This window comes from Bombyx mori, chromosome 8 (genome assembly GCF_030269925.1).
Source record: "Bombyx mori chromosome 8, ASM3026992v2".
Classification (NCBI taxonomy): Eukaryota; Metazoa; Arthropoda; class Insecta; order Lepidoptera; family Bombycidae; genus Bombyx; species Bombyx mori.
The window spans coordinates 6790196-6934374 of NC_085114.1; the positions used below are offsets into that span (position 1 = coordinate 6790196).

The following is a 144179-nucleotide window of genomic DNA, read 5'->3' on the forward strand; positions in this document are numbered from 1 at the left end:
TATGGGCTCCAGTAACCACTTAACATCAGGTGGGCTGTGAGCTCGTCCACGCATCTAAGCAATAAAAAAATAATAAATTGTAATCTTTAGGCAATAGAGCATTTTAGGTATAATGTAATTCCAAAATTTCCTGGGAATAAATTACGCACGGTCGTTCTTCCCCAAATTAGTATTCCCTATGTTATGTATACCAGAGACTGACATACATACTAATATAAAGGTCACGACGCATCAATCAGGAGCGCGCATCACCGCGTCAGTCAAGTAACTCCAAAGTTGAAAGCCATACAAATACAAGTCCTATGTGTAAAACCCCTAGCCACCAAAGATTAATTTAAAGAGTATTTCGCTATAAACCAACAGTGATTTAGATTTTTTCTACTTATGAAAATTTTGCTCAGTTGTATGCCAATGTAGATATGGCCATACAGATTTTTTATTTTTTATTGCTTAAGATGGGTGGACGAGCTCACAGCTCACCTGGTGTTAAGTGGTTACTGGAGCCCATAGAGATCTACAACGTAAATGCGCCACCCACCTTGAGATATAAGGTCTCAGTATAGTTACAACGGCTGCCCCACCCTTCAAACCGAAACGAATTACTGCTTCACGGCAGAAATAGGCGGGGCGGTGGTACCTACCCGCGCGGACTCACAAGACGTCCTACCACCAGTAATTTTTCTAGTCTTTTAATATAGCACATAGGAGACCGTGACAGTATCCAGCGTTTGGTTTCAGTCTGCTAATCTTGTTGCCGAAATCACTATCACTCGTTACATTCGGTCGCAGCTACATACATCGTTCATCTTTCATTTGAAAGCCCAGTTAATTCTCACATCAAGGAGCCCGTTCGTAAAAATGGCCTCGACGAGGTCGGTGAACTTTTTCTAAGAATATCATAACCATATTGCAATTCCGTGCAATTTGCTCACTCAGAAGTTTGTATCGAATTTTTATAAATTGACTTTATTTGAAATATCAATTTAATTTTGGTAAAACTCGAAGATTTAGTTACCTATTAACAGTGTTTATACCAAAGGCTATTATTTTATACTAAAAGTTGTTCAATGGTCCAATTTCGTCCGTGTCGAAGAGTTATTCACTACATATTCACAGTAGGCGACTTCGATCCTGTGGGGGATGCACTCATAAAGCAGCTGCAGAGTTTTTAAAGAGAGAGCATTTGGGCAGATGTTATCCTGCCCCTCCTGGCTAAGCCTAAGCTTACACCACCCGCTTGCTACCAGCCACCAGCAAATCTAAATCTTCTATCCTAAAAAAAGAAAATTTGGCGTCAGAAAGATTCGCTAAAAATGATTAGTTTGTTAAAATTAAATGTAATGTTTTTATAACACGCATTTTGCATAAATAGATATTCTACACCCCTCCTTGCGTCGGATGTATTATAAAAGGACCACAAAAGTTTTTGTGTTCGAATTGATATAAGCATTAGTAAAATCGTCATCCCGCATACTTTATATACTTAGATATAGTTCGAAACTAGTACGTGGAATACATTGTACTATATTTGCAAAAGACTAACAGCAATGCGGTTGCATTTATTGCGAACTTGTACTGCCAGTGTTGTTAGTTGGTACTTTTGGTATAATGCAATTATACTGTATTTAACAGTTCCTCGGTCGTAGACAGAAAGTGTCACAATATACAAGCAGCAACATATTCAAGCAAGGCATATTTATGGCTGTTCCTATTGATGTGTTAAAGCTATCTCTCTGGTTTAAAATTTGTAACCAAATACTTGTTGACATCTCATAAATATCGGTCAGTCTTCGATTTAGCGGAAATTCAGCATTCCTTTTAGCAGCACTAATAATATTATAATACCATGAGCTGGTTTGATTCTGTAGTTGAAAGGAGGTCTTCAAAACATGACATGACTATACATGACTATGTAGTTGCTATTCTGCAGTGCTTGAGTTCGTTGGATTTGTTTTGATTTTTTCTCTGTACTTATTCGTTGGTAGCCTGAGTGTAGGTGAGTAGACGGGTAGGTGAGCTCACGGGTTCAACCTGAGCGAATTTGCTAATACTACCCCTAGCTAGAGCAGTGCTTAGCAGAATCTACCACGGGATCATTTGCGCGACTCACTAAGAAGATCCGACGAGAAAATCAGTGGGTTAGGACCAGTAGGTATCGCAGGACATCATTGGTGTCTACAGTCTGACAATGAAGTCGGAGGATTACAAATGCTATTTTAGTTTACGAGATAAAAGTGAACACATGGAGTTATCAAGAAACAGCCTAAAATTATCGGTCTCTAACGTACCTACCTGGTGAAACGTAGTTACTTGAACTGTTATTATTATTTTGTTGGTATCCCTGATAGAGTCGCTGACCCTGATTTATTCTTATACGGATGGTTTTAGGTGTTAGTTGTTTTGAATGGTCTCGTTTATTGCATCGTTAATTGCATTTTGAGTAAACAGTACAAACGTGTCACGTTGTCGACCACGAGAGCATCGTCGTTTGGTTTTGTTATCTCTCTTAATGTGTATGTCTATACTACGGGTCATTAGTTACGTGATTTATATTATACTTGTATTTTTCGATTTCGATGAAGTATTACCATGAATTCTATTTGTAACCAATATGTTGTTGTTGTTGTAGTCCTAGGGTACTCCGCTGGTACATAGGGCCCTCACAAGTTGTCTCCACTTTACCCTGTCTTGCGCTTGCTCCTTGACATCTCTCCAGGTCACGGTGGCAGTCCTCATCTCATTCTCCACGGTGCGTCGCCAAGTGTGTACAGGGCGACCAGGTCTTCTTCTGCCAAGCGGTTGCCACTCAAACGCGATTAATGCTGTCAATATATTAGTAATTTATTACAAAATATTTTTAGCATCCTGCTTACTAGAGGTTTATCTGTGGATGTCAGATCATGCATAATAATCTTGTATGTTTTTCGATATTGATTTTTTTCTCATTTTAAATATTCCCTATCAAAACTTCGGTGATGCTATAAATATTATTTTGCAAGGTTTGATTTTACCTATTTTGAGTACCGAATAACTGAGTTGCTTAAAATCAATTTATTTATCCAATAATAATCCAACAACCGTTTCCAAGCTTAAAGATTAGAGAGAAAATTTATATTCCAAAATCTGAGTATTAAAACTAAAGAAAATGTTGAAAATTATTGAACTATGCGTATAGTATAAAAGTATTAAAAAAATAAGCCTTCAACCACATGTCCCAAAGTGGGTTGCGTATTCACGTTGTAACAGATATAGGACCCAACCCAGCAATCACTAAGCTGAGGAGGGCTCTGAGGGATTGTTTGAGCTGATAACCTGTTCATTCATGCCTTCGGCCTGTTCATTTCCTGTTTTGATTTTGATGTTGAAATTTTGTAAAAGGCTATAAAAATTATGAAAGACTAAAAAAATACTAAATAAAAAAGAAGATATTTAACTGCGTTGTCTTTGTCGATATATATATCTACAAATATATAATATATTTATTCTATAAAATCCTCAAACAATGACGAATAATTCGGACGACAATAATTATACAATTAAATTTTTATTTGTATTGCACCAATACTCTCTGACTAAAATGGCGGAGATACGGCCATGATGAAATCGTTAAATAATGCGAGAGTTCGATATATTGAATAAACGGTTTTTGTTTAAAACCAGAAAACTCTCATAGTAGTTGTATCGTACACAAGATTGGGTATTGAGATCTGAAAAATATTCAAATATTAAAACAACGGAATAAAAAGTCTGGTTTTCTGAATTCATTAAAAGGTTAAAAGCTTTGAAGTGCAATGATTATTTTGAATTCTATGTCCTTATGATACAACGGCGAATATATATTTATATGTTATTTAAAAATAATATTTGACGAAACTTATATTATTTATCACAATGTACCGTTGTTTTCTGAGGCCACAGTGTAAATCTTTTTCGATGTTTTTACGCTGCGATCGCGATCACGTGTAGGTTAGAAAGATATAGTAGTTCGTATCGAAATTAAACAGCGCCATCTAGATAATGTTAAGTTAAGCAAATGAAAAACAATATTGAAAAAAACTACCAAACGTAGCGAATAATATCGGTTTCACTTGAAGCCATTTGATTCATATTTGCGTTTTAAGTTATTCCAGGTAAGTCGTAGATTGCAACACAATGTTTAATGCATGTTGACCGTGTCGGCCACTCTGGCGAGATCAAATTTACATGCAACAAAATATAAGATTCGAAAACAAATTTCCAACAGTGAGACTATTCTAACCTTTATAAAATATTAAGCGTGATTTTATTCGATTTATAGCCTTGGCGAGTTTATATCTTTCGTTTGTGATATTAAAATAATGATTATGTACATATTTTGAAAATTCAGCGTTTTTTTTTATTGCTTAGATAGGTGGACGAGCTCATAGCCCACCTGGTGTTAAGTGGTTACTGGAGCCCATAGACATCTACAACGTAAATGCCGCCACCCACCTTGAGATATGAGTTCTAAAGTCTCAGTATAGTTACAACGGCTGCCCCCCCCTTCAAACCGAAATGCATTAATGCTTCACGGCAGAAATAGGCGGGGTACCTACCCACCCGTGCGGACTCACAAGAGGTCCTACCACCAGTAAATCTGGTGTGTCAGTCTGGGTGGTTCTTGGATTTGAGAAGTTTTATTTAATAAGAGATCACACGCTGATTCCACTGTAGACGGACGATTGGAAATTATCGGCTGCTACTGAATATGGTCAGGCCTGTATTAAGCCGCTCCAAACCCACAAAGGACATAGTAATTATTCACATCTTAAAGAACGTGAACACGTTCATATTTTTCGTGAATAATCAAGTTTGTGAGTTCATTTCACTCTTTTGCGTCCCACAGATGCACCACATCACAAAGCACATCCTGTTAAGATGAAAGCCCTCCTCTTGAGTATCGTGATGTTGTCTCGACAAAGTCTTATATCTAATCTTAGCTGGATTCCCGATCCTTTTAAGTCCCTATATTCCCTTAACTTGGCAGTTTTTTTTTCTTTAATATCAAATTAATATTCAGACCACTTAACTCTTATGACCCAAGAATGTCCAGAAAAGAAACAAAAAAATCTCATGAGGGTAGTTAAAAAAAAACCACATGTATCTTTTTTTTTTTTTTTAATTTATAAAATTAGCCGGATACAAGTCCATTGGCCGTCTACATATTATAATACAATAATAAAGTTAATATTTACGAAATGTCATACAGTATACAAAATTATTAAATTCCCGGTTTTTTCTCAGGTTTTCATGTTATTTTTTCAGGTCAGATTTTTTCTACAGTCGCTGTAATAAATTTATATAGGCTCGGGAAAAGTCTTTCATTGCTCAAAAGTTCTTGAACGCGGCGGGTTAAGTCCACTGACACATAAGTGTCTGACCACATGTATCTTAAAGGATACATTGCCAAGACATTAATAGATACGTTACGCTAACAATGTATCTTTATAGATACATTGCCAAATTAACTATGATTTGATTACAAAATAATTTATATAAAAAAAAAAAATTAATTAAACCGTGTTTTTAATCCACCACTTATTTAATTGACAAAAATATAACTTCTATCAGAAAAAATAAAGCAAAACAGTTTAATTTTTGAAATTTATATTGCGGAAATTGAAAAAACAATTCCTATTCGGTAATAGGCAAAGCCTCATACTACAGCGGTTTTATGCACATAATAGCAGTCTGGTCTTTGATGCATAGCTTGTATCGTCCTTTGGACCCAAATGTAGGGAAATGTTGTATCCATCATATTTCACGTCTGTAGTTGGCCTTACACTACAGGGTGCTTTTATAATTTTTTTCGATTCTGGTGGTATAGAATCAGAGTTTTTAAATGGTTGTTGTCTCCCAGGATAGAATAGCCCTTGTATAAACATAATATGACGCCGGAACTTCTTTAGGCTCAGTCGTTTTACATTATTCACGGCAATATGTCTGTGATATAAAATCCAGCTGTTAATAACGCACGCACATGTCTAAAATTTGGGAAAATATGGGTAAGTACCATCGGTGGCTTTTCATTTCAGTTCTATAAAAAGCTACCAATATATCTGCAAGGTCAACCCCGTCCATAAGCGCATTGTAGTGCTTTATTATATTGGGATAGTAGACAGCAGCTCTCTGTTTTAAGTCCTTATTGTATCGCTGTACCACTCCAACAGGCGTTTCCGAGACATAGCAGCTTGCTTGCTTGCAGAAATAGGCAGGATGGTGGTACCTACCCGTGCGGACTCACAAGCGGTCCTACCACCAGTAAAAGCTTTTTGAGGCCAGTTGTGTTATTTAATTATCTCACTTCCGATAACGCCCTAAACCATTATTGACTAGTATCAAAATAACTCCTAAAGTGTTGACCCCGTGAGTGAACACATTGAATTTTTTAATTAAGCTTTTCATAAAATGAGCCCTCAAACGCCATGTTATGGTGACGCGAGAGTAGAGGCTAGAGGCGATGGCAGTGAGAGATTACTGGAAAGTATCAGCGTTTCGTCACGGATATCGGAATTCTGGGCAGACCAAACGCGACTCTGGTTTGTTCAGTTCGAGGCTGCCGTAGAAAGTCAACGGCTGTCAGATACGGCCAAGCAAAATCTGGTGATTACGAAGCTCTCTAAAAGCGCTATCGAACAAGTGAGTGATTTATTACTTGCACCTCTGGAAACGAATAAATATGAAACCTTGAAGGAGAGGTTACTTTTTTTTTATTGCCCTTGTAGGCAGATGAGCACACGGACAAATCGCTGGTTCAGTGGTCTGACCAAGCGGAGGCCGCGTTCGCGAGATGTAAAGCTAGCCTTCAAAACGCAACGAGGTTAAGTTACCCACTTGTGAATACAGAGCTAGCGATTATAACTGACGCGTCGTATAAGTGTATTGGTGGCGTATTACAAATAAAAGTAGGTACACAATGGAGCCCTTTAGGTTATTTTTCTAAGAAGCTCAGCGATGTTCAATTAATAGGGAGCTTTTAGGCATTTACTTATAAGTGCAGCATTTCAGACACATGATAGAAAGTAGACCTGTTGTAATTTACACCGACCATAAATCGTTAATATACCTATTTTAAAAAAACCTAGTGACAAGGAGACGCCTAGACGTATTAGGCAGCTCATGTATATTAGTGAATTTACGACTAACATTCAGTACATTAATGGAAACGATAATATTGTAGCCCATGCTTTATCACGTGTAGAGACCATAGTGTGCCCGACAACGCTTGAATTCTTGGAACTCGCAGTGGCACAGCAAGCTGACACCGAGTTGACGACATTGCTAGCCAAAATAAACGAGCGATTGAGATTTAAACAAATTATTTCGCCCGATTGTCGTCATGAAGTTTGTTGTGAAGTCTTAACTAATGTTATTAGGCCGTAGGTATGTACCTGAGAGTTTTAGGAAAAGAGCATTTCACGCAATTCACGATCTAGCTCATCCTGGCATTCGCACAACTAGGAATTTAGTTTCAGCAAAGTATTTCTGTCCAGGTAGGAATGCAGACGTAAAAAAATGGGCTAAAACCTGTACACAATGCCAAATGTCAAAAGTAATGCGCCATACTGTATCAGATTTAGGAAGGTTTGAAGCTAGTGACAGGTTTGAACATATTCATGTAGATTTAGTAGGCCCATTGCCTACTTCAGCTGACGGTTACAGACGGTTACATTGCTTCACGGTAATCGATAGAGTAACTGGTTGGACGGAAGTTTTTACAATAAAAGGTATGTATGCACAAACGGTAGCTAAGACACTCTATGAGGGCTGGATTACACGATATGGCTGTCCTGTTAGGATAACGATCGATCAGGGCAGGCAGTTTAAAAGCAGTTTTCAGAAATATTCAGGTATGAACAAATTGAGAACGACGGCTTATCACCCTCAGGCAAATGGTGCAGTCGAGAGATTCCATCGTGTATTAAAGACAGCTCTAATGACACGTGAAGACAAAGGCATATGGGTAGAAGAGTTACCCACAGTTTTATTTGGTCTAAGGGCAACACCACGTTGATACTGGTGTTTGTGCCGTAGAACTGACTTTCGGAAAAACCCTAAGGCTACCTGGAGATTTTTACGAAGGCTCTAACATTGCAATCAGCGATTCAAATGAATATGTAGTTCATGTTAGGGACGCGATTAAGAAGTTCACACCAAAATCGTCACAACAACGTGATTCACGTAAAATCTTTGTTCACGCGGATTTGCGTACACGCTGTCATGTTTTGGACGTTTTGATTTGGTGAGAAAAGATTTACAGCCTTCGTATGAGGGCCCGTACAATGTGATTGACAGAAAAGACAAGTATTTTTTGATAAAAATGGCTGATAAAAACGTGAATGTATCGATTGATAGATTGAAGCCAGCCTACATGCTTAATGAAGGTGCCATTCCACAAAATCAGGAAAAAGATTGTACAATATCCACTAACCCCAGTGCTAACAATAATTTAAGAGATGATAGTACTAACATTTATTATAAGCCTAACACGTTTACACGTAGTGGTACACTCGTTAAGGGAACAGTTAAAGGGGAATGCCCACTCTCCATAGTATGCTGGGCCCAAAAATGGACAGCAAATATTACTATAAAATGGACTGTTTCAAATTCTTAAATTTATTGGATATCAAAAAAATATACTGAAATTGATAATATAAAAAAAAAAACCTTATATGGTTAATTTTCTTTATAAATAAGTGAAACGTTATTGATCGGTATCCATAATCAAATGTTGCTGTGATCCTTAACTCCTGAGCCAAAGTCGTCGTTGAAGGGAGGATAAAATCCATAAAACAAAGTCAGTAAAATAAATCAAAGAAAAATCAAAACACATTTTGAACGTAAGCACAAGCGGCAAGCGAAGTGTCAGTCAGTCAGTTTTTTTTTTAAGGGATTTTATGACCTGGTAACTGAGACCTTTAAGTCATGTCCTATTTTAATTTATATATTTATATTTTTATGAAAAATGATATTATGAAGTGAAATGATATGAAGATGATTAATTTGAGACATTAATCAATTGGGATGAAATTAAATGAAATGAAATGAGATGAAATATAATCTCAGTAAAATTGTGGTCATTTACTAAGATTTTTTTAGTGGAATTTTTGGAGGATCCCGAGAAGTTACGTCCAGCGGCTTTGTTTCATTTTCCCACATTTGTGCACTTTCACAGATATTAAACAGTAAATAAACCACCATTATTACACATTTAAACCCGAAGAAACACTAAATAGACAAAATAAAACAAATCACACAACTTCACTCCTCGCGTTCCCGCCAAAAAGTCTCAGTCAGTCAGATTAAATTCAGTGTTGTCAGTATAACGAAAAATAATTACATTAAATCGATATATCGTTTTTTTTTTAAATAACCGATATTTGAACTATTTTTCTTAATCTTTTTTTACGAGTACACAATATTTTTTATTTTTTCGTTTTTGTTGTATTTAAATAACAATACCAGTAAAGTCCAATGGGTATGGCTTTGATGTTATTTTATGTGCTTATAATCGATTAAAATCTATTGATTAAAGATAATACTTAAAATGTTTTATTTATATATTTTATTTATATACTTAAAATATTTAGTTAATACATAAAAGGTTTTGATGCGGGCAATATTATTCCCGCAAAAATAAAAAAAATTGTTTTTCAATAGAGTTACTTTTTTTGAACTTATTGTAAACTGTAGTGGCGCTCATGTGGAAGAACGTAAATGCATATTTATTTATGCCAAAATTGCACTGAGTATTTTTAATTTTTTATTTTTTATTGCCTAGACTTTATGTGTGGACGAGCTCACAGCCCACCTGGTGTTAAGTGGTTACTGGAACCCATAGACATCTACAACGTAAGTGCGCCACACACCTTGAGATATAAGTTCTAAGGTCTCAGTATAGTTACAACGGCTGCCCCACCCTTCAAACCGAAACGCATTACTGCTTCACGGCAGAAATAGGCGGGGCGGTGGTACCTACCCGTACGGACTCACAAGAGGTGCTACCACCAGTAATTACGCAAATTATAATTTTGCGGGTTTTGATTTTTATTAAACGATGTTATTCCTTCACCGTGGAAGTCAATCGTGAACATTTTTGTTAAGTACGTATTTCATTAGAAAAATTGGTACCCGCCTGCGGGATTCGATCACCGTTGCATCGCTCGATACGAATGCACCGGACGTCTTATCCTTTAGGCCACGAAGATTTACAAAATCTAATCTTTCTCTAATCTATTGTCCACTTTGGGCCTGAAATGGGCATTCCCCTTTCAGTAAGTCATGTAATAATAGTTAAAAGTTCATACAGGTTCGATTCCTAAAGTGCTATAAAAATATAGACACAGATGTTAATTTGTTTTATTTTTATTTTATTTTTTGTAATTTTACTCAATTGATAGATACTTCTTATATTTTGTTTTTTGTAGGAGGGGTGGGTTACTGTAGACCAGTGTCGATAATTTTTAAAACCAAAAAAAATAATAGTAGGATGAAACCCGTTAGAAAAGGAGGGAGGGATTATAAAAATGAAAGGATAAATAATTTACGGGCGATCTGAGGTCGGGAAGGGTATGGGGGGGGGTTTAGGGTAAAAAACGGTTTTTCTCGATTTCCGGCAAAACTAAAAGTCCTATGGAAAAAAGTCACACGGCAAAGTTGTAGGTAATAAAAAGATCTAGCACTTTTTTATTTACACTTTTTTCACATAGCTTCAAAATTTATGTGAAAAATTCAACAAACCAAGTTTTTGGTTTTTTATTTTTATCTTTTTAAAAAAAAAAAACTTTTTTCACGAAATTTGGTGAAAATTTACCTTTTTATGTCCCAAATACGCTGTAATTTATTTGATTAGAAATATTTATTTTTTCACTATATTTTGAATTAATATCGAAAAAGCACCCTAATTTTCAATCGAAAATTCACCCGTCAAAATATCAGCTTTTTTCAAAAAGTTGGTATGTTTTCTGTTCGTTGAAATCTCTACTTTCCGATGGTGAAAAAATATATATATGTTACTGTAGTAAATCTTCTCAGAAAAAGCAAAAAATCAAAAAAAACTCGAATTCGAATATATTTTTTTCATTATTATATACAATTTTTATTTTAAAATTTACACTTTAATTACTCGAAAAAGATAAGATTACATGTTACATTGATTAAAAAAAATTGCAAATCAAAATATACTACTATAATTAACAAACAAATTAGTTAATAAAATTCATATTTAATAAGACATCTACAATATTTGGAGAAAGTTGTCGAATCTTTTTTAAATTATATGCGTAGATGCCTATTTATAACTATTTTTAGATAACTACAAGTATATATATGTAACCTCTATACGATTAATCCTTAAAGAGGTTAATATGTTATTTATATCATTCTTCTATAGATGTCATAAATAGAATTTCGATTATTAAAAAACATTAGAACATTAGACATATAAAGAGCATTTTTGCAATATTAAAATATAAAAAGATATAAAAATAATGGTGAAGCAATAGCTTTAAATGTTGTTTCTCTTTATAAGAGCAACTCAATTGCTATAGTTTTACAAAGTTAAACTGTATTTTGATATCAATAAATAAATACATTATAAAACAACATTTCTACAGCTAGTTACCAAGAAAAATGGATAAATTGAAATTCGAGTTCATGGTTAAAGTCAGTGAAGATGTAAAAACAAATACTATTTGTATAACGACAATCACGGATTTCGATGGCCGCACCTTTACGATCCCAGATAAGTTACAACCTGTAAAATTACATGATAAAATAGTACAGACCGAAATCTTTCAGAAAGTAAAGGCTACATTACAAAAACGGCATGAGAAAAGACAGGTGTGGATATCCATGAACCCACAGATGAAGGCTGTTTATTGTGATGAAGATGGAAATAAGCAATTTATGGGATACCTATTGGAGGAACAAACAAAACCACAAACTTCCACAACCGGAATTTCGGAAGAATCTCTAGCAAGAATTATAGAAAAAGTTTCTGTAATAAAAAAAGATTCGTCAAAATCATTTAATACAGGGAGAATGGCAGAAAAATTTGTCATAGAAAAATTCAACAGCAAGATTACTAATGTGTCCCAGTGGATGACTACCTTTGAAGCAGAATGTGCCCGTATAGGAATAGAAGAAGATGAAAAAAAAATTGAAATCTTTAGGTTATTTATAGAGGGTTCTTGTTTAGATTGGTATAGTTCCATGCTTATAAAGCATACAATAAATTCGGAATGGGTAACGTGGAAAAATAATTTTTGTGGAACATATGCGGATAAGAGTTGGTCTCCAATCAGGTATGCGATGTTATTTAAATACAGGCAGGGTTCATTACTGGAGTATGCGGTAAAGAAAGAGAGATTACTATTAGAGATAAATAAGTCCATAGATAAACTCACTCTAATTGATCTGATTGCCACGGGATTACCAAATTTTATTGCAGATAAGATTGATAGGAATAGTTTAAAGGAAACTGAAGACTTATTTAATAATTTAAGAAGCTTAGAACATAGGGTAAAGAAAAAAACGTTTGATAAAATGATAAGTATTCCCGAAGGTAAGCTTATAGAGAATAATATAAAGCCCTTAGTTAGTCCGTGTAAAATTTGTGAAAAGCAGAATAAAGGGATACGTTACCACCCTGAATCCAAATGTTGGTTCAAAGTTAAAAATGATGATAGCCCAAAAAAAGCTCAAATAAGGAGTGTTAACAATTCTGAATTAGAGATGGAATTAAAAGAAATTGATCCAAAAAACTAATAACGCCGCCATTAATAAAAATTAAATTACGAATAAATGACACTTTGGAAATATCCGGAATCTATGATTCAGGATCTAATGTGTCCATAATAAATTCAAGGTTGTTATCTTTAAAAAAAATACCTACTTATGATAACACTGCAGGTTTAAAAACAATTAATGGCGTAAAAAAATCTATAGGAATAGTTAATTTAAAAATAAAAATTTTCGACATTGAGAAACATGTCAATATTTTTGTTATAGACGACGACAACTTCGACTATGATTTCCTAGTTGGGTTAGACTGTATACAAAATTTTCATCTAACTCAAAATGAGAATTTAAATATCACACAAAATGTCCTCAGCAATAATAATAAAGACTACATAAAAAATAAAGAAAAACAACCTATAAGCACTAAAGAAATTCCTGGCAGTTCAGGTAGTGACATAGGAAATAAACAAGAAAAAATGAATAATGAGTATAAAATAAATTTTAATGAAAATATGCTAATCAATAATTTTGAAATTTCAGTAAATAATTTAGATGATAAAAAAAGATCTGTTATTGATAAATTGATATGCAAATATAATTCAGTCTTCGCGAAAGACAAATATGATATAGGTACTGTAAAAGGTTATGAAGCCCATATTGATTTGTTGGTAGATAAATACTGTAGCAAAAGACCGTACAGGTGCTCTATCGAAGATATGAAAGAAATTGAACACCAAGTATCGAACTTACTAAAACATAATTTAATTGAGGAATCATATAGCCCGTTTGCCGCTCCGATAACACTAGCATTTAAAAAAGAAGAAGGAAGGAGATCAAGGCTTTGTATAGATTTTCGTGAATTAAATAAAATTATAGTTCCCCAATCGCAACCATTCCCACTTATCGAAGATTTAATGGTAAAAACAAGGAAATGCAAATTTTATTCAACATTTGACATAAATTCAGCGTTCTGGTCCATACCTCTTAAAATTGAAGATAGACACAAAACTGCATTTGTGACCCAAGAGGCACATTATCAATGGACATGTTTGCCTTTTGGTTTAAAAACTTCTCCCGCTATTTTTCAACGAATTTTAAGTAGCATTATAAGAAAGCATAAACTGTCTGATTTTACTGTAAATTACATCGATGATATTTTAATTTTTTCAGAAACATTCGAAAAACACATTGACCACATATCTCAGTTATTGGAAGCAATTTTAAAAGAAGGCTTTAAATTAAAATTCACGAAATGTAGCTTTGCACAGGACTCTGTAAAATATCTAGGGCACATAATAAAAAACAATACTGTCACTCCATTAAAAGATAATTTGATTGCCATAAAAGAATTTCCAATCCCAAAAACACAAAAAAACGTCCGACAATTTTTAGGAAAAATTAATTTCTATGGAAAATATGTGGCAAACATTTCTATTATACTGGATCCTTTACATAATTTATTAAGAAAAGGCGAGAAATTCGTTTGGTCCGATAAATGTCAAGAATCCTTTGACACTATAAAGAAACTACTTTGCTCTAAACCCATTCTAGCCATCTTTGATCCAGACTTGCCAATACATATTTATACGGACGCTAGCATACAAGGTATTGGTGCGATTTTAAAACAAATTCAACCCAACGGTGATGAAAAACCTTGTGCATATTTTTCAAAAAAATTAAATGACTCGCAAAAAAAGAAAAAAGCCATTTATCTTGAGTGTTTAGCAATAAAAGAGGCGGTAAAATACTGGCAACATTGGCTTATAGGAAAAACATTCACAGTTTTTTCAGATCACAAACCTTTAGAAAAAATGAATATTAAAGCCAGAACGGACGAAGAACTGGGAGATTTAACGTATTATTTGTCGCAATTCAATTTTAAAATAATATATTCTCCGGGCAAATATAATATAGAGGCAGATACTTTAAGCAGAAACCCTGTGTTAGAATCGTATGAAAATCAAGATAGTAGTTTAAAAGTAGTGAATTTTATTAAATTAGAAGACATACGGAATGATCAAGATAAAAATGAAGATATAAAACAAAATATAAATAAACATATTTTCAAACATAATATCTATTATAGAAAGATAGGAAAAAACGAAAAGATTGTACTAACTGAGGAGTTTAGTAAAAAAATTATAAAACATGTACATCACTACTATTGTCACATAGGAAGACGACAAATGGAAAATAAGATTAAACCCTTTTATCAAGCAAAAAATTTATTGGATAATATTAAAAAAGTGTGCGAAAATTGTGCTGTCTGTATAAAAAATAAATCTAGAGGACAACACAAGTTTGGACTAATGTCTCACTTAGGTCCGGCGACCTCTCCATTCGAAATAGTGTCTATAGACACTATAGGGGGATTTGGGGGTTCTCGTTCAACCAAAACATATTTACATCTGCTTGTAGACCACTTTACTCGTTACGCCTATATTCTAACATCCAAAACACAGAGTGCGCATGATTTTATAAAACTTGTCCAAAAAGTAACATCTGATTATAAAATTGACTTGATTCTATCAGACCAATATCCAGGCATTAACTCCAAAGACTTCAAATTTTTTTTAGAAAAAGAAGGTATTCCTATAGTTTTCACTGCAGTAAATGCGCCATTTTCAAATGGATTAAACGAAAGGTTAAACCAAACGTTAGTTAACAAAATTCGTTGCAAGGTTAATGAAAGAAGGGACAAAATTGCTTGGACAACTATTGCTCACGAATGCACGGAAAGATATAACGAAACTGAACATAGCGTAACAGGGTTCTCTCCAAAATATTTACTGCAGGGAAAAAATGTTGATATTCTACCAGATGAACTGAAACAGAATATAACAGATAGTCATATATTGCGAGACAGAAAAATTGCTTTAGAAAATAGTATAAAATCTCATAATTATAATAAAGAAAGGTTTGATAAAAACAGAAAACATTATGAACTAAAAGTTGGTGATTTGGTATTTGTTGAAAACGGAAACCGATTAAACCGAAAAAAACTAGATGAATTGAAAATAGGACCTTATCAAATTGTAGACAAAATATCCAACACAATTTATAAAGTAAACACAGGTCATAGAAAGTCTGAGTCAAATCTCTTTCATATTACCAAACTTATTCCAGTAATGGAGTAGTATATTAAATAAGACTTTACAATTTTAAGGGGGGGAGATGTAACCTCTATACGATTAATCCTTAAAGAGGTTAATATGTTATTTATATCATTATTCTATAGATGTCATAAATAGAATTTCGATTATTAAAAAACATTAGAACATTAGACATATAAAGAGCATTTTTGCAATATTAAAATATAAAAAGATATAAAAATAATGGTGAAGCAATAGCTCTAAATGTTGTTTCTCTTTATAAGAGCAACTCAATTGCTATAGTTTTACAAAGTTAAACTGTATTTTGATATCAATAAATAAATACATTATATATATACTTAAGTAACCTACGAAAATTTTTAGCCCATCATAAGGTATTTGAAATATATGAAATATACATGAAAATTGGCCAAAATTAGTTATTAAAAATATATTTACGATATATATTTTATATATATTTTTTATAGATCTCCTTCTCGACCTCAGATCGCCCGTAAATTATTTTTCCTTCCATTTTTATAATATTGTCCACTTTTTCTAATGGGTTTCATCCTACTATTATTTTTTTCACTTTTTATTATTAGGGACAGCTGGTTATGTAAACAAATTTGTTCGTATACATAACATGCGGCTGCGCCGCAAACTCCGTTACTTTTTAAGTTCAGTCGCGAATAAACGCTCCGATTAACCAGTTGTGTTATTTATTAATCTCACTTCCGATAACGCCCTGAACCATTATTGACCAGTATCAAAATAACTCCTAAAAAGTAAGCAACTGAACTCGCTGGATCCGGAATAGTTTACCAAAGTGACAAGACGACTTTGCCCCAAAGCTCAAACTCATCTCTTCTGGTGAAAATGTGTGATATCTGAAGGTGTCTTCACCACCATATATGACAAAATCGTAAATTAAGCCGGAAACTTCCGCTCTAACAAATATTATGTCACCCCAATCGCAAGGCTTGTATTTTATGTACTTTTTCCAACTACCGGCTTTTTGTGCCCTACACACGTTAGGGTGAAGCTGAAATAGCCTCTCGAGGCTATCAGCATAAGTAGGAAAAATATATTTATATGGCACCATCATTTCATCAATACTAAGTCTGGTTTCATGAGGAACTTTCGAAAAATTGGCACGTACTTTTTTAATCAGGGGCCTAACTTTAAAATATCGATCACCGTCATTAAGCAAATTGTCGTTGAAGTGAACGTACCATCGTATCTGTTGAAAATTGTTGAGCAAATATCAATTCACGAGACCAATAGTCAGCATAGGCCGGTAGCATATTCAAGATTCCCATGATCAAATTAATTGCGATAAATAATTTGATATCTTGTTTTGAAAAATTAAGAGGGCGACCTATTGTTTGAGTTGAATATAAATTACTTTGTGGTGAATATCATCATCAAATAATAATGATAATGACAGTATTCTAGTGGTGTTTTGATTTTTTCTATAGGTGTATGATTATATTTCTATTTATTATATCTTTATCTATCTTCATCTATCTTCATCTATCTCTATTTCTATCTTTTCTATTTAAATAACTGATTATCATCTATTTCGGCATTATGTTCAAATACTTTCTTCAATGCTAATTCAATTACCTTCTCTGTCTTACAGATAGTTTCGACCGTTTTGAGCGTGTATTTTTTATATTCGATGGCGATGGCGAGGCTGCTACTATTGCTGGGCATGACTCAGGTGTTTCAGGCACTATTTGGTTAAATCTAGGCCTTTTATTTTGAACAGCATTGACTATGGCGGTTGGTGACGGGGGTATAACCGAGTCAAGAGAATCGTGAGTCGAAGACAGGACAGCAGCAAGGACAGATTTTCAGTAGCTGGTTTCATTGGTACTGGATGCCAGGAAGCAATAATTTGGGGCATGTCGTGTTTGTTTTCATCGTCAGAAAGTAATTGAATATTTTCAAAAGAAGAATGAAGCGAAGGATCCGGTAAAGATTCAGTACGGTCACGTTTTTGAAAATTAAAATCCTCAACTTCACTACTAGAATCCGAACTTTCTTCATCATATATGATGATTGATTGTGTTTAAGCACCAATGCGAGTATTTTGCTAGCTCTTGAAAGCATGTGTACCTATAATCAATAGAAAATAAGCTAAACATGTATAAGCATATGAACAGTTAATAGGCTTGGCAGTGTGCACGATGAGATACATCCATTAAAAAAGTCAAATGAAGCATCAACTACAATAATAGAAAGCCCAAAGTAATTACTCACTACATAATATAAAACAAAGTCGCTTTCTCTGTCCCTATATCTGTCTGTCCCTGTGTATGCTTCAATCTTTAAAACTACGCAACGGATTTTGATGCGATTTTTTTTTAATAGATACAGTGATTGAAGAGGAAGGTTTATACGTATAACAACATCCATTAAATAGTGGAGAAATTAATAATAAATTACAGTATCCGAAGCGAAACGAGGGTGGGTCGCTAGTATACTTATAATTTATAATTTTACGCACCCATTCACAAAATATGTAAAAACAAAAATATTTTCATAATTTTTCTTACCTTATTGCGTGGCAACATTGCGGAAATTGAAATAAAGTGAAGTTTAACAACTAATCAGTCTGGCCAACAGAAAAAAATAAATGTGCTTTCGAAAACTAAGAAATTACGTAAACACCCATATAAAAAATATTAAGTGTGCGTTAAAAAATAATGGCACTAGATTTTTTTTATTCTGATGTATCTCCACAGACACATTGTGAAGAAAAGAGCGTCATTCTCCGGTTACCGTCGAAACAGTTATTCTTTTTCCCAGTTATGTTACACATTAACTTCTGAATCGTCACCGCCTCTAATTACAACTCTGATCCGGTTCACTCAGCAGGCAGCCGTCGACATCCGGCACGACCTGATTGGTCTACCTAATCAACTCTAGGTGTTTGACGCTTCCGTTTTTAATAATAAAAGCAGTCAAAGCACAGGTCACGGAACTAATCGAGCTCGTAGAAGAGTTCGCCATGAGATTCAGACAAAAACAGCAGCTTGCTTTTTTCGCCGGTTCTTCTCAGCGGATCGCAATTCAGATACGGTGTTAGATGCATTCTCGAAACAGCTACCGATGAGAGTTAGAACTTTTTGTTTCGGCCCAGTGCGGAACCGCCTCCGAGGTCACCGCGCCTAGGTGGTACGCGCGGTATGTGGAACTGGACCGTTGGCAAATGTTGGGTGAAAATTGCTGGCACAAACGATGGAATTTAGGGCCCTACTTACCCTCCGGAGATCAGAGCCCGGGCGACCTAAGGGAATTACTGCGGTCAACACTAAAACCGAGATTCATTCGCGAAGCAGCTGCTCTTGAGTTGTTAAGTTTCCGTCGGAAGCGCTCGGACAGTTGTTAGAAAATTCCTTCCCTCCTGGCTGAGCTTTTAGCGCGCTAGAGTAAACAGTCGGACTTCCTTCCCCTTTTTTTTAAACCTGAGCTTAAAAGCTGAAACGATCTACGGATCAACAACAATTCAGCTTAGTAATAAAAAAGGTTAGTAGGTTCCGAGCATCCGTGAATTTTTAACAGTACCAGCAAAAATATACCTACCTACAATAGGAAGAAGAACTGTGAGAACCATAATTTCAAATTCTGGAATTGAACATTTTCAATTAATGGATTTGCGTTGTCTTTAGCAGAAGTACTGTTTCCATTTTTTGACTGGGCTTAAAAAATAACAGTTGTTATATTAAAATGCTTTCGGACGGCCTTGTTTGGATTGTCGATAATTAAATGAATTCACGGACTGTCTAGTCTCCGGGTCTACGAAGACACTTTGGTTCATTCCATTGGTCGATGACGTTTGTGTTAATAATCTAAGTTACGCGGACGACATGGTGTTGCTGAGTGCGTTGGTCTGCGGTCTCCGAGAGCTTATACGTGTCTGTGAGGAATATGCCGGTGGTCACGGTCTGAGATACAATACTAGTAAAAGCCAGTTTATGGCATTTGAAGGCGGTAGTGCTAAATGTCCTCATCTGTATACCATCTGTATTCTTGAACGGTACTCCTCTAGTTAGGGTTTATGAATTTACATATTTGGGACATATAGTAACTGCCGACCTTAGCGATATTAAGGATTTTTTATTTATTTATTTATTTATGTACACACAGAAAACAAGACACAGTACAGAGTAATAGGAAAATTATGTACAAAGGCACTGCTTATTTCTTTGAGAAATCTCTTCCAGCAGACCTGCGAGAGGATAATGAGAATAATAATAAAAAGTGATAAGTGTGTGTAGAACAAATAACACATAACTAAAATAACAAATACAACATGAGAATTATAGCACATACACATAGCAAATATTAAAAGTAACACAGTAACACTCGTATATGCGAAGAGTATAGAACCATGATCATTCGGTTGATGAGAGATAAAATTGTTTGACCTTGTATTTAAAAACAGAAACAGACTTGCAAACTCGGATGTCAGCCGGCAACGAATTCCACAATCTGACCGCGTGCACAGTAAAGGAGTGAGAATAGAAATTGGTTTTGTGGGAAGGGAATAACAAAACAGAACGTTGGTTGGACCTACAGGGAGCATCAGGAGAACGAATGAAAGAGAATCGCTCACGTAAATATAAGGGAGAAGTGGGTTTATGTAGGATATTGAATAGGAGACATAATATTCGAGTATTCCTACGAAGGCGTATAGGGAGCCATTTAAGTTCTTTGCGAAAATGAGAAACATGATCGAATTTTCTGAGATTGTATATAAAACGGATACATAGATTTTGCATCCTCTCAAGCTTGTTTGAGAGCTCCTCAGTGGCATCCAAGTAGCAGGCATCGGCGTAATCAATTATGGGTAGAATGAGAGCTTGGACGAGAGATATTTTTGTATGCTGAGGTAAGAAGCCCTGCAGACATCTCAACGAGTGCAAGGCAAAGTGCACCTTCCTACTAATCTCTACTACTAAAAGGATATTGAGCGGGAGCGGAGAGCGTTGTCGGTACGGGCGAATATGTTGGCTCGCAGGTTTGCGCGGAGTTCAGACGGGGTAAAGATAACTCTCTTTCGAGCGTACTGCACCTCTATGTACACCTGTGCTCTGTGGGCTGACTATACGCAACGTGCATGCAGCGCGATCCGCGTCCAGCTCAATAATGCTTTCAGGGCTGTGTTGGGGCTGCCCCGGTTTTGTAGCGCCTCGGGTATGTTCGCAGTGGCTCGTACGGATTGCTTTCATGCGACCATACGCAAGCGGTGCTCATCCTTTGTACGCAGAGTGCGGGCCAGCTCCAACACGGTCCTGGCTATGATTGCAAACAGACTGGACTGCCCCTATATAAAACACTGTTGTAATAAGCATCTGTCTCTTATTAATCTAACATAGTGACTGGTATGGTGGCGGTTACTCAGTTAACATTATTTCATTATTTATTGTATTAGTTCTTTTATTAATTTTAATTTTATATTAGTTGTTGACAATTCTAATTTTAATAATTTTTTATTTAGTTACATTTTTGTTTCTTTTTGTTTTTAGTCATTCTGATACATTGTAATTTTAATTTTATTGTATTTTGATTTAGATGTTATGTAATTGTATGTGACATTTTATGGGCTTAAGTTGCCTGAAATAAACGCATTTCATTCATTCATTCATTCTTGGAAGTGAGTGCTCTTGATAAAATTTTTGAGATGAACCCATCATCTCTTTTAACTTCTTAGTTCCATCAAATTAATCTGCGCCATGAATGGTCAAGTGAAGGAGAAATCTTTCTTATGGGAAGTTCAATAAAAATATTGTACACTGCTTTAATTTTAAAGGCGAAAATATTATTGTTGAATAAATACCCAAAATCGCGCTTAACACAATCAGAATAGCGTCAGAATTTTATGTGAAATGTAAGTGTGAATAAAGTAGGTTGAGAGGAAGTAGTAAAATATGATAGTTAAAATAATAATACTAGAAAGGTTTCAATTAATTATGTGAAATGCTACGATTAGATACTTACCTGCAGTTTTTTTAAAGCAATGGAAACCAAACAGCAACTCAATTTGTTTTGATGTTTCTTTTCAAATCCAAATATTTGGCTATGCCAACACCATCTTAAAATCGCTCGATTTAACGAACACTTCTATTCAATCTGTTACAGTGTAACATAACGATGTTTTTAATAAAAGCGATGTAACTACATGTTATTTTTTTCCCTTTCCTATTCGTTGGTAGACTAAGGGGCTGATCTAGCTTCTCGCGGAGGTAGGAAGTGAGCTCACGGGCTCACGGGCTCACGGGTTTGAGAGTTTTGAGTGAAACTTTTTCAAATGGTACCTATGAGGTTCTTCTTTTAAAAAATGTGCAACATGCGATTATCGACTTTCAGATGGTTTTTTTTCACTGAGAAGATTCGGCGAGAAAATTAGTGGGCTCAGTGTCTATGGGTTAGTTCGCTCGTCGAACCCTTCGTTGTGATCGACGAGTTCCACGAGGATAGTGATTGGTGCTTGAAGAGCCTAAAAGAACCGAGAGTGGATCCGAAGGTTCCGACAACACATGTTTCTGGCGACGACTGCATTGTGTTGCCCCGCCGCCGCGCCGCTTGGATCGGATACATAATTAGCGGTGGCCACGATAAGAGGGTTATCGTGGTCACCGCGACTCTGGCGTCACTATGTCGAAGTAGTGTTCTGATGGTACCTTTAGATATTTAAGTATCGGCCCTAATTTTAGATCGTCGTGAAATAACATTCCTTACGTATCGCGGTGCTCCGACGGCTATCCAGCAGAAACGGAATTCGATGACCTGGAGAGAGTTTGTGTACATGCGCGGTACGTGAGCAAACACTACACTTGAATAGGTAATGACAAAATTAAAATAATAAGTAGTAGGAAGTAATCTAAAGATATTATTACTGTGAGCGAATGACGAGGATGTAATGGTAGTAATTTCAAATTGCTAAGGTAATATTATAATATAATTGTATTTCTGATTCAAATTTGCTTAATTAAAGTCTTTAGAAATAAAGCCCGAAACGACGAAACCCAGCATCGTATTTGAAAGGCTAGAAATAATAAAACGCTTTTTTTTATTGCTTAGTTGGATGGACTAGCTCACAGCCCACCTGGTGTTAAGTGGTTACTGGAGCCCATAGACATCGTAATGCGCCACCCACCTCGAGATGTAAGTTCTAAGATCTCAGTATAGTTACAACGGCTACCCCACCCTTCGAACCGAAACGCATTACTGCTTCACGGCGGAAATAGGCGGGGTGGTGGTACTTACCCGTGCGGACTCCCAAGAGGTCCTACCACCAGTGAAATAATAAACGCGATGTTAAACCATAGCTTAGTTCCATTAAGAGACGGCCTTGCAATACAGATAACAGGATATTCCGTAACAAATATATTCATTGCTCAAAAACTATATGTTCCATCAATGAAATTATCATCTACCATAAACTAGGTAATGTTGTTCCTTGGGAACCATTATAGGCACATAAATACCCTAATAATCTGGCATGAGGAACTAAATGGAAAGTTAGAAGAAACCTTGATAATAATGAAATTTTTGTTCAGTGAAACAAATTATAAATCTACAATTTATGTGTGCGTGTGTGTGAACGCTCACAGTCCCAAGTAGACTAAAATTTGCTAAATCGCTAATCATACGCGTAATGTGTGTGAACTCCCTGATTCTCGTTGCTACGACACATAAATGATACGCGGAAGATGATATTTCTTCATAGACTATTTGTAACTATAACTAGTCTGGCCATAAATACTCTTACATAAAAACTTTTCTTTTTTCAACTTTTAAATTATTATGAATTTGGAACACGTATATTATTTTAAAAACTTCTTTCGATTTTGCGCCATCTCACATATTTTTTCCTGTTCATTATCAAATTACAGTATGGAATGGGGTGTTAAAGACAATAGGATTGCAGTGATCGCCTTGCACAAAGTGGGTACGGAGCCGTCGGTCATATGCCAGAATCTTCAAAAGCTTGGTATCAGCCGTATGTTCATATATCGTACTATCAACAGATACAACAACACTTCCTCTGTCGAAGACCAGAAAAGATCGGGACGACCGCGTACTGTTAGAACTACAAAGGCTGTTAATGGTGTTAAAGCCAGGATTTGTCGAAAACCCATTAGGAAGTAAAAAATATTATCGCGAGAAATGAAGATTCCCGCTAGGACTCAGTCGCGTATTATAAAACAAGACCTGAAGCTCGGTGCTTATCGTCGATATACAGGACATGCCTGAAATTAATCTTTACAATTATAGAGAGTAGATGGATCAAAACGCCTTCTATCGCGATACGCAGGTGAAAGGCATAGAAATATCCTCTTTACCGATGAAAAAAAATTCTCGATTGAAGGAAAATGATAAAGTGTACGCGACGCTCACAGTTCTAAAGAAGCTGTTTAAGTGGTCGGAAAGGTACAACGTGGTCATCATCCGGCGTCAGTGATTATTTGGTGGGACGTGTCTAATCAAAGAGTCACAAAACTACATTTTTGTGAAAAAGAAGTGAAAACTTCAGCCAAAGATTATCAAGATACACTCTTGGGTCATGTTGTGGAACCTCTCAGCAATACAGTTTTTAAAAACATACCGTGGACTATCCTTCCTATGAGTGAAACTTTTTTCAAATGGTACCTATGAGGTTCTTCTTTTAAAAAATGTGCAACATTCGAATATCGACTTTCAGCTGTTTTTTTTATTCAGCTTAGACAAGAAAGATGGATACTTCGAAAATTCGAGTGATTTTTTAATACGAGTTCCGACACGGAACTAACGCTGCAGAAACAGCTCGCAATATCAATGTTGCGTTTGGAGAGGGGACTGCTAATGAACGCACCGTGCGATTTTAGTTTAAGCGCTTTCGTGATGGAAATTTTGATTTGAAGAACGAACCACGTAGACGACTGCCTCCACATGTGAATAACAATGTATTGAAAGAGATGGTGGAAGCCGATCCGAGTCAAACTACCCAGGAATTAGTGGCATGGTTTAACGTTACCTCACCAACAATATTGACTCATTTGCGTCAATCAATAAAATAAAAATATATGAAAAATGGGTGCCTCATGATTTGACTGATCTGCAGAAAGGAACGCGTGTTGATACTAGTGTTGCCTTGTTGAATCGATACAGAAATGAAGGAATGTTCGAATTGTGAAATGTGATGAAAAGTGGATTCTTTACGATAGCCGTAAATGAAGAATGTAATGGCTGACTCCAGGTCAAACCCCGCAACAGTGTCCTAAAGCAAAGCTTATCAATAAAAAGGTAATGGTAACTTTTTGGTGGTCTCAGCATGGTGTTATTCACAATAGCTTTGTCCGATCTGGTCAAGCAATAACGGCAGATGTCTACTGTGCCGAACTCCGAACAACGATAGCAAAACTTGCAGTGAAACTACCCCGACTCATGAATCGATCTTCACTATTATAGCTCCATGATAACGCGAGACCTCATACAGCACGAGAAACCATTTTAACTCGACAGGAACTGCAATTAGAAGCCATTCGTCACCCTCCGTATTCGCCAGACCTTACCCTAATGGACTACCATTTTCTTCGTGATTTGGACCATTTTCTAGGTGATAAAAAGTTTTTTTCCCAGGAGGCAGTACAAAATGCTTTCACACAGTTTGTAGAATCTAGATCACCAGAGTTCTATCGCTAAGGCATAAATGGCAGCAATGTAGGCATAGATAATCTATACTAATATTATAAAGAGGGAAGATTTGTTTGTTTGTATTGAATAGACTCCGAAACTACTGAACCGATTTGAAAAATTCTTTCACTGTTTGGAAGCTACACTATTCCCGAGTGAAAAACTCCAATAATGTAAATCAAGGTGTAGAAAAATTACCTAAAATATTCTTTACATCGCGTGCCCTGCGAAAACTATTGATGATAGAATAAAATAATGTACTACGACTTTGTAGAACACATTATTATTTACAAAAAGTGTCGCGACAACATATGTCTAACTATTATAGTTATGCCGCAATAAGTGTTCTTTTATTTAAAATAATAAATCAACGTCAAATATCGTTGAAATTTTTGTTAAAGACCCGGGCGGAGCCGGAGCGGGCCGCTAGTGGTAGATATTTTGATTAAATAAATATGTTAAATGAAAAAAAAAAACGAATTTGCATCTTTCAGTACAAATCGGCAATTCTATATTTTAACCCCTAATAAATGATACTTTCAAACCAAGTTGTTTTAAGAGCTGCTTTAAGCTCTTCAGTAGTATTCGTTGTGTTTATATGTAACAACATTGCATTGATAAAATCCATTAGGATATAGATACACATATGTATTATGAAATTGCGTTCTTGTATTTTAGAAGAAGCAAAAAAAGTAGAATATTTATCAATACTTTACAAAAAAAAAATTGGCATTTCAGTATGGTAATAAATAAATTTATGTAATGTTCTCGTCCAGGTTACATTTCGTCAGTCAAATTATTATTCATATTCAAGTCATTAAGTTTTACCTAACCTGTTCGAAAGTTGACTATCTGAATAACAAACAGGACTCGTTTGAAATTAAGCAAAAATAAACTATGTTAACTGCATTCTTTATTACGTTCGAAATGCTTATTATTAAATTAGTCATGTATTCTAGGGGACACAAAAAACACAATTTAGGTATAGTATGTGTTTGCAGAAGTTTTGGCGGAAACGTGAAGTCATATCGTGTTAATTATGTTATTATGCTAATTTACGTTGTAAGTTTTCATTTAAATTTAGTTTTTATTGCAAGATAGTAGCAACTTTGCTTCATTTTATAATATAATTACAACAATTATTTTATAAGGTTGGAGGAGGCCTTTGTCGATTGTCAAACAGATCTGCAGAAAATAAGAAAAAATCAAATAATAGGCTAGATTAAGGTTAAAATAAAATTTAGGTTTTCTATATATTATATTTAGTCATATAATTGTAATATGGATCTGAATAAAAGGCTATATTATTATTATCATCATTTTATAAAAGTATCCAACATGGAACATGGAACAAAAGAAACTGTGCATGTCTGCTTGGGGTTTTTAAAAAGTACAGTAAATTATTTCCTTTATATATATGTGTATATGAATGGATCATTAAACATTTTTGGATTAGATCGAAAGTGAGAGTTACACTAATGACCGTAAAAATTTTAGAAATAAAAGTGTATGTTTTAGTTTTTTTTATATAGTACGTTTACGCAAAAGGCGTCATTGAAAAAAAAACCCCATTTCAATAAGTAATGCTAGATCCGAAAAAATTGTTAAAAATATGTATTATTAAAATATGTACGATTATACTCGCTACGCGATCACTGTCAGTGGCGCGGCGTTCTGCGCTTCATTGAGTTACTCTGTACAATATTGTGAATAGCATCTGTGCATGAAATATTATCGAAATTCGCAAACGAAACGTAATGCACCAGAGAGAGACTGATAACATAACTATAATTATAACAGTAGCCTTGACGACACGTTTCACAAAATATATTTACATAAACATATTACTAATTTACAGATTTGTGCTCGTTTGACATTTGAGCTGCAATAATACTTTGTCAGCAGACCTTGTCAGTCCATGTGCAATTTATGTAGTTCCCAATTTCATGAAGGTTGATAAATGGAATTATCGAGTATTATTTAATCCGTTATATTAACTTCATCTTGGACAGGAATGCAAATCAGTAAGAAATTACATAGGTATAAATTTTTAAAATAAAATAAAATCTTACTAATTAATTTACGATACGCTTTAAAACGTTACTGTTATATTACTATTAGCGTTAAAATATTACTAAATATCTTTATAAATATATTTCTTCTGTGCGTGTGTTTGTCACTGAACTCCTCCTAAACGGCTGGACCGATTTTAATGATTTTTTTTGTATGCATTTTGGTGACGCTGTGATTGCTGTTAGCGTTCGTATATGTTTTATTTATTTATTACTTCGATGGGTGGACGGGCTCACGGCCCACCTGGTGTTAAGTGGTTACCGGAGCCCATAGACATCTACAACGTAAATGCAGCCACCCACCTTGGGACAGGAACTCAGTTTCAGTTTTTGCAGTACAACGGCTGTCCCACCTTTCTAACCGAAACGCATTATACTGCTTCACGGAAATAGGTAGGGTGGTGGTACCTACCCGTGCGGACTCACAAGACGTCCTACCACCATTAAATCCGCTCCGCTAATCTCTTATTTTCACCGTTTAGCTTCCAATATGCATATCCGAAATAAACACCCTCCTGTAGTATTTATTCCCCGGGCGCTATGAGGTTTGATTACAAAACATTTTTTTCTGTGGTCGTTGTATTGGGGGCATGTACCATTAAATGCCACAAGGGAACCTATTTTATTTTGATTTCATAGCATATTATGGTTTGGCATTATTGGAGGTAGGTCGTAACTCTTTATCTTATGAACAAGAAAGTTGAACGTGCTTACCTATTGATAAGAAAAAGCAAAGTGGTTTAATGGTCATGATAAGACGAACTCAACGTACGTCATAAAGCTAGTAAGTATATTAAATCAATGCGTTCTATTTTTCGACGTGAAATATAAATTATTATATTGTACACGCAATACTGTTTCATAACGTAAATTTATTCATAATTACAGCACTGCTCCTCCTACCCATACACCCGTGCGAAATTCTGTGATTTTACGACTGTAAATATTAAAATATAGCGAATATCAGTTCTTTTTATTTTTTTATTTTATCACACTAAAATGAAGTTGCGCTCAAAAGCCATCGTATGGAATGTTGAGTTTAACCAAGGCTATAATTTATTTTTCGACACAAATAAAAGACGTTAACAAAAATGAATAGTTTAGAAATTATTTATTCGAATACTAATGAATGTTGCTGATAAATAATTAAACGAAGAAAATACATAAACAATTTTCGAAACAAATTTAATTAGAAAGGTAAACAAAGAGACAGGGCTTACATAACTTATAACTGTGTGTACGTAAGTTCAATTGACGGGGGATTTGGTATTTAATGTGTATTATTTGATTTTTATTCGAACTTTATTGGATCGTAAGACTTACTTAAGTTTAAATTCGACAAGGGGTTTGAATTAGTGATTCCGACTTAATTTGAAGCATAGTAAAGAAGAATGGGGTGCTTTTAAGACATTTTATAATGACTTTAACCAATATCGGCCAATAAAATATTTTCCATTGTATAGTAAGTAATAAATATAGTAACCCACCCGTTTTTACAATAAAATGTTTTTTTATATTCTTATACACCCTTTTTTTCTTACTAATAGAAAATTGTTATCTACTTTGCAGTTCAGCTAGCCACAAAAGTGTTATTTTTTAAATGTTTTATGAACTATTATTTATTTCACTGCTTAACAGCAAAGATCATTTATTGTCGACAAAGTCGAAAATGCTAAATAAACATGATTGCATAAATTGTTGATTGTGCAGATAATAGTGGCAATAAATCTTAGCGAAATTGAATCCGACTAACGACGCTCACTTCACTTTGATAAGTTAACATCTTCATATTATTATTTAGGTACGTATGTATGTCAGTGTTTGAAATTCTCTTTCTTTGTTAATTATTTCTATATCCGTGCTCAAATACATAGAACAGAGAGCGCCTTTCATTTTGACTAACACTTTTATTACTATGTTAAATAAATTAACTATTAAGTTTCTATTAGTTTATTTTTGTTATTTCTTTTAGTTTGTAGTAAAAAATATTTATTTATATTCGATATAGCTAATGGCTTAACGGTGCCAACGATTTATTTTATTTCTACTTCTTGTTTTTTTTGTTCGAAAACTAACATGATTCTAAATTTCTATTTAACCCTTGATGGTAAATTCTTTGAATTTTTTTACAAAACTATGTAACTAGTCTGGCCATAAATACTCTTACATAAAAACTTTTCTTTTTTCAACTTTTAAATTATTATGAATTTGGAACACGTATATTATTTTAAAAACTTCTTTCGATTTTGCGCCATCTCACATATTTTTTGCTATTCATTATCAAATTACAATATGGAATGGGGTGTTACAGAAAATAGGTTTTTATTTTTTACTGTTTAGATGGGTGGACGAGCTCACAGCCCACCTGGTGTTAAGTGATTACTGGAGCCCATGGACATCTGCAACGTAAATGCGCCACCCACCTTGAGATATAAGTTCTAAGATCTCAGTATAGTTACAACGGCTGCCCCACCCTTCAAACCGAAACGCATTACTGCTTCACGGCAGAAATAGGCGGGGCGGTGGTACCTACCCGTGCGGATTCACAAGAGGTCTTACCACCAGTAATTACGCAAATTATAATTTTGCGGGTTTTACTTTTATTACACGATATTATTCTTTCATCGTGGAAGTCAATCGTGAACATTTGTTGACTACGTATTTCATTAGAAAAATTCGTACCCGCCTGGAATTCGAACACCGGTGCACCGCTCAACACGAATGCACCGGACGTCTTTATACTTTAGGCCACGACGACTTCAACTGAAGACCTGCTGGCTGGAAACTGGCCCTCATCTAGCCCAGACCCCAACCCTTTAGACTTCAAATTACGGTTAGCTTTAGAGGAAATGGCCTTTTTTTTCGGGCCGGGGCCGAACCTCCTACGAGGTCCCCGCGCCTAGGGGGCGCGCGGGGTATGTGGAACTTGACGATCTGCAAGGTGTTGGGAGTAGACCGCACGCCCAAGGAATTTTAGGGCCCACCCACTAAACGACTCCCCTGCATTTTTACACCCGACGTCCGATCTCCGTCCGGGGTCAGAACCCGGTCAGAGTATAGGGGGTTCCCCGCGGTCAACACTACAACCAGACACGCGGCGCCACCCCGAGGACGCCCGAGCGACGGGTCGTCGAGGCGATAGTCGACGACCAACGACGTCGGTCTCCGCGGTACGGCGGCCATACCAGGCCGCCCGGGCGATGCCGCTGGTGTTCCGGGCTACCCCGCTGGGCCAGAACCAGTCTGTTGGGTCGGAACGCTATAAACCGCTGACCGGGTTGCTCTTCCACAGTATGTTCGGCTACGACAGCGACGAAGAAGATGCGTTGCAGTCCGCAGCCGTCGACGCGTCGTCCCGTCCTCCTGGTGTCAGCGTGCTAGAGTGACGGTAGCGTGCGGCGCAGCCTCAACCCCCTTAGGTCGCCCCTTGACCATCACCGGGAGGATACTGCCTCCTCACAGGGGCCGGAGCTGGACAAACGCCCTCCTCCGACCCCCGGCTCGGCGGCGGCGGCACGGCGCCGAGAGGGAAGACGAGCTCTCCCTCTCCCGTTCCCCCGCCTCTTTCTGCGAGATGTTGGACTCGAAGAAGTCGAGTAGAGGACATGGCTTGCTCTAACTGACACACAGCGACATTGACTTTCTTAAAAATCTTAGGAGCAAGCAGTGGCGAAATTTCCCTTGGAAACTGTGCGTAAATCCATAGATTCGTGGCCAAACAAATTAAAGGCCTGAATAAAAGCCAAAGGTGGCCATTTCGAATAGATTTTTTTATTTTCATCTGACATTTTAATAAATATGTAGGTATAAATTTTAATAATGTTATATTACTTCATTAAAAAAAATTCATTTGCACTTGTGGCGACTATGAGCTCCTGTGGCCACTTAACAACAGAATAATGGAAGTATTGTCAGATCACTTAGCTGGTCCTATAATAATAAAAATAATTTCAATTATTTTTAAAAAATAAACAAACTATCTAATAAAGGTTTTTGCACGGCCCGAACTCGCGTGCTTTCACTCAGTAATCAAACATTGTACACATTTTATGCAAAATTCCTGAAAACAAGAATGAAGTAATCATAAATTCATGCATGCTTACATTTTAATCCTCTGCTACATTGTTTGTTAATATATTGTTCATAATTAGGTCTGGTTCTGGTGATAGGACCTCTTGTGAGTCCGCACGGGTAGGTACCACCGCCCTGCCTATTTCTGCCGTGAAGCAGTAATGCGTTTCGGTTTGAAGGGTGGGGCAGCCGCTGTAACTATACTTGAGACCTTAGAGCTTATATCTCAAGCTGTGTGGCGGTTTTGCGTTGTAGATGTAAATGGGCTCCAGTAACCACTTAACACCAGGTGGGGTGTGAGCTCGTCCACCCATCGAAACAATAAAAAATAAATAAAAACGATGGAACATAAAACCAGTTTTAGGAAAGTGAAGCATCTTATGGATGTAGAAAAACCGTGTTGCGGTAACAGTTAACTACGTACTTTTTAAATCTGACGCATTTCTATTGTTCTACAAACGTAACAGACGACAAAAAAATTTGAACGTCTAACGGCGTGGACACATGTCTACGGTACGGCACCGGCCACCGTGTCACGGCGCGGCGCCGCCACCGTTGACACGGCGCAGCGTCGTGCCGCGACACGCTGCCGTGTACGGTGCACCGTGATGACTACGGCGCGGCGCCGCCACCGTTGACACGGCGCAGCGTCGTGCCGCGGCACGGTGCCGTGTAGGGTGCACCGCACCGGCACACCATCGTTTCCAATACAGCTTCTGTCTTAACATGGACCGCGAAAGACGTATTATTCTGCTCCTTTTGCTAATTTTGATATGATTTCTTCCAAAGGAGATTGGTGATGTTTAGCGACGATTTATACTAAAGTTCTATCTTCTTTATATATTTGAAAAAAATATCTTTGATGTTAGTCAATTTTTTAATGACGTCATTAGTTTTTTAATGCACCGCACCCAATGAACCGCACCGGCACATGGCGCACTGCTCCTGCGCAGTTTGTTTTTTGTTATTGCATAGTACGCACGTGGTAATGTTTTTGCATGAAATGGCTGATTACGTATTAGCCATTTCCATTTTGGCTAGGTATCTACAAAAATAGCACCTTTAGCGTACCTATTTTTTTTTAATTCGTGTTTGTTGTTCTTTGTACACAATAAAAAAACCACCAAAAATAAACACTTTGTTTCTAAAAAAACTAAGACAGTTTTCTCTTTGGAATCTTTATAATAAAAATAATAATACGAAGGACGGTCATTTACGCCTTTGCGATAGAACTCTGGTGATCTAGATTCTACAAACTAGGAAGAAAAGTTTTTACCACGTACAAAATTGTCCAAATCACGAAATAATGGTATGGCGTATTAGCAACAGGAGCAGAATAATACGTCTTTCGCGATCCATGTTAAGACAGAAGCTGTATTGGAAACGATGGTGTGCCGGTGCGGTGCACCCTACACGGCACCGTGCCGCGGCACGACGCTGCGCCGCAGTCATCACGCTGCACCGTACACGGCAGCGTGTCACGGCACGACGCCGCGCCGTGACACGGTGGCCGGCGCCGTACCGTAGACATGTGTCCACGCCGTAACACCAGCCTGTAATAACGCTGCCTTATTAATTCGTATTTTCATAAATTTTGGCACATTTTATGAAAGTAATGAAGATATTGAATTTATGAACGATAAATTCATGAACGATAAATTCAAATTCAGCAATGACATGAATAGACTACAGCAAATTAAAATAAAAAATTATCAATGTAAATTATCAAATAAATCTCCATCGCCGTGTCTACAATGTTTCCATGTGCTTAAATTAGTTTTCAAAGATGGCTGGACGAGCTCACGGCCCAACTGGTGTTAAGTGGTTACCGGAGCCTGTAGATATCAGCAACATAAATAAGCCGTCACCCACTTTGACATAGCAGTTCTAAGTCTCAGTTTTTATGAAAAATGGCTGCCCCACCCTGCAAACTGAAACGCAATACTGCTTCACGGCAGAAATAAGCAGGGAGATGTGTATTTCCTACCCGTGCGGGCTCACAGAACGGCTTTTTTTTTCGGTCAGGGGGCCGATCCTCGTACGATTTCTGCGCCTAGAGGGCGTGCGGGGTATGTGGGACTTGGCGGTCTGCAGATGCTAGAAGCAGACCGCGGGCCCAAGGTCCATGTTTTAGAGCCCTACCCATCAAACGACTCCCCTTCCACTCTCTCACCCGACGTCCGATCTTGGGGTCTCCGGTCTCCGGGGTCAGAACCTAGACAGAGTAGGGGGTTTCCACAGTCAATACTCCAACTAGACTCACGGCGCCATCCCTAGGACTCCCGACCGACGAGTCGTCGAGGCGATAGTCGACGACCTCACGTCGGTCGTATCGTTATGGCAGCCCGACAGACTGTCCCAGGCGGTGCCACTGGTGTCCGTTTGGGTCGTTATAGTGTTATTTGTGTTCAACAAAACTATTTTATTCCAACAAACTAAAATTTTCATGTTGAATAAAAACAGAAATGTCAAAACAATCTTGTAAAATTTTAGTAAAAACTTTATTTAAATTAATTTCAAATTTAGAAACTTTCTATTGTTGCTTAAACGTTAAATCACTTTGTAAATCACAAAAATTCCATTTGAATATGTAAAAAAGTCGTAAGTATAACTAAAATGGTATTTAATAAATAAATTTAATATAATAAACAACACCTTCCTAACGTTGCTTGGAAAGCTACCGTCGGAATTCGTGGTTAAACTTAAACAAGAGAAACAGCTGTCGATTTTATTAAAAACTTTTACCTAATAACATTTGACAGGGAACTACAAGAGAGATTTAAAGATATCGATTTTATTCCACTATAATATAATATGATTTTATTTTTTAGTGAAGTTTTTTTTTTACATTATCTTTTTTTTCATAATTATTTCCTATAAAACAACTGGCTGAGTACAAAACTTTGTATTGTTATTGTTATTAATTCCGTGAAAGTTTCGATATACATATTAGCATTTATGCCAATTACGTGGGGTGCGAGTCGTTTTAATAAATGATTGCATTTCACAAATTAATTAAGTTCACAAAGTACTTCAACTGGTATTTAATGATAATTACTTTTGATGCTGTTGATGAAGAGAAACATTGATGACCCATTTGATGTTAGGTGTTTATCAGAGTCCAGCGATAATGTGCTAGAAAAAACAAAATGTGAAAAGATAGTGAGTTATAATTGTTATTTTATTAGATTAGAATCGAATATTTGGCTGTTGTCTGGATTATTCCCGAATTATTTAATGTATTGAATCCACTGCAGTAACACATAGTCGTCGTGGCCTAAAGGATAAGACGTCCGGTGCATTCGTGTTGAGCGTTGCACCGGTGTTCGAATATCGCAGGCGGGTACCAATTTTTCTGATGAAATACGTACTCAATAAATATTCACGATTGACTTCCACGGTGAAGGAATAACATCGTGTAATAAAAATTAAACCCGCAAAATTATAATTTGCGTAATTACTGGTGGTAGGACCTCTTGTGAGTCCGTGCGGGTAGGTACCACCACCCTGCCTATTTCTGCCGTGAAGCAGTAATGCGTTTCGGTTTGAAGAGTAGGGCAGCCGTTGTAACTGTACTTAAGTGAGACCTTAGAACTTATATCTCAAGGTGGGTGGCGCATTTACGTTGTAGATGTCTATGGGCTCCAGTAACAACTTAACACCATGTGGGCTGTGAGCTCGTCTACCCATATAAGCAATAAAAAAGTAAAAAAAAAACAACACAAGCAATGTGTATCTAAAGTATGTTTCTTAGATTTTGATGTATCAAGTATGTTAAGTTGATAAATAGTATCAAATATTTTAAAAAACGATGTATTTAAAATGAATGTTTGTTTAGTTTAGAACAGATTTCAAAATTAAATTAAAATTAGAAAATCGACAGTCCAAATATCAAATTAAATAACAAGAGGTGTTGTTTCGAATTCGATTTTTAGATTATTTATTTTGATGTTTTTTTTTATTTGTTTTTATTGCTTAAATGGGTGGGGTTAAGTGGTTACCGGAGCCCATGGACATCTACAACGTAAATGCAGCCACCCACCCTGAGATATAAGTTCTAAGGTCTCAGTATATTTACAGCGGCTGCCCCACCCTTCAAACCGAAACGCATTACTGCTTCACGCCAGAAATAGGCAGGATGGTGGTACCTACCCGTGCGGACTCAAAAGGGGTCCTACCATCAGGACTCGCTCTGAAAATGCTCGCTCGGATCCGTATTCGATTAAATATCAACTGTATTCGATTAATAACATTTTTCCCATCTCGAAGTTTCGATAATCGGCTATGGGTGGGTATAATAAAAAAAAAAAATAGTACGTTTCGTTTGTCATCATTTGTGTGTTGCGATAAAATCATAAATCTTAAAAACTAAACAATGGATGTTCAAATACCGTTTATAGCTCATCATTCTGTAGGACAAACTTTTGAAGAAATTCTACCATCTACGTCTGCATACGTAAGTTCAGATTTAAAAAATAAAGTAACATTGTTTTTTTTATTAGTTACTAGCTGACCCGGCAGACTTCGTAGTGCCTCAATCGATAAATAAAAGACCTAAACTTTTGTATGAAATAAACTTAAACAAAATGAATCCGTCCGACGTCCTTTGATGTGTCCTCACATCAAAGGACGTCAAACAAACAAAAAAACAAAATTGTTATTTTTATTTAATTCCGAGCATTTTCATATTTATCTATCCTATTAAACCTTCTCTGGACTTCCACAAATAATTCAAGACCAAAATTAGCCAAATCGGTCCAGCCGTTCTCGAGTTTTAGCGAAACTAACGAACAGCAATTCATTTTTATATATATAGATAGATGTATTTCGTTATTTAAAACAATACCAAATACAAACAATTGTTTGTCCTTAAAAAAATTAACGAATCAGTAAACGAAGGTTCCAGTTGCGTTTTTTTTTTAATTAAAACATATTTAAGTGTAGGTAGTAATTTTAAACCAACATGAGGGTTAGATAAGGGCAAGCCGTTTTCTACATTAGGGGTCGACCCTAAAGTTTATTTAAAGTTTATGGTGTTAATACATACTACTGTAATACTAGTACATTTTATACTAACAAAATATACTAGTATTTTTATTATGCCTACGACTACGAAAACCGAAGAAAATACAGTAATAGTAATTATTTGAGTTATTTAACTATTTTCAGATTAAAAAACAGCCAGAGTTTTTGGAAAGTGGATGCATTTTGAAAAAAGGTAATCCTCATATATTTGTCTTGGATCTTTTCAGCCATAACTCACATGGTGGTGGCAATATAATATGTATTCATAATATAGCTTGATTAACTTTGCTGGCATTTGAAAGCCGCTTGTTGTTCATAAGTAATATCTCAATTTTTCTATAACGAATGCACACGGTTTCAGTATATTTATTTTTGGGAGTGTATTTATTTTTAGGCTATTTACAATTAAACGGGTATCTGAAGATTCTTTGGATGTACGACGTTATACCAGTTTTTTTTATCGCTGCTTTAGAACAGTTCTATGTTTCAAATGTAATAGTGGACTAACGGTTTTCAAACGTTGAATAAGCGATTTGATTTTATCGCAAAGTTTTTGTTGGTTTTTTTACGTTAATATGTCAGAGACTGTTGACATTTACCAAACGAACAGTTATTGAAGTTTACCATAAAGTATTTCCATAAAACTTGTTAGATAAATCGCATCGGTTTTTTATTATACAAAGTTTTTGATATACTGCTGTTTGAAATAAAAGCTCATTCATGTTATTTACAGTGACATTAATACAATCCTTCAAACGTTGTGGCCAGTTATCGATTGGAACACATGTGTTCATAATTTCTACATTGAAAAAATCGTTACTGTCTATCTTATGGGATGTTTTAGGGCCTTCAAATTATCGTAACATTAATAAGCGGATGAAGATTCAGAACAGAGGACGGCTAGTCTTCAGCCCTTAAAGTGAGAAACGCTCAATTCCTGTTTCGTTTGAGTCGATAATTTCTACATTGAAAAAATCGTTACTGCCAACCTTATGGGATGTTTTAGGGCCTCAAAATTATCATAACATTGATAAAGGGGTGAAGATTCAGAACAGAGGACGGCTAGTCTTCAGCCCTTAAAGTGAGAAACGCTCAATTCCAGTTTCGTTTGTGTCGATCGATCTTTATACCCGCTGCTGAGACTTGCTGAAATTAGTACATTTTTTCTCCTACCAGACCGAAAGTTTGTGGAGTACCGTGCCGGGGTCCAGGGGCGAAGCCCTGGCGGGGTAAGGGGGCGGAGCACCCTATACTTGTAAAAAAAAACAATTTAACTGTTTTTTAATTTTTTAATAAACTACTACTAATTAAATAAGAACGGTCGGAACTCATCTTTGTTCCGATTCCCAAAACCGAACTTTCGGCGTAGGTAGGAGAAAAAAGATTTTTTTGCTATGAAATGTCTTATCGTTAAGAGGCTTCATTAACCACCTTGTCACGTTTTGATAGACGTGGGTCGATGTTTTGATATCTTTTTCACAAAAATATTGCTCACCAAAGCATTATTGATTTCTTTACTGAATAACTGAGAAGCCTACTTAAGCTTTCATAGCTTTGAGCACTTTCGATTGTTATGTCTATGCCGTAAAATGTTGAACAATAATTTAAAAAAATCACTTAACATTTTTTTTCCTAATGTATTTATTACAATTAATTTTGTAACTACTATGTAATTACGTGCGCGTTACGTTAACATAATTATGTTTTTCATTTATTAAAACACTTTATAGGTTTAATGTGGTAATCATTTTATAATTTTCAACATTTTCCTTTCACATTTTACGTTCTTCGTTTTGCTGTACGTTATCTTATTTCACATGTTTTTGTATATAATTTTCCTATTACTCTGTACTATATCTTCTTTTTTGTGTGTACATAAATAAAGAAATAAAATAAATAAATACGAATTTTAGTTAGAAATATTACTTTTAATGAAGAAATGAATGATTAATGAAAGCATAGAGTAAGCCTAGCTACAGTTTTTTCGTCCTGTTAATTTATACTTGGTATTCGATGATAACGAATCCTGAGTTTAAATTTCAGTCGTCAAATTTAACATAAAATTAGATTGTTTGATAAATAAAATAAAAGACGAAAATCGACCGAAACGCGTTTTTAATATTGTCTATCACAAGTGAAAACCGAAGTAATTTCTATTAAAATTTTACCTCTTATAGAACATCTCTATAATATTCCTAGCGTGGAATTTTAAGCTAAGTGACTTCAAAATTTATGACGAGATATAGACAATAATATGAATTGAATTAGTTAATGTTTTGAGGTTAGTGTGCAGTTATAGGAATTCAATTAATTAACATAAAGCGAAACTAAAACTGGCTCAGCTACGTAGATGTCACAATGTTGTTATTCGTTAATGTTTTACTCTTCCAAATAGGCAGACCAGTTCGCGGCCAACATAGTTTTCTTACCGTCTACGCCAGACCAGGTTCGCGCCGCACCGCCAACGAAATTATTTACATTATACTTACCATATACATACATTATACTTTATACTTACAATAACATTCTTTGTAGTGGATTATCGATGAATAATTAAGTACAATAGGCGCAACAAACACTTAATATATAATCCATTTATGGTACAAGTCTCATAAGATTTACGTCAAAACAATAGATCAAAATTAACAAATAATAAAAAATAAATAAATAATAGTGTATTAACAAAATACGCTTTTATAGAAATCCAACTAAAAATCGACTATAAATTTGAATTAAAAATAAAGTAAGAAAAAAATATTTTATTGTAGAAAAGCGTGGGGTGCTTTTCAGGATATTATCAAAAGAACCCTTTTACTCATATCTGTTCATAAAATATTTATAACTATTAATACCATGCACCCCATGCTTTTTTTTTACAATAAAATAATTTTTCCTTACATTATTTTTAATTCAAATTATAGTCTATTTTTTAGTTGGATTTCTATAAAAGCGTATTTTGTTAGTTTTTTTAAACTATTATTTATTTTTCATTTTTTAGTTGAATTTCAATATTTTCAATTATTTTTTTACTATTGAATTGTCATCGGTCCTTAATAAGTATACCAAATTTTGAGTTAATACGCCGTTTTGAAGGGGGTCAAAATGACGTTCAAAGATTCCGTTACAAACATACATACGTCTGAAGCTAATAAAAGCGTATTAAAAACCATTAATACATGAAGATTCGTAAATATAGGAGGCGCTTCATGGATTCCGCACAGGCGCTGACAAGGGTCGAGCGCGGCTTTGCGCCAGACCAGCATTCGGCCTAACATTTGTTAAATGGTTAATGTTCACAGTTCTACTGGGATATGGCCAATTTAGGAATACATGGATATTCGTAGGAGGAATAAATAAAAACGGTGTGACCTTAACGCACTTACCATGTGCTAAAGCACCAGTATCTTGTGAACTGAGTGTACTGTTTTTCTTCTGTAGATGCCTTACAGGCTGTGAAACTGGATCCCGCAGTTTTGGAGGCACAAATAACAGTGGAAACGAGAAAAATCGATGGAACCGATTCTACACAAACTCAAGTTTCTTCACAAGGAAGTGAATTACGTAAGTTGCCCAACACCGTCACAGTTTTTTTGGGAGTCGTATCTAAACATTTAGTTGTTTTTCTTATGATTGATTGGCGATTGTTTGTGGTAAACGACAGGCGTGATGCCACAAATCTTATTTTCAAGTTCTTCAACATATCTTAAACGATTTTTTTCTTTATTTTATGATCAAATTAGACTAAGTATACCTATTATAGTACAGTACTAAACGAATGAACAATGTTACTATTCCCATGAATGAAATCTGCTGGAGATCACGGGGTCATTTCAAATAATTCTTCAGATCATATGTTATCATCATTATCAGCCAATATTAACTCCCGTTGGCCTCTATAGGTCTCATCTAATTCGCGGCACATTCCTCAATTTTTCTCATAATATACTCCTTGATTCGATACTCCTAATTGATTTTTTTAATGGCGTATATACGTCAACGATCTCACGACCCACCTGGTCTAAAATGGATACCCGAGCCAATGAACTTGACAACGTGAATACCGCCACCTTTTTTTTTTTTTTTTTTTTTTTCTGGCCGGGGGCCGAACCTCCTACGAGGTCCCCGCGCCTAGGGGGCGCGCGGGGTATGTGAGACTCAGCGATCTGCAGGTGTTGAGAGCAGATCGCGGGCCCAAGGATTTTAGGGCCCACCCACTAAACGACTCCCCTGCACTCTTACACCCGACGTCCGATCTCCGTCCGGGGTCAGAACCCGTTCAGAGTAGGGGGTTCCCGCGGTCAACACTACAACCAGACACGCGGCGCCACCCCGAGGACGCCCGACCGACGGGTCGTCGAGGCGATAGTCGACGACCAACGACGTCGGTCTCCGCGGATGAATACCGCCACCTACCTTAAGTCATGAGTAGGATTATCACAATCGTATTGTGGAACGATTCTCTAAGCTTTCCGACCGGAACGCAAGTTTGTCTTAAGGCACTTAAAGGCAGGGTGGTTGTATCTATGCGGGCTTACATTACACCAAACCACCAGTAGTTATCAATAATTAAAATTAAAAATTACGCTAGTCGTAGTTCTCTTTTCCCAACTCATGAATTTTCGCGGTTTTATAGGTAAGGTCCTCGATTTTCCGTATCGAGTGACATAACTAGATGTTTTCTTCGATTCCGGGAGAAGCACCAATTTTAATGGTAGATTTATTTTTTCGGATCGGCTAAGCAAAATCGAAAAACATCCAACGATTGCGGAGGTAGTTTGAGGTGTAGTGTGGGAGTGGATACCGAGAAGCCACCTTCCCTTATATATTTTAGATATATTTGTTGATCGTGATAAACATTCTCGTATTTATTTAGAAGAAAAAAAGTTACCTATCTGTACCATTTGTGTAAAACGGCAAACAACAAGATGATATATGACAATATGATTTTAAGTAAGTGTACCGAATGTGTAAGTGAAATCGTTAGGCTGCAGCCGTTTTGTATTGTTATCGAATTCTTTTTCAACGGAACATAATTCAGCGATATGCTGTTTTCGTAATAATGAATGCCTTGGTGCCTTTAAAAATTAAAAATGCAATTAAGTATTTTAGAGATTGTTTTAAAACTTCAGCCGCTGAGGCTCTGCGTGTCGACTTCAAGAAAATTGTGTCAATGCACGAGACAGCACTCCTCTCTTTGACTCCGGATCAGTATCAGTTCCTGCTAATTTACGTCGAAGCTCTTCGCCAGAAGCGAATTGGTTTACAAAAGCATTTTGTAAGTGATCCTAGATAAGATTCAGTTTATTTCATACTCCTAACTATTGTAGTTTAGGGCTGAGATCAATTTCAACACGTAATACCTAAGCTTAATTTCTTGAGGCAGTGATACAACGAAATTTTTTCATGATTATTCGCCTAGTGCAAACGTACAGATTTGAAATACTTATAATAATAGGTTGGGGAAAAAGTCTTTTCGCATTATAGTATGTATGAATTTGTTATAAAATCTCTTTGGCTATACTTTTTTTTTTATTGCTTAGATGGATGGACGAGCTCACAGCCCACCTGGTGTTAAGTGGTTACTGGAGCCCATAGACATCTACAACGTAAATGCGCCACCCACCTTGAGATATGAGTTCTAAGGTCACAGTATAGTTACAACGGCTACCCCACCCTTCGAACCGAAACGCATTACTACTTCACGGCGGAAATAGGCGGGGTGGAGGTACCTACCCGTGCAGACTCCCAAGAGGTCCTACCATCAGTGATTACGCAAATTATAATTTTGCGGGTTTGATTTTTATTACACGATGTTATTCCTTCACCGTGGAAGTCAATCGTGAACATTTGTTGAGTACGTACTTCATTAGAAAAATTGGTACCCGCCTGCGGGATTCGAACACCGGTGCATCGCTAGATACGAATGCACCGGACGTCTTATCCTTTAGGCCACGACGACTTCAAACTACTATTTGTATCTTGCTGGTTTTGGGATTGGAAGGGCATTATTCATTATGAGCTGTTACCACCAGGCAGGACCATCGATTCTGAACTCTACTGCGAACAACTGATGAGATTAAAGCAAGATGTTGAGAGAAAGCAGCCGGAATTAATCAACAGAAGGGGTCTGGTTTTTCATAATGATAACGCTAGACCTCACACATCTTTAGCCACTCAGCAAAAATTAAGAGAGCTTGGCTGGGAGTTGTTAATGCATCCGCCGTATAGTCCTGACCTTGCTTGCACCTTCAAATTTCCACCTGTTTCGGTCTCTTCAGAATTCTTTAGGCAGTGTCAAGCTAACATCACGAGAGGACTGCCCAAACAAATTATTACGGTATTTTGATCAGAAGCCCCAAAATTTCTATAGCAATGGGTCCCTACCTACAAGATGGCAAAAAGTTATCGAACAAAATGGTACCTACATACTTTAGTAAAATGTAAATAAACTATATTAAAAAATGTTGTGAATTTTCTTAAAAAATGCGAAGAAACTTTTTCCCCAACCTATTAATTAATATTATGTTCCCCTTTACTCAGCGATATGCTAGGGAGAGAAGTTATTCCTCAACTTATTGACGTTTTAAACTACAATTTATGGAAGTGTTGAAAAAAATCTGAAAATAAGTGCGCATTGGGGATTACGTTAATTAGCTAGTAATAATAATAATAAATCAAGTATTAAAAATCCTTTTCCGGTTACACATACATTTTATGTGTACTATAAATAAATGAAATGTAAAAAATGTCAAGAAATATCTCTATGAAAATAAAGACTGTATTTAGCAAAGTATACGAATAACATCTTAGTCGTCAGCCAACACGAAAACTGCAAAGTTCTCGCAACGTCAAAAACAATAAAATGAAAATAATAAACGCGAGATTAAGGTGTAAAGACGTAGACACAATTAAGCCGTAGTTTTAATTGTTTCTGTGATTCGTGAAAACCGAATAATTCATTTTAGATCCATAAAAAAAAAACAATCAAATTAATCTCGTTTTTCAAATATTCATGATATTTTTTAATTAAAATAGTAATTTGAATTAATTGTAAAGTAATGAAAAGGATAAGGAATAGCATTTCCAGATCTTTTAGCCGGCAAAAATATAATTATTTAATGAATTTAATTTCAAAAAAAAGTTTACGTACATACTAGCGGGATTTTAATACCATTTCATTATTATTATTTAAAAAACTATATAAATTCTGGGCTTTTAACTTCCATACGTCCAAACGTTACTTTGTTAGGAGTGCGCCTTCTGTAAGAAAAATGGGGAGTCAGTGTCATGGTACAGAACGCATGCTCTGAAGGATGGGCGCGGTCGGGTGAAGTGCCCTGTACTTAGAGGGTTCCGCTGCCCGCGCTGTGGGGCCACCGGGGACCGAGCTCACACCATTAAATATTGCCCACAGAACTCCGATTAATTAAGGTAAATATCCGAATTCGTTGCAATTAGATTTATTTAATACTAGCGACCCGCCCTTGCTTCGCTTCGGAAACATTAAATTTTAGTATTGATAGTTGAGTCCCGCGATGCTAGCCGCGGTTATTGTCGTACCGCGAGTGATGCCGCGGGGCGAAGCTAGTCTAAAAAAAAAAATAGCCTAAGTTACTCTTTATATCATCAGCTACCTGTATCAGTGAAAGTCCCGACAAAATCGGTCCAGCCTTTCCAGAGATTAGCCGGAACAAACAGACACAAACAGACAAAAATTGTAAAAAATGTTATTTTGGTGTATGTACCGTATATATATATTCATATGCATGTAGTAAAAAGCGGTTATATCAATATTACAAACACACAATCCAATTTTATTTATATGTGTAGATAGCTGTACCCGTCCGCTACGCTGGGCTTTTAAAATTAACATTATTATTTCTCACCCCCACAAAGATTCTCATCATTAACGCCCCCGCAACTGGTGTAGAGAGTCCAAAAATCATATAAATATATCATAAAAATATATCCATTAAGTACATATATTTTCTACATGGATACCAAGTTTCAAGTCGATCGGATGCATGGTTCAGTAGTTATAACGGAACATCCGTAAAAACCACTGTAGATTTATATATTAGTATAGATTCATCTCTCTCGATCTCTTATACATACATTAAATTTTGCATATCCGAATTAAAATCGAAGAACTATATGGAAATCTATAGAATCCATAAACTTTTTTTTATTTCGAAGAAATATTAAAATAAATAATGCTTGACATAGTGAGAGAGAGTATAATTTATTATATACCAAATCTAATTGACACTGGAAATCAGTCAACACACAAGTATGATTTGTACAAATGGCGGCCTTATGCTAAAACCGATCTCTTCCAGACAAGCGTTTTCATATAAAGAAATTGTAAAAAAGGTACGGTAGATATACTTTGTACTATTAGTGCAAATGTTAAGTGGATGGACACCAGTTAAGTGCGAGTAAATAGAAGACTCAAAGTGGAACTAATTAACACGAGCACTATTAAGCTAGTTAGATAGTAAATTGACGTATTAATTCATACGTATTTACATTTAACGACCGAGTATGTTTTTTCAACAATGCTATTCAGTATTAGTTATTAATATTACAACACTAGTAATAAAAGTTAATCATAAAATTTGTATGTTTACAATGTTGGTATTCACTGTAACATGCCAGACTTCAGTGATATATTTGATAGGAAATTTACTATATTCTGTAAATGCTATTTAGCCTTGTTTGCTAGCAACAATGCGGTGTGACGTTTGGTCATTAATCTGCTACTGCCCATGTTAATAACGAACAGCCAAGGTTAAATGTCTAAGACATGCTGTATCTACATTGGATTTCTTTACATTTTTTTTTTGTTGTTATTGAATTTATATAACTATTATATTATTATGTAAACAATATTTCTAGTTTACTGAAGATAAAACAGATTTACGTTAATCATGTTTTTGTTTCTTTATTTTAGGTTGTGGGGACACCTGTTTTTAGCTATCTGCTGCTTTGCTGTAGAGAAAAAACTCCATTGAATTTTATTTTTAAACAAGAAATAAATAATAATTACACTCCATTTTCTATTATTTCAATCAAAACATGATAATTTTTCCATTAGACGTATTCCTCGAAAAGGCAAAAGTAGGTAAAATAAATAACGATAATTTGAGCCACATGCTGTTTAGTACACAATAGCGGGAAAATTGGAGTAATTTCACGATTCCCAATGTATACTGAAAATAACCGTTCTGAAATTAGAACGGTGGCATGCGCAAGCCGAACATAAGACGACAGGCTCATTGCCCACACGAACGTTTATAAAAGAACTCAATGTAGATATTTAATTTAATTTTATTACATTAAAACTAATAAAATGAACAATGTTTGGACTTAACTATCTCTAAATTACTATAACGTCATCACTGTGTTAACATATAGTTGCATAGAAGCAAGAACAAGAATTTGGCATAATTAATAAGCATCCGACGTATTAAAAAATATAAAACAGTGAAAGTGTAAATTCTGAATAATCATAGAGTACACATTTGATATGCACTTCACAATCGTACAATTAGCAAAACACTGAGCCGGAATTCCACTTAACTTCTCTACACGTTATGTTTATACTCGATGCTTTAACAGGAAAAATTGGTTCGTTGTCAGCTGTGATGTTTTATACATAAATGAAATGAAGTCCAGCATGCAATTTAGGTAGGTAAGTACGTAGGCACAGTGTCGGTTTATTGACCTAGTGACGATGAGCCATGAAACCAGCGGTTGTGGGGCAGGTCGCGGCCGGGAAACGCCAGATCCGACACGTAACAAAAGGTCTTTGAACTTCACACGGAAAGTGTACGGTGAGTTATGCTCTAAAGTCGTAACACTCGTAACCTGACACTTTATCGAACGTTATCGACTCGAACTAGTTGATAACAGAAGAGTGACCGAATTCACTGTTCGAAGTTTGAAGTTCAAGGCGTTCGCATTGAGAGCCATTGCGGCAGAATAACAGTCGTTTCACAAAGACACTTCACGGCCGGTTTCGTATGGCCTTCGTCATTACTAAAAATTATTATTCAACCAGCATAATCAGCTTGTAGCAATTAGACAATACTAATGTGCTGAAACTCGAACGAACAAATAGGAAGTTTAAAATAATTTAATATACTGTTCGAAGTTGAACCATAATCAATATTTGATAACGTCCTGTCAGTATAAAATAATTGAAATAATTCGACATCTTCTTGATTATTTCAAAATTTACGTATGTTCAGGGTCACCTACTCTTTATTGTTGTCTAGTTTAAATGTTGTTTTTGTAGTGAGTTTGTATTTATGATTTTTTTTGTTGAATCAATTAAAAATATCTTGCCAATGTTTAAATTAATTAATTAAATTTAATTACTAGACGTACCTATTTAAGTGTGTGTGGTTTGATAAATTGATCTTGTTCACAAAATATCCGGCTTGTTGATAGGCAGAGTCAAAAATTAAAATTGAACAGTAGAAACAGGATAGTTTACAAATATTATTAGCCTAAAAAACGCGTTGAATTAGTTCGAGATCAGGGTAGTCATATCATTTAGCATTAATAAACATACATAAATTAATATATTATTCATCTTACGCATGTTTTAAAAATACGCCATATTAAATCATTCCGAAGATAAATTTTGAAATGACTCCTCGTTTCAATCATTTTCTATTTTGTTACAATAGTCTAAACTGATAAATTAGTGTATCCTCCATATTTGATTGACGATAGTAAGTTAAAAATTAACTAATAATTAATATATATATTATATTTTTTTATCTTTGAATGATTGGTGGCCCGGAGGCCTTTCCAGTTTTACCAGGACAGTTGGGCGCAGTAAAGGCTCAGTCAAGAGGGGTGGGGTTAGCTAATAGCTGCCCGAGCGCCTCCGAAGGAAACCTAACAAGAAAATGATATACTCAAGCGTCACTCATACGATTATCGATATCAGTGAATATAGCATGGGTTTCAGACAAGCTGAAATCAAACTGGTGCTCGATTGGAATCTACGTTAAAGCATTTATGAATCACTAGCGACTCGCCCTCGCTTCGCTTCGGAAACATTAAATTTTATTATTCATAGCTCAGTCCCGCGATGTTACCCGCGGTTATTGTCGTACTACGGGTGACGCCGCGGGGCGAAGCTAGTCTAAAAAAAGTAGCCTAAGTTACTCCGTATGTATCATCAGCTACCTATCAGTGAAAGTCTCGTCAAAATCGGTCCAGTTGTTCCAGAGATTAGCCGAAAAAAACAGACAGACAGACAAAAATTGTAAAAAATCTTATTTTGGTGTATGTACCGTATATACATATATTCATATGCATGTAGTAAAAAGCGGTTATTTCAATATTACAAACAGACACTCCAATTTTATTTATATGTGTAGATGATGTCACTGGCCCACAAGTGCTGTTTACTAGTATATACTAATGTAAGCTTAGTAATAATATTACTAACGATTGATATCAAGATCTAGTGGGACATAATATAAAGGTTCAAACGTTATTATTTGTGGCGTGCTTGAAGAATATTTGCACAGGTTCTATTATACTTTTTATCATCATAGAAGCACCGTACCTACACAGTATAATAACAATACCTACTTAATTATACTTACGATTATTTTTATCTATATTAGATACCCTTGATTTATAATGAATTAGACAGATTTGTCCTAGAACTGGAAATTTAAACAAGGTCCATACAAGACAAGTTTTATAATTTTAACAATCACCTTAATGTAAAAATGTTAACATATTGTTTATTCTCAAATCTAGTACCTACATGCGGATACGTTTTTGTTCTTCACACTTTTTACATCTATTGAGTTAGACAGAGATGTCGTGTAGCTTCACAAACTTTATTAATTTCTTTCTGTGTTGTGCAGTATGCACTAGAATAAGTATTTAGCCTTGGAGTAATTATCTTTAGGCATATTGTGCATTACCATATTATATTTACATGCCAACGATGCCATAGGATAGGTACACGATTTTTGTTTAGTGTACAATACAATTTATGAACATATATTAAGTGTATAATCTATGTTACGAACGATCTCAACGATCTGAAAAAAAATACTAAAGGATTGAACACGAATACTAGCGACATCTATTAAACTATCGGCAACTTATAATAGTAAATTCTTTTTCGATTGACGTGCTTTGTTGTTCCTTTTTATTTCTAAGTTACAGCAAATGAGAAACAGATGGCGTTAAAATATTATTTTTCTTAATTATTTATTTTCGTTTCTGGGACACGAAGACTGAAATTAGACAAAATTAAAATTTAATCGATCGATATTTAGCAAAAAATGGTGTAGTTTTAGAAGATTATATGATATTATAGAGGAAATGTTTTGGCGTATCATCAAGAAATGACGTGAAGTCGGTGCGCTTACGCTGTCACGGTCAGCGCACTATCAGAGGAGAAACACTCGTCATTTCGATGTAATCACGAGTAGTCGCGTTGCTACAGGGCTCATTGTAGTTCGCCACGAAAGCCCTTTTCAGTGCCGTTTCAAATGTAGTCGCTTTCGTATTCTTATGTCAAAGGCAGATTTCTGAGCTTCGAGAGGAAAATCGATGTTATCGTAAGTACTAATTTGGTTTTCCTTTGATTTCCATAATACAATTGACAGCATATTGCACAATTTTCATTAATAATTATCACAGTGCTTCATGAAATCATCATGGAAAAACCTGTAACTGTACATTATTAATATTATTGATAAATTATCTCTGTCCTTCCTTCTTTGTTGCAACTTTCTCTTTAAATCTACATAGGGTCGGGCAAAATACAAATTCCCAAATAAAAATCGAATTGAACTGTGGTAGTAAATTAAAAAATATTAAATTATTTTTATTTGAAAACAAAATAGATTGAATACGTTCTGACAGCAAAGCAGTGTCTAGACATAAAGAACGTGACCCCAAATCGACGAATGCCAGCGAGCAGCGAGCGAGCGATGTTCCCCTCACAAGCACGTGGTTATAAAAAAATGCGGTTTAGAACATTAAATACTGTATGGCAGAGTTCAGTTTATTTTCATTAAAAAAATCTATCCACTTATAAATAACATAAAAATTCTCCGAATAGGTATACGTTGTTTGACTGATGACACATTTTTGTCATTAATCAGTTAAACATAACATTATTGACAGAAAAAATATGAACTGACTAATTCATGGAGAAAAGATTACTCGTACTTAATATTAATTATGGTTGTAAAGTAGCGATTTTTTTAAAAAATCATTTTAGGTATTAAATAATATTTTAAACAATTGGCAACTCTTTATACATTCACGCGCGCTCTAATGTTAATACGGTACCTAAGAACCTTGTTGCCATGGTGACGATAGAAGCTTAAAACAAATGAAAAAATGATAAATTATGCCGAAGGTGTAACCGATTTATTTTATACTACTACTCGTAATATCTAACATTATTCTATATTAATTTAAATGTTTGAGCTCGAGTTTGACATGTACCTATAGGTACTCTAGCATCAATTACTATAAAATACAGCAGTATCAAAATATGTCACTTTCTATTGAAATTTTGACATAAATAAATAAATAAATAATCTTAATAACTTTTATTGCATTAAGCGGATAGCCTACCGAACTATGCAGTCCATACGAATACATTTAATTGGTCGATGTGTCTGTTACGACAGACAGACAATAATGTACTAAGGACGTTTAAAATTAAGTCTAGATGAGTCTGATGAATTTTTTTTTTATTTTTTTTATTTCTTATATGCTTGGACGAGCTCACAGCCCACCTGATGTTAAGTGGTTACTGGAGCCCATAGACATCTACAACGTAAATGCGCCACCCACTTTGAGATATAAGTTCTAAGGTCTCAAGTATAGCTACAACGGCTGCCCCACCCTTCAAACCGAAACGCATTACTGCTTCACGGCAGAAATAGGCAGGGCGGTGGTACCTACCCGCGCGGACTCACAAGAGGTCCTACCACCAGTAAAAATAGTATACCAGTCTTAAATAGTATAAATATAATAGAAACATTATTCAAAAACAAGGTACAAGCCCCCTTATTCCTTAGGTGCTAAGGGCGGGCGTTCAGTAAACCGAGCCTGGATCTCGAACAGAGGAAAACCTCTAATAATAAATATATCGTATATTATATAGTGTATTAAATAAATATATTATTTATTTACTTTGTACGATTTATGCCCACCGATAACCTTAATTAAATTGAGAAGTTTTTCTGGTTTCTCCTACTTTCATCGAATACAATTAGGTAGTTCAAGTTGGATAGTCTAAAGCTCATATTGGGCTTATTCTTTCCGTAAGTAACGTTTCTGATACTCCATAGTTAACAGGAAGTTGTCGTGGCTTAAAGGATAAGATGCCAGGTGCGTTCGTATCAAGCGATGCAACGCTGTTCGAATCCCATAAGTACTAATTTTTGTAATAAAATATGTACAAAATAATTTTGATTGACTTCCACGGTAAAGGAATAACGTCGTGTAAAAAAAAGCAAACCCACAAAATTATAATTTGCGTAATAACTTGTGGTAGGACGACCTGTGAGTCCGCACGGGTAGTAGGTACCACCACCCTGCCTATTTCGCCGTGAAGCAGTAATGCGTTTCGGTTTGAAGAAAGCAGAGCAGCCTTTGTACTGTAAACTTGACACCATAGAACTCATGTCTCGCGGTAGATGACGGCATTTATGTTGTAGATGTGTATGGGTTCCGGTAACCTCTTACTTAACACCAGTTGGGCTGTGAACTCGTCCATCTATCCAAGCAGTAAAAAAAACCGTTATCGTGATCACAGTAGACTGATAGTAAACGAACGTTTTTTAAACTTATCTCGATTTTTTTTAAATAAAACTTTGAAGTATCTTAAAATACAGATTGTTATCATTTGAGGCGTTACAGTCGAGAATGGACCCAAGCCTGGTCCAGTATTTTTTTCCATTCAGATTTATTCATGGCTTTCCTTCTCCAGATTAGCATCCCCAAGTTCTTTGTGTTTTGTTCGACGGGGTCCAACTATCATTTCTTAGGCCTACCACTATTTCTGTGGCCATTCGGTCGGCCTTCCAGAAGACGTTTCGGTACTATAGCCTCGTCCATTCGTCCATCCATCGACAATGTGCCCTACTCATCGCAAGCGTCCGATCTCTATGGTTATTTTTCCTCCTACCTATGCTGATAGCCTTGAGAGGCTATTTCAGCATCCCCCTAACGTGTGTAGGTAAACTCACGGGGTTCAAACCGGAGAGTTGCTAACACTGACCCTAGCAAGAGCAGTGATTCGCAGAATCTACCACCGGATCGATAACGCGACCAACTGAGAAGATCCGGCGAGAAACTCAGTGGGCTAGTTATGGTCTTAATGACGTTTGGCTCAATATTCATATGAAACCACAGATAAACGTTTAAAAACAAAATCTTGTCACAAACAACCACAAATAGATTCATACTATTATGTCGCATGCCTGCCTGTTTTGTGCGTCGGTGACGTCACGGAAATATTCTGTTCACGAATACTAATAAGTCTAGACTCCTCTCGAAGTCTGTAATAATTGCTTATCGGTAGCCGGTTTCTTATAAATCACATAATATATTAATGCAAATACGTAAAGAACGAGCACATAATCCAGAAATAGCACCTAATGACGCGTATTATTCACATATTATGCGTATTGTTCGCCTTTGTATGGCATAAATAAACAACATGGTGACTGTACGAACGGAAAGTTCAGTGGGATCCGTGTATTGACAGATGAACTTCGATATCGCGTCGGAGATTGCTAGTAGGTAATACTTTCTACTTTTAAATTGATTCAACTGCCACCCGTCGCTGCCCGTCGCCCTCTAGGAGACTTGATGTTTTGCTATTTCCCTCTGATTCAATCATCTTCCTGATTCTCTAACAGTTCAGCGGACTTAATCCTTTTACGTTTCGATTGATATCGAGCGAGTGGTTTTGACAAATCTATCTACGCATCACATTCAAATCTAGGATTTAAATGAACCATGTAAATGTTCAATATTAGAATAATATTAATTAGAACGTGATTTCTTTGACGCGAATAAAGTGTTACTGATAATTTTCAAATTGTAAATTAAAATTTGATATATCATGGTCTTGCACGTGCTGTAATCTTTATTGCACAATCATAGGTAAAGAGCATGAAGCATGATTTGTGCGGCACGTGTACAAAAGGCATGGATCGTTCTTTGTTCTATTTAACTTCTTTACGTTTACGATTACTTTGGTAAGATTATTTTTAAAGCTTTCAATAGTTTCGTGTATTCTAATCTGGATATTTACAAGTTCACGATTACTTTGCTATATGACCTATTAAATGCTGCTTATAGAGCTCAATTTAGTTTTGTGAATTTTCAATAAATACTAAATAATTTTCAATAATTATCGTCTCATTCAGTGTTTTTATCCGCGAATATATTGGTTACTGATTTATATCTAGAGCCTCTTACTCACAAAAATCAATTTCAATAATGTTGACATTGATATTTTTGGGGCTTGTAAATATTCAATACATGAGATCTAAGCTTCAATCGTAACGGTTATCCCAAACCTTAAAATTGAAACGCATTACTGCTTCGCAGCAACGCCGGGTGTCGATGTCTACCCATGCGGCCTTACAGTACGCTTGGTTGAAATCAGTACAATAATTTAATATTTAAAAAGGAATAAATAACCTGTGTGCTTAGTGCGAGTTTTTTAAATTGGTATAAATTTGGAACAGCGCCCCTAGCGGTAAACGTAGGCAAACTTTCCAACTAAGCACACTGATCGTTGTAAAAAAAAAACAAGTCAATTATCGTTGGTTGCCAGAAATTTACGTATTCGTCACATGACAAGCGATAAGAATAACGGCGTGAATTATTTTCTTAAGAATTTTGAATTCAAATAATACGTAAATACCTACGTATATTTTTATCTATGCTATAATTGGTTTGTTTGTTTTGTTGTTAGGACATAAGAGGTACAAATACGAAGCCAATTAAAAAAAAAGCAATGAATAAAAATTGTCTATATAGGCTTCCGTTGCTTTAACTTTATATACTGTTGTATATACATACTATATATTCGTTTTATAAGTGTGTGAAAGCACGTGACGGTGACGTTATTCGCTAAGAAGACAAATTAACTATTTTGGGATAAATCAAACAGTATCAGACTGTCAGTAACAAACAGCTTGTAAACACCATTATCAGCGGATGACGAGATTAGTACAATTATGCAGATTTCAAAATGACGTCATTTAATGTAAATTTTTAAATTATTTTAAGCGTTCCTCTTCAAATTAGATACGTTTTTAATATTTATAGGTATTTTTTGTGCGTTAACAATATTTTTGTATTATTAGGTATAGATTTATTACGTTTCTGCCTTCTGTAGTTGCAGTTTTTGTTTTATTTTATAAAACAAACTACTTTATTGTAGCCTTTTAAACACAATAACTTTCCAGACGTACTTAAGCCAATGGATACATTTTAGCTTACAACAAAGATTACTACAAAATTATATGATCGGTTTACGCTAGCTGATTTTTATCAGGCAGAGAGTATAAAAATAGCATAATTGTTATAGTCTTGTGTTTTGGACGCTCTTTAATACCACAGAGTTGTCTAGTCACTCACTTAAGTCTGTCACCTTTTTGAATCTCACTTGCATTGCTTGCGTGATCAAACGCTTAATTTATTAAAATTAGAGTTTAGGGTTCTCTTTAATTTTTTCTTAATGCTTAGATGGGTGGAACAGCTTAAGGCCCATTATATTAAGTGGTTACCAGAGCACATATAGACATCGACAACGTAAATGCCGCCACCCACCTTGAGAAATGAGTTTGTCTCATTGTTATAGTACAAAGGCTGTCCCACCCTTAAAACCTTATTGCTTCACGGTAGAAATGAGCAGGACGGTTGTACCTACCCGTGCTGGCACACAAGAGGCCCTCCCCACCAGTAATTATGAAAACTATATCGAGATCATGTGTAAATTAGTATTTCATTACAAAAATTGATACCTGCCTGCGGGATTCGACCACCGGTACAGTCGCATAGCTCTCTATATGAATGTACTGGGCGTCTTATCCTCTAGGCCACGACGCTTTCAATGCTTCCTTACGTTAAAGGAACCGTGTGTGGTATGATGCCAAAAACGTCGGAGTCGTCCTTCCGGCCCGACAGTTAAAAACTTAATCAGTCTTGCTTAGTACTAAAAATCCAAGTTCTTTGCTTCAGTTTGTTTTTATTTATCAACCAATGGTTCACTTTAATTGTGCAAAACGATCAAACTTTACCGCCATGCTATTGTCATCAATCATAATCTCTGAAATAATTCCAATAAAGTCGAGATGAAAATCCCTGAACCTGAACTTGAATCTTTAAAAAAAAAGTTATAAGTTTAATCCGACTAAATATTAAATGGGCCACCAAGAAGCTCCGACGCGCCTGATTATTATAGTTAGCTATTAGAAAATTGTTTATAGGGCAAAGGATCGGTTACAGTCAATCATATCAAACGGACAGAGATGGGCTTTTAGCTCATGTAAGATCGGATTATACAATGAGTATCACATGGCATACATTATGACGCAGACGCTGTCGTTCAATCGTAGTCAAATTAGCACCCACACAAAGACAAAACATATCTCACCGTATCGGATTTATGTATTGTGTATCAATCAGCAGTCGGTTTGATATTCTGGCTCATCTTATAAAGCCGTTGTTACTAACGAGTGTTCAGACGGACCTGGATAAGGAATCTTGAATGGTTTTACAAAGTTTTTGATCACAATAGTAGTGTAGGGCCAGTTTTTAGGATATTTTAATGTGATTACTAAAGGTTAGAAACAAAATAAGTAAATAGTATACTAATTATTATAACTTAAACGTTGAAGATACTTTTTATTCTCGTTTTTATCTGTCTGGTATAACGAGAGCCAGCAATAGCGTACATAGTTTACGGAATACATCTAGTAACAAAAAAAGGAACAGTATTAACAGTGTTTTACCTGTAGTAGGGAAAATTCTGATTTCTCTGATCCTTAAAAAACTGATTTCAATTGATGATGAATTGTTGTCTTTGCTTTTGACCTAAACATCGTATTTGTGTTGAGTCGTCTGAGTGATGTGATTTTTATTTTCTTTCCAGATCAGTTGCGGTCTAGATCAATAAATCGACCGTCGCCCGCAACTTTACACAGTCCTATCCCGATGGGTTGAGTAGTCGACATCTCGTCTTCGTGGTCATACCACTAAGTCTGTAAGTATCTATCTGAAATACTGTTTTCAATAAAAAAATTAACCTGGAGCACATTAGATAATGTGAATAGTGCCGCCTACTGAAATGGTGACGTTAATGTCCCCATTTTTTTTAGATTATCATTATTCTAACAACCTAACATAATTACTGAGGCTATTTTATTTAAGCGAATACATGAAACTAAAACAAATCAGAAATACATATACAGCTATTGCAGTACTAAATATATCTAAGAGTATTGCTCTTATGTTAGATAATTGAGTGAGTGAATTGAGTTAAAATTAAGGTCATTACCAATGAACTTTTTTTTTTTTTTTTTTTTTTTCGGGCCGGGGGCCGAACCTCCTACGAGGTCCCCGCGCCTAGGGGGCGCGCGGGGTATGTGAGACTCAACGATCTGCAGGTGTTGAGAGCAGATCGCGGGCCCAAGGATTTTAGGGCCCACCCACTAAACGACTCCCCTGCACTCTTACACCCGACGTCCGATCTCCGTCCGGGGTCAGAACCCGTTCAGAGTAGGGGGGTTCCCGCGGTCAACACTACAACCAGACACGCGGCGCCACCCCGAGGACGCCCGACCGACGGGTCGTCGAGGCGATAGTCGACGACCAACGACGTCGGTCTCCGCGGTACGGCGGCCCTACCAGGCCGCCCGGGCGGTGCCGCTGGTGTTCCGGGATACCCCGCTGGGCCAGAACCAGCCTGCCGGGTCGGAACGCGATACACCGCCGACCGGGTTGCTCTTCAACAGTATGTTCGGCGACGACAGCGACGACGAAAATGCGGACCGCATCGCAGTCCGCAGCCGCCGACGCGCCGTCCCGTCCTCCTGGTGCCAGCGCGCTAGAGTGACGGTAGCGTGCGGCGCAGCCTCAACCCCCTTAGGTCGCCCCGTGACCATCACCGGGAGGAGACTGCCTCCTCATAGGGGCTGGAGCTGGACAAACGCCCTCCTCCGAACCCCGGCTCGACGGCGGCGGCACGGCGCCGAGAGGGAAGAAGAGCTCTCCCTCTCCCGTTCCGCCGCCTCCTTCTGCGAGATGGTGGACTCGCAGAAGTCGAGCATCGCCTGCCAGGACTCGTCGCTGCCGAGCATCGTAGCCACGACGGTCGGAAGCGACAAGTCCGGTCCTATTTTTGCAACGAGGACGCGGCGCTGCTCCGCGAAAGCGGTGCAGTACGCGAGCGTGTGCTCCGCCGTGTCCTCGTTGCAGCCACTGCAGTGGTGACACTTCGGCGTCGGCTCCCTCCGGGCGACGAGGTGCAGGTAGCGACCGAAACAGCCGTGTCCCGTGAGCACCTGCGTCGCTCGGAAGGTGAGACGTCCTCGGTCGCGATTCACCCAGTCCGAGAGGACCGGGCGGATCGCCTCGACAGTCCGTCGCCCGTAGGTGGGGTCCGCCAGGCGGCGAGACCACGCCTCGAGCACGGCACGCCGAGATTGAAGTTTCCGCGCTCGAACTTCCGCCGCGCCGGGACGCGGCTCCCCCCTGGAGCGGAGATCGCATCGCCACGCGTAATCCGCAGCGAGCGCCTCCGCTTCTAGGTCCCAGGGAGGCGTCCCAGCTAGCACGCACGCCGCCTCAAACGAGACGGTGCGGTATCCACGAACCGCCCTGACCGCAATCGCGCGCTGCGGACGTCGCAACGCCGCAACGTTGTCACGGGTCAGGGCGTGGCACCACACGGGAGCCCCGTACAGTGCCATCGACCGCACCACCCCCGTGTAGAGGCGACGCACTACCACGTCAGGCCCCCCGACGTTCGGCAACAGCCGACTCAGCGAGCCGGCAGCCGCCATCAGTCGGGGACCTAATCTTTCAAAGTGAGCGCGGAAGCTCCAACGACCGTCCAGTACGAGACCGAGGTACCGCAACCCGGTTGCCTCGATCTCGACGCGAACGCCTCCGATCACGAGGTGGGCCCCCTGAGGCGGCGCTCTCCGGGCCCCGTGAAACAACAGGGCCTGGGATTTATCAAGCGCCACCTCCAGACCCAACCGTCGGATCCTGCCGATGACGAAGGCCACCCCCGCGCAGGAAAGACGGGCAGACTCTCGCAAGTCCCTCCCCCGGGCCACGACCAAAGTGTCGTCCGCGTAGCAAACTACGCTCAGACCCGGGAGAGGAGTGCTTAGGGTGCCACGCAAGACCCAGTCGTAGCCGATGTTCCACAAGAGAGGGCCAAGGACCGACCCCTGTGGAACACCGCGCTGGACGGGGAAGCGGAGCACCGTCCCACCGTGCCCGGTGCACACGACCGACCTATCCTCGAGGTAGGACCCGATCAGCCGACGGAGATACGCAGGGACGCCGTGATACTGCAGCGCCCCCGCGATCACCGACCAGGGCAGGGTGTTGAACGCATTGGCGATGTCCAGGGACACCGCCAGTGCAACCCCGCCCCGGCTGACAGCCTCATCAGAGAGGGCGCGCACGCGCATCACCGCGTCAATGGTCGAGCGGCCCTCCCTGAATCCGAACTGCTCCGCTGACAGATCAGGACCCACTCCCGTCAGGTGCTGGACGATGCGGGCGGCCACCACTCGCTCGAGCAGTTTTCCCGCCTCGTCCAGCAACACGATGGGACGATACCCCGCAGGTGAGTCCGCAGGGCGTCCCTCCTTCCTTAGCAGAACAAGTCTGCCCGTCTTCCACTGCTTTGGAAACCGCCCCGACTCGAGGCAGGCTTCAAAGAGCCGCACGAGCCGGTCCCCAAGGGCACCGAAGGCCAAATCCCAAACCCGACCGTGAACACCGTCAGGGCCGGGGGCCGCGTCTTTCCTCCGCATCCTCGACACGGCCGCACGCATCTCCTGCTCCGATATGCTCGGAGGGACCACCTCAGCAGGGGCATCACCGCTCGCGTCAAGGCGTGGCGGCACGCCCATGAAGGGGGGCTCAAAGTCCCTCTCCATCCGCGGGAATAGCCCGGAGACAATATCCCGCAGCTGCTGAGGCTGGAGACGCTCCGTCACCGGGAGCGCCCACGGTCGCAATTTCTTGCGTACCGTCTGGTACGGGCGCCCCCAGGGATCCTGATCGAGCGTCTCCAGGAGCGTCTTCATGCTCTGAGACTTGGCCTCGCCGATGGCCCGCCGCAGAGCCTCCTGCTTTTCACGGCAGTCGGCATGTAAGCGGGCCGCCACCTCCGCGAAATCCATACCGCGAAGACGGCGACGGCGGTGGCGGGCGTTTCGGCGGCGTGCCCGCACGCACTCCTCTCTGAGGAGTGCGATCTCGGGCGTCCACCAATACGCACCGCCACGTGGGGCGCGGCCACTGACCCGGGGCATCGCAGCATCGCAGACGCGACGCATCGTACCCCGGAACCAATCGGCCTCCGACTCCACGTCCACTAGACGCGCGGGCATCGGCGCCCACGCGGCCACTGTGGCCGCCTCCACCGCGAGCACCTTATTCAGGCGCTTCAGTGCCCATCGTGGGAATGATCGGGGAGCGCTACGCGGGAGCTCCTCCTCACCGCGGGCGTCTTCGGCCGGCGCATTCAACAAAGTGGAAACGGAGAGCTCAAATCGAACAAACCGATGGTCCGAGAGCGTCTCCGCCCCCTCGAGAACACGCCAGCCACGGACACGGCGTGCGGCGGACGGAGACGCGAACGACACGTCCACGTGTGATTCCCCGTTCCACCGCACGCAGGTCGCGACCGAACCTCTGTTCAGAAGACAGAGACCGGTCGCGAAAGCCCACTCCGACAGGAACTCGCCGCGCGAGTCCGTGCGGGGGGAGCCCCACGCTGTACATTTAGCGTTGAGGTCCCCCGCCAGTATCACCGGGCGAGACTCGAAGCGATGAACCAACGCCTCGAGCCCACCCAGGAACCGTTCGAACTCAGCGAGACTCCTGTTCGGAGAGAAGTACACCCCGATCACGACGGTTTCATTGACCCTAACTACGACGTACCCGGATCCCCTGGCCACCATTCCAAGGGGGGGTAGCGCCGCTGACTGTCGCATCACGATCGCCACGGAGCCATCAACATCTCCGGCCCAGGAATCCTCCCGGTCGGGAGGTACGAAGTATGGCTCCGCAACGATCGCGATGTCGATGAACCACTCCGCCATGGTGTGGACGAGGAGATCCTGCGCCCTGGCGGAGTGGTTCACGTTGGCTTGGAGGAAGCGATGGACGTGATCCATTATTGAGGTGTCACGTCCATCGCTCCCTCGTCTTCCGTCCCACCTTGCGGCCCGACGGCCGCGGCGGGAACTGACTGGCCGGCTGCTTTACACGCAGCCGGCTCTTCCTCTGCTATCTTCTTCTTTTTCCCGCCACGCCTCCTCTTTGTGGAGGAGGGGGCGGAAAGACAGGCCGGGCCCCCAGCCCGATGATCGGCCCGCCGCTTCGCCGCGTCGCATAGCACGCAGTGTGGCGCGGCGGCTGCGCAGGAGACCGCTTTGTGTCCTGGCTGGCCGCAGCGGAAACAAAGCCCGCTGCGGTCCACGGCCGATGGGCACCTGGCGAGGCCGTGCCCGGTGCCGAAGCACCGGAGGCATCGCCAGGGGCGGGCCTTCTGTAACTGCACGTGGGCCATCACCCAGCCCACGCGCAGCCTCCCTGGTGAGTCGGCGGGCCGACCTTGTGGAGGCGTAGCCAGGAGCGTGGCCGCCTGCATAGGGCAACGCGCCCACGCAGTGAAGGCTCCAGAGTAAGAGCTTCGCAGCTCTCCCACCCTGACCTGCGTGAGGGCGCAATTGCCCTGCGATGCAATGGCAGCGGCCACTTCCTCCTTTGTGGCGCATTCATCCAGGCCCGTCACTTTGACTTCTGCCATTTTGACGGGCCTGTCTATACGCACCACTTCTGGGTCCGGTAGGATTTCACGGAGCCGGGTTGCTAGCTTATCCGCGGCCGCACTGGTGTTGGCACCAGGACACTCCAGCAACCGGGCCCCGTTGGCGGTGTGCCGGACTCGGAGGCCACCCTCCACGCCCATAGCATCCACGTCGACGCTAGCGCGCGCCCGGGCCATGACCTCCCCATAGGTGAGGCCCTTTTCCTTGGCAGCCGGCAGCAGCTCCAATACGACAGCCGCCGACCGCGGAGCGCGCGGTTTTCTTGCCTTGCGCCCTCCCTTTCTTTTCCCTTCAGTTGCTGCTCGACCCACTACCTGGGGAGCCTTGACTGTCGGGACGGGACGGGGGTTAGGTACGTCTTGCGCCCTCCTTCGACCCCGCTTCACTACCGTCGTCCAGGCTGCGTCCATGTTGGACGGGGCGGGAGGCAATGGACGGGGCTGGGGGTGTTGCGCTGGCTGGGCGGCATTCACACACCCCTTTGGATTGTTGCGGCTTCTGCCAGGCCCCGCCTTCGCAGGCTGGGGCGGGACAGAAGCAGCAGCCTGAGGCCTCGCAGGCTGGGCGGGTATTCGTCGCCCAGCAGTCTTGGACCGTGTAGCCAGTTTGGCCGCAGTGGCGTTCGCGGGCGCCGGTGCAGCCGCGGTCTTAGGCGTTAGTGATACCTGCGCTGGCTGCTCGTGTGCCAGCGGTGGCCTCGCACGCACCACTGTAGAGGTGCGAGCCTCAAGAATGGCTAGGCGCCTCTTGAGGTCTTCGATCTCCTTATCTTTTTCCGCCACTATAGCCTCTTGCACTTGGGGCGGTGGTGGTGGGGAAACCGAACTGCCCCGCTGTCTCCTTACACCATCAATGGCCACACGCATTGCGGCCATCTCCTCCCGCAACTTTACACTCTCCGCCCGAAGCTCTGCATTCTCACTCTGAACGCAGGCGTACAAAGCCTGTAGGCTCTCCAGCTGCGACCGCAGGCCAGCTGTTTCCTCCGTGGCCGTGCGCTGGAGAAATGCCTCTAGGAGCCTACCCATGGCAGTGACCACGGAATTCAGGGCATGCACGTACGTGCCCTTTAAGGAGCCTGATTTGCTCGCCACCTTGGAGACAATATCCAGAGAGATATCGAAGATTTTGTGCAGGTCAGTGGGTTCAGTCTCCATAAGGGAGCGGCACAACCGCTCAACCTCTCCCTCCCTGACTCGTTCGGCCTTCCCACAACGGGTTCTCCCGCCTCGCAGCGAGCCGGCTGCCAATCCGCCGCAGGTTATCCGAACATCCTGTTCTTTGGCGGACGACGCCGCAACAGTCGCCGGTCCTTCCTCGACCGCCAAAAACTTGGCGGGCGCGGGTTCAATTTCCGAGGAGTCGGAGGGAGCGGAAGTCACTGGTCGCTTGACCGTCTTCCGCTTCCTCCGAGTTTTCGCATCAGCGTTGGCTCTGCTGGCGAGCCGTCCGGTAGTATTCCGGAGCAAAAGCGGCGACTCTCGACCACTCGACGCGTAGCCCCTCGCAGAGCTTCGCGTCGAGCGCAGTGAGAGTGCACTGTCGCAACGCTCAGGGTGCACGAATAGATCGTTTTCGCGGCTCGTGCTGCCGCCTCCTTCCTCTAGGCAATTGTTGCCCCCCCCAGAATACGAGGGGCAGCGTGCCTCCGATTGCTCGGAGGCACGGAGGGATTCTCCTCCCGCTGAGCGGGAGGTACCCTCCTGGGGTAATACTGTTTCGCAATTGTCCATGTTCATTTTTTTTTCCTTTCTTATTTAACCAGGGGTGAGGTCCCCTGGGATCAGGTGATGCCCTCGGGACTGGACTCCCTCCAGCCATTCATCCCTTCGCCGGGCATCGGAGCTTGGGATTGGGGTATTTTTTATAGAGGTTTACGTCCTCGCGACCCCGTGCCTTGCGGCAGCGGCCACCGCCCCCCACTCAGTGAGGATTACGGGTTGGTCGGCAGCCCACCGGGTGCACAGGGCAACTCGGCAGACCACCGCCCGACGCTCGAAACGAGCGACCACGAAGCCACGCCGGCGAACCGGTACCCCCCATATCTGGGGGGCGTTCCCCTGTAGCCGAAGCCGGGGACATAGCAACCAGCGGTCAGCAGCTGCGAAAATGCAGCGCTGACTCACTTCCACGATTACGGGGCACAGGGTGCCACCGCTCACGGCAGGCCGGCGAACCAGTGCCGTCGGAAGCTGCGATCTCCAGAAGGAGCACTCTTCACTTAGTGAAGAGTGTGGAGAGCGCAGTCCTTCCACTCCTCCTAGTGCTGATTTTGGTCCGCGTCATCCGATCTCTTTCGTTGCAAAGCCTATCTAAGCTATCCTAAACCTAACCCTAAACCTAGGACCTTAACCTACATCTAACCTAATCATATACCTAGGACCTTAATCTACATCTAAACCTAACCCTATACCTAGGACCTAAACCTAAGAATCCTTGCAACGAAAAAGATCGGACGATACCTCTGGGAATGTCGCCCAGAGGATCCCGTTATCCGCCACCTACGGACGCGCCACGGTGGAAGTCCAGCAAAACTCCCCCACAGACGGAGCCCCCGGCCACGCAGAGTGCGCACCGGGGGGCCCGCCCAGGTCCCGGGATTACCAATGAACTTAATGCAACCTATGTGTGATTCGGAGCGCGACATCGATACACGTTACTTCTGCCTAAGCTGGTAGTTTTATTTAAATTTAATTTAGGACATTGAAATTGAAACAATTTTATGAAAATGGTATGTCTTTATCGAGGTTCGAAAGTGTACATTAGTAAACCGTTAAGATACAGTGCGTTTCCAGTGTTCTTTTTTGTCAAGCACTATCCGACTCTGGAATGAGCTCCCCTCTACGGTATTTCCCCAGCGCTATGACATGTCCTTCTTCAAACAAGGTTTCCGGAGGGACCTTAGCAATAAGCAGAGGGTTGGCTATGTCACTGCCATTACTGACTTCCATGAGCGACGGTAACTACTTACCATTAGGTCATTGAACTATATTACGTAGTAGTAGTAGTACCTCAATTCATTAGATGGGCCGTGAGATCATATGCCAACAAAGGCAATGAAAAAAAATAATACAATTTTATGTCATCATATGAAACGGCAAACATGTTTATTATAATTTATTCTTATCATTTACTAGTAAGCTGATATTTATTCAATAACTAACATAAATATTCCAGGTCAAGAAATGTTTTAAGATAAATTAGGGTAGTCGATAACAGGTAATCTTTGTTTTTTTAGTTTTTCTGTCCAAGATAGAGTTAATTTTTATTTTTCTAAGCAGAGGAACTCAGTGACCGCACTGATGTGTGCCAATAAAAAATAAATGCCAATAAACAGTCCCATATGAGTTATGATTTAATCAACTTGATGAAAAATCAATAAAGATAACGTTACATATTTCCTTTCGATTATGTACGTAGTATGAATAATATGTATCAAAGATACGATATTACTAGATTAGATTTGACATAGTATTATTAAATCTGTTGAGCTGTTGTTTCGCCGATTGATGCATTTCGTGTATTATTGAATAGCTAATGCCCTACTTAGATTTCTAGATCCAGGGGTTAGATAGAGTGAGTTAGTAAGCAATGATCTTTTTACTCGACTACCGAAGGAAGCTCATGTTTTTGTTTCGTCATTTGTTTTGCTCGTTTGGATGTCAGTCTAATTCTTTGGCACGTTTTACAGCCACGTTTTCAACATATGCTTTGTCATAATAAGGTTGTCTCAAATATGGAAGTAGAATAGTATTTCAATAGTATCCACCAAATAATCTAATCTGTAATCTAATCTCAGGAAGTACTGGTCCGATATGAAAAAATCTTTCAGTATTAGATAGCTCATTTATTGAGGAAGGCTATAGGCTATATAACATCACGGTAAGACTAATACAATTAGAGCACCAATAAAGAATGTCTCAAAATAGGGGTTTAAATAGTTCTTTAACATTCTATAATTCAAAACTATTTTCACTTTCTACGTAAATGGAATGGGGGGTAAAATGTAGCGTTATGCCAAAGTAACTATTCCATGCGGACGGAGTCGCGGGCAAAAGCTAGTATTATTATAAGAATAATACGATTGAAGAAAAAATACTAACTGAAATGCGAAAAACAAGCTGTCAATTAAGGTATTACAGGAGGGGACAAGTTAATCGCAGATCACTTAGGTAGCTCGATCGACATTTTTTAAAGCAATTTGCTATGTTACTGTAGAATTAAGCATCTTCTAAATCGAATTGCAATTCAATCGAACAATCGAAAAGCATGTTCGAATTAAGGACTGTCTTTACACATAACTATTTTATTACGGTGCGTTACTTATCCACAATTTGAACTAATTTTACGGCTTAATCTGGCGTATTTTTATTGTCTTTATTTTCGACGTTTTGAATGCTTTCCAGTTATCGCAAATATAATAAAAAACGCGAAATTAAGTCGTGAAAGTATTTTTAATTATATCTACGATTTGCGAAACCGAAGTAATTATTACTTTTCCATTTTTAGTGTAGCCAAAAAACCGTTATCAGTTTAACAATGGTGCGACAAAATCGTGTGAAACTAAAACACATTGTGTGATTATACGCAGGTAATACAAGATAAAAGTGCACAAAATAAAACATATTTGCTGTTACATCTCAAACAGACTATATTATAATACATCCATATTATATTGTAATATATTTTACATAATTACTGGTGGTAGAACTACTGGTAGAACCTCTTGTGAGTTCGCATGGGTAGGTACCACCGCCCCGCCATTTCTGCCGTGAAGCAGTACTACGTTTCGGTTTGAAGGGTGGGGCAGGTGTTGATACTATACTGAGACCTTAAACTTAGTCTCAAGGAGGGTGGCGCATTTACGTTGTAGATGTCTATGGGCTCCAGTAACCACTTAACACCAGGTGGGCTGTGAGCTCGACTACCCCCACCTAAGCAATAAAAAATAAAAAAGTAAAAAGATTCAGATCCGAACAAAGTGGCACCTCGTGCGGTCTTTGTAGATGTGCAAGAAAAAGTTTATTATAAAAAAGACATGAATAGGGCTCGCGCTCGAGACGTTCCGTTCATTGACCCCTGAAGGAGATCCATTCAAAGTGCATTCACTGCATTTAATGTTGTAGTTATCGTATAACACATAGGATATTGCTTATTTTTTCTTTGTAAAGCCCGCATTTATGAAGTGCATTCGCCTTTATCTCGTAAAATTGACTAACACAATGAAATTTATAATTATTATTATAAAAAATCGCCACAGAGTTTTGCGTAAAAGTAAGTTTTTTTATAATAGCAATAACAGTACCTATATGACAGCCACACTATTATCGCATATGTACAATAATAAGTAAACGTGTATTTTGTTTTTAAGTTCTTTTTTATTTTTACCAGTTCTGTTCATTTTGTACATCGCCGTAATGCGAAAAACTCGTTTCATTAATATTTAATGGACCTTTGTGGTTTTAATAATTTTTATAATAAATTATTATTTAAGCACGTCTCTAAAAAATGAAGAATTTTCGTTTGTAACTTGGATTTTTATCAATTTGAAAGAATGTTGAAAAAATTCGGCTACCTGCGTGTTTCGGCTTTCATATAAATATGACCGATAGCTGCTCATGAGCGTCTTTCAAAAATGAGCACTGTGTTTTGGTATTTTGGTTTATTTTTGGTTAGATTAGCTAGCAGTGTGATTCCGGCTTAGTAAGATTGTTAATGGTGAAGTCTGTGATGCAACTTGTCACTAATCTGTAGGTCATGCACATACAATGAAATATTAGTTTGCCAAGTTACGGACAAGGTCATACTTATAAAGTAAATCGGAGTCCTTGTCGATGGAGTCAGCTCCAAAAGCAAACCCATTTGCATATTGTGACAATGAGGTGCTTTTTATCAATGTAATGTGCATGCGATATACCGACCTTATTTTCACTAGCATCACCTTTAAGGAAAAAATATTTAAGTTGAGGCACAGAACTATTTAGGCAGGCTTTGCAACGGGCCTAATCTATACTAATATATAATAAATCTACAGTGTTTTTTACGGATGTCCCGTTATAACTACTGAACCATGCATCCGATTGACTTGAAAATTGGTATCCATGTAGAAAATACATGCACTTAATGGATAGGCTAATATTTTTATGAGTGTTGGACTCCCTACACCAGTTGCGGGGGCGTTAATGATGAGAATTTTTGTGGGGGTGAGAGATTATAATGTTAATTTTAAATGCCCAGCAAAGCGGACGGGTACAGCTAGTTAAACCAAAACTCATGTATTTGTAATCGCTGAGGAATCTCGATACACTTCTTCAACCTTATTTGAAGAGATATATGTCGAGTAATACATACTGAAAGAGAAAACTCTTTCCACCGTTTCAAGGTTTAAACAAGATAAAACAAAAGACAAAATATGGAAACGCGTAAGTGCTTCTTCTCGAACAAATGGTACCGTGGTAGATATAATGCTACTAAAAAGACTGTCTTTGGAAGAGGAATTAGGACACGTCTCGAGATCCTAAGTTCCTATTAGTGCTCCCTTGCAGGAATATCGAAATCTGCTTCGATAATGTAGTCTTTAAACACTGGTCACTAGAGTAGAGTGCATTTTTTTTTTTAAGAGCACTGTTTAAACATTTCCGGAATCCATTAATCTCTAGTAGTCTATGAATTCACTTACGTGGTGTTCTCATAGTGGGGTTTCATCTTCTTCAAAATCAAGGACCTTTGGTAAACATCACACCTCATTTCGGATCCTCCCGATCCACTATTGGTGTTTTAGGTACTACAAGCACCGGTCACCGTTCCCGTCGAAGCAGTCGCTTGCGACGAAGGCCTCGGAGAGCACAGACTCAGCCCACTGAGTTTCTCGCCGGATATTCTGTGGGTCGTGTTTCCGATCCGGAACTCTGCGAAGCACTGCTTTTGCTAAGGCTAGTATTAGCAACGTCCTCAGGTTAGAGCGCCGTGAGCTCACCTACTCGCCCGGTCACCCTGGCATGGCCCCCTTGGTTACCAGTATAGGTAAGAAAAAAAAAGATAAACATGTAACGGTTTACCTATGACTCTAGTCGGATGCGCATTAAGCACGTATCTTTAGGGATGCTGTTCCCGCATGTCTTATCTGAACTACTGCTTATTCAAAAAATCTATAAAATATCAATCCTCGTTGATGTCGCGTTATGCTGAGTAATTTTTAAGCTTAGATATAATAAAAAAAGCAGAATCGACAATCTACTTAATTAGTACGGAAATAATTATTTAAATAAGCAAATAACACAAACCTAATTTCTCTGATAAACAAAACGTTTAAAACCTTTCGAATGAGAACATAATAACAACTAAAATATGTAGACTGTACGTACGCAAATTCTGATGACTAAGTATAATAATACATTAATCTATTGTACTAAATGCACACTAAGTATTCGCAAACACACGAAAATATTTGAGATATATGAGATATAATCAAGGGAGCTTTTAATGGCTTTCAATTTATGATAACTGTTTCTGGGTGTTGGGCGAATTACCTTAGATATACAGTGTCAATTATATTTTTCATCTTAACGTAGACAGACCAATTGGTTACGATCCATCAGGCCTAAAGCGAACCCATAAACATTAGAATGTGCATGCCACCAAAGACATGAACTTGAACAATGTACGAACGCATTATTATTTTTCAGCCTAAGGATCATAGCACGCATATCAACTCTTAAGGGATCGTAACCGTATCAATTCGAGCCATTTAGTATTCTTTGTATGAAACTCTCTACTGAAAAGCACACTAATTGAAATCGAAATGTAAACGATTCGCCTCGGGACAAGTACGATCTGCGATGTGACGTGTGGCAACTAGCAATGCCTGCGCTTACGGTTCGTCATACCCGCGTTTACGTCTGTCCGTCGCCGCGCTTGCATCTCTTAGGCCCCCCGCGCACTAAGCAGCCAGGCTGCGGCAACCAAAATATTTGAGCAGCCAGTTATAGCAGCCAATCGACGCCAATTTATGATCTTTTCGTCGAGCGATTTGGACTTTATCTCGTAAAAAACGCAAAGCAAAGAAAAGACACTGGATTCATCCTCTTTTTCTAGAACGCAATTCAAAGGGCTTATTCTATAACGATTTTAAAGATGTTCATACATACCCAGACCGGTTTTTTTAAATACAAGAGATTGTACAAGCATGCTGTGTCACATAACTAACATTTGGCAAAACGAATATGCATTGGCTGCTACAGCAAGTGCGCGGGGACTGACGGCAGCCACATACATTTGCCAACACTCGCTCTGTGTGTGCGCGGGCTCCCATACAACGCCATATATTCGTCTGGCTGCCGCAGCCAGGCCGCCTAGTGCGCGGGGAGTCATACTTCACCTAGCTGTAACCAAGTCGACGTATCGGAGCTGTTGATCCAATTTGATTACGTGCTTACGTTAGATTGACGCCTGTTTGACGCCGCGGCGCCGAGGCGAAACGCGATACGATGACGATCCCTTTCCGAGTTGATATGTATGCTATAACCCTAAATAGGCAGGGATTATTACCGGCCTCTTTGGATATATGTACCTATATAGGCACTTATATTTCTTAAGATTGCGAAGGAGAGTAATGTAGGAATTGCAATAGTATATTTTAAATACAAAGTAAAATTTATCTTAACATTTGAATTTTTTAAGCATTATTAATTAACTAAGACGATCGATAGTGCCACATCCCTATCCGTTGAAATTAAATTGTCTATACTCGGAGACGAAATGTCTATGAGCAAAGCGGATACCGTTTGAAAAAACATATCCACAGTTCCAGGGGAATCCCGTCAATGTAAGAAGAATAATATTCAATGTTTTAAAGTTATGAGCTCTCATAAAATAGTTTCAAACACGAGTACACTGGAAAACCTTTAAAGAGGTGTGCAAAAATAAGTTTACGCGCGAGAGCATCATCATAAAATTGGTTAAATTCAAATGTGCTCGCTATAAGTGGAAGAACGCACCGGCTAATATTGATTTACATTCGATTTGTTTATGTTTTCCGCGGACGTACATACTCTTCGCGAATTCGAGCTCCTCTAATATTTATAATAAAATAACATAAATTTACACAGAGCTGCCAGAATAGCTCCGGCGCAAATAAATGTTGGATCTATTTCGGTGAGATATTTACAGTTAACGAGAAATTACAATTTTATTTCGCGTCCAAAAAATATTTACCTTATTCGAGATTCACATGCGGTTTACCATTCGTCCACTGATATCGCGTAAGTCAAATGTTTGATGTTGTGGAGAAACTTAATTATTTCTAAACGCATGTACCTATCAACTTAATTATGTTTTCGATAGTACCGCTTATTATTTGGGCATGATTTTTTGTGTACAAAATGATAATATGTATTCGGGAGTCAGGACACAAAGAGCTTTTTTCTTACCTATGCTGATAGCCTTGAGAGGCTATTTCAGCTTCTCCCTAACGTGTGTAGGTGAGCTCACGGGGCTCAAACCGGAGTGTTGCTAACACTGACCCTAGCAAGAGCAGTGCTTCGCAGAATCTACCACCGGATCGGAAACGCGATCCACTGAGAAGATCCGGCGAGAAACTCAGTGGGCGACAAAAAGAGCGTTATTTGCAGTTACTATGGCGCTAGGTTTTGTTTCTTATGACAAACACGATGGTTCGAGTTACAATGATGACAGTACGGAAGCACTTAAATTAGAACATTGAGTACATTCGCACCTATACGCTTCATACTAATTGTAGTGATGCTATAAATATCTTTTGGCCACAAAACTGTCAAAGTCTGAAATTGCAAGAGCCGACTTTAAACGCTGTTACATTATACACATGTAATTGTGATTTTTTAGGTCATAAACTATGATATGAAGGATATTTAGGTAGATTAGAGTACTCGATTATTCAAATAGAGATAAACCTCAATATCGCGTAGTTTTTAAATCGATCACGAATAAACAATCTGAATTCGCATATAATCACGTCTTTACAGTAAGCTATAATTCAGAATCTTATATGCATTAAATCGTTTTGCAAGATTGTGTTTGAAGTATCTTAAATCTGCTCCTATTTTAGGCTACGATCATAGCGGTTCTCGGAAATCCCTCAGTTTTAAGCATTATATACAAAGCATTGTATCAATTTGATGAATGTATAATCGTTATATGAGTCCATGTTTCCATGGGCTCTTTTCATTGTCCATTGTGCTGGAAAATGTTCATAAATCTAGCGTGTTTATTGTACGTGTTTTGAATATGTCACACCTTTATCATTACATGTGTATTCGGTATAAATTTTCAATATGGTCAATTGATAAATTATTTAACCCTTGAATACATTGTTGTAACACAAAATGAACAAGATCATGAGTATTCATTCATTTTTACCGGTATCTAAATTCGAACTGATCTCTAAATGAAGACAAACAGTACCATTAGAGATTCCCGCTACAACACCCAAATCATTCACCAAAAATGAGGAAACATCGAAAAATTATATTTTACTGAAGGTTTTTCTAACAGTACATACGCAATGTAACACGATTAAAAAAATCAAGACACCCGCGACATCTACTTTTTAACTATACTTGAGACCTTAGAACTTATACCTCAAGATGGGTGGCGTATTTACGTTGTAGATGTCTATGGGCTCCAGTAACCACTTAAGGTGGGCTGTGAGCCCGTCCACCCGTCTAAGCAATAAAAAATATATAAAAAAAACCGCGATCTGTCAGAAGAATCTATGTTCGTCAGTTGTTTTCGTTATAACTAGCTCACAAAATTTGAAATTCCTATGATGACAAGTATTAGTACTTTCTACGGCAGGCGCGAGTAGTAGATATAATTAAAATTAATTTCACAGTTTAATCTCGCGTTTATTTATTTCCGTCGTTTCGGCGTCTAGTGGGGGCAACGTGGTAGCGATATATGGACGTTGCCCCCGGTCTGCCTCGGGTGAGTTCTGTCTCATCCGAGGTCGGACGTGGATTGCTGAACGATAAGGAGCTACGGTTCTGAACGGCTAGTTGGAAGTACGACGCTTTACTCCTCACCCAAAAAAGTTGCTCTAGCCGTCAGATTTAATAAATAGTAACAATAAAATGTTTCTTTTTAAGTAATTTAATGCAATAATATATTACGTACTCGCGACCCGCCCTCGCTTCACTTCGGAAACTGTAATTTATTATTGATTTCTCCACTATTTAATGGATGTTATTATAAATATAAGCCTTCCTCTTCAATTACTCTATCTATTAAAAAAAACCGCATCAAAATCCGTTGCGTAGTTTTAAAGATTTATACATACATAGGGATATAGGGACAGAGAAATCGACTTTGTTTTATACTAAGTAGTGATTTGTAACAAACTTAAAACAACTAACAGAGCATCGGAAAAAATATATTTTGCTCTCTAAAAACGTGTGAACGAAAAATCTTGTGTGTTTTTGACAGAAAATAGCACAATATCGAAAAGCAAAGCTGAAGTATTGTTCACGTTTTTGTTATCAATTAGTAGTTTGAAAAGATTAAGGGATTGAAAAAGTTAAACATTATGCATACTTTGTTATTTTATAGAGAAAGCAAAGAATTCGCTTCTCTCCATTTCTGTTAGGGTAATTACTTACTTTTGATAACGGAGACGCAATCCTTAAACATTAGAGTATCTTTTATTGATATTATGATAACCGTTATATCTACCTGCCTGCCTATGAACATTTACCAGTTAATGCAAGAACTCACATAAAGTATCAACATATTTATTTGAATTTAACACGTAAATCTCGTGTTATAAATATTAAAATAATTCTAGAAAAGTGCTTCTGTTAAATTTAAATATTATTTTACATGAAAATATTTCCACTTTTATAAAGTTTAGTGCTTTTCAATTTGTGTCCTACATGTGTTTTGTTATAGGTTTGTATTTACAATGCAGAACTACATATTTTTGTTGTTTTTCTGAAAAAGGCAATTTTCGGACAAAACTCACATTCTTATTGTCTTATTTTCCATCACTTCTATTCCAAGTATGATTGTTGATAATGCTAATTTTGGTAGACAGACACTGTTACAATTTATCCTCTCATTGTTCTTAACATTGTACTAAGTTATTGAAATGTTCCGTTTTGAATTAGATTTCCTTATCAATGATTATTGTGTTATAAACGCTTTGGTACGTGTAACAAACATCTATTCTATGAGTTTGAATATTTTAACCAAATTTTTATTATTTTTTATTATGGTCTATTAAAAAGAGTTATGTACTATCGTGTAAAGTTACATAAATAGTAATTACATAGTATTTGACACACAGTTTGAACTCGTTGTTGTTCTTCATATTTATTATAGTTTTAATTATAAAATTAAAATTGTTATTAAACAATTTCAATAATAGGTTACGATAAACATTGCAACGTATTTATGGATGCGTATTGTGAGCTCACACAGGCGGATACCATCACCACACCTATTTATGTCGCGAGATAGCCATACGCTTTATTTGAAAGGGTGGGCCAACCGTGATACCATACTGTAGATTTTTTTTATTATTATTTCTTTAGAGTAAGCTGTCGTAAGACATTCAACCGTAGTTTTGAGAAAAATCTAAAAGTTTTTAATTTTATTTTTATTGCTTAAGTGTGTGGACGAGCTCATGACTTACCTGAGTGGTTACCGAAGTACATAGACATCAACAAAGTAAATGCCGCAACCTACCTTGAGATATGAGTTCTAAGGTCTCAATTTTTACAGTACAACGGCTGCCCCACCCTTCGAACCGAAACGCATTACTGCTTCATGGCAGAAATAGGCAGGGTGGTACCTACCCGTGCGGACTCACAAGACGTAGTATCACCAGAGTTCAAAAATCACTCCTAAATGTGGAATTCACGTTATCAAATCTATAGGCTTCCTTAATCACTTAATACTATACTTAACCAGTACTAGTCATTGCAAGCAAGCAAGAGTTAGTACCAACACCCTACATCTGCCGCAAAACAGCCGTGCATTTGAAGGGTGAGACAGCCATTACTTACGCATTATACCTACTATACCATTCATTATTAAAACCCATATCTCAGGATTAATGTCTACATAATGAAAATAAAAGTGGCATAAAAGCAATGTTTTGTGACGCTGAACTAGATTTAGGACAACAACCAGTACAAAGCTATGTTAGAAGTAAAAACCTCATCCGAAACATGAAGTTGTAAATTTAATGTTTCCTTTTCCATTGCAGGGTTTAAGAACATAAGTGCGAAACGGGTGTCTACCCAGAAGAATAAAGCGGCAAAAATAACACTAAATGCCGACTCCGGGCCCAGCCGTTGGAGCAACATCACCATAACAACCTGGTCCCTTAACCTCTTTGATGGTCACTTCTCCACTAGAAAAGATTATATACACTCATTGTCACTTCATTATTATTAAATTCCTAAACATCTTCTTCATATCTTAGTTTATCTTGTTTATTATTTATTTCAACTCGAGCTGAAGATGAGCAAGATTCTGAAAGTAGTGGGCGCCTCATGGCTGCAAACGAAAATTAGTTCTTACGTCCTCGGTATACTTGGTGTACTAGCTATCTTGGCGCTTTTTGCGGGACAGATGGAAAGGTAAATATTTTTTTTATTGCTTAGATGGGTGGACGAGCTCACAGCCCACCTGGTGTTAAGTGGTTACTGGAGCCCATAGACATCTACAACGTAAATGCGCCACCCACCTTGAGATGTAAATTCTAAGGTCTCAAGTATAGTTACAACGGCTGCCCTACCCTTCAAACCGAAACGCATTACTGCTTCACGGCAGAAATAGGCAGGGCGGTGATACCTATCCGCGCGGACTCACAAGAGGTCCTACCACCAGTAATTAACATAGTCTACTTTTACTGCCGCGAGGGCCCGTTCTATCTAATAGTTGTGGTAATATATCGATGGTTGCAATGCAAGGGCACAGCTGAGCTGCTGCCCACCATAAATACTATTCTGAAAAAGGGGCGGAGAACATTTCTTTTGTAATGAGAAAACTTAGAAAATTCATAGACCCCTTTCTTTAGATCACATATAACATAAATAAAAATCGTGTTATAACAAATATGTATTAAAAGAATTGTCAGTAATAAGGAAACGTTTTATGCTAGACTTTGTACTCCATCTTAATGCGTCTACTATAATTGGTTCGCAGTATGTTTCCCTGTTATCAATTGTTTATAACTCTAGTACATACAATTTGCAAGAATAATTTCCATCAGAATTATATTGTTACCATTTTGTTATAAAATAATTTATCGCAAACAAAGTTGTTTTAAGGATAACGATGAAGATGTAAACAATACATTATGTATTTGGATATACGGCCCATTTGATGTTAACACACAATCATGTCAATCTCAATGGTGACGCTTTGTAGTCACATGATAGCCACAGAAAAAGCCCAATATGTCTATAATCTATGAGGATTGCGAGGACAAATTAAATGGTCCAAGTAAATCAGTCATTTGGTAAAAAAAAGTAGTAATCACCATAACAGAATGTATCACTACATAGTATAAAACAAAGTCGCTTTATCTGTTCCTATATCCCTATATATGCTTAAATCTTTAAAATTACGCAACGGATTTTGATGCGGTTTTTTTTAATATATAGAGTGATTGAAGAGGAAGGTTTATGTGTATAATAACATCCATTAAATAGTGGAGAAATCAATAATAAATTACAGTTTCCGAAGCGAAGCGAGGGCGGATCGCTAGTTTACTAATAAACATACACATTTTTTTTATAAATTTAACATTGTAGAAGTCAAGAGGACGGTAACTACGCAGCCACAGTATTTTATTCGGAGAAAACAGGATATCACATTGAATATTGGGGTCAAAGCAACGACCTCGCCGTGATCCCTAAAGGAGTCGCCCGTGCTTATTTTCGAATGGACATTGATACGACAGGGTGAGTACTTGACAAACGACCCAAGATTATATTATCGCAGCTGCTCATTTGGTTACTTGGTAAACTTTAAATAACGTGTAAAATAATGAATGAAAAAAATTATTAAAATCACCGCACTACCTCAAACAGTCACATTGATGTTGATGATGACAAATGAATAGATATTTAAAAAAAATCATATATAAAAAAAATAATCTAATATTTAAAAAAAAAATACATGCCCGCTGAGTTTCTTGCCAATTCTTCTCAGGACGGAGGCTAGTTCTTGTGAATTGGCGGTAGTTCTTTTGACGTTCAACAAGTATGTACTTTCATTTATATTGAATAATTTTTTTTTATTTGATTTGATTCTGAAGTCAGATCGAATTAAGATATTAAATTCATAATTTCCAATTGTTTTAGTTGGTCTATTTTGGAAATAGAAACTGAAGGTTCGTACCACGATGAGATTCAAGCTTATGCGGCAGGCATCGTCGAAGGGGCACTGACCTGGTACTTAATTCACACACATTTAGAAAACACTATTAGATATCAATGTGACAATACACCTATAGAGAAACAGTGCAACAAACTTAGGGATGCTTTGACGAGATCGCTTGAAATTTGGAAGAATCGCGCTTCGGAGCTTTCTGATATCGATCCATTTTGGCACCACGTAAGTTATAATACATTATTACAGTTTAATATAAAATAGCTTTTCAATGTCTATACGTATAAACTTAGAAAAATCGTGAATGTGTAATTTTCGTTTCTGTTTCGTTTCTATTCGATACATTACTTTTATACAAACTGAAAACATATTAGTTCGTGCCTTGCTTTGTACATGCGACTACCCTTTTAAGACCATCGTAGAATCGCGAGCGCAAATTTCCTCAAAAACTCACAGCCCACCTGGTGTTAAGTAGTTACTGGAGCTCATAGACATCTACAACGTAAACGCGCCACCCATCTTGAGATACAAGTTCTAGGTCTCAGTATAGTTATAACGGTTGCCCCACCCTTCAAACCGAAACGCATTACTGCTTCAAGACAGAAATAGGCAGGGCGGTGGTACCTACCCGCGCAGACTCACAAGTGGTCCTACCACCAGTAAAATTTATTAATTTTAACGGTATTAATTTTTTCGCTTTTCTGAACGATCAATAATTGAACTGGTAATTCGTTTATCAGGTGTCTTTACATTACACTCAAATAAATGGGATACTAACCGGATGGAGGCATGGAATAGAACGCAGCATGGAACCATACGATAGTGATATTTCTGACCTATTATGGCTGAATTCAGTGGCCGAGGTTACAGAGCTGCAGCACAAACTCAACATTTCATTGGAAGATGAGATGTTGCAGTCTATCCCTGATATCTCAAGTGCTTTCTTGAGAATCGTCAATGGAACAGGCGATGAAGGCCCGAAGTTGTTTATGGCACAAAACGCAGCTGGGCGGTATGCTATTTTGTTAATTTTGTTACTTTCTGTTGAAAAAATTTTTTTTTTTTTTAAATATTTATAAATTCTTAATTTCCTAATTTATTTACTTACTTGCTCATTTCTAATTTACCTAATGGACGATTTACGCGTACCTATTACTGCAAAAATAAATAACTTTTCCGCATTAATGTGTTTTGCTATCTAAATTGATACTTACAAATTACAAAATAAACCACTCAGTGGAAAACGCCAGACCACTCACTTCTCCAAACATTCAAAACGCACGTCAATCCATGTGTATGTATGTTCGTTCTATTTCAGATATTCATCGATGACTCGAATTTTGAAGAGATACAAATTGAACTATCACAAGACATCAAAGGAGGACTCTGAATCGGTACCGGGAACGTCGATCGATTTTTCAAGTTACCCCGGATCTATTACCAGCCAGGACGAGTTCTATCTTGTGAAAGGGAATAAACATCGAATGGCAGTTGCTGGAACCGCATTGAGAAACTACAATAACAAGCTCTGGCAGGAAGTCAACATTACTGAGCAAGTGAGTTTAATATAATTGATGTTCATGTGAATTTTGATTTAGAACTGGCCTGCTTGCTCTACGCGCTCTGATCAGTTTGTGTTTGAGCTGTAATAGGTTGACTGGCATATCTTAATAATGCAACAATATTTTTGACTTCGGTCTCAGAGACTTATTTATGTCATGCATTTTGCTGACGACTTTTTTTGACTTTTCGCATTCGTGGTCTTCTAAATGCTACAATTGAATATGCAATTTCGAAAAGGGCACATCTCTGAAAATGTAAAATGTTTAGGAAATGAAAAAAACTGATTATTTTCTAAAGCGGTGTAAAATTTTAAATATTAACTTTTGAGATATATTTTAGTGTTAATTAGCAATTGAAAATTACTGGAATTATTATAAAATGGGTGTAGGTAAGCCTCAAAACTACATGTATATGAAAAAACGTATTTGACAAAATATGCGACATGTGCCCTTTTCGAAATTGCATATTCAATTACAGATCCTAAAAACGCTTCTAGAACTGACATGAGCAAAATTTTATTTCGAAAAATATAGTCACGCACTTCGACCAATAATAGTACTATTGATCGAAGGTCACGCGTCTCCGAGCTACTGCTATTCTTCTCCATCAGCTGCATGTAACATTATTTCGCTCATATTCCTGCGTGATTTTTCTCCTGATTTTTATTATTTTTATTTTGGTTATTGCTAATAGATTAGACCCGTTGCGAACCCGTAATTTTGTTGTACTATCCTGCTCTATTTTTGTCGTAGAGGAATCCAGCTTTCCGGTTCATGTGTGGCTTTCTGGTTAAAGTTATTGTCGCAAAGTAGTCGACGACTTTCAAGACCATCACACAGCCTTAAACTAGATGTCCGCATAAAATAACCCCACCCCATCTCTCCTGTCGGTGTCGTAAAAGACGACTGCACAATACACGTACCTACTTATTTCTGCCGTGAAGCAGTAATGTGCTTCGGTTTCAAGTGTGGGGCAGCCGCTGTGACTATACTTGAGACCTTAGAACTTATATCTCAAGGTGGGTGCCGCATTTACGTCGTAGATGTCTGTGGACCCTAGGGCTCCAGTACCCACTTAACACCAGATGGGCTGTGAGCTCGTCCACCTATCAAAGCTATAAAAAAAATAAAAATAAAAACTTTAATATCAATAAAAGGTACAATTTTGTTTAGGTCCCCGCTGGACCTCGTATAACTGCTGCGAACCATCTGGCCACCAACGTAAGCTCTTGGGGCCATATCATTGCCAAAAACAACTCCGGATCCGCATCGAAGCAGTGGCTGATCGTCGACCTCAATAGATTCGATACCCTTTCTGAACACCACGAAAAACAAAAGCACGGACACAGTGAAGTTGTCACCGAAATTTCAAAGTAAGTGTACCAGTCTACAATTGTGTTCATTGTAAGTTAAAGTACACGGATAAAAATGAATACATTAAAAAAAAACATTAGACCTCCTAAGATTTATTTTCGAACTGAAGTTTCATTTATTGAGGAACACGAGAAATCTGTGAGTGCCGATGTCAAACTGTCATAATACTGATTCTATGAATACAGAGCCTCAGGATTTGCATCAATTTTGGTGATAGCTAGGTTAGCATATACTAAAGCACCACAAAATGTCCCGCAAGCAGTTATATTGTAGATTTTGAATTTGAAACAGTAGGATTGCCTGACAAGGTTTGCGGTAACATAGAAAAAGGACCATTTAGGAGCATTTAGCATAGTGAAGGAGAGTCGTTAAGTGGATGGCCGCTACTATCTTTGTACCCTCATAAAAGCCGCACGAACCTCAGCACAGGGACTTCGTTGGAGGTTCACCCTTTGGCCAAAAAAAAAACGAAGAGCATACAATCAACTATTTCTGTTAGTTTTATGAAAGATAATAGCAGCTTTACGAAGAGCATACAATCAACTGTTTCTGTTTTAGTGATGTAAGACACACGATATATCGATCTAACAACAGTCATGGCAAAGGCCTGGTGGAATTGGTGGAACAAGTCCCTGGGCTCACGCACTCGGCGGATATTTCTGATGCCTTCCTTGAAAAAGGTTATTGGGCTACGTACGGATTGCCTTTCTTCAAAGTAAGTCAAAAGAAAATATAAATGTCATCATTTTCACTAATTGAACTTGTCCGAAAGTGTACATATCACTATATATATAATTACGCTGACTATATCACAATGTGTTATTCACTTTGATGTCAATAAGTTCTTGTAATTAGCAGCAGAACCGTGAGCTAGTCTACTGGTGAGCACATCTCTATTTGAAAACATTTTAACCTTCTTTAATTATTTTAATCAACACACATATTTAAAAGTTATCATCGTGATACAAAAGGTGACCTACTAACCTAAATTAATTGATTACGGTATTTAAATTTCTCGGTCAAGAACATTTCCGTCAGGTGTAGCGAAAAACATTGTAACTTAGTCTTAGCTAAATGAGTTACAATGCTATTCATTTTTACGACTAATTTATGTTTTAACAAAATATGTTCAAAATATTTCAAACGAATATTAAATGTTTTAGAACGTAGCTGAAAAAACGCATATCAACAAAATGGAGGCATTGCACGGCAAGATATTTTCGGAAACCGAATCACCGAGAGCTGTCATTTTCCAAAAAGGTTACACAAATGCAACAACCGCCGAAGAAATCATTAAACTAATGAGACAGAACAATTTGACTGAAAATCATCGTTCTAAGAACGATACCGTGGATGTTGGTGACATTAATGAGTTTGAAGCAAGTGGGTATTCAACAGTAATGGGAGTTAGAGGAGACATCGTCGACCATCATAAGAAGCCATACGGTATTATCGATACAAAAATTATTTGCGGTAAGTCGTAATACAGTACTAATTTCCAATAAATAAAAAAACAAATAAAGAGAAGTACAATTCGTGTAAGTTATCTAGGCACTCGCGCGAATGACGTAATTCATGCCCAGAGAGCAAAGATCGTCAGTCACTACGGAAAAAAAAAATATTTTTGAGACTAGACAATCCAGTCCAGTAGATAAGAAAAATTGTAGAGGCAAGATCCAAGATGCTTTCAGCACTGAGGCCACAAGCAACGGTGGGGCTCTGGCGGGGAAGCGTGTAGTAGCCTCATGTATTGTTTTATTTTCAAACCTTTTTGTAAATTTTAAGTCATTAAACTCTATTATTTATTTGTGTTCAGTATCCGCTCATATGTTGTGTTAATAGTAGAAACTTTGTAGGTACTTTAAGGATGTATTGTACTGTTCGTTTTCTAACTAAATAAAATTAAAGATAAATTCTAACGGATTATCTACTTGACTTACACGTGTTCGTTGTGCCGTGTAACCGTACGTCAAATTCCTTCATTAAATTAATTTATTTTACTATTTCAATAGTTTTACTTTATGTTTAATATGCTATGTCAATGAAATTATATACCTTTTTCAGCTACTTGGAATAAGACACCTGTAGAGTTCATTGCTGTGTCCGGGCCGCCTTACACAGAAATCCAAGCTAATGCAACAGAGCTTCGAATCAACAAAGGGAATCTGGCACCGATTTACACAAAGGAATTTGATAATCAACCGACCATTAACAGTATCGAGATAAGAGACCTCGTGAAACAACAGATAGAAGAAGCGAAACAGGAAACGCTGGACGAATTCAACAAGAACATAGTCCAGCCCTTCGACTGGTCGAAAAGCGATTTCGTCAACGACACACATCGAGGGCTACCAGACAAGTGGGCGTTTGTATCATTCAAACCAAACTGGTCCTGGTGAATCTCCGTATCACACATTCATAATAAAATATGTACCTTGTATAAATAATTTTACATTCGTTTTTATACCACTTTAGGTAATTTTTTATCTTTTTAACATCACATTTTGTTTACACTTTTTTCTTTTGCAATTAACATAAAAATTTCAACATTCTTAGTAAAGTCAATTAATTTCCTAGTGTTGTTTCCGTCCAAGTTGTACTTCGTGTATCTCGCTGTTATTGTAGTTATATTTAGAGGAAAATAATTTTAATTCAATGTCACTAAAGGACTTGTTCCATAATCTCCAATTGATTGACCTTCATTTTAATTCAGGGAAATTTTAAAATTTACCTTTTTGATCGCCAGAAGCTATGAAGAAAACTCAACAACTTAGCTTCTATGTAATATGCTGCTATGTGTTTGGCGATTGTGAAATAAACCCTTTAAGACTTATTTATTCAATTTGTGTCAGTGTTGTTCATGTCTATTTGGATATAGGTTGATTTACTTAATGTTTTACATTTCCTTCACGCGACACCGCTTAAATCATATTTCATTTTACTTTTAGCTTTACGTCTCTGCTGTGAGCAATTGTTACAAAAAAATTAATGAAAATTCGCCCCAAAAAAAAACTTCAAAAATGCACGTGCAAATCATTCATAAATCTTATTAAATCTTAGTTTGGTCTTTTCGCTACCAATTTTTAATCATGCTTTTCAAACTTTTATTTTTTATATATATCTATAAAGTTCATTTTGAAAATTTTATATTTTCATTTTCATGTCACAAAAAATAAATGTATTTTATATGTATGTATAGTGAGTGTTAATAAAAATGAAGTGACCAAAACAAAATTTCGATTTTGCTCTCGAAAATAAATAAAGAATTAAAAAAATGTGTTTTATTACCTACCTCCCGTGTACTCGCAAAGCATTACTATAATATTAAATTATACACTTCGATACTCGCTTAAGATGTACCGCCTCAATACAAAAAAGGAGTGTTGTAAAGCAATTTAAGTATTTACTCTAAAATTCAACATCTTTCTTTAATTTTGTGTAGATGTGCTAGGGTTATAAGTTACGGTCCTCTTGCCGTATTATCGCGTATTAGTTTTAGCTTTAGCGTATCGCGGAGCCTGGTGTAGTCCTATTGATCAATGTGACTTTTCCGGTGTTCAAGTCCTGCAAACATTTAAAATTTCCTAATAAAATACGTATATGTAGACGAATGACTTCCACGATGAACATATAAAATCGTGTCATGAAAATTTTACCTGCTAAAAATAAGATTTTCGTAATTACTGTACAATTGAGTTATGATCTCGTTTCCAGTTGGAAAAGGGGCATTACAATGGGCACTAGTAACCACTTAACACCCAAGTGCGTAAGCTCACTAGGCTATGGCTTAAAAAAAAAAACCCAATAGAGATCACACCGTGAATGCCGCCACTTGGAGATGGGTCGAAATTTATAAATTACGTTGCCGGTTTGCAATATATTATATTTCAAATAGTTAAGAAAAATCTAGACACTATGGACATAAAATATACAGTACATTCATGTTTCTGATTAACTCATACCATAGCTATTTTTAGTAAGTGCGTCACGCTGCTATTTCACGTCTTCCCTCTTCGTTTGTTTTTACATAGCAGGAGGTATGTCGTGGACGGGCTTGCGGTGCGCACTCTGCGTGCTGTGGGTCTCGTCTGCGGGGGAGTTGCCGGACTTCGACCGGGCGCGTCCGTAGGTGGCGGATCACGGGCCTCTGGGTAATAGTCACAGGGGCATCGCTCCTTCTCTCCCGTTGTGTTACGGCGGGAGAGATTGAGCGACGCGGACCAAAACCAGCACCGGGGGCTACACGCTCTCCTCCCCCTTCACCTGCTGAAGGGTGGTTCTTCTGGAGATGCGTGGGCCTCCACTTTTTTCCCTTTTCTTTGTTACTTTATTGTTTTGTTTTTACTGTCCCTTGGTTATTTTTATTTATCTTAAGTTTTACCCTGTCTCTTTCTCTTCTTTTGTTTCCGTTCATTGTTTTATTTTACACGCCTTTCTATTCTTCTTCGCCTGTGGTTTTATTTTGTTTTATTTGGTTTTATTTTCATCTTCTTTCCCTCTCATACCCAATTCTAAGCTCTGACACCCGGCGAGAGAATGAATGGCTGGTGGGGGACCAGTCGTTAGGGTGTCCCAGGGAACCGTACCCCGGGTTAAAAAAAAAAATAAAAATTTATGTAATGGCCAGTTTAAAAAAGTTATTACCCCAGGAGGGTACCTCCCGCTCAGCGGGAGGAGAATCCCTCCGTGTGGCCGACTCGTCGGACGCACGCTGCCCCGCGTACTCTGGGGGGGGCAAAAACTGCCTAGACGTCAGGTCCGGGAAGGACGGAGTTCAAAAGAAGAAAATTATGTCCGAGAAGGACCCTGAAGTAAGCTCCTTAAGAGCCGATGTCGTGTCGGACAACGATATGGCCACAGTTGGTTCGGCCCAGTCGTCGACCCATTCGTCGCCGACACGACGACGGCGGAAAAGGGTGCTCAATATAAGCTCGGACGGGCTGAGTAGCAGCTCCGGCTCGGAGGCTCAGGATCCGACAGGTGTGAAGCCCAGAGCAGTCACGCCGTCAAAGCGTGGACGGGGACGCCCTGCGACCACAGGGCAGTACGTTGGCATGGCCGCTGCCAGGCAAGCGTACCTCAAGGCACAAAAAGAGGAGAAGGAGCTCACTGAGAGCGCGCGCACCACACGCCATAAGAGGAGAGCGGCTGAAGGGTCTGTCCCTAAGCCCGATGCCGAGCGTAGGCTCCATCAAAGTGCAGAGGTGGCCCTGATGGTCGCCGCCAAATCCAGCAGCCCGAAGGGCACGTACGTGCGTGCACTGAAGGAGTTGGCAGTCACTGTCAAGGAGGCCACGGAGGACCTTGTGGGCTACACCGCAGCCGAAGAGGCTAAGAGACTGCGAGCGGTCAACGTCAAGCAGGAGCAGGAGATCCTGCAACTGCGTAAGGAGCTCGATGAAGTTAGAAGGGAGTTGGCGAGGGTTTCGCAGGTGCTAGCGTTGCCCACATCGACTGCGACCCCGGCCCCGAACACCAAGGAGGAAGAGGAGGAGTTGCGCCTACAGCGCATTATGCGAGCTGTCGGCACTATGCTCGACGCTCGCTTTGAAGGGCTGGAGGCACGGCTTCTACCGGAGCCCCGAATGCGACCACCGCTAGCGGCGGACAAGCAGAGGAGCCGGGAAAAATCGTCTAATCCCCCTGTCGTCGTTGACGCTGCACCGGATGCGGCACCATCATCAGTGCCACCGATGACATTGGCGAAAAAGAGGATGCGTGGCCTCAAGAGAAGTGTCACCGCGCAAGCGGCTTCATCCGAAACGCACACCTTCCTCCCGGCTCCAGCTTCCATGATCGAGAGCTGGTCAACGGTCACCCGTAGGGGTGCTCGACCGAGGGAGGAAGCAGTGAGGACGGTTCCAGCGGCAGCTATCGCTGAAGCGGAAAGGAAAGACCGGTCTTCTGTAAAGAGGAAAGAGAAGAAGCTGCGCCCTCCACGCACTCAGGCCGTTGTCCTCAAGCTGCAACCAGAGGCCGTGGAAAGAGGACTCACGTACCGCACTGTACTCGCCGAAGCGAGGGCCAAGGTAGATCCTGGGGCACTTGGAATACCCATCCAGCGCATCCGGTCTGCAGTGACTGGGTCTAAGGTGCTGGTAGTGGAAGGTGCAGACCAGAGCGCCAAGGCCGATCTCCTGGCCCAAAAGCTTCGTGAGGTTCTGCCCGCAGAAGGGGTCATAGTGACCAGGCCAGTAACGACTGCAGCCATCCGCATCAGCGGACTGGACGACTCCCTGATGCCGGAGGAACTTACCGCGGAGCTTGCCCGGATTGGCGAATGCGCTCCTGATGCGGTGAAGATCGGAGACATCAAGTATGGCCCAGGCGGGATGGGTCAAGTATTGGTCCGGTTGCCCGTCGTTGCCACGATGAAGGTTCTCGCCGTTCCAAAACTGAGGGTTGGTTGGAGCGTGCTCCGCGCTTGTTTGTTAGAGGCTAAGAAGCTACAGTGCTTCCGATGCCATGAGCTAGGGCACGTGAGCGCCCGATGTCCTTCGTCGGTCGACCGCAGCCGGGATTGTTATCGGTGCGGCCAGACCGGCCACGTAGCGGCCGGCTGCTCTCTTGCACCACACTGCTCTGTATGTACCGCTGCCGGCAGACCGGCGGACCATGTCTCCGGGAGCAAGGCTTGTGCCAAGTCCCCGACACCGAGACTTAGAAGAGGAACTTCCGCTGCACTTGAAAATGCACGGAGGCAGCCCGGTACGGCTATGGAGACATCGAATGGCGTCCTACTATGACAGGTGTCCTTCGATTCCTGCAGGGGAATCTCAACCATTGCGCCAGAGCTCAGGACCTTTTGTTCCAAAGCATGGCGGAGGGGTTGACCCATCTTGCGGTGGTCGCCGAGCCGTATCGGGTCCCTTCGAGCCCCGATTGGGCGGCCGATTTGGAGGGCCGAGTGGCAATCATCCGGCGTTGTTGTGTGGGTGCTCCGCCTACATTTGCTGTTGTTGAAAGAGGTCGCGGTTTCGTTGCCGTCCTCTGGGCCGAGATATTCGTGTTGGGAGTGTACTTTTCCCCAAACAGGACGCTCGCCGAGTTTGAGGTTTTCCTCAGCGAGCTCAGCCGCGTCGTTGGAAGGTCGCACTTCCGACGGATTCTCGTTCTAGGTGACCTAAATGCCATGTCATTGTCTTGGGGTTCCTCTAGGACGTGCCCCAGAGATAGAGCGGTGGAGGAGTGGCTGGTCGGAAGCGGTCTCCTCATCCTCAATCGCGGTACGGAACTCACATGCGTGCGACGTTTGGGCGGATCCGTGGTGGACGTTACATTCGCCACGCCTGACGTCGCATATCGCGTACGCGGTTGGGCGGTGATGGTTGGCGAGGAGACCCTCTCCGACCACCGTTACATCCGATTCAGTGTCGCCGCGACCCCAGTGGGTTCTGTTCGGGGCTTTTCCTTGCCCATCAGTGGCAGCGCTAGGGGTCCTCGTTGGGCCCAGAAGCGCCTCAACATCGAGCGGTTGCGTGAGGCGGCCATAGTGCAGGCGTGGCGTCTTGACTCGCTTGGCGAGCCAGCAGACGAGTGCGAGGGGGTGGAGCGTCTGCGCGAGGCAATGTCACGGGTGTGTGACGCTGCTATGCCTCGCGTGAGAGCTCTCGCTCCTAAGCGCCAAGTTCATTGGTGGACCGAGGAGATCGCCAGCCAGCGCCGGCTATGCGATATTAGTCGTCGCACATACCAGCGATATCGACGACGAAGAACGCGCCGGGACCCCGACGAGGAGGACCGCCTGTACGAAGTGTACAGGACGGCGATAAGAACCCTGCGCTTGGCTATCGGGGAGGCGAAGGAGGCCGCCTGGAACGACCTACTGGCCTCGCTGGATCGTGACCCGTGGGGGCGGCTCTACAGGCTGGCACGTAATGCGCTTCGCCGTTGAGCTCCTCCCGCAACCAGCACCCTGCCGCCAGAAATATTGCAGCGGGTAGTCGGGGGTCTGTTTCCCGATTTATCCAGGACGGCCTTCGTCCCCCCTGTGATGACAATGGCGCGGATTGCTGATAGCGAAGAGCTTGAGGACGTCTCCCAGGTGGAGTTCGATTTGGCTGTGCAGAGGATGCGGGCTAAGCGCACGGCACCCGGTCCCGATGGGATCTCGTCCCAAGCGTGGGCGCTCGCCTTGACAGGTGACGGCTTGGGGCCTGCCCTCCAAGGGCTATTCAGCAGGTGCCTCCGTGAGGGCAGGTTCCCAGAGCCATGGAAGACTGGTCGGCTTGTCCTTATTCCTAAGGAAGGCCGGCCACGTGACGAGCCAAGCGGGTACCGCCCAATCGTCGTGCTGGACGAGGCTGGTAAGCTCCTCGAGCGCATCGTCGCCAGTCGCCTCGTCCAGCACCTCGAAAGCGTTGGGCCTGACCTGGCTCCTAACCAATATGGTTTCCGGAGAGGTCGCTCCACCATGGACGCGGTCTTGCGCGTCCGCCACCTCTCCGATCGTACGTGCTCCGAGGGGGGCGTGTTGTTGGCTGTGTCGATTGATATCGCCAACGCCTTCAACACGATCCCTTGGAGCACGATCGTGGAATCGCTCCGGTTTCACCGCGTCCCCCCTAGTCTCCGCACCCTGATAGAGGATTACCTCTCAGGGCGAAATGTAGTCTTCCCCGAGAGGAGGGGGTGGGGACGGAAAGCGGTGTCGTGCGGGGTCCCGCAGGGGTCGGTACTGGGACCACTCCTGTGGGACATCGGTTTCGACTGGGTCCTGCGCGGTGCTAGCCTGCGTGGCGTCGACGTAGTGTGCTATGCCGACGACACGCTGGTGACGGCCCGCGGAGCTGACTACAGAGCCGCAGCGATCCTTGCGACGGCGGCGGTCTCCACCGTCGTTAGTCGCATTCGGAGATTAGGTCTTGAGGTGGCCCTCCGCAAGTCCGAAGCGGTGTGCTTTCACCCAGTCCGGAGGGGACCTCCTCCGGGAGCGAATCTCATAGTCGGCGAAGTATCGATCGCTGTCCAGCCGAAGCTCAAATATTTGGGCCTTGTTTTTTTTTTTTTTTTTTTTTATTGCCCTTGTAGGCAGACGAGCATACGGCCCACCTGATGGTGAGTGGTTACCGTCGCCCATGGACTTCAGCAATGCCAGGGGCAGAGCCAAGCCGCTGCCTACCGCTTAATACTCTCCACAAGCCTCGTTTGAAGAAGGACATGTCATAGCGCTCGGGAAACACCGTGGAGGGGAGCTCATTCCATAGCCCGATGGTACGTGGCAAAAAAGACCTCTGGAAACGCACTGTGGATGACCGCAGTGGCTCCAGGTAGTATGGATGAACTCTACTCCGGTGGCGGGCGGTGCGATGGTAAAAACGAGATGCCGGTATCATCTCGAACAATTCCTCAGAGCACTCCCCATGGAACATACGGTACAAAATACAGAGGGAACCGAAGTCCCTCCGCAGACCCAGAGGTTCCAAACGATCCGTGAGACCGGGATTATCGACAATCCGAACGGCCCTCCTCTGTATGGAGTCAAATGGAAGAAGCTGGTATTTGGGAGCCCCGGCCCAGAGATGGGAGCAGTACTCCACGCGAGGCCGGACTTGTGCTTTATAAAGCAAAAGCCTTTGTCCAGGCGTGAAGTACCGCTTCGCTCTGTTGAGGACTCCCAGCATTTTGGACGCCAACTTGGCTTTGCCTTCCAAATGACTCCGAAACTGGACATCGCTCGAAATGTCGACCCCAAGTATCCCAATACTCTCGGAAGGTTGCAGGGATACTCCTTGGAATTGCGGTGCCATGACAAAGGGGTCCTTCTTCGCAGTGAACGCGCAAACTTGTGTCTTTAACGGGTTGAATTGAACCAAGTTCAATTCACCCCATTTGGAGACTCGCCCCAGAGAGTTCTCCACTTCAGACACAAGTTTTGATCGTCTCTCTTGCACCACGCTCCGAGAGAGACTCTGATGGCCGATATATCGCGCATCCCCCGTGCTGTCATCCGCATAGCAATGCATGCCATCAATAGACAGCATGTCATTGATATACAGGATGAAAAGCGTGGGGGAGAGCACCGAACCTTGTGGAACGCCAGCGTTAATGGTCATGGTATCAGAACAGTCACCGTCTACAACGACCGTGATGCTCCGCCCATCCAAAAAGCTAGCGATCCACTCGGAACTTGTGCTGGACAGTCGATGGCGCTTCGACCACCACTTTGGTGAGTTAGTCCCGAAGCTGCTGGGGATGGCGGGCGCACTAGCCCGTCTTCTCCCCAACGTCGGTGGTTGCAGCGCCGGCGTCCGGCGTCTGTACCTTGGGGTCGTGCGCAGTATGGCTTTGTACGGCGCTCCCGTGTGGTCGCCCGCACTCTCTGCGCGCAATGCAGCTTTGCTGCTACGAGCGCAGCGGGTGCTCGCGGTGAGAGTTATCAGGGGGTACCGTACGATCTCCCGGGAGGTCGCCTGCGCCCTCGCCGGTTCCCTTCCTTGGGATCTCGAGGCTGAGGTAGCAGCTGCGGTATACCGGCGCAGAACACAGTCCCTGAGTCGGGGACGGACGCCCGGCCCGTCGGCTGTCGGTCGGTGGAGGCGTGCTGCGCGTCATCTGGCGTACGCCAAGTGGAGGGAGCGGTTGCTGGAGGAGCTTGGCCAAACTTCAGTCACTCGCCGACGCACCCTCGAGGCCCTGGTGCCCGTGCTGGAGGCATGGTCAGATAGACGACACGGCGTGCTCTCCTTCCACTTAACGCAGGTCCTCTCGGGGCATGGTTGCTTCGGGAGGTACCTGTGGAAGGTCTGCAGGAGAGAGCCACATCCGGGTTGCCACCAGTGCGGGCATCCGGACGATGACGCTCAGCACGCACTCGAAGCGTGCCCGCGTTGGGAGCGCTCGCGGCGAGACCTCATCGCGGTGCTGGGGAGAGACCTCTCCTTGCGGGCTGTCATCGCCCGCATGCTAGAGGACCGGAATTCTTGGGAGGCCATGACCAGGTTTTGCGACCTGGTCATGGCGTTCCGTGAGGCTGAGGAGCGCGAAAGGGAGTGGGATCCCTCTTCGGCTTCACAGCGAAGAAGGCGGAGTGGGCGGCACGGGCGCGAAGCTCCCGTTCATCTCCCGTAGGGGCTGTCGGGTGCCGGGTGCGGGGGTGCCCGGTACTCGGCTGTTGGTCCGGTGGTGAGGCGGCGCAAGGTGGCTCCTGTGCACCGCTCACGGTGTGTCTCCGAGACGACGTCCTGCGGGATTTTCCCAGGGATGGAGTGCCGTCCTATTAACAGGATGGGTACCGGCGACGGCGAGCCTTCGGCGCGCACTGTGCGGTACCGTGGGTTTCGTGGAGTCGGAGTGGTGGGGCTCGATGGGGTTTAGTCGGTAGTCGTTCTGCGGGGCAAGTGCTTCGCGCGCCTTTTTCAAGGCGTAGTCTCCTGTGAGAAATTGGGGGAGGTGAAGGACCTCGGCTCTTCTCTTCTCCCCTTCTTCCTCTCAGGAGGCGCCGGAGTCCGACATAACCCGGTCCGTTACCCCCCTCGACCGGGTATCCGTAAATGGATTCCCCAGCGATAAAAAAAAAAAAAAAAAAAAAAGGTATGAAATTGTAACGGACATTAAAAGTACTTTTATTTCTTGTTTCAATTTAATTAATTTTTACAATTTTGTTATTTAAGAAATTTTGATAAATAATAAAACCGCTAGTTAGAATAATCACAAGACATGAGAACTAAGACTTCAAATTAGCTTTGTGCTTAACGTTTCCCTTATTTTAAGCCCGCTTGTAAAATATATAGATAGATACCAATGTGAGAACTTGGTTAGGAAAACGTTTTTTAGGATTTTATATTTCTCGAAATACAGTTTAAATTATATTTATTTATATTATATTATATAGTTTGTTGTTTATTCGTCGCTTAACATTGGTTGGACATTGGTTCCGGAAGTGGCGCATCGACATCAAACATGAAAAGCACAGCCGTGCTCTTCAAAAGGGCTTGCTCTCCAGATACCACTTCGAGTATCCCATTCCGTAATAGGCGCTGTAAAACCGATTCGCCCCATTACCCTTTTGCGGCCAGCCTATACCGTGAGCCTCCAAGGTCAAGTACCTAGGCGTTACCCTCGACAGACAGTAAAAAATATTATCAAAAACGTTTCGATAACTATAGTTATGCTTGAAAGTGATTTTAGTATAAACGGACACTTTTAATCTTCATTACATAGAATAAGGTTTTATAGGCAATGATGAAATGCTCATAGGTCTACCAGAATCTGATGGCAAAAAAAAGGGAAAAAAAATAGCGATTTTCATATGGCAACAAAAAAAATAGCATCTGTCAAAACTGAAATTTCGAGGAATTGTTTTTAGTTTGGCTTCAAATTTCCTATAAAGAGTGGTTTAAATGTTGAAGAAACCTCTTCGATCGCAAGCAAGAAATATTGTTTTCAATGTTTATCAAAGACTACTTGATGAACAAGGTGCAGAACAAACACAATCATCGACATTGAGCCATGTGCAAGCGTTGACTGGTTAGTAGGAATTACACGTCTTGATATTTAATACTAAACTTTGGTTTATTTCAGGTGTTTCGAATACTACCATAAGACGAATTGTTGCTGAAGGCAGATCTAACAGAAGCGTATTTATTACGCCCGGTAAAAAGAAGAAAGGTGGCAAAAATACTGCGCTTCCTCTTCTGATGAAGACTTTTTTATGGATGTGCTGTATTTGGGTCCATTTTCAAGTTCTGATTAGGGATGTAAACCGGTTCGAAGAAAACCGGAGAAAAAACGGTTTTTATACATACCGATAAAACCGGTTTTTATTTAAGAATACCGGTTTTTAATTACGCGTTACATTCACAGTTTACACCAGTGCTACCAGATCAAATATACAAGCTACCTCAATCAAATATACAAAAAACCGTGTTTCAGACTCAAATTACCGTGCATTGCATTTAAAAACTACAGTGCAATAACCACAATATGGTTGGTAGACTTTTAGCGTACGAAATGACGACCGTGACCCAAATATTCACATATCTGCACCCAACACTCAGAAATGGCTTTCGCCAACCAAAGCACATTTTGTTTTCAAAAGAGATGGTGCGTCGTGAACTGGGGAATCTTCTTAAAGAATTTTCAATTCTCGCTTTATCATCGGAACAGCCAAAAGAAACCACAAACAATTTTTAAAAACCTGGTTGTTATTCTGGATTTTTTGCGTTCCTGAAAACGGGATATTCCGAACGCCACGGCGGCCGCAGTGAATATAGTGCGAATGTATATTGAGGCTGAAGCCGCCACAGGAAACCACACCGAAATTGCTGGCACTTTTTGGATGAGCAATACTCATTTGAGGCCTTTGCACAAAATAGTAATTAAATACCTATCAGTCCCACCAACTTCTGTGCCTTCCGAACGTATGTTTTCGACGTCGGGGTACGTGCTAATATCCAGAAGGAGCAGGCTTCTGGGTGACGCAGTGGACCAACTATGCTTCTTGCATCAAAATTTTGATTGAATACAATAGTATTAAATAAAAAACAAAAAGCTTTTTATTATTGGATAATATAAATATGATCATTAAAAGCCTATATAAAATATGCTCACCCAATTAATTGTATGAAGAAAACTCTTCGTTTGCACGTAAATTTGTTTTATTTAGTGATTATTTAGCCTTTATGCAAAAAACCTAAAAATACCTAAAAAAACCGGTTTTTTGAGAAAAAACCGGTTTTTTTAGAAAAAAACCGGTAATAAACCGGAGTCAGAAATTGTAATCGGTTCACATCACTAGTTCTGATAGCCTATCATTAATTAATTAATTCATGAACAGAGTAATTGGAGTTTTCATTTAAATTTCGAATCCCACATTCGCCACAGCAAGATTTTCAAAAATTATCATTGATCATTGCATAATTTTTTATATTTGCATGTATCACACAGAATCAGCCGCTATAAGAAAAAAAGTATCAAAACGTTTTACTCCAATTTCGTTAGCGTCAATTTCTTTTTTCCCTTTTTCCATCAGATCCTGGTAGACCTATACAATATATTATAGTTAATATAATTTAGTGGATTATCTATGGATAATAGCAATGTAATTTTAATAATGGGACTTTTTGGCGGGAATGCGAGGAATGAAGTTGTGTGATTTGTTTTATTTTGTCTAATTAGTGTTTCCTCAGGCTTAAATGTGTAATAACGGTGGTTTGTTAACTGTTTAGTATCTGTGAAAGTGCACAAATGTGAGAAAATGAAAGAAAGCCGCTGAACGTAACTTGTCGTGATCTTCCAAAAAGTCCACTTAAAAAGTCAGTAAATGACCACCATTTTACTGAGATTATACTTCATCCCATACCATCTCATTTCATTTCATTTAATTTCATCCCAGTTGATTAATGTCTCAAATTAATCATCTTCATTTCATTTCACTCCATAATATCATTTTTCATAAAAATATGAATATAAATTAAAATAAGACATGACTTAAAAGTCATAGTTACCAGATCATAAAATCCGTTAAAAAAAGTTTTAATAATGGACTTTTTGGCGGGAACGCGAGGAGTGAAGTTGTGTGATTTGTTTTATTTTGTCTGTTTAGTGTTTCTTCAGGTTTAAAGGTGTATTAACGGTGGTTTATTATCTGTGAAAGTACACAAATGTGGGAAAATGAAACAAAGCAGCTGAACGTAACTTCTCGTGATCATCCAAAAGGTCCACTGAAAAGTCTCAGCAAATGGCCACTGTTTTACTGAGATTATAAGTAATTCATCCTATATCATCTCATCTCATTTCATTTCGTTTCGTTTTCATTTGATTACATATCATTATTCATTTATAAAGTTTTCATTAAAATTGAAATAAGACTTGGCTTAAGGGTCTTAGTTACCAGGTTATGAAATCCCTTAGAGCAAATATCTAATAGTTAATCTGTGTTAAACTTCAAGAGCTGTCAATTAAGTATATAAATATATTAATCTGTGGTTGTTAAAAAGGTGACGAAATGAATTCCTAATTTATTTTACGCTGTGCACCTTTTTATTTAAATTTCATTTCAGAAACAAAATTAGCAAAAAAATTCCAAAATTGTATACAAAGGAAACTATGATGAATTTTTTTAGTAAAGCTCCAACCGTGAAGGGTAAGGCAAAATTTTAGAACACTGGACATCAAGCATTATCAGCTTAAATTTTCGATTTTGTTCTACTAAATTAAATTTGAAAAAAATGCCATATATGTGCCAAACACGAAATAGTCACTACGTATATTTTTTCTTCTTTTTTTTTCAAATAACATTTGATCTTTGCCTGTAATATAAGTAATAACCAGGTTCGGTTTTTCATAGAATTATCTTTTCTATAGAAATTCAAAGGCAAAATGACCGTGATCTACGAAAGGCTGGTCGCGACCTGGAAAGAGATAAAGCTAACCTGGAAAGGGAAGAAAAGAAATTAGTAAGTAAATAGTAGCAGTAAATTAATTTCATTGTACTTACAGTAGTTAACTATGACTCATCAATTACTCTAGATCACTAGTATTTGTTCCAATGTTGGTAGATATGATAGGATGTTTATCATTCTAGAACTTTAAAAATAACTGTGAAAAAGTGCTAACCTCATCACCACACTACTAAAATAATAATAAACATTTGGAATAGAGTGTTAATATTGTAACAAAATGTAAATGATTACTAGCGCCATCTGTCATCATCTGTCTGTATATAACTTTGACAATAAATAGTCAGTCTCATAGATTATACACTTAATATATTAGAGATAGATGCGCAACTCTCATTTTTATTTTTGCTTTAGTTAAAGCCCGGTCCAGCAGGCGTCGCTACGGTCGATTATTAGTCTCCCTACCCCCCACCAGGTGGCTTTTTTAGTAATTTTAATATTTTTAATAACTCTCTTTATGAAAAAATCTTATCGTTTAGAATCGCTGGAATTCCCGGTAGTACTTATGAGATATTAAGGAATGTTTGATTGTGTTCAGCATTCTAATCGATAAGATCTTTTCATACAGAGAGAAAACAGTTTTTTAAAATAAAAAGCTGTAATTCTCTGTAAGCTATTTAATTTCCCTATATTACAAACAATTTTCGGTTAAAAGATTGTATGAACGTACAATTGTATAAAACTTCGAATAACAATAACTCCTCTAGATTAATCCTACTAGCGTACTCATTAACATTAAATCGAAAGTTATCTAAAAGTTAATTAAGTCTAGATAATCAAATCATTCAATGTCAATTAAGTCATTTGTGCGAAATATAAACATGTCAGCTTTCCATTATAAACATAGTAGACAATTTGAATTAAATTTAATAAATTTATTTCTTAATGATAGCAGTTCTTGCTTAAAGTTGATCGTGACAGATCATGACCTTCTATGAAAATATTACATCTATAAATACTACCTATGCTTCGTCATACAATAATTGTCATTTAAACTAGCATTGTAGAGATAATACACACACTAAAGTGAATACTAAATTATTCTTAGCATTCTTATAAACATTTAGAAATTTAAGAAACGATTAACCCACAATCATGTTCATAACATGTGACATTTTGTTCTGCACAAACGTTTTGTTACATGATTTGAAAACCAAAAAAAATACAAAAAATGTTTAAAAAATGTAATGATGATTTAAAGTACTCTTAAATATTGATAGTTTGTACTTAATGACACTTATAGTAATCTTAGACATGATTACAATAGTTATACTTTTATTCTTTAACTAAATTATTTCTATTCTGACGTTTCTGATGCTTTAGCTTTGGTAATACTAGATGAAACAAACAGCAGATTGAAAGAAAATCATCTTAAAGTTAATTACATTCATTACAAACCATTAGTTTGCATTTTGTTACAAAAGAAACTGATGTTCGTTACATGCAAATGAATTATAAACATACACATGCAAACATAAAATGTAAATTTATCTTTGAATCCAAATTAAATGTACATTAATATTACATCTAAATAATAGAAAGGGTCTCGAAAATTTTTATTGCACTCAACAGCAGACGAGCACACAACCCGGCTCATGATAAGTGGTCACCAGTGCTTATAAACTTCAGCAGTGTCATAGGGGTTGCTGTCTATCACTTAAGTTTTAATAAATTATTAATATACTCAGTCACAAGCATATTGATTTCACATAATGAAAATGTAAGAAACATAATAGTGTTTGGGCATTTTCATTTATATCTGCTCATACAGAAAACACAACTTTGTAAAAATATATTCCACAGTTAATCTAAATAATTGCAAATAATGCTTTTGAAGACCGTTGACTTTTGATCATTAATTAAAATCATCTTCTCGTAGAATTTACAAAAGGTTATTTACAAAAATTTATATCAGTATTTTCATATATTACTAACTTACTAATTATAACTATTCAAACGTAATACTATAAGAACTAAACAACCTATTTTAAAACAAAATTGGCATCAATTTAGTTCTTATGAACTATTTCAATTATTAATTTATAAATTATAAACATATTTAAAAAAAATTAAGATCCTTGAGAGTTCACGTTCCTTGCTGAATCAGTTTCTCTTCTGAAACGGAGAAACAAAGTATCATAAGTATGTAACAAATATTGAAAAAATACGACCATGAAAAATTTAGTGATAATGTAATCATACTTACAAATTAATATATTACATAACACGTTCTGGTTCAAATATAGTGCATCAATCTTTTCATGTTTCAGACATTTTAGTGCTCCTTATAATTTTTCCATAAAATTTTGTCACTATCAAACCTTTGTCTACAAAAATAAAAACATTATTTTATATTGGGTAGAAGGATGAACGTGGTCACAGACCACTTGGTGTAACTTAGTTATCAAACACCAGGAAACAAAACGTGAATGCCATCATCTAACTTTGGATGTGAGATCAATTGTGCTGTATTTTATTTAAACAGGAAAGCATGACTGATTGATCATTCCAAAAAACTAGTTCGGGCCCACTTGACAATAAGCATATAATACGCTGAGTTGCAAAACATAAATACTTCCACCCACTCGAGACAATTTTATTATCTGAGGTGTGTGTGTGATAGTACGAGACTGAATACCGACTGTTTTGATCAAAACTTAACATATATGATAGCTAGGCAGCAGAAATAGGAAGGACCAGTTGGTGCTAATTCATTTAATTATATTATGAATAATAATTCTGTTAGCAAATAATATACCGGGAAAATAGTGTAAACTCACCGTTATCAAGGCATCCGAAATAGCATTTCATTTTCGATCTTCGAGGCATGCTGATTTTTAATAATAAACTTTCTGTAAGAAACGAAAATAGTTACACAGGCTTACGAAACGCTAACGAAGAAAAAAGTATTGGAACCAAGTTATGTCTAAAGAGAATTCAAAACAGAGTTTCTCAATGTCTAATCGTCTAATATTCTCATAAAGCTAAAAGATGCTCTAAATTAATACTACAACGTAAAATAACTCACACCAAGACCAAAAAAAAACGATTTAAAAAATTAAATCGTTACGACATTTTGAAAACTTTTTTTTTTTTTTTGAGATTGTTTTACGGCCCTGGAATTTTGAAAACTTCAAAGCAGTGTTTCCACTTAAGTTTTTTTTAACACATTTTACCCTAGTTTCTTTTGAATTTATCCCTAAAATTTCCTAGACAACTTTCATAAATCCTTTATATAGAAAGCATAAATAAAATACAGAAAATAAACCACAGCATATTATTTAATGTAGTTATATATAATATAAACGCCCCCAGAAGATCATAGATCTATAGGATTAGAATTTTCAAGGAAGTCGACGCATTGCTTTTATATTCTTTTGCTGCACGCAACCTAACACTGTTCGGTTCTAAAATTGAGCAATTGTTTGCTAGCAAAGTTGGGAACTTTCTATGAAGCAAGCCGTTCAGGGTTTCATTAGAAAGCCTGTTTTTTTTGTCAGTTTTTACATTTGAGAACACTGAATAATCTTTCCACCTCAGTCTTTGAAGAAGGAACTGCTAGCAAAAGTGAAATGACAATTACAAGGTTTTCGTAAATGAAATTACCATGATAATCTTTCATGGTACATGAAGTACCTGTATATTACAATTCAAGTAAGTTCTGGTGACATCAACGAAAATAGGTAAATAAAAGTTTGGCAGATTATACTTATTGGGATTCTGGGGAATCCCTAAGAAAAAAGCAGTGGCTTAATCTATGATTTACTTTACTAGAGGGTTGCTGTTGAATCAAACCTTCTTAATAGTTTTTATACACAACTCTGTTTTATTCTTTTACTTGTCAACTCGACTTAATGTCATTCTCTCTCCATAAAATAAAATGTTCATTGTTTTACTTTAAAAACCGTTTATTTTAAAATTCACAACAGTTACTAGTATAGGCTTTGCTTTTTACCCCGAAATATCCTAAATCCTGGTATTTTTTAAATTGTCTTTATCATCCAAAATATCAGCTATTTTTCCCTAAAAAAGGGAGAATTCCCTAAAAGTGGAAGCACTGCTTCAAAGTACGCTAACCTTTTTTATTGAGTCAGAACTCGTATCTGCCATCTAGTGAGTTTATTAGTTCATTAAGGCCAAAACGTTTCAAAAATGACCTCGCCGGTTCCTAAAGATGACGCTAGTTGAATGTTCTTTTCCTTTGTATGGGAGTTGCACCCCCCTGGTCAGTCTATCCTCAACCGCCATTTTATTAGGTTACGGGCCCAGAAAATCGCAGAAAATCAAAAAAATCCCAGTATTGAGTCGTTTTAACAAGATTTTGCAGTAAAGCAAGTGTTAAAAGACAGTATTCAGTGAGATTTAGTTGTGAACTGGACTGATCGTATTGATTATCGCAGTGTATTTGTGTAAAAACTATTCGTCAAAATGGCTACCAACTACCTTATCAATGTGCCGAAACTAAAAGGACGCGATAATTATTCAGAGTGGTGTTTCGCTGCAGAAAATTTTTTAGTACTCGAAGGCATGAAGCATTGCATCAAGCCAGAACCGGGGAAAGAAATAGCAAGCGCGGATGACGAAAAAACTAAAGCCAAATTGATCATGACCATCGACCCGTCGTTGTACGTACATGTCAAAACCGTTAAATCGTCGAAAGAATTGTGGGATAAACTAAGGCAATTATTCGATGATAGTGGCTTTTCACGAAGAATTAGTCTATTGAGAAATTTAATTTCAATCCGGCGAGATAATTGCAGTTCGATGACGTCATACGTGACGCAGATAATCGATACAGCGCAGAAATTAAGTGGAACGGGATTTGAAATAAACGAGGAATGGGTGGGATCATTGCTGTTGGCGGGGCTGCCAGAAAAGTTTGCCCCAATGATCATGGCAATTGAACATTCCGGGATTGCCATAAACTCTGATGTAATTAAAACAAAATTACTTGATATGAGTTCCGAGATCGGTGACCATGATCCGGAAGTTGCACTATGGTCGAAACCAAAAACGAGGGTAGATCAAAATTTCAATACAAAAGGCGAGAAACGAACATCAAATACGTCAAATGTAAAAAAAAAGGTTATAAAATGCTATAAATGTAAGCAAAATGGTCATTATAAAAATCAGTGTCCGAGTTTAGAAGCCGAAAAAAGAAAACAATCCAACGCCTTTAGTGCTATTTTCTTAAGTGGAAATTTCAACTGCGATAGTTGGTACATAGATAGCGGGGCCAGCAAACACATGACAGCAAAGAAAGAATACGTTGAGAGTCCATCATTTGAACATGAAATTAAAGAAATAATTGTTGCGAACAAAACATCCGTCCCGGTAGTGTGTTCTGGTGATGTAAACATAATCACAGTTGTGAATGGTGTAGAATATGACATCACAGTTTCAAATGTATTGTGCATACCGAGTTTAACAACAAACTTGCTTTCAGTGAGTCAGTTAATTGAGAATGGCAATAAGGTAATCTTTAAAGAGAAATTTTGCTATATTTACAATCAACAGAGAACTCTAGTTGGAAAGGCAGAATTAGTAGATGGTGTGTACAGATTATATACTAAGAAATCAGAACAGTTATTCGCAGCCACAGCTAAGGTGTCGAGTGAAACTTGGCACCGACGATTAGGGCATATCAACAGTACCAGCTTGAACAAAATGAAGAATGGAGCTACGACAGGTATTTCATACACAAATAAAGCTGATGTTGACAAATCTAAGTGTACTGTTTGCTGTAAGGGGAAGCAGTCTAGACTACCTTTTCAGCCTAGTTCAACTAACACCCAAGATATTTTAGAATTAATACACTCAGATGTGTGTGGTCCGATGGAAAATGTGTCCATTGGAGGATCCAGATACTATGTCTTATTTGTGGATGACTACAGCAGAATGGTTTTTGTATACTTCATGAAAACAAAGTCAGAGGTATTTAAGTTTTTCAAAGAATTCCAGTCACTTGTAGAAAAACAGACAGATCGGAAAATTAAAATTCTAAGAACAGACAATGGCGGTGAGTACTGCAGTCAAGACTTTGAAAGATATCTAAAACAACACGGAATAATTCACCAGAAAAGTAATGCTTACACACCACAGCAAAATGGTGTGTGTGAAAGGATGAATAGGTCACTAGTTGAAAAGGCTAGATGTCTAATTTTTGATGCTGGTTTACATAAAAAGTTTTGGGCAGAAGCCATAAATACATCTGTATACTTAAGGAATCGATCAGTTGTTACTGGATTAAACAACATGACTCCATATGAAGCCTGGACAAAGAAAAAACCTGACTTAAGTCATGTACGTATTTTTGGAAGTAAGGTTATGATGCACATACCAAAAGAAAAGCGCTTAAAATGGGATATGAAGGCTAAAGAACTTATTTTGGTAGGCTATGCAGACAATGTAAAAGGCTATAGGGTTTATAACCCAGAAAATAACTCTGTCACAACTAGCAGAGACATTATAATAATGGAGAAAACTGAAAATACAATTGAAATTCCTATTGAGTGCAAGGCTCCAGCGGAGGAACAGAGAGAAGGAGACGAAAGTAGAACTACAGAAAGTACAGACACTGAATGTGATGATAATGATATCACATATATTCCAGAAGCTTCTTCAGGAAGTGACTCATATGACAGTTTTTCTGAAACACCATCAGAACCAGAACCTTCATTATTAGAATTGAATCAGGATATTCCAAACAAGCGAGTGAGAAAAATACCTGATAGATTTAGCTATAGTCACTTATGTATTGCAGAATCAGATGATCAAAATATAATGGATATTTCACTCAAGGAAGCTTTAAATGGACCTGAAAGTAAATTTTGGAGATCAAGCATGGAGGAGGAATTAGAATCATTTAAGAAAAATGATGCATGGGAACTTGTGGATAAGCCTCGTGACTCTACAGTAGTGCAGTGCAAATGGGTATTTAAAAAGAAGTATGATAGTGTCGGTAATGTGCGTTATCGTGCTAGATTAGTGGCAAAAGGCTTTTCACAGAAAGCTGGCATAGACTATCATGAAACTTTTTCACCTGTGCTACGTTATACTACTTTAAGATTGTTATTTTCTATAGCAGTAAAACTAGGTTTAGATATACGTCATCTTGATGTCACTACAGCCTTTCTAAATGGTTTTTTGAATGAATCTGTGTATATGCAAAAACCTGTCCTTTATAGAGATTGTAATGATAATGATAACAAAGTATTAAAGCTTAAACGTGCCATATATGGACTTAAGCAATCATCTCGTGCTTGGTATCAGAGAGTTAATGATTACTTAGAGTCTTTAGGATATTTAAAATCTAAGTATGAACCGTGTTTGTTTACGAAGTCTGAAGGAAATGCTAAAGTTATAATAGCATTGTTTGTTGATGATTTTTTTGTTTTTTCTAACTGTAAAATGGCAACTAATCAGTTAATACAAGATTTGAGTAGTAAATTTAAAATTAAAGATTTGGGTCAAATAAAGCAATGTTTAGGCTTAAGAGTGAATATGTATAAAAATGCTATAACTGTTGATCAAGAACAGTATATAGAAAGCTTGTTAAAAAAGTTTAACATGTCACATTGTAAAACTATAGAAACTCCTATGGAGATTAACTTAAGATTGGAAAAATCTGAGAATAGTTTATGTAATAAAAATATTCCATATAGACAATTAATAGGTAACTTAATGTATTTAGCTGTGTTAACCAGACCAGACATAGCTTACAGTGTATGTTATTTGAGCCAGTTTAATAATTCATATGATGAAACTCATTGGAAACATTTAAAAAGAATTTTAAAGTATTTAAAAGGTACTAAAAATTATGGTCTTGTTTTTTCTAAGGATAATTCTTATATAGAAGGATATGTTGATGCAGATTGGGGTTCAGATTCAAATGATAGAAAATCTTTTTCTGGTTTTTGTTTTAAATTGTCTGGTACAGTTATTTCTTTTGAATGTAGGAAACAGAGAAATGTAGCTCTGTCCTCAACAGAAGCAGAGTATATTTCCATGTCAGAAGCCAGTAAAGAGGCTATCTATTTAAAAAGATTATTGTTTGAAATTTTAGGCAATTCAGAAACAATTACATTATATAATGATTGTCAAAGTGCACAAAAACTTATTTTGAACCCAGTATACCATAGAAGGTCTAAACATATAGACATAAGATACCATTTTCTGAGAGAAGCAGTTGCAAACAAGTTTGTTAAAGTTGATTATTTAGAAACTGCTGAAATGCCAGCAGATATTTTTACAAAAAGTTTAGGGTCTTTAAAGCATAAATATTTCACAAAAAAGCTTGGTATATTACCCGTTACGAAGTATTTATGATTTTGTTAAGCGGAGGTGTTAATATTGTAACAAAATGTAAATGATTACTAGCGCCATCTGTCATCATCTGTCTGTATATAACTTTGACAATAAATAGTCAGTCTATCCTCAACCGCCATTTTATTATAGAGCTGTCCCAAAATTAATAAATTAGGCAATTCAACAATTTTGAGATTAAGAATGACTAAGAATATTAAGAATAATTGAACCAATTGGTTACCAATTTATGAAATTTTATAATACTTTCAGGAAATGGAAATAAAGAAAATGGCTAAAGAAGGTAACAATGATGGTTGCAAAATATTAGCCAAACAATTAGTTCAATTAAGAAAACAGAAAAACAGAATTTATGCTGCAAATAGCAAGGTAAAGGGGTATTTATCCACACTTTAGAATCTACAATTACTGTCCTTTTGTATCTGGGTGGGTCCTGCATTTACTTTTCAATGTCCAAACATTCTAGTAACTCTTTAACAGTTAGTGGGCAAAAATACATAAGAAAATACATTAAAAAAAAGACAAAAAGATAAACATTGCAATGTAAATTATTCACAGTTCACCTTCAGACATTAAGTGGAAGTCTCAATTGCATTGCATTGCAAAAGAGCTTCACTATTTAGTGTGAAGGTCTACCTGTATGATGTGCAAACCTCACAAATGGCCATGAGTGTAGGTATACACTTGCAATAAGTACATAAATCACTGAGAACTACCCTTATTAGATTTGAGTAGAAAGCAGACCATATTTAGGTACCAGTGCTAGGGCTAAAAGAAATGTGTGTAAACTTGGGGCTTACACATATTTCTCTTAGTACCATTTAGGCATTCTACTCAACTTAAAAGAGTACGTCACATTTCTCTTGTAATTCGAATACACATAAAATAAATACATAAAATGTGTTACTGTAATGAAGGTCAAAATTAACCAGATAAATTATTTTCTAACAATTGGAATGTGTGTTTGCCTATACCAGAAATCTGTATGATTTCCTTGAATATTTAGGGATCTATTTCTATGATCAAGTGTAACATTAACTGTCACAATTTTGTGAATATCTCATTTATCATAACCTCTTTGTGAACTTAAAATATGATTGATTCTAGATATCAAGTGTACAGATCCACAATAAAGCAATGGGTGCAAATATTGCTATTGCAGGAGCAATGGGCACTACAGCTAAAACAATGGGCAACATGAATAAGGTTATGAATCCACATCAAATTGCAAAGGATATGGAGGCATTCAAACAGGCAAATGCCAAAATGGATATGACAGATGAAATGAGTAAGCTTAATTTCTTACTACACACTTCTTGACAAAAAGTTTGTTACATTGATAAGGTTTGATTTATAATTTGGAACTGATAAGGTACACTAAAAGAAATAGTGCATAATGTTATGTTGTTGTTGTTGTAGGTTCTATTATTTATATTTTCATTTTATTTCTCTAGGTAGCTATTGTAGTCTATTAATTTGCTTTCATATTTTTTTCCATAATTTAAAAATATTTTTATCATAATTTGCCATTTTACGGCCTGGCCACGGGGATCGGCGGTGCGAACAGCGAAGCGGTGGACGAGACGACCATTCGCGCAGCACCGTTTGCAGGCCACGGGTACTCACGTTCGCCGCCGCGACTAGTAAGGAAGTCCGACAGCGAAATGTCTATATCGAAATTATCTCGATATTGCTTACAAATTAATAGTTTTTTGGTTCAGGACCTATTATTTGGAAAATATTGTGAAGTACATGATTTGAATAAGAATCGGAGTATACCTATAGATGGAGAATTCCACAAGAAGTACGAGAAATACTTTGGGTGGCTAGACTTCCAAATAGCTGGTCTAGCTAGTATTTCAGCTATTTTTTTTTTTATTGCTTAGTTGGGTGGATGAGCTCACAGTCCACCTTGTGTTAAGTGGTTACTGAAGCCCATAGACATCCACAACGTAAATGCGCCACCCACCTTGAGATATAAGTTCTAAGGTCTCAAGTATAGTTACAATGGCTGCCCCACCCTTCAAACCGAAACGCATTACTACTTCACGGCAGAAACAGGCAGGGTGGTGGTACCCACCCGCGCGGACTCACAAGAGGTCCTACCCCCAGTAATTACGCAAATTATAATTTTGAGGGTTTCATTTTTATTACACGATGTTATTCCTTCACCGTGGAAATCAATCGTGAACATTAAAATTTGTTGAATACGATATTCGACTACCGGTGCATCGCTCAACACCGGACGTCTTATCCGTTCGGCCACGACGAGTTTAAAAATATAAAAAAAAAAAATAATAAAAAATATAAAATATAAAACTTTCGGCGTTCATTTTTCGCGGCGAAAACAACTAAACTCATTTAATCACTGCACTATTCGCCGCGACTACCGCTCGACTCCGTGGCTTGCGCCGTCCTTATTCATGCATTTGTTTTGCTCGCCCGCCGCATCGTAAGTCGCCCGCGCGATTCGCTCGGTACATTCCGCCGGTCGCTTCGCCGGTCGCCGGTGCGCGTGGCTTGTTAGGTACATTTCTATGCTCTTATTTTAGTCGCTAGACGCTTCGCCGTTCGCACCGCGCGAATATTCGTATCGGCGAATGTCCCGTGGCCAGGCTGTTAGAGGTAGTGTCATAATGGCATTGATGTCGAAATTTTTAGAGGTCTGATCAAAAAACTACAAGTAGTTTTTAAAGTCTTCTCTTGACGTTACCCTAATAGTACCTAAATAATTTTGAAGAGACTGATAGAGGTAACATTCTGAGGGTACTAGGTCGTACCTATATATGGGCTCTGTTGACTAATTTCTATGAAAAAAACAAAAAATTTAAATGTCAATACTCATAGTACTGATTTTAACAATTCTATTCAAAACAGAAATCTTAATTAAACCAGTTCACTAAACAACAAAGAGTACTGTGTGGGTTCACCTCGAATAACAAGATGATGTAACTTTCAATAAAACATCATTGTTGATGACAATTTGCAGTACACTTTGTCAGTATTAAGAATAGGGAAGATACACAAGTAGTTTACATATTTATTTAAAGGAATCCTTTGAATCTTTGAGAGAAGAATTTTGTCTGTTTAGGTTTTTTTGTAGATTTTATCTGTGCATAAATATATCTACATAAATAAAAAATAACATGTACTAACATTGGATATTTTCCAGTTTCAGACACACTAGATGATATCATGGACGAATCTGGTGATGAGGAAGAATCTGCTGGAATTGTCAACCAGGTGCTGGATGAGATCGGTATAGAAATCAGCGGGAAGGTAACTTATGTTTGTTTAAAATTCTAATTCAGTAAAAAATTACAGTAATGAAAATCTTTAAATGATGTTGATTCACTTTATAGTGCACTCAGTTAGAGACAAATTTTTAGAACTGTTTTTAATTTATAGAAAACGGAAAGGAAAAGTGTCAATTATTTTTTTTAAAGCTTAAAGATCCAATAGTTTCTCATCAAAATAAAATTTCAACATTTAAATCCGAGACCTAATACCCATAGTTTCAAATTGAACAATTCAAATTCATATTTTTGAAGTCATTAAATTCAATTTCGCTTGCTCTCTGTCCTTTTTTTCTTATTTTTATTTATTCGTTTTACAGATGGCAGACGCTCCTTCAGTTTCCCGGAACAAAATCGGACAATCAACTACAGACGCCGACAAAGATATAATGGCACAACTCGCTAAACTGAAATCCACATAGCATAGCAATGTATGTTCAACTATGCTTTACATATTATAGTAAGTTAAGTAAACGGTCACGGGCTTAGTTTTACTGTAATTAATTCGGATGCTACAGAATAAATATTAATAACTTGTTGATTTTGAATGTATTATTAGATGTAATTTCGGATAAGCTGCTAGAAGCATTGCAATTTGTCTGCTTTATGAATAAAATAATAGTTTAATTATTGATATAAAGATTTCTATTTTATTATTAAGAATTATTTTACAGAAACTCGATCAAATCTAAAATATCGTAAATTTGTGAGATTTTATGATCACTCAACGCGAACAGAGCTGCTAAAAGTTAAAGACATCATAAATCCCGGACCACATTATGGACATACAAGTGCTTAAGAATGATATTATGCCGATACCTAACACACTGAAAAACGAATCAAAGTCAACATTTCAAATATAAAAATATTTGTTGTAAATACATATCGACGCTTGAAAGGCAAACGTGACTAAGCGACAATAACTGCTTAATACATAAATGATAGGCAATCACCATATTCGATGCGCAAAAAATATATATTTCTAGGTCTATTAAAATAATTTCAATCCTACAGCTAGATTCGATAAAATATAATTTTTTTCAGGTATTTCAACTTTAAATTAGTCTACTGTAAAGTTCACGCATTGTCGCTTAGTCGCGTTTGCCTTTCAAGCGTCGATATGTACTGTGAGACCGCATGGGAAAGCACTAAGATTCCGCCTATATCTTCTACGAAGCAATTATGCGTTCCGCCTTAAAAGGTCAATAATATATTCCTTATCAAATTTATTTGAGATTAGCTTCTCGTCTAACAGTGGGTAGTAGCAATCGCGTTGCGATGTGGATGCGCTCCGGGTCATTGACATCTAGTGAGATTAAAATAAGCATTTTGTCGAATATCTAAGCAACAAAGAAATCTTCAACGTTGTTTTTTTTTTCTTAATGAATTAAAGAGTATTTGTATTGTATTTTTTTTATTCGTTATAAAATTACTAATATTTAAATTGCACATATAAGCTTAGTAAAGTAAATTAAGTGCTTTTGTATTTTAATTTACATTAAAGAAGCATGTACGGAGCGGCGAAGGTAAAATGTGGAAAATTATAATTTCCCTGATACGATTCTCTTAAATATTACGATACTAGAGTACAAATGATCTGACAGAATTACGACGCCGACTGCGAGTTTTGTTTATAAAAAAAACTATATTGAATTTCCGTATAAATAAAACCTTTTTTTACATACAATGTTGAATCTGTGATGTATCTTGTTTATATTATATTTATTACACTGTGGAGTTTTGTTTTATTTAATCATATTCCTGTGTTGTACTAAAACAGTGATTTCATCTAACTGAAAGTGAACAGTATTATAGTCGGAATATCCTATACTGATAAATCTGGCTATTCACCGGGGAGAGTACGGAATGAATGTAGCCGATCTATAATTCTGAACGATAGAATAATAAAGCGAATATGCTTTTCAAATTAAACATTTCCGATTTTGAATTGGTTTTAATTTTAGTGTATTTTTCACTAGTTTTAGGATGTATTGTAATACCGTCCGAGTAGTTACCGCTTTCTTGGCTATTTCTAATTTTCAGTTTGAAGGTTTTTTTTATGAGGTATTACTGGTGGCCCGGAGGCCTTTCCAGTTTCATCAGGACAGGTGGGCGAGCAAAGGTTCAGCCAGGAGGGGTGGGATTTGCTAACTGCTACCCGAGCGCCTCCAAGGGAGACCTAACAAAACAAGAGTAACTGCTTCACGAATCAATCTACCAACGGATCGGAATCGCGACCCGCTGAGAACTAACTATCCTGAGTCCTTAGAACTCATATCTCAAGGTGGGTGGCGGCATTTACGTCGTAGATGTCTTTGGGTTCCAGTAACCACTTAACACCAAGTGGGCTGTGAGCTCACCCACCCATATAAGCAATAAAATAAATAAAAAGATCCGGCGAGAAAGTCAGCGGGCTGATATTTAGGTTAGGTTGCACGTCGAACTCTTTGCCGAGTTTGACGAGTACGGTTACCGGAGTCCTTGAACCAGCTCCTAGTATTAGAGCTAAAGGCATTTAACGGTTTGTGAATCTGATAGATCCGTAAGGACGTGTGGTTTGAACGATGGGACAGCTGTGATACTGTATTACTATTATTTAGATATTATTTATTTAAAACTCTGCGTTCGAGATAGGATTGTCATATTGTTAACTGATGTCTGGGTTCCGGTATCTATACCACCAGGTGAGACGTGACCCCGTTCATCGGCATAGAATATTTTTTAAGTGTTGCATCAATTTATTAATTATCCAAGATATAAAATAAGTTAAGGAAGGTGAACATTCTAAGCGCTTTAGTAACTTACAAATTTAAACCCTTCTGAAGTCCTCATGTTCATGAAACATTCACGCATGACTTCCGCGATCAACGATTAATATCCTGTAATAAAAATCAAACCGCAAAAAATATAATTAGCGGAATTATCGATGGTGGGGCATCTCCGGAGTATGCACACATAAGTACCACCACCAAGTTCTTTTTTTTTCCTACCTAGCTGAGAGCCTTGAGAGGCTATTTCAGTAGGTGAGCTCACGGGGCTCCAACCTGACGACGTTGCTGACATGAACCCTAGCAAGAGCCGTGCTTCGCAGAATCTACCACCGGATCGGAAACGCGGCCCAATGAGAAGATCCGGCGAGAAACTCAGTGGGCTGTGTCTGAGGGTTAATTTACTCGTCGAGCCCTTCGTCGCAAGCGACGGGTTCGACGAGAATGATGACCGGTGCTTGAGTACCTAAGGTCCGCAGGATCGGGAATGTAGTTACCGGTGGCCACGATGAGAGGGTTCTCGTGTCGTGCCGCTTTATCGAAGTGGCGCATAAACGGCGACTGCAGATACTTACTGATGGACTCTAAGTCCAGGTCGTCATGGAGGTCGACGTTCCTGACGAACCACGGAGCTCCGACGGCTATCCTGCAAAAACGGGATTGAATAACTTGGAATGATTTTAAGTTAGTGCGGGCCGCGTGAGTGAACACTACACTTGCATAGGTCATGACGGGGCGTATACAAGTTTTGTAGTGTCTTTCTAAGGGACAATTTACTTCGCCTGCATATCATCGGGTAGAGGCGTCCTAGTATGAAGGCGGCACGGTCGCGTACCGTCTTTATGTGGGGGTGGAATGTCATCCCTCTGTCGAGGGTGACGCCTAAGTATTTGACCTTCGTGGCCCACGGTATGGGTTGGTCGTACATCATGATTGGGCACCACCCGGTATATTTCTACGTGAACCAGTAATGTATTCCGATAAGTAGGAGTTTCGCCACTTACTTAACACCAGATTGGGTGTTCACTTGTCTATGCAATAATAAAAAAATTAAATTTATTTTATGTAAACCGATTTTAACATAAAAAATATACAATACGAATAATTCATTGACTACCTCTAACCCGTAATATCAAACTCGTTTTGTATGCAATGAGCGACAACATCGTTTACTTTAAAATTTAATGAAAATTACAAGATGTTTACGGTTCAACTCGATAACGTCAGTTCGTGTTTGAACGTATAATAAATATTCAGAACACGACGACAAAGTTACGGGCATTAGGTACTCACTTTATCTAGTTAGAGGTAACTGTACCTAGGAGGGAAATACAAATGATTCCGGACCATCTTTTTGAAGAAGGCATCAACAATACGTTCTTGGATTACGACATGCGACATGTTCAACGTAATAGAAACATACAGGAAAAGACGCAGAAAGATTATGTAAGCGATACCTAGTTCCTATATGAGGCCGTCAGCGCAAAAGTGGCCTAACCCAGTTTTTAATAATAATCCTTATAATTATGTATATTATATTTTATTTAAAATATTAAAATTTTATTTAAAATATAATACATTTTGATGCAAAAGTCTGTCCATAGTTTGATCCATAGATAACAGATGGCTTTGTAAACATTATTTTTGAGCGTATTTTTTTTTTGCCTACTCTAATTCAAATTCGTGAAAACTTAAACCTCATTGCTCCATAAACCATGGTAAGCTTAGGTCACTTTTGCGCTGACGGTCTCATATTTCTGTTTTTGTATGAGTCGTGCAAAAATAGTTATTAAAAGCTCTATGAGATAAACTTTTGTTGGTAGCGATTTTATTTCACCTGAGAATCATTCTAATATTGTTTTTCCTTCCTGATGCGGAAATAAGTCTTTAAGAATATTCCACTTAAAAAAGGCTAGGCAAAGGAAGAAAATCATATCGCCGTGTAGAGGATTTTTCCGTGTTAAGTTTTCCTCGCTGTGTTGTCCTTAAGGCCATGAGTAACTTTTTAACTTTTTCTATTTTCTTTAGAGAAACCCGAACTTACAGCATGTATTTCTATCGAATTATTATTACATGGCGAACATTAAAAGCGATTGGTAAGTACTTTTAGAAATAAACCTGTAAAATAAACGAAGATTATTTTTAAATTTTAAAGGAACAAGAACAAAGGGATCTACTGTCATCACAAGACGGCGATACTTGTGAGATACACGACCAATTTTATCGAGATCACAAACTTTTGTTGGTGTTGTTCCGAGCGCTTGCCGTTATGCCTATCACTAGGTCTCGTCCAGGTAAACAAAATATTGAACCAATCAAAATTTACACCATAATGTATAGAGCGGTCGGTGTTTAAAAGTTCTAGTAGCAAAATTTTGTTTTGTGCCTTTGTTTAATTTGCAAGAACGTGGGCAAAATTTATTAACCTATTACATCGTTGGGCTACCGATTGAAAACTTTTTGTGTGAATGATACGTTACTGCATGACACAAATATTAATAGCAGTAATTAATAGGGAGTAATATATCTAGTACCTATAGTATGTTTTTATATTAATGTAATATGTACTTCTTATATTTTTTTTTATTGCATAGATTGGTGGACGAGCTCACAGCCCATTTGGTGTTAAGTGGTTACCGGAACCCATAGACATCTACAACGTAAATGCCGCCACCCACCTTGAGATGTGAGTTCTAAGGTCTCAGTATAGTTACAACGGCTGCCACACCCTTCAAACCGAAACGCATTACCGCTTCACAGCAGAAACAGGCAGGTGGTTGTACCTACCCGTGCGGACTCACAAGAGGTCCTACCACCAGTACGTCGTCAGGAGTACAAAAAAGGACATAGGGTATCTTTCCTCTGAAAGTATTCACGACGATTTTGGTTTTTCTACATTAAGGCGCACCTTCCACATGATAGATGTCATAAGTATGATATTGCTAACATATTTAACTTTTACTATCATCAAACAGGCACAATCACGTTTAGCTGGAAGTCAACAGCGACTATCTACGCCGTGTGTTTTTACATCGCGGCTACGGCGGTGGTTCTAATAGTTGGCTATGAACGGATTCAGATATTGCAGTCCATCAAGCGCTTTGATGATTACATCTACGCCATACTATTTATAGTATTTCTCGTTCCACATTTCTGGATACCGTTCGTGGGTTGGGGCGTTGCTCATCAAGTAGCAATTTACAAAACGAATTGGGGAAAGTTTCAGGTATGATAACAAAATAAAATAAAGTCAAATAGAGTGAGATTGTCAATAGATTTTCCGTAAGTAACTAACACAAAGCTTATGTTTTAGTTAATTAATATCAAGTATTAACTAAATTAAATATTGATCAAAGTAAATGAACTCGACAACTTCCCGCTCTAAGTAGTTTCAAACTTAATCAAATTGTATTGTCGAACAATAAACTTTAACATCAGTTTTAGAATTTCCAAATTATGATCCTCTCTCATAGCTTTCAGATTAACGGTGAATGTAATCTATATTATTTGTTGCTCCACATTTGCAAATCAACCACCCCGTATATTGCTAGCGCCATTCGCACTACAAATTCTGTAAAAGAAGCGTCACTATATCTCCACTGTTTGTCAAAGTATTCCTTTTACTTTATAATGCTCTAAGCTTCTTATCGTGGCCGCCTCTAATTAAATAACCAACTCAGAAGACCTGACACAGTCGCCGACACCCTAAACACGTCATTTCGGATCTTCCCGATCCACTTTCGGTGCTTTTAAACATTCCAAGCACCGGTCATCGTTCTCGTTAAGCTCGTTGGATGCGACGAGGAGTTCGATGTTCAACTTATTCCACAGACATAACCCACTAAGTTTCTTGTCAGATCTTCTCAGTGGGTCGCGATTCCGCTATTCGTGGATTTAGTGAAGCACTGCTCTTGTTAGTGCAGATATTAGCAGTCACAGGCAAGGTCCCATGAGCTTTGCCTCAGGTGATAGAATAACCTCTCGTGGCCACTGGTAATGAGGTACAAAAAAAAAGAAAGTTCATCACTACGACTAGTTCGCTACCATTGATTACTATTATAATATACAACACTTGCTACTGTATGGAACAACGAGTGTATCTTTTTTTTATTGCTTAGTTGGGTGCACGAGCTCACAGACCATCTGGTGTTAAGTGGTTACTGGAGCCCATAGACATCTACAACGTAAATGCGTCATCCTCCTTGAGATATAAGTTCTCTCGGAACAAAGATCGTAAAGAATCGAAGCAGCCTAACAAATCGGCTTTCGAAGACTTTTGGCACCATGAGAGTTGAAATCTCAATATTTAAATTATTAAATTACTGATCGGAGGCGATTCTGATTTTACAGGTTAGATACTATAGAGTAACTGGTGAAAATCTTAAATTTCCCAATCTAAAGACATTGATTGTTATAATAAGCGTTGGATGTTTACTTCTTGCTGTGTGCTTTCTACTGAGCCTCTGCGCACTGTTGGACGGATTTCTGTTGAAACACACTTCTGCTTACTATCACATTATAACAATGATTAACATGAACTGTGCTCTTTGGTATATCAACTGCAAGGCAATCAAAATTGCTTCTCAAAGCTTGTCGGAATGTTTTCAGCGAGTAAGTGTGACTTTTATTCTTTAAATTTATGATAAACTAGTTGACCCGGCAGACTTCGTAGTGCCTCAATCGAAAAATAAAAGACCTCTAAACTATTGTATAAAATAAACTTAAAACAAACAAAAGGAATTCGTCCGACGAAGGACACGTCAAAGGAAAAATAAAATTGTTATTTTTATATAATTCCGAGCATTTTCATATTTATCTACCTTTTAAACCTTCTCTTGACTTCCACAAATAATTCAAGACAAAAATTAGCCAAATCGGTCCAGCCGCTCTCGAGTTTTAGCGAGACTAACGAACAGCAATTCATTTTTATATATAGAGATAATTGATTGACTAAATTTATACTGGTGTATAAAAAGTATTCAATCAATGATTCAGTAATCAATGATTGAAGGTCTTTTGTCAAAAAAGACATCAATAAAATCTCACATATTTAAAAAAAGGGAACAAGTCTAAAAGAGTCACCTATAGGTATTTGCCGTTGATCTCTTAGAAGAGGTAAAGAAAACGATAAAGAAGAATCTGATTAAGAACCGCTAGCGAGATTTAAACACTTTAAATTGTTTCAGGATGTTGATATAGAATGTTCAGCACAACTAATAGCTCGATATCGGTATTTGTGGCTAAATCTTTCAGAGTTGTTGCAGTCTTTGGGAAATGCTTATGCTCGCACGTACTCTACCTACTGTCTTTTTATGTAAGATTACCATTATGCATATAACATAATACTTATCATACCTACCTAATGTTAGAGAGAGAGAGAGAGAGAATACACTTTATTGCACACCAATACAATTTACAATCAAAAAAACAGTCAAAAAGCAGATACATTTGTACAATAGGCGGGCTTATCGCTAAAAGCGATCTCTTCCAGACAGCCGTTTAATTTACAGAAATTCTGGAAACTATAAAAATATAGCAGGTATGTTGCAGTGTACCATAGACAATACATTATTATAGAAAATATATACATACAATAAACAGATATATACTGTTTACATATAATATATACCAGTATTGCGGCGAAGGCGAATTGGTAACCACTTGAGTTTAGTGTGAAATTCAGATACATGATCATATTTCCGTAACCCAAATATGAATCTAATGCAGAAATTTTGTAGCCGCTCAAGTTTATCAAGTTGTGTTTTGGTTAGATCCGGATAGCTGGAATCGGCGTAGACAAGAATTGGAAAAAGACTGTGCAAGCGCAGTTTTAGTGGCAGTTGGAAGAAAATTTCGTAACCGTCTCTAATAGACGTAACCGTATTTTTTTTTTTTTATTTTTTTTTTTTTTTTTTGTCAGGATGAAATCGCCGGACTTCCGCCCTTCACTGGGGATGGAGGGCGGGGCATGTCGGAGTCGAACCGACTAAAACCTCCTGTCTCTCAACAACCAACGTCCAAACCTCGCATGAGACAAAACTCATGAAAAGGCAAAGGGAGGAAAGTGAAGCGTTTAGTGCGGAGCACATCTCTCCCATCACCCTCCCCCTCGGGACGCTGGACTGGCGGTCGTCGGCGCCACGACCACCAGCCCTCTCGGTCGGCAGGCTATCCGAAGCCCGCCTAGATGGCGCCGGTTAGAATGGTCTATCCTACGGAATACCCCGCTGGGTCAGAACCAGCGTGGGTTGAGGATAGCCGGCCTTCCATCACCCGGATGCTCATGCCTAAAACGCGTGCAGAGCAGCTTGCACGTCGTCTTCTTAGGCCCCCTTCGCCGGTCCCCAGGCCGACATGTGAGGGGACCCGAAACACTTAGAGGGCCAGGGCTTGGGCGATATCCGCCTCCCTGGCCCCCGCTCGACGGCGGCGGGCCTGTGCGTCTCTCACGCGCCCCGCCGCCTCCTTCTGCGAGATGGTGCACTCGCAGAAGTCGAGCATCGCCTTCCACGACTCGTCGTCGCCGAGCATCGATGCCACAACACTCGGCAACGACAAGTCGTTTCCTATTTTTGCGACGAGGACACGGTGCCACCCCTCCCATGCGGGGCAGGCGACGAGCGTGTGCTCCGCCGTGTCCAAGTCGCAACCACAATGGTGGCACTCTGCCGTCGGCTCGGCTCCGATCCGGTGCAGGAACTCACCGAAGCAACCATGCCCAGTGAGCACCTGCGTGAGCCGGAAAGTGAGGCGTCCTCTGTCACGATTCACCCAGTTCAACCGGGCGAATCAACAAGAACCGGGCGAATCGCCTCGACGGTCCTACGACCAGCCGAAGGATCGGCCAGCCGTCTAGACCATGACTCCAGTACGGACCGCCGAGATTGGGCCCTCCGCGCTCTGACCACACTGGGGCTGGGACGCGCCACGCCCCGTACACGAAGGTCAGCCCGCCACTGATAGTCAGCAGCGAGCGCCTCCGCCTCCAGGACCCAAGGCGGCGTCCCAGCCAGTACACACGCCGCCTCGAAAGAGATGGTGCGATAACCACGGATGACCCTGACCGCGATGGTGCGTTGCGGCCGTTGCAGCAGCTTCGCTACCCCCACGGCCAGGGACTGGCCCCACACGGGCGCCCCGTATAGGGCCATTGATCGCACCACCCCTGTATAGAGACGGCGCGTCACCTGGTCAGGCCCCCAACGTTGGGAAGGAGCCGGCTTAACGCGCCGGCCACCCCCAACAAACGAGGGACCAGATTCTGAAAGTGAGCACGGAAGGTCCAACGACTGTCTAGAATGAGGCCGAGGTACTTCAACTGCACCCCGACCCCGATACGGACGCCTCCAACCACGATATGGGCATCGACAGGTGGCACTCTCCGGGGCCTGTGGAACCACATGGCCTCGGATTTACTGAGCGCCACGTCGAGGCCCAATCTCTTGATTTTGCCGACGACATGCGCCACCCCAGCCGTAGCAAGACGGGCAGACTCAGCAAAACTCCCCCCCCGGGCCACGACCAACGTGTCGTCTGCGTAACAGATTACGCTCAGGCCCGGGAGGAGGGCACCCCTCAGCACCCAGTCATACCCGATATTCCACAAAAGAGGGCCGAGCACCGACCCCTGTGGAACACCGCGCACGACCGGGAACCGGTGCACGATCCCACCGTGTCCGGTACACGTAACCGATCTGTCCTCCAAGTAGAAACCCACCAGCCGGCGAAGGTAGGGGGGCACTCCGTGTCGTTCCAGCGCCCCCCCTATCACGGACCAGGGCAGAGTGTTGAACGCATTGGCGATATCGAGTGACACCGCCAAAGCCACCCCACCCCCGGAAACGGCCTCATCCGAGAGGGCCCGCACGCGAAGGATCGCGTCTACCGTTGCGCGGCCCTCTCGGAAGCCATATTGCTCCGCCGACAGATCGGGCCCCACCCTGACCAGATGCTGGATGATGCGGGCTGCCAGAATGCGTTCCAGCAGCTTGCCCACCTCATCCAGCAACACGATGGGACGGTACCCGGCAGCAGTATCCGCCGGGCGCCCCTCCTTTCTCAACCGCACGAGTCTGCCCGTTCTCCACGATGAAGGAAACCGTCCCGACTCGAGGCAGGAGTTGTAAAGCCTCAAGAGTCGGTCCCCCAGGGCACCAAGAGCCAAGGCCCAAACCCGGCCATGGACGCCGTCCGGGCCGGGTGCAGTGTCCTTCGCGCACATTTTGCGCACGGCCACACGGAGCTCCGCCCCCGTTATATGGGGCACCTCGGCAGGGACTTCGCCGTCGTATTCCGGCGGCGAGTCCATAGCGGGAGCGACAAATCCCTCCCGCTCCTGCGGGAACAGCGCCGAGACGATGTCCCGCAGCTGCTGAGGCTGGAGACGCTCCGTGATCGGGGGGGCCCATGGGCGCATTTTATTGCGCACCATATGATAGGGCCGCCCCCACGGATCCTCATCCAGCGTCTCCAGGAGACCCTCCATGTGTTGATCCTTGGCTCTTCTGATGGCCAGCTGCAGTGCCCTCTGTGCGACGCGAAATGCGGCGTGCAGCCGGGCCTCTGCCGCCGCGAACGCAATTGGATCGTTGCGCCGCGGCAGGCGGCGGCGGCGATGCCTGGCGCACTCGCGCCTCGCCCGAACGCACTCCACGCGGAGTTGCGCAATTTCGGGCGACCACCAGTACGCCTGGCGATTAGGAAGTCAAGGGCCGATCCGGGGCATCGACACATCACAGATGCGACGCATCGTGTCCCGAAACCACCCTGCCTCGCCCTCGACCTGGACCGGGTGTGGACGCATGGGCGCCCACGCCGCCACTGTAGAGGCTTCCATCAGGAGCTCCTTATTCAGGCGCTTCAGTGCCCACTTGGGGAATGACCGGGACGCACCACGGGGGTGGTCCCCGAGGGCGTCCGCGACTGCGGAGCGGGCGGAGAGATCAAACCGAATATATCGGTGATCTGACAACGTCTCCGCCCCCTCCAAAACCCTCCAGTCGCGGATACGGCGCGCGATGGCCGGGCTCGCGAACGTAACGTCCACAATAGACTCGCCCTGCCACCGCACGCACGTCGCAACCGACCCTCTATTCAACAAACAGAGGCCGGCCGCGTTCGCCCACCTCTCCAGTAGCCTACCACGAGCGTCCGAGCGAGGGGAGCCCCATGCGATAGACTTCGCATTGAGGTCCCCCGCGAGAATCACTGGACGAGGAGCGAGGCGGCGAGCAATCGCCCCGATCTCGCCCAGGAAATGCCCGAACTCGACGGTAGGCCTGTTCGGAGAGAAGTACGCCCCGATCACGACGGTCCCTTCCAGCTGCACCGCGACGAACCCTTGACCCCTGGTCACCTTCGCCAGGGGGGGGATCGCCGCGTCTCTTCGTATGACTATGGCCGCCAGGCCGCCGTCGTCCCCAAACCAACAATCATTTGCTGGGGGAACGAAATACGGCTCGGCGACCACAGCCACATCTATGGACCACTCCGCCATGCTCTGAGACAGCATGTCCTGAGCTCTGGCGGAGTGGTTCAGGTTTCCTTGGAGGAAGCGATATGTGCGGTCCATTACTGTTGGACCACATCCATCGCCCCCTCCCCTTCACCGCTGCCCCCGCCCTCCGGCACCAGCGCCGCAGCGGGGATTACAGCGTTGGCCAGTGCTCCTCTGGCCAACCTTCTCTTTTGCCGGCGCTTCGATTTTCGGCGCCGGTTGCGTTCGGTATTATTACCGGACGGGAAACACGCCTTGCCTCCCGCCCGGTGGTTTGCCCTGCGTCCGGCTGCAGCGCACAGAGCGCAATGCGGGGTGGCCGTGCAGGACTTAGCTTTATGGCCCGGCTGGCCGCAGCGGAAACACAAACCGCTGCGGTCAACCGAGCTGGTGCACCTAGCGAGTCCGTGCCCCGTGCTGAAGCACCGGAGGCATCGCCAGGCACGTGGTTCTTGGAGACGCACGTGGGCCGCTATCCAGCCCACGCGCAGTCTCCCCGGATCCCCCGTCGATCTACCCGGTGGAGGAGTGGCCAAGGAAGTGGCCGCCTCCACAGGGCAGCGCACCCACGCTGACCTGGCCCCGGAGTACCCTGAGCGAAGTTCGCCCACGGTCACGCTCTCTGCGGCACATCTCCCCTGGGCCGCTATCGCAGCTGCCATCTCCTCCTTAGTGGCGCAGTCGTCCAGGCCGGTGATCCTAAACTCGGCCATCCTCACCGGCCTGTGCACGCGCACCTCTTCTTCCGGCAACGCCACGCGGAGCGTCGCCACTAGTTTGTCCGCGATGCCAGATACATTTCCTTAGTGTTTTCGCGAAACGTAGGCACAATTAAAACTACTCACTTATACGATATAATCTCGAGATTAAACATATCTACTACTACTGCTCTACTACTACTGCTCTACCACTACTACTGCTGCTACTACTACTGTCATTATACATATTTATTTCGAATGCTTTACAGTTTTCATTGTTTGACAATAGAAACACGAGATTAAACCGTAGAAGCAGTTTTAATTATGTTATTTTTTATTTTTAAGCTGTTAAAACTGTTTATGTGTTTTTTATTTGACACATTTACTATTTCTTTTTTTTTATATTCGATGCTAGAATGTTTTGCGTGAAATAGGGAGACCGTTATTCTAATGTAATTTTAGCTGGAATGGCCTCATAGGCATCCAGTGATTAGGTAAAATAAATGTGAGAATACGTTCTCAAGTCTCAAAATAAGTAAAAAATCTCTTAAACCCAAACACACTATGAATTCGAACACCATCAGCCTAAAAATATATAGGTATATCAAGAAACTCAGCTTTTTGGTTTAAATCTTTATTATTTATTTATTATTAACATAGAAGTAGAAACATAATCATAATTTGCATCTGTGCTTGAACTAGATGATAAAACCTGTATCTCAAACAGCAGTGCTCCTCGAACAAAGAATACAAGAGAAAGTAAATAAATCACAGATTTAATAATTCTTATAATTTATATATCAATTTGCTTGGTACAATGCTATGGGTACTTGATTATTTTGAAAGGTCTTTTTCCAAACAGGTTCGCAAACATAACAATAGCTGTTTACGGTGCGTTGTCTGAAATTGTGGACCACGGTTTTGGGTTTACTTTTAAAGAAGTAGGCCTGTTCGTGGACGCGGCTTATTGCTCAACTCTTCTTTTCGTTTTCGCGGATTGCTCGCACAAGTCTACTTTAAAGGTGATGTACGATATATTTAGAAGTAAATGTACCCATATATATTTTTTTTAAACTTGCTAAGTTGAAATACACTAAGACCAATGACGCCTTCAGCTCTAATACTAGGATCAGGCTTAGAGACCCCGGTAACCGTACTCGTCGAACTCTACAAAGAGTTCACCGTGCAACCTAACCCATGAATCAGCTCGCTGAGTTTCTCGCCGGATCTTCTCCGCGGGTCGCGATTCTGATCCAGTAGTAGATTCATTCGCGAAGGAGCTGCTCTTGAGTAGTTAGGTCTCTTTCGGAGGCGCTCGGGCAGCTGTTAGCAAATCCCGCCCCTCCTGGCTGAGTCTTTGCTCGCCCACCTGTCCTGGTGAAACTAGAAAGGCCTCAGGGCCACCAGTAAACTCTCAATCATAAAAAAATAATACACTAAGGCCCATGAAAGCAAAACGGCAGTAGGCTATGCATATATGTAGTTGCATTATAATAATACATTTCATTCGCTTAGATGAATCTAATGGTGTGAATCCCAAGTAGCGTTAAATAGCTACTGGAAACTTTGGACACTATAACTTGATGAAGGGCATGAAGAACACGAATCACTGCTTATGCATTAATTAATTTTTTTGTTGCAGAGATAATGATGTAGATTCACAATAAAGCGTGGGTTCAAAATTCGCTTTACCTCAGTCCCAAAAATTAGAAATAAGTAAATTTAAGTAACTTTCTTGTTTCTATATTTTAGGTCGCCGCCGGTGTTCAAGACACTCTTCTTTCAATCGACGTATTGGCTGTAGATAGACCGACCCAAAAAGAGGTATGGTTTTTTTTCGATAAACGTTATACATAACGAAAATGACCACCCTGTCAAGAGTGAAACGATTAAAAAGAAGGCTCTCTTAGTGCTAAGAAGATATTGCAACACAGAAGTAACCATTTAATGGCCCTTGCTCGACTTAAACGTGCCACTTATGTATATCTAAATGACCATACTGGATGATATATTTATTACTCCTCGTTGAAAGTCGAACACATCATCACAGTCATATCATGTAAAATACTCTAGTCTATTTTAATTCATAATTCCTACAGATAATGAATACCACAGTGAATTTACTTTTAATTTGTTTTTATGTTATAGAAAAAGATTTGCTCACTTAATTTGAAGCAAACTGCGAGATTTGTTTTCTGGACTATACCTATGCCTTACCGCTTTAATCTGATACATTTCTTGTAAACTTTTGCAGATCGATCACTTCATACAAGCAATTGAAATGAATCCGGCGTTCGTGAGTTTAAAAGGCTATGCTCACGTCAACAGGGAACTACTAACTTCAGTACGTTTTACAACTATCATAGAAGCTGATTTATTAATGATTTACTAGCTGACCCGGCAGACTTCGTAGTGCCTCAATCGATAAATAAAAGACCTAAACTTTTGTCTATACTAATATTATAAAGAGGAAAGTTTTGTTTGTTTGTTTGTATTGAATAGGCTCCGAAACTACTGAACCGATTTAAAAAGTTATTTCACTGTTTGGAAGCTACACTATTCCCGAGTGACATAGGCTATAATATTTTTTGAAAAAAATTAGGTATCTTTACTAAAACTCCAATAATGAAACCGAAGGTGTAAAAAAATTACCTAAAATGTTATTTATATCGCGTGCCCTGCGAAAACTATTGATGATAGAATAAAATAATGTACTACGACTTTATAGAACACATTATTAATTAAAAAAAGTGTCGGGACAGCATATGTCTAACTATTGTAGTTATGCCGGAATAAGTGTCCTTTTATTTAAAAAAATAATACGTCATATATCGTTGGATTTTTTGTTAAAGACCCGAGCGGAGCCGGAGCGGGCCGCTAGTATAAAATAAACTTAAAACAAACAAAAGAAATCCGTCCGACGGGGGACACAACAAAGGAAAAACAAAATTGTTATTTTTATTTAATTCCGAGCATTTTCATGTTTATCTACCTTTTAAACCTTCTCTGGACTTCCACAATTAATTCAAGACCAAAGTTAGCCAAATCGGTCCACCCGTTCTCTAGTTTTAGCGACACTAACGAACAGCAATTCATTTTTATATATATATAGATAGTATATAGATAAAAATGATGAGTTGATTCTTAAAGTCAAATTAAGACGTGAAATGTTTGCCTTTTTTATTCTCTATAAAGTGAGAGATAAAGATCTTATTTTTTTTATTGTTCGCAGGCCATAAGTATGATAACGATTTATTTAATCGTACTATTGCAGTTCAAGATCTCCTTACCGAAGGAGCCACATGGCACCGGTCAATAAATGAAACATATTATGATCAACAATTTCATTGTAATTATCTATTGACTTAGTTTACATTCACATTGTATTGTTTTGGTACACTTAATTAATAAAAGAAAAAGAAAGATTCCACATACATATTAAACTTATTTTATTTTAATCGTATTTCATAATACTCGATTGATGTATGAATAAATTTATGCGGTTATTTGACATGAACTGCTCATATAATACACTTCATGAAATGAAATGGTTAAAGTGTACATCTAAATTCTGAAATATTGTTGTAACTATACTGAGACCTTAGAACTTATATCTCAAGGTGTGTGGCGCATTAACGTCGTAAATGTCTATGGGTTCCAGTAACCACTTAACACCAGGTGGGCTGTGAGCTCGTCCACACATATAGGCAATAAAAAAAAAATTATCTTAGTTAAAATAGATCGTATATTTGTATTTTTTTCGGAGTTTGTACATATTAGTTAGTAAGGTAAAAAAGGTGTTATTTTCCAGTTCATATGGCCACCGATGTCGTCCGATAATATAACACGCGAAACCCTCTAAGCATGTATTTGAGATTTGATTCTGCTTTTTATTTCAAAGGCAATCTTTCATTAAAAAACTACCTTAAAAAACTACTAGGATAATGTAATAGCCATCCAGTAATGTAATAGCTGAACAATTAATAATATTCTAAGGGAAGTAATATGGAATTAACTAAATCCAAAAGATTATACTCTTGGCGCACAAAGCGCTCTTCGTTAGTCAAAGAGATCCGGAAACACCATCTTCAAATGCACTATGGGTAATTAGTTCGGCGTTTGCCGATGTCGAAGATGGATTAAGTCTTTCAATGGTATTATAAGCTCAGGCTCTGTGGTACATGCATACTGTCTGACAGACATAAAACTAATTACAGGTTGAGTTGACCTCATTTCTCAGGGGTCAGTCATGAAAAATTCTAATTATTGGGATCAGGACGATGTGGAAGATTTAGAACACACATGATTAATTGTAGTAATCTAAAAATACATAACACTTCACATTAAACGAGTGTTTATGTGTTGAATTCTTTAGTACTGATTTTTTTACATCATTTGTGTCAAGTTCCTCTGTACAAGCTCCATAGTAAGCACTCGCAATAATATTAGTGCCATATGGTAAGAAGCTGTGATAATTGATACCGGCATTAGACCACTAATTAGTTACCTTGACCTTTTTTCTAGATTTCGTTTGAGGCATTGTGTAGGTGCTGAAGCAAGATGTAACAAACATGATGACAGCTTATGATTAGCAAAAAGAATCTATTTTTCATTGTAAGTGCCAATGCGGTATAAGATCCCTTCGTTAATTAATAATAAGTGTTTTATGAAACGCATGGCTCACTATAACAAGTTAATTGCGCTGGCGATGGCTTAGTTCGTGCGGCACCCACTTATAAAGATTCTACCTTAGTAATTTGATCAAATGGACCAGTATTATTTTTGATGCTAACGTTTTCAACGCTGCTGCAAATCAGCTTCCACTATCGCCTTTAATACGTCGTTCTTGACTTTAGTTTTCGGGCTTGGGTTAATTTTTTAGTGCAAAATTTCCATATCGAAAGTTTTCAAATTAATATCATGCGTTCGTTTTTTATTTGGTCGAGTATTCACTTCGTACAAGTCATATCTTTTGTGAGCCTTTTATATGGCATTGCTACCGTGACGGAACTCGTATTCCATAATAACTCTTAATTTAATAGTATCCATATTAATGAATAAGATACAAATGTAATGAAAAAAATGCACTAATCATTAAAATGTGATTGAATGTGGAAATCGAATTGCAAAAAAAATAATCCGACATTTGAATTTAGAATTTGTTTCCAGTCATACACAAATAACGTTTCAGATACTGGCTAGTATATAAAACGGCAAAACCACAGGAAAAGGCTTTAATATTGATGCACTAATTATTTCGTGACGTCACCGCTGTGATGATGACGATCAAAAATTCAAGTGAGACAGACATTTTTACTATGACACTCACTCTTCTTTAGTTCATCTTTAAAATATTAAATGCTACGTCACTTTATAACAAAGTTCAGTTGACAAGCTGCATCAAAGAGTATTAATTTCAAAGGTACTACCGTTACCCATAAAATATTATGCAAAGCTTAAAACTCATGTCGCCCTTTGCAAGTCTGTTTTTATCATCTTATAAAAACACAGTTACTTGACCTCTACCTCTACTCTACTATATTTTGAACTATAAAGTCCTTAAAAGTCCTTGTGTAAATATAATTTAAAAAAATGAATGACCATGGGCCTGTCGTCCCCAATCATTCGAGGATGGCGTGACATCTACAACGGGTATTCATTAATCAACTTTTCCAATTACGATTCTAAGCCTATATCATTGCAAAGTTTAATGACGTCGTCTCGACGAAAGACCCTTGAAATATTGTACTGATTGTTTTGCTTCAAACTCTAGTTAATTGTTGAAAAACATGAAGATCTTACTACCGGGTGTTTTTTTTTAAATTTATTAACAGCTAATTAATAAGTCAAGGCATTAGCACATACACAACAGTCATTCGTGGCATCAAGAAAATTTACGATGCACTAAGCTTTACACATAAAAAAACTGACACAACTAATAATGTAATATACCTCATGCTATGTAAATAAAAAGTAAAGTATGATAATATACTCATACTACTGCCACATATACACATACTGTAATGTAATTTAGAAAATTATTTCGAGATTTCGATAAATTTTTCACAGCACTGGTTCTTAGCGTATTTCTGGTGAGATTGCAGATGAGCCCTGTTTCGGTCATACGATATTTCCCTTCACTTCAACAAGCGCTTATTACAATCGACGTAACGTTCGCTAATAAAAAATGAGTAAACTGCAAAACCCTTTATTTAGAATGGCTCCCTTTAATTATTTTTAACAAATTGGACATTTCGGTATGAGATACCTACCATTTACTTTGTTTACCAAATAGCAAGCTTTATTAGGGAAAATTGCTGCGTTTATTCAGCCTATTCCTCCTATGGATTGCCGTGTATATATTTTAATTTATTATTACGTTTTTAATACCCTACGTATTTAAACGAGATCACGGCCCACCTGATATTAAATGGTTACCGGAGCTCATAGACATCACAACATGAATACCGTCACCCACCTCGATACATGAACTCCAAGTCTCCCTATATATCTATATATCTCTCAGATGCATAATATAACGGCTGTCTCAGCAATTAGGGGCCCATTGCTGCTTTGCAACTGAGATTCACGAATTTCTCATACACTGCAATGCTATTGTATGTATTGCTAGTGAGCAGGACATGGATGTTAGTTGCATACCCGCGCACCGCTGTTTATAAAATGGCAAAAAACCTTTTATAATTTTAAACCAAAAACCTTTTTTAATTTGGATAAGTCCGGATTATCCAAATGATCGTAAAGTCTAAGCCACGCCTAAACGTCATAAAATATGATTGTTTATAATTAATTACCCACGGTCTTATTTGTTATCCTACTAAATTTAAAACAAATATGTTGTATATTAATATTAACGAAATTTTTCTAAAATGATTATATTGAGAACTGTATATAAAATTTCGAAAACGAATAATGCGATATCATTATGTAAAATCGTGGACCGCAATTGGTTGGTGGATTGACGAACGCGCGAACTTCATCAAGCGGAAGTAATTGTTCGCGTGTGACTACAATTGTTCTATAATCTGACTACATGTTTACCCTCTTGGCTTCGCTCTGGAACTCGCTCACCCGTCTTGGTTGAGAGGAAAGCTCCCGTGGCCAGTCGCAAACCTTACATTCACAAACAAAAAAGTTATTGTTTGAGGAAAAAAATAAGACGAGACGATATTGTAAGTTGGTGGGTTTTCTCTTTTTTGTGAACCACTTTTGCTAATAAATATAGAAATCAATAAATATAAAAAAAAAGTTTTTTTAGTTTTAGTAAATTTAATTTCTGATGTCATAAGTTGAATATTAAAACTTTGCATCTTAACACGTTGAACTTCATGCGGCCCACCGGTGGGCCTGACCTACAATGCCGTTCGGGCCAAGCCAAAATCAGGGAATCAGTAATTTTATCAACTCGAGATTTTTATTCTAAAATATATAAAATGCCAGAATTTGCACGGAAGATAAAAAATTTACCATCTAATTTTTAAGATATTTTTAAAATAGGTTATAATCTTGATAAATAGTAAAACTTTCCATTGGATTTGAAAACCAAGGCGTTGGGTTCGGTTAAAGAGTCAGGTGGCTCACTTCCATACGCGTTTTGTTTGATAGCCGCAATCTTGTAGGAAGCGTTTACGCTCCCTCTCGACCGGGTATTCGTAAACGGATTCCCCAGCGTAAAAAAAAAGGAAGCGTTTACGATGGAACCCTCATGTGACTCACGGCTGACCCTCATAGCCCGAACAGTTCAGTAAGATAAGGCTCACCGGTGAGCAACGTGGCCTGAATGAAAATACTCGATTTTTCATGTGACGTTCAACGCGTTAAGTAGGTATATTACTAAACTCAAGTAATTAATTAGGCGTCTAAATAGATTGCTACATGTACATACCCCAAATTTTTAGGTATTAATTTAATTAGTTTTACTTTACAAGGCATTCAAAAGTAGAAGAAAATAAATTAAAACCGAAAAAACGCGAAATGCAACTTTGTTTTCTCCACTGTACAGATTATATGTAATTATTTCAGCATTTACTTGTTATCTTATTTGTTGAATTTGGGAGAGTGGATAGGGTATATTGAAAATATTCCTGATATCGAAGATAGTTGGTAGCGCTTATTATTCCTGACGAGACTGCAGAAGAAAAACACGATCGAAACATATGTGAGATATTTTCCTTTGCACGCTGTGTAACATGTACGTAAATATTATTTTCAACTTACCACAGTAATGGCTTATTGCCTTTTGCAAAGAAATAAATTTTTTAGACAGGTAAAATTAAAGTCTTGTTTAAAAATTAATGATTAATTGCAAATAAACATTATGACTGAGATAATGTTTTAATAATCAACTACTGGCCGAGAACAATATACTACAATAATAGTAAAAATATATTGCATTAAAATTATACTATTTTTAATGAAATGTTTTGAGTATGCCAGTTTACTAACAACTATGATTCAAATCAATTTATTACCTTCTCTCACGTAGCATCAGTGTAACTGATCTATGAAAACAATTAAAAATTAGTAAGTCTTGTAATAATTTCTATTATTTTCTATAATTGTTATGCAGAATGTATATATAGCAGCGTTCTTATTATGGACGTATAGAATATATTATGAATTTTATTAAAGGTAATGTTACAAAATTTTAATAAAAAAAATCCAACTGCAACATAACTAAATGAAAATCATCAATGACTCAAAAACGACCACTCAGATCTTGATAAATTTAAAATGGAATCACGTATCTCATATGGTTTCTATCTTGCAAATAAAAAGTAATCATTAATATAATTTTTTTTACAAAATAAAATCTGAGGTAACACCAAAAAAAACAGTTTAAATGAGAATCTGTTCCTTTTTTTGAAGCCGGTCAGAAATACGCACCAAATAAACTTGATTTTCAGGGAAGCTTTCAGCACGGCCGCGAAAAACTTTACCATCACATATCAAATATTTAGTCGAAATTGATTGAATGTAGGTACACTGTTACAATACCGAGAAATCAAGTGAATTGGTTGTTCGTTTACTCTTTTGTAGATTTGAGCATCCGTCAGTCATTGTGGAAACATATTGTTTTTATTTATTTATTCAGGCGAACAACAACAACTTTTGAGCATAACTAATTAAATAGAATATAATAAAATAAGAAGAAATGTGAAGAATAGCTGGATCGTACCGTAAAAAAGTATACATTTCCAAAAGTATGGTATTAAGTAGAAACAGGAAAATTATGAAATAATTTGCTTAAAAATATTACAAAGAACAAAAACTAAATAAAATAAACGAACAATAATCATCAGGGCAACTAAAATGGCGCATTGTTAAATTATTTCATTTCATTTAATCGTTGTAAAAATAAAGTTCTGTTTTGTTTTAATTAACTTCTAAATTAATCTAATTTAGATGATTTTATTTAACGATGACAACATAATGATATAGGGGAAAAACAAAAAAATCCATCTGCACAAGCAAAGGGACATTGGTAATAAAGAAGTTCTTTCATTTTTCGTGGAGTCACAAAGTTGGCAATAATCCGAGTTGCGTAAACTATCCGGCTTCAATATGTCCACTCGTAGGCAGCTTCTCGTGTCGCCGTATTGCCAGCTTTTACATTTTTTTGCTTTATATAGCTAATATTGTAATTTATTAATTAAATTGGTAACTTCGAATAATAACGGGCTCGTGAAGCAACAACATGAAGGTGACAAAGTCGTTGTTCAATAAAATTTGTATTAAGTAAGATTAGATTGTAATAAGAACCTTTTTTTTTACACATAAGTTCTGTATTCTTATTTTCGTTTGGAGAGTTTCGTATCGCTGTAAAAATGTGCTATTTACATTACTTAATCGTTGACAGCAGCATGATTGATTCAATAGGGTGGATCTAGATGTTTGCTATAATTAAAAGCGAATGCATTCATTAAGTCGTATAATTCACTATTAGTGACGAACAAGATCGCACTCACTTGGCAATGGTCGTTAATATACAGCTCTGCAGTCTCTGAAAGATCGATAAAAAGGAATTATAAATGCTTTCACATTATTGTAAACTATATTTCCGCAATAATAATTCATCGACGATACTTTCTGAGTTGGTTTTATTGAAATAATAACTCTCCGTTTTTTGGACAATAATCCTTCGACATATTCATTGACGCAATACGTTGTGTGACATCATTCGGAAGCATATCACGATTGGTACGTTGAGATTTGTATCGTCCACTCCATTCCGCATCAAGTGCGGTTATTAACTTTCAAGAGCACTCTAGATAATGGAATTACCTTAAAACGCATACACTACAATTCGCCATTTCATCATAAGCATATCGTGTTGTGGTATTTTTCCATTAAAATATGAATTCTTTCCGAAAAAAAAAAATAATAATATAATTTGATCGTAAAATTATATTTAATTTTTGATAAATTGGTAATGAGAAATAATGAAACAGTTACTAAGTTACTGTACTGTATGCATGAACCATCCTTTTTGGGAAAAAAAATAACCTCTACTATTCTTAGAATGATACTGCATCGCCATTTCAGGTAAAAGTAGTAATTATATAAACTAAAAATTGTACCTACCCACGATTAGGGGAAAATCTGTACGTTGCAAAAATGTCATTTTGAAACGCCGTGTGCATGATTGCAGTGATTTCGCGTACCTAATAAGGATGAACCTTGGTTAAACATTAGAAAATGCGGTGGTAAAATAATACCGCCGAGCTCTCCCTATGGCACGTACGGTACAACACACAGTTAGAACTAACATCTCCTTTAGAAATCCAGAGGTTCCCGGTATTTTGGTTTGAAATTATCAATATCACTTACACAAATTCTATCAATGATGAAGATTTAGGAATTCGAACAATCTACAATTTTGAATACTTTTTCAATAATTTAAAATCACTGTTATGTTTGCAACTACTACATACATATCTTTTCGTGATTTTCTATCGATAAGTGACAACGGTTATTGTCATATAGCCATGTTGAAATATTTTTACCGTACTAAAGTCAAAGGAACAAAAACCGGAAAAGTAGTTTTAATGACCCCAAAAATCTAAACACTATATTTTAATTAGCACCATTAGATTATATTTTTACGGTTTAAAACACTAACCAAAAAACGTACCGAGAACCATCAATCTACATCTTGTTTGAAAAGGCTTACTCAAGGTAAAGGTAGGTTTGGAAGTAATTTCGAATCGTAAACAGGCGTTGGTTGTAAAGTAAACCAACAAAAATGATAGGAATATCGTTCTAAACAAATGTTTAAATAAGGAGCAGGTAGATTTTAACCAATCGAAATTTCGAGATATCCCACTAAAAATCCTGCGAAGATTTTTAATTCAACAAACTATTTTCGGATTCACGACAAGGATATTATTAGGAATGAAGGAATTTATAGATATATATTTAGTTACTCGTTTAATTAATGTTCCTGAAGTTCAAAAGTAAGCAGTGTTTGTTTGGGCATGTTAATCAAAAGCAACTTCTCAATGTAAATTAATTAACTCAAAATCTTATTTCTAAAAGGGCGTCATAACTAATCAACTGTGATGCAAGAGTTCGTAGAATTTCACGCAAATTCTCAATCTGAAATTAAATGCAATACAAAAAATTATACGTAAAGTAAATATTATATCAAAATAGTTATTTATTGCAAACAAATTTTGTCAAATCTCTTAAAAGTACGCACAAATAATTACAAACGCTAATAAAAAAAATTGTAATATAGAAGCTTTAATGACTACTTAATGTAGTGTGCCAATGCCGGTCCCAAGCTCGGATGAGAAAAGAGGAGGGTTGAGTTGGAGTTCGACCTTTCCACCGTAAAACATTCAACGCCGAATGTCTGGCGGTGGTTAATTAGCCGAACCCAAATAAGGCTTCAGCGGTCTCGAAGAACTAAATATTTTCTAAAAGCACTGCCATTGAAAGACGCGGGACCCCACCATGTGTATTTTCCTAAAAAGCCTCAAGAAGCCACGACCCTCAGCATTGAGGATGACTGACGCAAGGAGAAAGAGGAAAGCAGTGTGCAACCACACAGTATTAAATAGTTGGAATCTATAATTGTCTTCCAGAATGCGAAAATTGCAGAAATTAAACTACTTCAATTGCTTTGAAATGTGATATTAGATTCATAAAATTTCACTGCACTCTTGCACTCCTCACTACAATACATATACTTTTTGATGCTATAAACAGGCGGTTGAATTCAAATATGCCGTTAAGCTCAGATATTATATCACAGTATAGATAGATAATGATTAATGTTTTACATGCACTGTATAATGATCAACCAACGACTTAACCCTTAAACTGAAGACCCTTGCCTACTTTGTGCTAGAAATACGGAGACTTAAGAGCGGGACAACTAAAAATTCCCTAAAAAATCTCCGATCAACACAATAATTTAAAATCAACAACAATTTTTCAATCCCTCATATCTCTATTACGCTGATTGCGCAATGCCAGAAATCTTCACTGAAATACCAAATATGTGTACCTAGGATTTTAATGAGATAAGAACTGAACATTGGTTTTTTTTTATTTCGATGAATTCAAATGTTTTCTGTAACTATTAAATAACATATAGCCATTATTACATTTAGCAATTCGTCATAAGCTCTGTATTTATGTAATTACTTAACAAACAAATGACAAGAGATATTTATAACCTGTCCTACGCATAGTCATTAGAGCTCGACTCATCAAGAACAATTAACATCTCAGATGGACCGTGATATAGAAGATGAGGAAAAATATCCATTTCTTGTTAATAAAGATGATGACTCCGTGACCGGAATACTGTATTGCCTGCTTTTCAAAAGCTCGTAATTTTACAAAACAGATGCTGTTGTATCACTGGAACTGTCAAACGAAAATTCAACTATGAAAAGAAATAAGCCAAAACAATTTAACAATGTTATGAATTTAATTGAACTACTTAATCAACAATATAATACAATTCAAAACTACTGGCATTTAATATCATTACTGGCAGTTTATATCTTCTTTTGTAATCCTTTATTTTAAAAGTAAATTTACTTAATTTTTTTTTTGAAAATTAAAAAAGTATTATAAATTGAAGCAACCTGTTCAGTATAGTAAAAAATAACTTCAGTAAAATTATTTTCTTATCCAGTTTCTACTTATATCATAGTTATAGCATGAAGAAGTCAATTACCATACAACAAGAAATTCATAAGCCGTTAGACTTTTATATTTTTAATAAAATTTGAATCGAATTAAAATGGAATTTTAAGGGCAAAATTTTGCTATATTAAAAATAGAAAATGTATGTATGTATGCTTGAATATAACAGGATCTACCATAATATAGTGCACTGTTACTTCTATGAAATTCAATATAAATATTATACATGAAATGGCAGGATAATAAAAGTTTAGATAGAATAGAGATGTTAGACAGGTGAGCCTTATCCGTTTACTACTTACTAGACACTAGTCAGTAGTAACAAAAGAGTTCTAACGAATTTTAATCTTTTAGAAATTCGTTATTTTATCGATCATTTTACCAATGATCGATAAGGTGATCAATTTTTTTTGTAAGGTCGCGAATAAAATTTCAAGTAATTATTCATAGCCATATAATTTTTGTAGCCCAGTAGCTTAGCCCGTATGAGTATTTTGTTTCATACCCTATATGTCTAATTTTTATCAGCAAAAATCACTGCTAGAATGAATTTCGCGACAATATTGGTGGATGGAAGCTTATAAACTTCTTCTTTCCTAAAATCAAAACTCAGCACCTAAAATCAAAATTCTTAACCTTATTAGTCATCGCACTTGAAAAGAACACGATGAACAGTTTCTATTTTAGTTTTAATCTAGCTGAATCTGCCCAGTATCAGAAGGCATGTTCGCTTCGCGCATTCCCTCAACAATAGGTACGTGCACATGCTTTTATTTACTTAGGAAGGAAGAATTACTGGTGGCCCGGAGACCTTTTCAGTTTCATCAGGATAGGTAGACGAGCACGTGCTCAGCCCGGAGGGATGTGTACATATGTTTCTTTTTCGAAGTATATGTACGTCTGAGTTGACTCCTATAAAGCTTCTTGGTTTTGTCTATGATATTCACAAAAATATTTTTTTGCCTTTTTTATCTGCCACTAGCCTCAAAGGGCTATTTTGGCTTCACCTTGGTTGGTGAGCGAAATAGCGGGGCTCAGCCTGAGAGAGTTTGTTAACATCAAACTTTGAAATGTATGTTATTTGTATGGAATATGTTTAAAAGGAATTTAACGGCTCCTTTAATATAAACTCGAACGCGTATAGGTGCTATCAGATTGTTGGAGCGATCCTACAATATTACCCAACAGAATGTTAGAGAAATCTCAATTTCGTATAATAAATATAACTGATATGTCTTCATAGGAATCTGAGGAATTCAAATACAGTTCGATTAAAATGTTCGGGAAGTATGCAAGCGTAAAACTTACGCAAGTAACTTATATACTTTTAATTTAATTTTCATGATTTTCCAGTAGTTTATAAAATCTTATTTGACTATTTTTGCTCGGAATTGTGCAAAAATAATCGCAAATCCTTGCATCATCGTTCTAGTCAACTTTATTTGTTCGATTTAAATATATCAATGGAATTCTAAAAACATATACAAGTTTTTTCCAAATATGTTTAATTAACAACTAGCAACATCCGACGTAGAAAGCTATATAAAATATATATATTTATTTTAACAGTAATTTCAAATGTCATGAAACAATGTATTAACATTAAAACAATAAGGTTTAAAAATCCACCTACAATATGAAAAACTTTTTTACATTCAAACGAGATCCACAAGATACTGTCAATAGCGCTCGCTGTCTTCTCGTCTCCATTCATAAACCTAAAGACTATTATTACAAAACACACAATAGAAATATTCTAGTCTAGATGTGACTCGTGGTTATCTAATAATGTATACGTATACTTGTTAAATAGTTATTTTAAAGGTACTCTTAAGTATTTTAGAGATAAAAAAAACTAGATGTAAAAGTAGCCTACGTCTTCTTGCATTCTTCGCTCCAAACAAAATCAGGGAGAATATATCCTTCAGATCGTAACCCCCATGATCTGCTTCTCAGCACATATAGACACGACGGTATGTGCAAGTATGTGAGCTTAGTTTAGGTAGGAAAACACTTCAAAATATGCACATACTATTATTAATGGATGGTAAAAAAGTATTCGCTGAAAGGGTCCAGTGTCGCAAATGAAAAGTCTTCATACTAATAGCCGGACATATAATATTACTAGCTGACCCGGCAGACTTCGTAGTGCCTCAATCGATGAATAAAAGACCTAAACTTTTATATAAAATAAACCTAAAACAAACCAAAGGAATCTGTCCGACGGGAGACACATCAAAGGGAAAACAAAATTGTTATTTTTAGAGAGACTAACGAACATCAATTCTTTTGTATATACTTATATATATTATCACTAACTCATTTTTTAATTTGAAACATTGTGTAGAAAGCGGTGTACCAAGTCACGAAACGTCCGATTGAAGCCAGCGTCCCATAAACAAGCATTGTTCAACAAATTAAATGCGTGGTGCTTTAAGCCCGTCATTTTCGGCGCGTTCACTGATGAATATTCAGAGGCTTCGGTGCAGTTTATACAGCACTGACATGCTCGTAAATTGTTTTAAATACTTAAATTTGTCTATATTGTCTATATAAATTTGTCCCTTAAAACACACTTAAAAAGCACACCGAACTAACAATGAACTTTTTTTTCATGCAACCAGTTTTAAAGGTGGAGCAGCAGTTATACAAAAGTATTGGAATATTGAGCTTATTTCTCAAAATTCCAGCATTCTAGTCGTTATATCGATGGAACAAGCATGAACCTACTTAAAGAAAAAACATATTAGTAGCTTAGTTTAGCAAATGAATATTATTTCCTATTTGTTTTAGGGTAACTTCGACCTTAGAAAGTAAAGGTCGAACTTTACTTTAATCAAAGAAGAGAGATCTTAAAAAAAAAACAAAGGAAAGATCTGTTTTTTAAAATAGATGAGATATAGGTACCCAATAATTAGTATTAAATAAGGAAACACTTCAAACTTCAACATGACACCGCGGCTGTTTTAATTTATCAACACCACATGTAGAAATTCATAATTACAAAACCACTGAAACATCTAATAAATAAATGTTAAACAGACAATCCATTTCAAGAACAGCAGTTTAAGTTAAGTACAATTACATTTTCTTTACCTACATGTCTACCTACTTCCAAATACAGTACGATTTACATTCATATTGCGAAAATAATTCGAGAAGTTTAATTTAATAAGCACCGATAAATTTCCGAAACTCATTAAAGATTAATTTCTTCGGCAAATATTTTGTTTCACGTTGCACTGACATAGAAATGTAATTAACAAAACCAATAGCTATAAAAATCTATTATTTACCTTTTTATATTACTCGTGTATATTGGGGAGTAATGATAAGGCTTTGTATGTTTTTTTTGTTTTTTTTTTTTTATATTCGTAGACGTACTACAAACTCGAGTAAGGCGGGCGGAGGATTCGTACCGCCCATCGGTCGCAGGCAACGGATATAAAAGCCGACCGGCAGCTCACAGCCTCACATCGCATCACAGCCAGATCCGATCACCAACGTCTCTACTCCAGCTGAAAGGTAATAACTTTTTTATATAATCTATATGAATATTTTTTTACCTTACGCTATAACTTGTTTTACTAATTTATTTATTCATATAATTATCTTCTCTTCTCTATAATTCTCTTCTCTTGTTTCACCTATTTTTAAAAGTATTTTAAGACGTGCTTTCTTATGTCTTGATTACCAAATCATTAATCGATTAAATCATTAATTTAGAAGCAAAAAAAATTACGGAGTCTATATAAAAAAGAAAATATTCCTATTATTTTTAACATAATTACACACGTGTTTATTTAGAATATTTTTTTATTGCTTAAATGGGTGGACGAGCTCACAGCCCGCCTGGTGTTAAGTGATTACTGGAGCCCATAGACATCTACGACGGAAATGCGCCACCCACCTTAAGATTTAAATTCTAAGGTCTCAAGTATAGTTACAACGGCTGCCCCACCCTTCAAACCGAAACGCATTACTGCTTCACGGCAGAAATAGGCAGGGTGGTGGTACCTACCCGTGCGGACTCACAAGAGGCCCTACCACCTGTAATAATAAACCAGTAGTAATAATCGCGAAACTAATTTATAAAATATTTTGCTTGAACTTTTACTACAAATTTAAAGGCCCATGATTCGGTATCCGTCTTATCATTTTTAATCGACTCTAACGTGTTACTATATACTTTTACTTCGAATATGCCAGTTATTATTCATACATTTTATACGAAATTCGTGTCCTATAAAGATTTCGACATATATAACTAAAATTAAACTTCAAATTTAATTTGTGAATTTGACGAATATTTCTATTCATTTAAACACTCCTATAATTTTACCAAATGCCAACTATATTTAAGTTAAATTTCAAGAACTCCATTTCGAGAATAACAGAAAAGAAAATTCAAATTTATCTGGTTAAAAATAAAGAAGACCAAATTTCGCCTTCAACTTTTCTGAATATAAAATATGCGAGTCACTTGATATATAATAGCAGTCAACATACTGATCCTATCTTTAGAATTAAAATTGCTTTGACCCAAGCAAAGACCGTGTTTGTCACACGTGTAACATAATTGTTTGTTATCCTATTTATAATGCTTCGATTGGCGAAGTATTTTAAGGATATACAAAGTCAAATTACAACGCATCGGTTTTGAAACTAGAGACGATTGATTGCATTTAGAAATACTTCAGAATCTAGACAGATAAGCTAAATAAAATGAATAATAGTTTAAAAAAACTAACAAAATACGCTTTTATAGAAAATCCAACTAAAAAATAGAAAATAAAATTGAATTAAATATAGTGTAAGAAAAAATGATTTTATTGTAAAAAAGCGTAGGGTGCTTTTCAGGATATTATCCAAACAGCCCTTCTACTCATATATGTTCATAAAATATTTATAACTACTGATGCCATGCACCCCACGCTTTTTTTACAGTAAAATTATTTTTTCTTGCACTATTTTTAATTCAAATCTATTAAAATTTATTTTCTTTTTTTTAGTTGGATTTTCTATAAAAGCGTATTTTGTTAGTTTTTTTAATTTCTATTTTTTTTTAAATATTGAATTGTCCTTAATAAGTGTACCAAATTTCGAGTTTTTGAAGGGGGTCAAAATCATGCTCAAAGATTCCGTTACAAATATACATACGTCTGAAACTAATAAAAGCGTGTTAAAAATTACATATTTCCAATTCATCTTGAGAATAATTATTTCCGTCAAGCACTAATTAAATGTAAGCAGCAAATAGAACATTTAAATTTTTAAAAAATTGATGTTATATAGCTTTTGAAGACATCTAAATTAAAATGTAAAATTAATATTCACCAAGATAAAAACATTGAAAGCGAGAGTTGCTGTCATGAATAGAACATAAAACGCAATATGATTCACAATGTTACCATATTTCATATTGTTTACACTTTATAGCGTAACTTTCAAAGCAAATGATGTATATTGAGAAATAAAATAAATATATCACACTCAACACGAACGAGCTGACTTTAAATAGAGATAAGAAAGAGTAATAAAAGTTCTTTCATGGCCATTAACCCAGATCGTTGATAAATATGAGGTGCTAACAGATATGGAGCTTTGCAACATAAAATATTAAAATAGCTGTGGCTTTAAAGCTGTAGCTTTACAAAACCGTTTCTGATAAATTATCTAAATTGAATGAATACAGATAAAATAAACAAAAACCTGCACAAATAGTAACAGTAAAGATATAATATTAAACAGTATTCGGAACAAAAATAGTTGAGGGTTAAAGTTATCACTGCGAACACTAGGCTTTACCTTTCCACCTCACTAAATTTAAGTAAAATTGCCTGTCATATCGTATCCAACCACACCTTGAGACAGCTCTGTGTGATAATTGACTTACAGAATAAATTCGTCGTTTGTCAATCACAACTACAAAAGTTTTATGCTCCTAAAGCCAGAGGATGTTTCATAAAAATAGTCCATACGGATAGTTATATACATATGAACAGTAATCGCCAGTTTCTATTATATAATAGTATCTTTAACATTTTATTTGTAGAATCTTTACCATATACATATGTAACCTAACTAAATAATTTACGTTTTAAAAACCGGTCGTTTCTGCCGCACCCTCGTGCATTCCATGTCGAAGAATACATCCGCTGATATTTATTTGTAAAAAGGCTGTGAACTTTGTGTCTTAAAGCAGGCAGCACCGGTTGAGTTGTTGTATTTAACACCTAGCATCTGTTGAGTTCCTTTACTCATCGGCAATAATGTCTCGTTGTTCTCTTTGGGATGTGCCATTAGTATTCCTATGAAGATAGACGAACAGTCTTACTATCGTTCCAATAAAGTCAAGGAACTAAATGAAAAGCTGTCGCTATTTTATTTAAGTAAAAATATTCAGTCGTAGCATTCATCTACGAAACGACAAAAATTCGTAGCGTTTTGCTACGTGCTAAATTTATATTGTTATACCGTGTGCGCGTTGATGTCTTCAAATTTTTATTATTAAATAAATGTTAACAAAAAAGAGCGTAGTATTGATTGTTAAAAAACGGAGTCTGAAAATAACCTCCAAATGCTTTAATATCTTTATAAAAACCAATGGAATAGCCAGAAAATAATAAAAAGTTTACTGACGCGCAACTCGATAATAATAATTCAATATTGTCGCGTATAGGTATATGAGTGATGTTTTATTGAAATACTTCAGATAAGAGCATCTCTTGATCCACACATATGGATACGGTTACTGATGGAATACGATAATACGCATTCATAAAAAGGTATTAGTCAAAAATAATAATAAACATATAGGAATAAAAAACCTAGTTCATACAGTTAGTTTATATCACTAGTAGGTGTAACTTTCTCTTAATGGTTTAGGCGATATAAAGTTAACGAAAAAAGATATATTATGTGACATAATATTTTCTGAAGGATGGTTTACATATTGTGTTTGTTATTGTTTGCGTCATTAAATTCTGTATTTATTTATAATATATTCGTGTAATATTACACTGCATCTACACATAATATAATACATTACCTAATTTGTTATATTTTCCTGACGAATAATAGTTTGATTCTTAATTGATTGTAGGTATTTTCTTCAATCTAGTCTGACAGTAAAATTATAAAAAAAATTAATGTTTCAATAATCATATATTTTTCTTCTATTATATGAATATAAATGACATAAAACTCTTATTCGATCCGGCTTGTGGAAAAGTGAGAATTTTTTTGTCATTTGATTTTATTACTGAAGTCTTGTAAATCCCAAGAGGTAAGTAAAACCGTCAGTTAAAGGAGGTCGAGTCTCGTAGCTAAAACGTAATATTCTAGTTGAGTCGACGATCATAACGTTTCTTTAACATGAGGTCCTGAAGACTCGTAAAAGGCTATCTGTGTACTTCAGCAATTTAATCCCATACTATTATATGTTGACTTGAAATAAAAGGATCACTTTGTATACACTGTTTAATATTGGACATTAGAAATTATAAAAACGTCCCCAAATTGTGTAGTTTTTAGCGAACATATAATTGTAATTGGTACCATATCTATATCTATATATATAAAAATGAATTGCTGTTCGTCAGTCTCGCTAAAACTCGAGAACGGCTGGACCGATTTGGCTAATTTTGGTCTTGAATTATTTGTGTTAGTCCAGAGAAAGTTTAAAAGGTAGATAAATATGAAAATGCTTGGAATTAAATAAAAATAACGATTTTGTTTTTCCTTTGACGTGTCCCCCATCAAACGGATTCCTTTTGTTTGTTTTAAGTTTATTTTATACAAAATTTTGCTCTTTTATTTTTTCGATTGAGGCACTACGAAGTCTGCCGGGTCAGCTAGTATTTCATAAATATGGGATTTAACATAAGCAAAATAAATATGTCGTAAAATTTAAATTTGTGTATTAGTTTGTCTAACTACTGTGCATTTCGTTCGCTCGGTTGAAACTTATTACTTTGGCACTATATATAGATTTAGTTAGGTTATGTTAGGTCTCATAAGTTTAAAATAGATGGCATAAAATTCATTTCAGGAAATGAGCACGCTTATTTCATACATTTAGCAATAGTCGCCGCAAAGAGTGACGCTCTTCCAATTATTTTAATGGAAAAAACCACATACCACTGTCTGTCGACTTTCTACAAAATAATTATGCCACTAAAAATTAAGTTCTAAAAAATTACATCATGTTGCCTCAGTTTGTGAGCGAGCTGTTGTTTTCATGGGCGCTATATATTGTTTAATAAATTACTTGCTAAATTTCGTAAAATATATACGAAAAGTAATATAAAAAAGTTTTTCGTCACATAAAATATCGGAGTGATACGAAGGTTAACATATAGTCATCGTTGAAGTCATTAATTCGAAAAAGTATGAGACCCGATTTAAAGATGAAAGAAAATAGATACTATAATAATTTTACATCTTCGTGTCAATCTGTAGTTATTCCTGCTTTAGATATGTCAAATATGGAGTAAGAAAAAGCTAATAAAATGCTAAAAGTACTTTTTCGAGTAATGTATGTCGATTCAAAAATTAAAATTGTGTCAATCATAGATTATACACTTAATATTTATTTTCCTTTAGGCTAAGACAGAATATGTAAATCAGAGACAAAACCAAGCTATGGAGCTAAAGATTATTTCTATACTTTTTTAGAAAAAACAAATTGCATAATAATGAAAAACGAAAGAAGTTTAGAACTTTTCTGTCTAAACACACTTTTGAATGATAAGTTCAGCTTGTGCTAGGTTTTGTTTATTTATTAAACGAAATATATCTAACTAATTAGAAATAAGTATATAAATATTATTCAGACAATATTTCAAACAGGGCTTCTTTAATAATAGTGGGACTCTAAATATAAACCCTTTTCATATTTGACTTGCAAATTTAGTAAATAAACAAGATAATCTTCAACAGAGCATGTTACTGTAGACAAGAAACTTGTTTTGAAGACAGTTTTGTTTACTATTAATTAAAGTGATTGCGATTCGTTTTCCAATTTCAATAGCACAAAACATACATACGATCTAATAAATAAAAACACTGACGTTTGATATTAAACGGCCTCAAGCGTAAATTATCTTTTGTTTGATGGGCCCGGAAACGAAGTAAAAGTTTATGTCCAGATACCGAACACCTTAATATTTTAAACAAAAAATTGACTACGACGTGGTATATACCGGGCCCTATGGTCAAGGTCACTAACCACTCGCCCGGTCACCGTCCTCGTCGGACCCGTCGCTTGCGACGAAGGGCTCGACGAGCGAATTAACCCATAGACACATCCCACTGAGTTTTTCGCCAGATCTTCTCAGTGGGTCGCGTTTCCGATCCGGTGGTAGATTCTGCGAAGCACTGCTCTTGCTAGAGTCAGTGTTAGCAACACTCCGGTTTGAGCCCCTTGAGCTCACCTACATGTTAGGGTGACGCTGAAATAGCCTCTAAAGGCTACCAGCATAGGTAGGAAAAAAATAAACTACTCGACTAATTCTCTGAATGCTTCCAATTTTGTAAAAGGTAACTACAATGCGAGGAACTGCTGGAGTGCTTGCCGTGGCAGTGGCTGCACTGCTGGTCTGTTGCAGCGCTGATCCTCACCAGGTAAATTTCAACAATTCTAATACTATCCATGAATCGATGTTATCGAAAATGTCCCAAAAACGAACCTATTTATTCTGATTTGGAATCCCATAAAACCCAGCCTTATTTACGTACATACATTAGATAATTAGCATTTTATCTATAGCACACTTGCGCATTGTGTACCATTAAACTATTTTATATCCATTACCGAACCGCTACCTTTTTTACAAGATTGTATTTTGAGCACAACTTTGACGATAAAATAGAAAATCGTAAAAGTAGCTTTAGTCAGTTTAGAGAAATTTAATTTCCCACTTTTCTTTCTTTTATAAAGGTATCCACTGTATACAGAATATCAATTAGTTGTACAAATTCCAATCAGTTCATGCTCTTAGTAAGACAGACTAAGCCCCCAATCAGTTACTAATCATTGGAACTTAAAATAAATTTCTCATTTAAATAATAAATTAGCAACAAAAGCCCCAAAAGGGAGGCTTACATTTCGTATCTTTCCTCACCCTCTCAACTCAAAGTTAAAACTAGTCTTCTTTAATTGAAGTTCTCAAAGTAATTATCAGTGCAAACAACGGGACCTTGTTTCGGAAGTTCTCTGTTTTGGGGAAAACTATACTTTATGCAATTTACTGGCAAGGACTACGTATTAAATCACAGATAATAAGAAGATTTTATTATAATACTAATGATAGAGTTTTTTATTTTTTTAATGCCCTTGTATGCAGACGAGCGCACGGCCCACCTGATGGTAAGTGGTTACCGTCGCCCATAGACTTCAGTAATGCCAGGAGCAGAGCCAAGCCGCTGTCTACCAAATTATTATGATCCTTAACGAGTAGATAATTGGATCAAATTATGAAAGGTTCCCATATATTTTTGGAAGGTATAAATAGTTTGGTTTGAAGAGTGGGACAGGCAGAAATGGAAAAACTATTTTTCTTTTGATGATCAGACAATATCAAATCCCACCCGACATTAAGTGATCACCGTAGCCCTTGAACATCATTCTGTGAATGCCGATACACACTCTGAGTCATGAAATCTTTATTGTATCATAGAACGACTGTTCCATCCTTCAAAATAGAATGCATAATCATTTTGCGGCCGAAATAAGCAGAATACTGGTACCTATCTAATTATAACTGCTCATAATAGCACCTAACGCCAGCAAAAGAAATCGCAGTATGGTGGTTTAAAACTCAGAGTACGTTTAGTCAGTTACGGCATAACACCAGATAGTTATGAACACTAATACTTTTTAGTTTCTATACCTCGTTCTTAATTAATAACATTGTGTTAATCACAAATACGTATTATATCATCCTTTAGGAACAAGACGTGTCTGGCAACGATCATACCTCTGGGGAACGCTACGATGCCGCCGGTAAGAATTACATAAAAAAACTCACAAAGCACACATCTAAATGACTATCTACACAATATTTTAAATAATCGCACACGAGCCGCTCACGTTTTAGTATTTGGCACTGAAAATAAGCCAACCGTGAAGACGTTACTTTAAGAAACATGATCTGTATTGGATTGTCTATACTTGAATTGAATTTATTTTACATTTCACGTGTGCGAAATTTTATTCGAACAATAAACCCAATCCGATACCGATTGTTTTCTATTTTAGAAAATTGTTAATTAATCACAATCTATGAATTCACATGCACAAACTGTACACCACTTCAAAATCACAATTCAGGATTTGATTCTTTTGCACTGACCTGTAAAATATAAAAGTTTCTTTCGCGTGCACTTAGTTCAGGATTGAATATTGTATTGTTCACTTATTCCGGACTTCTGGTGAATGGTTTGCACATTTTCAACTATGATTTTGCACAAAAACCTCACGTGGCTTATACTGTTCGCTGTAGATGGTGAGTAAATCTTTTTATGCACATTACTGGAGATATAATTTGAATATTACAATATTAAGGTGTTTATACCGTTTATGGTTGCAGAGTATAAACAAAAAGAAGATATTGCCGACATTTTACGATTTCTTGTACGTTATGAAAATCGTAATCTAAACGGAATTGGAGGAAGTTCGCTTATTGGAAGAAATGCGAATGGAATTGAGGGAGGCGCATTTTCGAGCAAGCATTTGGGCGGGCTTGGAGGATCCACTCTTATCGGTAGAAATTTGAACCATTTAAGAGGATCTAGCATGTTACAGAGTGGAAACGTTCATGGTCTTGGCGGATCAAGTCTCATTGGAAAAAATCTTAACGGTATTGGAGGATC

General features: G+C 38.5%; 5 protein-coding genes and 4 long non-coding RNA genes across 20 annotated transcripts in view; 7 read left to right on the forward strand and 2 right to left on the reverse strand.

Moving 5' to 3' along the window:
* Positions 1-947: 947 nt before the first annotated feature.
* On the reverse strand, positions 948-3189 carry LOC134199246 (uncharacterized). Its single transcript, XR_009973659.1, has 2 exons — positions 2589-3189; positions 948-1273 (listed from the first exon to the last, which is right to left on the reverse strand). It is a non-coding gene; the product is annotated as an uncharacterized LOC134199246 (long non-coding RNA).
* A 32816-nt stretch (positions 3190-36005) lies between these two features.
* On the forward strand, positions 36006-45762 carry nos-M (nanos-M). The gene is made up of 6 exons (NM_001105230.1): positions 36006-36140; positions 36854-36902; positions 40148-40270; positions 41839-41984; positions 43959-44140; positions 45663-45762. Exons 1-5 carry the CDS (start codon positions 36060-36062, stop codon positions 44133-44135), a joined length of 576 nt encoding a protein of 191 aa, NP_001098700.1. The 5' UTR covers positions 36006-36059; the 3' UTR covers positions 44136-44140; positions 45663-45762.
* Positions 45763-48907: 3145 nt separating this feature from the next.
* Positions 48908-81778, forward strand: LOC101743473 (putative phospholipase B-like lamina ancestor). Of its 4 annotated transcripts, none has more exons than XM_062669701.1 (12): positions 49120-49314; positions 55893-56003; positions 67604-67845; positions 74066-74441; positions 75621-75770; positions 76173-76425; positions 76941-77212; positions 77519-77756; positions 78936-79135; positions 79695-79851; positions 80300-80609; positions 81201-81778. In XM_062669701.1, the coding sequence occupies exons 4-12, from the start codon at positions 74323-74325 to the stop codon at positions 81533-81535; spliced, it is 2034 nt and encodes a 677-aa protein (XP_062525685.1). In that variant the 5' UTR covers positions 49120-49314; positions 55893-56003; positions 67604-67845; positions 74066-74322; the 3' UTR covers positions 81536-81778. The 4 variants fall into 4 exon arrangements, with proteins under 4 accessions (XP_004932087.1, XP_062525685.1, XP_021207668.1 ...); XM_021351993.3 differs by having other exon boundaries at positions 49148-49314; positions 67604-67754; XM_004932030.5 differs by lacking the exon at positions 67604-67845 and having other exon boundaries at positions 48908-49314.
* A 9556-nt stretch (positions 81779-91334) lies between these two features.
* Positions 91335-92627, forward strand: LOC101742907 (uncharacterized). 2 transcript variants are annotated; one of them, XR_009973660.1, is made up of 2 exons: positions 91335-91604; positions 91659-92627. It is a non-coding gene; the product is annotated as an uncharacterized LOC101742907 (long non-coding RNA). The 2 variants fall into 2 exon arrangements; XR_009973661.1 differs by having other exon boundaries at positions 91420-91553.
* A 1385-nt stretch (positions 92628-94012) lies between these two features.
* LOC101743802 (charged multivesicular body protein 2b) lies at positions 94013-107893 on the forward strand. 4 transcript variants are annotated; one of them, XM_062669925.1, is made up of 7 exons: positions 94013-94221; positions 94443-94534; positions 103115-103231; positions 103970-104150; positions 106035-106141; positions 106479-106618; positions 107203-107893. In XM_062669925.1, exons 1-6 carry the CDS (start codon positions 94185-94187, stop codon positions 106578-106580), a joined length of 636 nt encoding a protein of 211 aa, XP_062525909.1. In that variant the 5' UTR covers positions 94013-94184; the 3' UTR covers positions 106581-106618; positions 107203-107893. The 4 variants fall into 4 exon arrangements, with proteins under 4 accessions (XP_062525909.1, XP_021207603.1, XP_021207604.1 ...); XM_021351928.3 differs by having other exon boundaries at positions 106479-106589; positions 106833-107893; XM_021351929.3 differs by having other exon boundaries at positions 106479-106589.
* A 2368-nt stretch (positions 107894-110261) lies between these two features.
* LOC101743049 (gustatory and odorant receptor 22) lies at positions 110262-122563 on the forward strand. Its single transcript, XM_004932206.4, has 9 exons — positions 110262-110372; positions 111082-111220; positions 111902-112152; positions 113277-113537; positions 114113-114240; positions 119983-120142; positions 120873-120944; positions 121375-121464; positions 122353-122563. The coding sequence occupies exons 1-9, from the start codon at positions 110262-110264 to the stop codon at positions 122437-122439; spliced, it is 1299 nt and encodes a 432-aa protein (XP_004932263.1). The 3' UTR covers positions 122440-122563.
* A 3359-nt stretch (positions 122564-125922) lies between these two features.
* Positions 125923-127468, forward strand: LOC134199248 (uncharacterized). Its single transcript, XR_009973663.1, has 2 exons — positions 125923-126310; positions 127161-127468. It is a non-coding gene; the product is annotated as an uncharacterized LOC134199248 (long non-coding RNA).
* On the reverse strand, positions 126143-128162 carry LOC134199247 (uncharacterized). The gene is made up of 3 exons (XR_009973662.1): positions 128025-128162; positions 127610-127639; positions 126143-126251 (listed from the first exon to the last, which is right to left on the reverse strand). It is a non-coding gene; the product is annotated as an uncharacterized LOC134199247 (long non-coding RNA).
* A 7108-nt stretch (positions 128163-135270) lies between these two features.
* Ork (orcokinin) overlaps positions 135271-144179 on the forward strand; it is a 13809-nt gene continuing 4900 nt past the window's right edge. For 2 of the 5 annotated variants that reach the window (XM_012695393.4, XM_012695394.4), the window contains exons 1-3: positions 135271-135827; positions 141846-141929; positions 143256-143310. In XM_012695393.4, the coding sequence (XP_012550847.1) occupies positions 141855-141929; positions 143256-143310 (130 nt within the window). In that variant the 5' untranslated portion in view covers positions 135271-135827; positions 141846-141854. 5 annotated transcript variants of the gene reach the window in all.

Excerpts from the sequence above, each read along its gene's own strand:
- nos-M (NM_001105230.1), top strand. The coding sequence starts at position 36,060 with ATGGATGTTCAAATACCGTTTATAGCTCATCATTCTGTAGGACAAACT. Across the intron at positions 36,903-40,147 it reads TGGATGCATTTTGAAAAAAG|ATGCCTTACAGGCTGTGAAA; the intron begins GTAATCCTCATA and ends TTTCTTCTGTAG. Across the intron at positions 41,985-43,958 it reads TTGGTTTACAAAAGCATTTT|GAGTGCGCCTTCTGTAAGAA; the intron begins GTAAGTGATCCT and ends TTACTTTGTTAG.
- LOC101743473 (XM_004932030.5), top strand. The coding sequence starts at position 74,323 with ATGAGCAAGATTCTGAAAGTAGTGGGCGCCTCATGGCTGCAAACGAAA. Across the intron at positions 74,442-75,620 it reads TTTGCGGGACAGATGGAAAG|AAGTCAAGAGGACGGTAACT; the intron begins GTAAATATTTTT and ends TTAACATTGTAG. Across the intron at positions 77,757-78,935 it reads AAGTCAACATTACTGAGCAA|GTCCCCGCTGGACCTCGTAT; the intron begins GTGAGTTTAATA and ends AATTTTGTTTAG.
- LOC101743802 (XM_062669925.1), top strand. The coding sequence starts at position 94,185 with ATGATGAATTTTTTTAGTAAAGCTCCAACCGTGAAGG. Across the intron at positions 94,222-94,442 it reads TAAAGCTCCAACCGTGAAGG|AAATTCAAAGGCAAAATGAC; the intron begins GTAAGGCAAAAT and ends TCTTTTCTATAG. Across the intron at positions 106,142-106,478 it reads GTATAGAAATCAGCGGGAAG|ATGGCAGACGCTCCTTCAGT; the intron begins GTAACTTATGTT and ends TTCGTTTTACAG.
- LOC101743049 (XM_004932206.4), top strand. The coding sequence starts at position 110,262 with ATGATTCCGGACCATCTTTTTGAAGAAGGCATCAACAATACGTTCTTG. Across the intron at positions 112,153-113,276 it reads CGAATTGGGGAAAGTTTCAG|GTTAGATACTATAGAGTAAC; the intron begins GTATGATAACAA and ends CTGATTTTACAG. Across the intron at positions 120,945-121,374 it reads ATAGACCGACCCAAAAAGAG|ATCGATCACTTCATACAAGC; the intron begins GTATGGTTTTTT and ends AAACTTTTGCAG.